Source organism: Zootoca vivipara, chromosome 9, assembly GCF_963506605.1.
Source record: "Zootoca vivipara chromosome 9, rZooViv1.1, whole genome shotgun sequence".
Classification (NCBI taxonomy): domain Eukaryota; kingdom Metazoa; phylum Chordata; class Lepidosauria; order Squamata; family Lacertidae; genus Zootoca; species Zootoca vivipara.
The window spans coordinates 41,882,866-42,022,922 of NC_083284.1; the positions used below are offsets into that span (position 1 = coordinate 41,882,866).

A 140,057-nucleotide genomic window follows, 5' to 3' on the forward strand; every position below is an offset into this window, starting at 1 on the left:
CCATGCCCCCGAGGGCAGCGTGCCACGCCCCTGGGGGCACCAGCCACGCCTCTGCCTGCTCTCTGCCCCCCAGTAGTGGAGCGTGCAGCTTCGCCACTGATTATAGGTGTCTGGCACCCACAAACTCATAGCACTACTAATATTGATAAAATATTGAACATTAAATCAATGGTAGTGATTACTGTGCTACGTTGGAACTCATAGAAACTCAGGGGGCTGAGATACTTTAACAATCAATATCAATTACATGTTAATGCCCCATGGTAGCTCAAATAGCAAATTCCTTTATATATTTTTTAAAATCCTAATATTTCTGGATAGATTGTGTTTCTTTTTTCATGTCCTGTCCACATAACTCATGAAGTTAGGAATCACTGCTCTGTTATAGGAATCACTTTCCTATTATAATAATTTATTATTTATACCCCGCGCATCTGGTTGGGTTTCCCCAGCCACTCTGAAGTTGTTTGCTGTGAGTTTTCTTTTTTTAAGGAAATGAGGAGAAAAATCTCTCCTATGAAAGTTAACTCATGCTTTTGGTTAGAAAAGACCTACTTAAATGAGATTATGCTTGTCTAATCACTTCCCAGTCAGTAATTTAAAATAAATCAATTTTAGCTGTATTGATAAAATGATTATTTTGGTCATAATAGCTTTGATCAAAGCACATGTTTCCCAACTTTAGTCTGTAACAGACACAGAAACAGGAACCTGGAGTAAAAAAGGAGAGACAGTCTGTTCTTTGAAACTTCCCACACACACCCCTCTTTTTTCTGAGTTGGATGGCTCTGCTCAGATAGAGAGAGCGAGAGGTTGCAAAGGAGAATTAGAGACAGAAAGCAAGGAATGGAATGGAAAGGAAGCTTCTTCTAACCAGAAACAGAGACTGCTGAGGTTTTGTATGAAATCTGTGGGACAACACTAGTTCTTTATTTCTCTGAAGCAAGACAGAGATGCCATCTAGCTGGTTCTTCTTATTCTTAGCTATTGAAGTGAATGGTGAGTACGCTTACTAGTTTCTATGTTAACACTGATAGGTGGGAAACTCCAACAACTGACTTTTTGTTAATGAGTCATTATGATTTTATTTTTAAAAAAAGAAAGAAAAGAAACCCTGCACAAAGATTGCCACAATTCTCTGATGGATATCTGGAGTTTTGAGAGACTGGCATTTCAGATGTATTAGAAATGCAAACGTTAGGTTTGTTCAGCAGCTGTTAGCACACCAGCATGCCAATACACACCGTCTTTTCAATGATCTGTAAGTGTATACTTAGCTCTGAATTCTAGAATCCCAGCACTGATCTTAAATACATCTTCAGTCTGGCTGCAGAGCTGCATTCAGAATTCGGTGCTGCTGCTAAGAATTACAGTATACCATGGTAGCTGTGGCTGGTTTTGTATTAGACTCTTTGCTTTTTAGAAGTTTTCAGTTGTTTTAATATTCTGTTTCAAAGTAGTGTGCATGTCCAATTGGTTGAAGCTTGCCACAGGATTTTTATTCCTGCCATGAGAAGTACCTGTAATAGCAAATGGGAAAAAAACTGGCAAAGTTTTGATCACCAGTCACTTCTGTGTGGCTTCGCTGACTTAAGTTATGCTAGCAGGGAGGGTGCCTTGCAGGTCCTCTAAGAAATGCCTAATTGCTTTGTAGATTTGTGGGATGGTTGTGCCGCATGATAATATTAGCTTTGGCTTATATTTGGCATAGCAAATACTGTAACTGGTAAATGTGACTGTGAATGTCTGTGGCTGAGATGGTATATAAAAAATTCTATAATATTCTGGCTTGTTTTTGACCAATATATTTTATTTCACTTTTCTTAAACTTTAGATAGATGGATGGATGGATGGATGGATGGATGGATGGATGGATGGATGGAGCTACAGTTGAAATACATATCTATGTGGAGGGAGGAGAATACCTTTCCTAAACAAAAACAAAAAAGCAACTTAGAAAGAACATCTCAATCAACTGAGTTGTCTCTTTAATCATATGTCTTTGGAAATTTCAAAGTGACCTATGCTGTCCATTCACCTGCTTAGAGACATGGGTTGGAGACAAAGGCTTCTTCCGTTATAGAAAGGCTTCCTCTGGTGAAGAAGGAAACCTCTGGAGCCAATCCAAGTCTTCTCCACAGACATCTAAACAATACTGGGCTCCCCCATGGCAGTGAGGCTGCAGCCTTCCTCTCCCTTCAGTTGCCTCAGGTGTCAAATGCTGATGATCTTCAGGATCTTTAGCCCTTCCTCCAGCTCTCTGGTTCTGCTGAGCTGGGTGTATCATACAGCCTGTCAGGCACTCCTTAAACTAGCCTGCTGTCCTCAGGCATGGTGGAAGATGCGGTCTTAGTGCCAGTGTTGAATTAAGATTCTTCAGCCAGTCCTGTCAGTTTCTATACATGTTAGTATTATGTGCGATGTTGTCCTTTGCCTCAGGCAGCAAAATGGAAGGGATCGGGCGGTGATGGCAGGCACTGTGCCTGCTTTGGCCATATACCTTAGGCCAAGTAACTGTAGATGGAGGAGATAAAGTTGGCAAAGCATTTTGCACACCAGAGTGAGGCTTAAGCAATAGTGTTCTTGATAACAGCAGTGCACCTTTTCGGGTAGGTGAACATACACAATGCAGCATTGGTCCAATGTAAGGCATTCATCCATAATCCCAATCATGCTGCTAGCACACCAGCTTCAGTAGTCTGTGAGCAGCATGTATTAATGAGCACACTGTTGTCCTTGAGTTGCATGCTCTGTTGCACAGAAAACGTTGTTAGAGTCCAAACAGCGATATGGGAAGAATGGGAACTAGCATCAAACTGAAAGAAGAACAAGGGCTTAGGTTGTTTATTAGAAAAGCAAGCAGTTAGGCAGCTATTTGCTGTGGAATTTGAGTTTCTTGCTTCTCTACATACATCTCCACAATGACTAAGATATTAGAGAATGCCCTCTAATATTATGCAATAAAGCCAGGTGGGGAGGGAGGGAAATAAAAGTTTTAGCCTTCCCTGCAAAATAAGTTATTCCTGATTCATGTCAGACTATTATTATCATTTAATTCTATTTATTTATACCCTGCCTTCTCCCCATACTGGTGCTCAAGGCTGCTTACAGATAAAGAGAGAAAGCTAAAATCATAGAAAAAATCATAGATAGTCATTAAAGAGGAAGTCAACACTAATAGATTTAAACCAATATAAAATATGTTAAAAATACAGATAGCAACAGCAACAGCAACAAAAAGCATCACAGCAGTAGCCCTTTCCTTTCAGTTCTTAAAGGCCTGTTGGAATAAAAAGGTTCAGGCCGGCTCTAAGGCAAGGCTGGATGGTGCAATGCGCCAGGGCGCCAGGGTGCCAGGGGGGCACCGCGCTGCTGTGCCCGTGGCAGCCATGCTGCGCGCTGCGCCCACCAGACAGCCGCACCAGTAAACGGGGCAGGGGGGCGCCGGAGGGATCTTCGCACCACGGCGCCAGGGTGCCAGATACGCTTAAGACGGCCCTGAAAAGGTTGTCACCTGTCAGCTAAGGATCAACAAGGAGGGAGCCAGTCTAAACTTCCCTAGGAATGGCATTCCAAAGTCTCTGCTCAATGTTTCCAAACTGCATTTCTTTTTAACTGCACTGTTGTTTCAGTTTTCCTCTTGGTCTTTCCATGTATACACCTTTCGTTAGTTAGTTAGTTAGTTAGTTAGTTAGTTAGTTAGTTAGTTACATTTCTATCATACTTCTTCCTCTTGCCATCCCCCCACAACCCTGTGAGATAGGCTAGACTAAGAGGCAGTGACTGGTCCAAGGTCACCCAGTGGATTTCATGGTTGAGTGGGGATTCGAACCCTGGTCTCCCAGGTCCTAGTCCAACACTCTAACCACTACAGCATTGTGACTTCAGTATCAAAGCGATTCACATGCAAAAGTTTGCAGCTAACACTGAACATATTTTTATAAGAGGATATTCTAAGTCATCTCAAGACAGCCCAATGAACATCAGATGATCACAGCTTATTGAGGGTTTGTATATTTTTAACCTTTTACGAGAAGCGATCTTGGGGTATGAGGTCCAAAACCTGCTTTTCTGTGACAGTTTGATTTCCATATTCTCTGTCTTATCCTTCGGCAATTTCCAGTATTGTCTTAGATGACTCACCTAGCATATTTTTAACTTTGGAAAAATCTTGTTTCAGGTCCTAAAGCTCCAGAGACGTGATTGTTATTATAAATGAAGTGCCAGCATGATCAATGTCACATATAAAGCTGGTGGCTGAACAAAAAGTCTGCATCTAAAGTGACATTAAAAGAGGGAGAAGGAAACGTCACTTTTGCACACAGAAATACACGGCAAAGGTTCTATTCCCTCAAGAAAAGCATTTTTAATAAGGCTGGGATGAATTCTTTCCCCTGTTTCTCAAAATTCTCTACAAAACAGGAGCCAGTTTTCTGCTGCTTCCGTGGAGAAATTTCTCTTAAAAAATCAAGTGTCAGTTACTGCTTAGTTTACTAGGCCTCACCAGAAGTGTAGTGCAAACAATGGGGAGCTGTGGAGAGTGTGGTGCCCTGCCTGGAATGCCTTGTGACGCCAAAAAAAATAACAACCCATGGTATAAAAGATGCTACGCTAACGTTTTTCAGTTCTGTTTATGAGCAACATTTTGTTTAAAAGTGTGCCAGAAGGGAAGGAGCAAAGCCATTCCCGACCGATTGTGAAAGAGTTATGTTCCAGATGTTTATTTCAGGAGTCAAAGTCTCATTTCTGTGCTTTCACCCAGAACTGTATCTCTGGAATGAAACAAAAACAGTGAATACTAAATATGTGAATAATCACAAATGACCACCCAAATACAGGAAGGACACAAGCTGTTATGTTATAAGAGTATTCCTCTAAAAGTGTATAGTTCTGAACATACCATAGCTAGCTGAATGGACACTTTTTATTCACTCGGCACTGGCTGTGAACTCTCTCCATGTGGTAGAAGAGGAGACAGGATTGCTAACAAGATTTTCTGCAACCAGGATACTGTACTGTATTGTGCAGGGATTGAGACCTCTGCCCCATTCACAAAAGAAGACACAAAGTTGCATTTTTGTATCCTCTTTTGCACATGGGGTGGAGGGCCTAAGAGTAAATCAGGGGCCACACATGAATAATAAGATGTCCAACAGACAGCATGTCAACAGGTGAAGCTCTTCTCATCATTGTATTTCAGTACTGCCCCCAGAAATGCTGAACCTGTTGAATTTATTTCTGCCCACACAGCTATCAAAAACATGAACCCTGCTGTTCTCCGAAGCTAAGCCTACACCAGGCAAAGAATTCAAGTTACTTGAGTTGCAAATCAGTTGTGTTGCTGTGTAGGGCTTTTGTCAATGGATCTTAACCTGACAAAACTATGTGCAGCCTAAGATTAGACATGGTATTTCAAGAGGGGTGCTGGTAATCAAGAGAGATTTAAGAGCCACAGAAGCAAGGTTCAGGTGCCCATGCTTGGATAAATGCAAGATTAAATTGTGAAAAAGCAAGCAGTGTATTTAAAGAACATTTGATGCTGTTTTTTTATTATGCGTACTTAAATGTTTATTAAGTAAATATCAAGTAAATGTTTATTATTAAGTATATGTTTTTAGAAAGCGCCAAAACTTGTACTGTGAAGGCACTGGCCTGATGTCGATAGCCGAGGAGTCCCAAAGTAAGAGGACCTAAAAAGAAGAAACAAAAGACTACTTTGCTGTGCATGCACCATAAATGTGAAAAATTAAAGGATTGCTCATGTAATGCTGCAATTGCCCTTGCACAATGAGACCCAATATGTGCATATCAAGGCTGTTTTCAGAAGCGATATGAAGAAGGCATGCCATGATTGCATCTGTTCTGTGTGTCATTCATGTGATCAGGAAGAACAGCAACAGAAGCTGCTGGCAGTTATGTGGGATGTGCGCAGAACATTTTGCTCCTTAGCCTGAAGTACCTGCTTTTCCTTCCTCTGACCAGCATTTGATGTTGTAGGGACTAGGAAACCAGCACCTGAACCTGCACCAAGAATGCAGATCTGTTCTAAGCTAGTAAAATCAATTTGGTTTCTCAGCTGGAAACTAAGGAGGAAGGTCATGAAGGAACAATGTGTTCAGTTGTGACCCCATGCGAATCAGAGTTTCATGCCATTACTGAAACAACTTTGGGTGTAATCACAGGGGAATGGAAAGTCTGCATTTGTTCTAGAGTGTTCTGAAGACCTATTGCAAAAACAGGCATGCACACTTTGTTTGTGTGTATATATTATACAAAAACTAACAAAAAGTATGCATAATAACATTCCAAACTCTATAAATTCAGTTGTGCACTCACATTCGCAACAAATAGCATGATCTTTAGCGCATTTACTCTTAGAAGAAGGTTCCAGTGATTAAGTTAAACTTACTTTTATATAGCACATACATTAGCACATTTACTCTTAGAAGAAGGTTCCAGTGATTAAGTTAAACTTACTTTTATATAAATGTTTGCAAGAGTGCAGGCTGAGAATCACTACAAATACTGCATGGGAAATTAAAAGAACTGATGCAAAACTATAAGTAACCCAAGCTGTGACACACCCTTAATTCAATGCATTTGAACAGTTCAACAATGTAACCTAAACATTGAAAACCTTTCAGTAAAGCCTAGCCTCTTTCTGGGGTTTATTTTTAAATAGCTCTTCATGCTGCTTCAGGAACTCAGGATTTTGGATTTGGAATTGCATGTCCTCTTGGCTATTTCCCTTGTGGGAATATCACAAAATGTTTGCCTCAGCCCCTCCACTGCAATGGGATAGATGACTGTGGGAATCATGCAGACGAAGAGAACTGTGGTAAGTTGACAGTTTTTTCCACAGTGGCTCTCAGTGTAAGTTAACAAAGCCTTTGGTACTGCACCACAATTCTTGTTTTCTCAGGACTACTCTGACAAAAAAACCACCTTGGTATTCGATTGGGGTTTTTTAAAAAAAATTTAAAGTATTTTTTAAAGCATTCTCTTAGCATCGGTCTGGTATAAGCTGCTTGATTAGCAGAACTCTAAAATCACCTCATGAGGTAAGAAGAACAAACTGATTTTGTATATAGTGAACCTTTCCTTCCTATCTATCTATCTATCTATCTATCTATCTATCTATCTATCATCTATCTATCTATCTATCTATCTATCTATCTATCTATCTAGACCAGGCATGTCCAACAGGTAGATCGTGATCTACCAGTAGATCACTGGATGTCTGTGATAGATCACTGGTAGATCCCCCCCAAGAAGCTAAAAAACTTTGTCTCCCCTAAAAAAAACTCAACACCTTTGTTCTGTACCCCTAAAATGACCTGAACCACCAAAACCAGGGCTTTCCTTCCTGAAAAAAAAGCTCAATGTCGCTTTCCTCCTTCCTAAAGAAGCTCAACAACTTTTACGTGAACCCAAAAAAACAGGGCTTTCCTGCCTAAAAACACCTCAACAACTTTGACCTGAACCCCCCAAAAGGGGGTAGATCACTGCCAGTTTTTAACTCTGTGAGTAGATCGCAGTCTCTTGGAAGTTGGCCACCCCTGATCTAGACAATATTTCCCCCCACTTTTTCCACTGTGGTGTACAAAGAATACAACACAATGAAAATGAAAATAAGTTAAAACTATAAATTCAGAATTCAGTTAAATGCCTGCTGGAATGATGATGATGATTATGATGATGTCTTCAGTATGTGCTGGAAGTTCAGCAGAAAGGAGGCCTATCTGACCTCAACTAGAAGTTCATAAAACTGGGCCCACAATACTGATCTATGGTAGATACAAGTGATGCATCCAAGCCATGGGGGACCACAAACATTGACTCCACCAAAGACCTCAGTGATGAGGCAGAGCTATAAGGAATCAGGAGGCCCTTGAAGAATCCTGTACCCAAATTGTTAAGGGCCTTGTAAATTTATACACGAACCTTGAACCTAGCCATTTATGTATGGGCAGCCATGGTGCAAGCTTTTGAGCATGGAGCTATGTAATGGGAGTATGATACAGAAAAGATGGGAATTCACTAATGTCAATGTAATAGGACATATGTCAAGAAATTGGAACAATAATCCCTTTTTTTCTAACATAGGAACTACATATGGATGTATATTAGTATATATGTAAAGCACACTGTTCTGTGTACTCAAGTGATGATTTAACAGTGGATAGATATCATTTGCTAATGAAAATCACATTAAGGCTGGAATCCTAAACATACTTCATGGGCCTTGTTGAACATTGCAGGACATGCCAAATTACTTGGTAAACTGAATTGACTTCACTAGTACTACCATATTTTTCGCTCCATAAGACACACTTTTTTTCCTCCTCTAAAGCAAGAGGAAATGTCTGTGCATCTTATGGAGTGAATGCATGGTCCCTGGAGCCAAGTTGCCCAGAGGCGAAAAGCAGATCGTGCTTGTTCTTTTTTTTTTTTAGAAAGAGCTAAAGGCTAACAAGAGGGAAGGAGGGTGTTTAAAGGAATCCACTCAGCAGCTGACTGCAAGAGATCAGGGAGGGAAGTAAGAGAAGCTAGCTCCCTTCCCTGCCCGCCCCCTTGCCCAGGCCTCCATTGTTGTGTTTCCCCAGCTGACATGTGACTGGCTGATTAGATTATCTGTCTGGAAACTGTAGAAATGGCTCCCTTCCCTTTCCTAAAGAAACTGCAGAACTGTGAGTTGAACCGCATAAAAACAGGATCCCCCCCCTTTGCAAGGTAAGCTCAACAACTTTGAGCTGATCCTAAAAAAATGGAGCTTTCCCCTTTGCAAAAAAAACCTGCACAACTTTGAGCTGATCCCAAAAAACCCAGGGCTTTCCCCTTTTCCTCCTCTAAAAATTACCATAGGTGCGTCTTTTGATCAGGTGCGTCTTATGGAGCGAAAAATACAGTAATGCCTGAATCGGTGCAAGACCATAACCATAGTGGGGAAACAACCAGTGTTTTTTAGGGTGGGGGTTGCTTTAAATATATGGTGTGTAAACAGCCTTGGAGGGAAAAATAGTGGTCCAAAATGGCCCCGGTTGTGGTGATTAGAGACATGGCTTCTATCCCATCTTTTATTGTAATTCTTCAAAATTGCTTCTTGGCAGAGAACAAGCTGTTTCTGGCAGAGCGCACACTCTCCCTTTTGAATAATTGTATCATAGCAGAGGGACATGGTGAGAACAAGAAGGAAAGAAATACAAATGGTTTTCCCTAGGGCAGCGTGTCCAGACTTTTAACTGAGCAGAAAGATTTGTGCCTAATAAGTAGCAAATCCATAGCTGAATAATTATATCTTTTTTTACAAGTGAGGTTGTTTTTGACAGTGACAACACCCTAAAGGGCCTTCCTGCCCCCTGGTAGTAGCTGGAAATGAGGCACAGTGCAAATGGGGGAAATGGAGGGGAGCATCATCAACAGCATATCATTTGTGAACTAAGAAAAAGCAGCAGTAAATGCCAATCACATTCACTGATTTCCAGACATGGGACAAATAAATGAACACAAGCAATTTCCATTGGAATTCTCTGAAACATGTTTAGAAATAGTAAATGATGATGATGATGATGATGATGATGATGATGATATTACCGTGTAACTTCTATTAGGTGATAACAGCGGATGGTCTCAGCAACTGGATGCAATTTATGATAAAAGGGCTTTCCAATTTTCCTTGGACTTGGAAACAGATGAATGCTGTAAGTAGGAAGAGAAATAAATTGTCTACTTGTAGAATTTGAAGGGAAAGCACACCACAGATCTGGTGACTGTGGAACCAAGTTTCAGTGGGCATGTGGGCATTTCAGTTCTGTTTCAGAATCACTGGGACACAAAGCTTTAAAACAATATAACTTAAAATTGCTTTAAATCACATTCATCAAGTGAAAGCTGGAATGTGTGGTCTCAACAATCCTGAATTAAGCCAGGATCATGACATAATAATAAATCATGGTTAATGCAAACCACAGTTCATAATTTCAAACCATGGTTTCAAAATTCTAGATTGTTGGCCACAGACCAAATCAAACATATGAACTACAATAAGCTAAACAAACCACAGTCTAAGTATTACATGTGGACCAGGCCAGTAAATTTTGAAGTGAGCGAATTTGGTGATCTGCTTAAATTAAAGAATGTATAAAGAGGGAATTCCATTAGATAAATGAAGAAGGTACACCTATGTTAGGTGGTTAAAAAACTAATTGAAGAAGAAAGAAAGCTTATTGGAGCAATGTTTTCAGTGAAAATTGCCCGACATGTTTTTTAAAAAGGTCTTCTTTGGGGTGAAAAGGTCTTCAGGTGTCTTATTCTGCATCATTCATTGAGGCAACTTATTTATAGGTCAATGCACATTTAGCAATATTTACATCACAAATTATTGCTTTCAGGCACTGGCTTGCCTCTTCCTTTGCCCTTCCACTTTTCTGACTGTGTGTCTACATTTGCACCTAACTGTGACCCTTTTCAAAAGTTTAAAAACAACAACCACCATTTCCTGTCATCTTCGGAATATGGGAGAATAGAAAGCTGCAATATACTAAGCCAGACAATTAGTCCATCCAGTTTAGTATTGTCTACACTGAGTGGCAGTAACTCTTCAATATTTGAGACAACTTCCTATCAGGACATGCCAGGAATTGGACCTGGACCTTTTTGTGTGCAAAACATGTGATCTCCCACTGAGCCGCATCCCTTCCTAACTTGCGAATGGGGAGCAGAATCTTATCAACAGCCCTCACCTTGTCCTCCATGCAATCTATGTCATTGTAGCCCATTGGCTACAATGGATGAAGTATGAGTTAATTATCCTAAGCCAGTGCTTGGGAACTAGTGGTCCTCTAGATATTGTTTGCCTATAACACGATCATCCTTGATGGCTATGTTCTAGATGGGGCTGCTGGGAGTTGTGGAGTCCAACATCCTCTGGAGGGCCACATATTCCTCACCCCTATATTAATCAATCAGTTGATTTTACCACCTCTCTTTTCTCTCCCCATCATCATGCCAACATCTGCCTCATCTATGGAATTGTCTTTATCCAGTGGTTGGTTCTGTGCCAATAGAATGTTTGTGCCATGGTTTAGAGCTTGACTGCGATGGTGCTGGTTTGCTCGTCATTCCTTCGGTCTCTTCTAATGTAACGATGATGTAAGTAAAAAAGCTGTAAATTCTGGGTATAGCCTTGGATCTCTGTTCAGCAGGTGGTAAAAGTTATCAGGGCTAGGTTACAACTGGTATGGGTATGTAATCCACAAGGTGTTACTGGCAAAGCATGCAAAGATGCTCCTACGCCAGTTTCTGAGAACCAGCTTGAAAGTGGATGTGAACAGAAAGTATAGGATGCCGCTATCACCCTCAGATGAGATTCTTATTTAGTGCACACACTGTACTGCTTTGGAAAAGGGCAAAAAAATGAATAATAAACATCAATGCCCTCTAGTGAGCAAGAGGAATTATTTTTTAAAATTTTAATCATGATTTTTTTTTAATGCTGGCACATGACATCTCTGATCATTAGCCATGCTGGCTGTAGGCTTATGGGAGTTGATGTTCAATAACATCTGGAAAGCTGGGTTACCCAGCTCTGTTACATGCATGAAAATAAATTTTGTAGGGACTCTTACAATAATGAAGGAATTCAGAGAGTGGGGGAGAAATAAAAGTTGCTCAAGTATTGCTTCAGGGATAACCTCAGCCTACCTAAAACAAATGGAAATACTCCTTTTAACACATCGTTAATTTGATGCTACATGATGTGCTGGTGGCTACCAACTTAGATGGCTTTAAAAGTCTGGGAAGTAAGGACATAAGTGCTACTATAGCCCCAGGATACTTGAATTCTTATTGCTGGGCAACAACCATGTGAAAGTGCTATTGTGCTGCTGAAGGGCTTCCCATAGGCACCTTCTTGGCAATTGCGAGAAAGAGGATATTGGACCAGTTGAGGGTTTGGGTCTGATCAAGCAAGGCTCTTATTATGTGCCTCTGTTCTTAATTATAGCTTTATTATTAGTGTTGAAATTTCTGGACCCATTTTCAAAGTTTAGGATGCTTATTTATTTATGAATTTGTGAATAAAGTTTGTTTGAAAATGGCCATCTTTGCTGCTCAGGATCTTTAAACTGAGCAGTGCTGAAGGAGAGAAAAATTATCTAATTTAAGGGCCATAGCACTACTACACTAAGAATTAACCTGAGCTTTCTAAATTGAGGTTTATTCTGTGTGCAAGTTTTCAGCCTGCAGTTGTCTATCTGTGACTTGATATGTCCTTTTTGCAAAGAACCGAGTTTAATTTTTTATGCCCATTAGGTTGCTTAGTGAAAGGTGTGCTGAAGATCTGTTCCAGTCATGGAAGAGTAATTGTCTCATACGGCACAATTAAGAGACGCCATAGGAAAATCCCTTGCTGAGTTCTGTGACTAAAGTATTTCCTGTATTGTGAGGACCTCTAGGGTTTATACTGTTAAGTGCAGGAAAACTAAAGAAAGGCTCTTTTTCATGAACTGCTCTGTGTGGTGAATGTCCTTATAAAAGGTTAACTGAAGATCTTCACAATTAACTATGTTTATGTTACGAACTAATTGAAGGAAGTTATTAAGAATGTAAGACGATCCCTACTGGGTCAAGCCAAAGATCTAGTCCAGGATCTGTACTCTTAGTGGCCAATCTTATGCTTATAGGAAGCAGCACTGCTTTCCTCACCTGCAATTCTCAGCAACCATACAGAGACATTTTGCCCCTGAAACAGGACATAGTACATAGCCACTTCAGCTAGTAGCCACTAATAGCTTGATGAATTCATCTAAAACTGCAGTTGTTGAAAAAACAGGCTGTTAGCAAATAATGCTCGTGCACATATATACATTTATTTACATATTGATCGATTTATTCTGATCACTTGTCTCCCATCCTTTAGTGTTTCCACTAACAAGGTGGCTTACACTAATACTGAGCAAGCAATAAAATCAACTTCATGGAATAATTTCATTTGTGGAAAAGTTTGTCAACTGTATAACCTGGTATCAATAAAATGTGCGTGTACTGTGTGGTGGTTTGATGTATGCTGTGAGTCATTCATCTTTTGTCTGTTTGTTGTTGTGCTACAGGTCCCTACAAGGGAATCAGCTGAGAAAACTTATTGCCAATGTTTTCAAAAAATACCAGGATCTTCAATACCTGTAAGACAACATTTTAACTTCAAATTACCAACCTATTGCAACATAATTGTTTTGTGATGTAGTGACCAAGGGTGAGTTCACACCTTACATTTATCATGGGAAGTGTTTGTTGGAACTATGGTTTGATCACTTGACTGTCTGACATGCTACTGTCATGCTAGCTGTACAATTAACTGACATTGGGAGGCAAGTTGAGAGGTGATAGTTGTATCGGGTGTTTGTGTGAACTCAGCCTGAAGCTACAATCCTAGCCACATTTACTTGGGAGCATGCCCCATTGCATAGCCTCTGAGATGACCTATATAGCATTTCAAACACAAGGTTATTATGCTTCTAATTATGTCATGTACATGTAAACTGTTGAAACTGGTGGAGTATACTCACAGGTATACGTTTTCAAGATCCAGAGTAGAAAGGCTCTTATATGAACTACAAGCTCTAATATGAACATATTTATGTTGTTCATCTAGGCTGTTCATTCGAACCTAACCAATTGTTTTATTAATATTTGAGCCTAACCAATGGATGGTCAAAAATAACCACTCAGATTCTTACTGGCAGTAAACGTATCCTAAAGTCGATCTTACTGTCCGTCATATTATAAAGAAGTACAGTTTAGAACAGAGCAATATGACAAAGAACCAAAAGTAAACTTAGCAAAACAGTATGGGATGTTACATATGGGTAGCTATTCTTTGTTCTTTAAATAATTTTTCATTTTATCATGAGTAATTTGTTTTTTAAATGTGATCATTTCTGAAAAAACCTTGTACTGATTGAAATTTAGTTTTTTTGGACAGAAAGAGAACAAGCATGTTGATTTTACTTTCCTTTTACAATATTTCTTCAAATGCCATATAGTTCAACCATTCTTGTATCTTGCACCCTCTTCTGGTCACACATTTAAGGACAGTTATGCCGGTAAATTCTGTAGGAAAATATAGTACAGTACTGTCATTAAAGGAGGCAAATAGTGGAAATGCAGAATACAGTTGTTTGATTTGCTTTGGTAATCTGCTCAGTTCTCTCTTGAAAGCCACAGTCAAGCTTCCCATATTTTAATTATAGAAACGATACATTTTTAACATTAAAAATATTAAAATGTTGAGGTCCCTGAGAAGCTGGACTAAATTATTATTAGTAAGATTTTATTGGTGGCCACCTATATCATTCAGGCTCTGTAAATATTTTTTGAATGATCTTCTATTGTCATTATCTTCACAGGTACCTTCAAAATAATAATATAAGTTTTGTGTCAGGACATGCTTTCAGGGGTCTCTACAATCTGACAAAGCTGTAAGTACTTCCCCTGCAGTTCTACAATATATTCAATATATTCCCACATTAATAATTGTAATAATGACTTCAATAGGTTCGTTGTCACATACATAAACAAAAAGTGCCATCCGTCATCCCAGTAAGAGTCTCTAAAATTGCCCAACTAATCTACAACCAGAAGCTGTCAATGGAAAACCCAGGGTGTACTGCTGCAGACAAATAACGTTTACAAACTCCGTGTGATATATGCCTAAATCTGACTGGTAGGGCAGATCCTAAACTCCCCACCTCACCCCTGCAGGCCATTTTGACATGTGGGCAGGACAGTCAACCACCTGGTGTTACCTGGTGTCACATGAGTCAACATCAAAGGAAGAATTGGCTTCTCACTTAATATGTGATCCTGATACGTCAATTGCTTGCAGTCAAGCCATGCCAGCCAAGGAAGAATTGGGAGGGCACTCCTGTGTGCTCTTGATTCTTCTTTTTCAGCTGTAGGTCAAGACTCTACAAAGTTAGGCAGGGATGTAGAAAACCCAGTTGGAATTCCCACTCAACTACGTACTTAACTGTTATGGTGCTTTTCCACACACAAAAATCATGCTCAAAGTGGCCGTTCTGAAAGGCCCTAGGGTTTCAAACACCATTCTGAACAATTCAATGGGATAGAAAAAAATGAATGGATGAAAAACAAAACATTGCTCAATGACCTTCTATTATGTTTTATTGGTCTTGTTTCAGATATCTGAGTCACAACAAGATAACGTTTTTGAAACCCCACGTCTTTGAAGATCTACATAAACTTGAATGGCTGTATGTACTGCCTTTGTATCTCCATTAAGGCTACAATCCTGAACATACTTTCTGGGGAATAAGGCCCATTGGATTCAATGGTGCTATAAATGATAAAGTGAGAAGAGGTGCTGTTTTAAGGATTAAATCCTATATAACAGTATGGAACATATCTGACTAGATAGACATGCATTGTTTGTTCTATATACAATGCACATCACAACCTCTTCCCTATCTCTTGGCAAATACTTTGCCAAGAGAATGAGAAGGATCTCAGTTTTGCAGGAAAAAAACTGTTTGTTTTTTTCCTAAGAGAAAACTACTGTTTTGGAGAGAACTTTGCACCTCATGAAATGGACGGGAAAGGAAAAATCATTGAGATTTGCTGTTAAATCCAAACAAAGATTGTTGCAATTTATCAACCATATATATTTGCTTTTCTGGAAGTATCCTCAGTGGGGGAAATGTTCACTCACATTTTTATTCCTTTAAGAAACAGATCTAAATCAGTCCGTTTAGAAGATGCACTTTGACAGGGTCATCTCCCATCCCCATTCCTGATTTTAAAGTTTCATTGTTACTGGTAGTTGTGATTTAAAAGCAAACAATACAGTGGTACCTCGGTTTAAGTACACAATTGGTTCCGGACGTCTGTACTTAACCAGAAGCATACTTAACCTGAAGCGAACTTTCCCATTGAAAGTGGATTAATCCGTTCCAGACGGGTCCGCAGAGTACTTAAACTGAAAGTACTCAAACCGAAGCGTACTTAAACCGAGGTATGACTGTACTGAGCAGAGGGCATTAGTGACATAGTTGTCAGTATTCTGAAGAATTAACTCAATGACAACTTTTTCTACTGCACCTTTTCAAAGGAAGTATTGTTTTCTTATGGGATCTGTGACACAGAGCGGCTTCAAAATAATGTTCTGTGAAGTGTCAAAGTGCTCATCAAGCACTGCAGAAGCTGACAAGAAAATTGTTCATTTAAGTTCCTTCCACCCCCAAACCTATTTTTAATCTCGGGGGGGGGGTAGTTTCTGTCATCATTTTGAGATAAGAACACACTTACCTAGAAGCGAAAGCCACCAAATTCAGTAGGACTTACTCTTGGGTAGACATGCATAGGATTGTGCTGAGGATCACCTGTTTTAATTGGATTTTAAAAAGTTTTACTCATAAGGCTATTTCCAGCAAGCTTTTCCTCCTGAAAGACAGTGGTTTCAGAAAAATTGCACATTTGTGTGCCTATCTGAACCACAAACTGAGATGATTGTGTTGATTTCATACCAATAACTCTGTATGAATTGGCTTTCTGTGCTGCAAAGGTCCCCAGAACCTCATTTGCAGTGGCTTGAAGGAAAAGGGTCTCTCATTTAGTAGCTACATAAGAACCTGAGTTCACAGTATGGACTAGAACATAAAATGATTGGCACATTATAAGTGGTTGTATGATGCCATGATAGCAATCCATTTTTATCTACTGTTATAAATGAATATAGCTTATAAATCTGGGGAAACAAACAGGTTGTTATGACTTAGCAGTATTTTTAACCTAATATGCACCATTTTCTGATTTACAGGATAATTGAAAACAATACAATAAAATGTGTCTCACCACTAACCTTTTATGGGCTGAACTCACTAATTCTCCTGTAAGTACTGAGAAATTGATGTAAAATACCATTTATAATTTTAAAAATTATTTATTTATTTATTTATTTATTTATTTATTTATTTATACCCCACCCATCTGGCTGGGTTTCCCCCACCACTCTGGGCAGCTTCCAACAAACACCAAAATACATTAAAATATCACAAATTAAAATGAATATCACAAAAGCAAAAAAATCACAAAAGCAAAGAGCTATGTTGAACAGGATAATATCTCCAACCTCATCCCTACTCCACATGAGAGAATAACAGTTAATGTACACTAATCAATAACACTTTACTTTCTTCCCAGTAGTTTTTCACTTCAGAAACAGAAATAGGCATATTCCACTCTCTGCAGCCATTCTTTTGCTCTTAATATTAGCATTTCAGTGAAAACAAACAAACAAAACTTTAGAGGACCATTGGAATAAGTTGTTTAAATGAACTTGATTAACAAATACAGTGGTACCTCGGGTTACAGACGTTTCGGGTTACAAACTCCGCTAACCAGGAAGTGGTTGCTCCAGGTTAAGAGCTTTGCCCCAGGATAAGAACGGAAATCGCGTGCTAGCAGCACAGTGGCAGCAGGAAGCCCCATTAGCAAAAGCGCGCCTCAGGTTAAGAACCATTTCAGGTTAAGAACGGACCTCTGGAACGAATTAAGTTCTTAACCCGAGGTACCACTGTGTAAGTAAAGATTACGAGAGGTTGCTTATAATAGAAATTGCTCATTATAGAAAGCAGTTTTCCCCATGAAATTTTAATATTCATGTTTTGATATTATCAGCAAATGCAAATGGTTTTGCTGCTACAATAAAGTGCTGTTTATAAAATTGTTCATTGCAGCACAAACCTTTGTTGCACCAAGAGAACAGTTCAGGCCTTTCTCCCCAATTTGGACCCCATTTTTAACTTTCTTACCAGAAGTTGCTCTCTTATTAAAGAGACCCCAGTTTTCCCATTACACTGACCTCTTTAGGTTGTTCAGAAAGATTGAGAGAAGAGGGAGCTTTGTCAGAGCTGTATGTCCAACAGTGAAGTGGTACCACCACCCTCTTACAGGGACAATACTATATTACCCATATTTCTAAGTGGAGCATTGGGTTCTGAAACATCTCTACAAGGGAATCAAACACATGTGAAAAACCTATTTTAAAATAACTGCTGAAACCCAGATAACCATCTTTCCATTACCATCAACCTAATAATATTATTTTTCTTTCTCTAGAGTTCTGATGAACAATTCTCTTGCCCAGTTGCCTGATAAACACCTTTGTCAACATATGCCAAGGATAAACTGGCTGTGAGTCCACATTTTCCTATGTTACTTCATCATTAGATTTGGTTTGAATCAAATGTGTCCCATTTCTTGTTCATAAAGATTTTCTACAAGAAAAGGTTTAGCAATTATGTGTTGAAAACAAGAAAGAATAGTTATTTCTTATCACAAGAAAGGCAGGTTTGGGCTTCTCCAGTGACTATTTATTGGACTGCATTGTCTGTTGATTCCAGTGAAGTTTGTTTGTTTGCACTGAAATGTGGTTTCTACTACAATAGTTCTGGAAGACAGAGTGAAAAAGACAACATGCATGCAGAGTCCTAACATATTATCAGCCCGTATAGAAGTATCTGAGGAATATTTGCTGTTAGGAATTAACAGGATATTTCCTTTTCTTTTCCCAGGGACTTTGAAGGCAACCATATCCACAATTTCAGGAATGTCACTTTCATCTCCTGTAGGAGTTTAACAGTCCTGTGAGTCTGAAGCATTACTATTGAACCAGAAAGAGACCTTAATGGTCCTCACAATTTACCTGCATGGGCATTGCTGGAGAAGTTATGGAAGAATCCATGTAACCATTAAGTCAGCCTTGATTGCTCAAGGCATATGGAGCAGAGCCTGATCTGGTTATCCTAGTGAGCCAGAGAAGGGATGGGGAACCTGTGTCCTTCCAGATGTGGCTGAACTCCCATCTGTCTCAGTTAGCATGGCAAGTGGCATGGGATGGTGGGAGTTGTAGTCCAACAACATCTGGACAGTAAATTGTAGTCCAACAATATCTAGTTCCCCATTCCTAGGCCAGAGACTACAAAGGATTAGAAGAAGTCTCACCTTAAAACCCACTAAAATAGCTTTTATCATTTCAGCGTTTTGAGAAGAAACAAAATCAGCTCTGTAAATGAAAATAGCTTCTCTGCTCTTCAGAGATTAGCTGAACTGTAAGTAAACATTTTCCCTGAGAGCAGATTAACCACTTTTTTGTGATCACATCTTGGAAGCAAGCATATATTTTATATTATTGTGACAGTGTGTGTTTAGTCCTTCAAGCACTAGAGTCAAAATGTCTCAGAAATGGGGAGATGGGTCAGTCAGGACTAGGACAGTGGCACAAGGAGAAGGGGGAATTAAAGAAGACAGAATTAGGGTGCTTCTTAAGTTTTGAAGCATTAATTGCAACATAAGCAATCTGTTTACTAAATTCTGGGGATTTTTCCCCACAGAGACTTGGCTGACAACAAGATCGAATCGCTTCCTCAACACCTATTTAAGGATCTGAAAGAACTCTCACAGCTGTAAGATCTGTAATAAGTCCATTGTTCTTTGAATGTAATTCATTAAATGTTTTTAATTGATTTTCTCTGGTTTGAAATTGTGTTAGAATGAAAAGGTGCACCTACATATTATATGGATGGTTTCTTTTTGAGATGGCTGTCCCCAAAATTTTTGCTTTGATTTCTGTTATGCTGAATTAAGATTGCTTTCCAAGATTATATTAGTATTGCCCATTGTTTGTAATTTTAGGCTGCAATGTTGTACGTACAGTACCTGCTAGAAGCAAGACCCATGGAACTCAATGGTATTTACTTCTAAGCAGACATGTATATTAGGACATACAATCCCACAATTCCAGGACTTACAAAGTGAGATCTTCTAAGTGAGAAGCTTCAGTAAGAGTTTTCAATATAATTTCAAATCCGAAAGCAGAAGACAAAGCAAAGATTATTTACTTCAGTTAGGTCACTGCCAGTTTGTTTGCTTTTTTAAAGGAAACAACTATTCTTTTATCTACAACTCAGTATACTGAGTGAATAAATGCTACTTTAATTACGTTTTCTGGGCCAGTTGTGGGTTTTGTTGTTTTTGGCAATTGGCATTTGTTAATAAAATTGCCATTTAAGCTATGACTTTCTCTGTTCTTTGTACAGAAATCTTTCATACAATCCAATCCAGAAAATAGAAGCAAACCAGTTCGATTATCTTATTAAACTCAATTCACTGTAAGTGTGTGTCTTCCTTCTGAAAAATATTTTGTCAGCTAAGTCAATGCGTTCTAGTATTTAGCTATTCTGTTTTAGAACGAGGTAATTTTCAACCACAGAGCCTAGGGCTTGCCGATCAGAAGGTTGGCGGTTCGAATCCCCGTGACGAGGTGAGCTCCCGTTGCTCGGTCCCAGCTCCTGCCAACCTAGCAGTTCAAAGCATGTCAAAGTGCAAGTAGATAAATAGGTACCGCTACAGCGGGAAGGTAAACGGCATTTCTGTGTGCTGCTCTGGTTCGCCAGAAGCGGCTTTGTCATGCTGGCCACATGACCTAGAAGCTGTACGCCGGCTCCCTCGGACAATAACGCGAGATGAGCGCCGCAACCCCAGAGTCGGTCATGACTGGACCTAATGGTCAGGGGTCCCTTTACCTTTACTTTTAATTTTAAATTACGGATAAAATATGATGTGCTAAGGTTAATTGGAAATGACAGAAATAATTAATGATATATGCCTTGATTAATGTTGTTACTTTAGTCTTTAGAAACCTTCAAATCACAAACTATATAAAAAGAAAGGAATCTTGCTATATTTAGAAAATTTCTAATTTTTAAATTTAACTGTTAAATAGTCCAATCCTATATAATAATATGCAAGTGTCTCTGCATCCAGATTCCCTGTGTCCCGTTTTCCGCGCTACTGAGCATGTGCCCCAGGGACACAGGGATTGGATGCAGAGACTGCACGCACACACACACACACACGCTCTCCCCACCTCACCCCTCTGCCCTGCACTGGCTCAATAAGCAGTTAAAACAGAGGCCACCAGGTGGAAGGCAGGAGCAGGCAGCAAGGCTCCTAAGCAGGGCAGGCCCTCTCTCAACGTGCCCAAGGGCCTGAGGAGGAAGCCGGGATGACCAAAAAAATCGAGGCCCCGGCTTCTCCTCACTAACAGGCCCAAAATTGAGGCCCAAACAGCGCAAGCAACCAGGAGACCCCCGCTGGGCTGGAACGGCCAGGAAAGGCGCGGGGAGGCCACCAAATGCTCAGCGCCAACCGCGGGACCCTCAGAAAGCGCCGGGGCAGGCGCAAGCCCCCCGGATGGCAAAGCTCCCGGATGCAGCAGGCAACTGAAAAACAGCCGCGGAGGCCAACAAAAGTAGCGGGAGCCACCCCCACCCCCGAAAAACTGGGCATACACCCCGAAGCAGCCGCCCGGGCCATCCAGGAGCCAGAATTCGGCCACTGGGCCCTGGCAGCAGCAGTGCTATTGATGGGGGGAAATTAGGAATCAAACGGCAGGCGCAAAAAGCGCGCAAAAACAGGGTGGGGAGGGATCCGCACTCCAAACACAAGCTTCGGAGGGGGTAAAGGAAGAAATACCCCCCCCCGCACCCCCAGCCGAGCCCGGGCTGTAAAGGTAAAAAAGGGGGGGACTTTGGCTTGGGGTTTGGGAACGGGGGGGGGGAGAAAATTAGGGATAAATTAAGGATCGGGGGGGAGAGGAACAATCAATTAGACAAGGAATAAAAGCCCCCCACACGCCGCTGCCACTGAAAAAGGCCGAATGTTCTAGCACCCGTTTATTAAACGGGCTGAATGGCACTAGTAAACAATAACAACCTTCTTTCGAATATTTAGGATTCTCATGCAGCTGCTAGCCTACTATGTGCCTTTAATTAAGTCAAAATACTGGGACATACTGTAATTTTGACATCACAGTTTAGTGTGCTTTGAGCTGAAAGCACTGTATTCAGTAAACTTTGCATTACCATTAACTTGCCAACAAAATACAATTTAAAGATACATAGGTTATGCTGTAGGAGGAAATTTATTTTTCAGTAAGTTGGCTATTAATAAGACATAAACTCTGTTTCTAATGTTTATAGAAGCCTAGAAGGCATTGAAATTACAAATATCCAAAGAAGAATGTTCAGCCCACTTAAAGATCTTTCCCATATGTAAGTATCATCTACAAAAAAGTTAACAAATAGCAAGGATATATGCCTATAATCCCCCATAGAAAGGTAGCAGGGAGACCTGCTAAGAACATTCTTTGAGGTCTTCTGTGTGCTAGATAGACTAGTCGATTTATTTGATTCCATTAGCAAGCTTGCATAAGGAATTATTATTATTTACATAATTGTGCCCTTCTACACTTCATCTCTGTACCTAAATATGATAACTGTTTAGTGCTTGGACACACAGTCATCAGGATTGTTGCCATAGCCATGCCAATTTCTACAACAAAATATAAAATCCTATATATAGAGGTTAACTCAGGCATAGGCAACCTTGGCTCTCCAGATGTTTTGGAACTTCAATTTCCATGATCCCTAGGTAACAGGGCCAGTGGTCAGGGATCATGGGAGTTGTAGTTCCAAAACATAGCCAAGGTTGCCTATGCCTGGGTTAACTAATATTCATGTACTGCACATGAATATGCAATGTGTATTTATCAAGCATCAACTAAATAAAATTCAGGTCATTTCCCCAACCAGTTCTATTCTTAACCCCAGGGTCATGGGTTTGAGCCCAACATTGGGCAAAAAGATTCCTGCGTTGCAGGGGTTTGGACTAGATTACCTATGTGGTCCAACTCTATGATTCTCTTTACCTTATTATAGTTTGTACTAGTTCAAGGAATGTATGCAATGTATTATAAGGCATACAATCCCGCACACCAAAGATTGATATGCAAATTCCCTCTGCTTTTTTACTCTCCAGATATTTCAAAAAATTTCAATATTGTGGCTATGCTCCCCATGTACGCAGCTGCAAACCCAACACTGACGGAATCTCCTCCTTTGAGAACCTCTTGGCCAGCATTATACAGAGAGTATTTGTCTGGGTTGTGTCTGCTGTCACTTGCTTCGGAAACATCTTTGTCATCTGCATGCGGCCTTACATTCAGTCGGAGAACAAACTCCATGCTCTGTTGATAATGTCACTCTGCTGTAAGTATCTAGGCATGCTTCGCTCTTTGCTAGATTTCCACCAGAGGTTATTTAAAGAGAGTCTAAATGAGGCTAGTATAAATAACATACACTCACACGTTTTCTCCATAGGTGCAGATTGCCTCATGGGAATATACTTGTTTATGATTGGAGCCTTTGACCTGAAATATCGTGGGGAGTACAATAAGCATGCTCAGTTGTGGATGGACAGTATCCACTGTCAGCTGGTGGGATCGCTGGCTGTTCTATCTACAGAAGTATCCGTTTTATTGCTAACCTACCTGACTTTGGAAAAATACATCTGCATAGTTTACCCATTTAGATTCTTGAAGCCAGGAAAATATAGGACAATTTCCATAATAGTTCTCATCTGGATGGTAGGGTTTGCAGTTGCTTTTATTCCACTGAGCAATAAGGATTTTTTCCATAACTACTATGGCACGAATGGTGTCTGTTTCCCTCTCCACTCTGAGCAGTCTGAAAGTACTGGAGGTCAGATTTATTCTGTCATAATTTTCCTAGGTAAGTAAACTCCAGGTTCATTTCTCCCCAAAGCAAGTCCTTTATGTTCATGACTGCCCTGATCCTGTAATTATCAGTGCCTCCCTCATGCCATCTGAAGCAATTTGCAGTTTTTAAAACCTGTGTGTTAAATTCATGTCAGATTATACATAACTAGTGGTTTTCAGCCCGTTTAATAACGGGCGCTAGAATCCTGGGGTTCGGAGAAGCGCTTGCGCAGCGCTTCTCCGAACCCTGGGACCTGTCCTTGCTGTCGGTGGCAGGGGGACAGGAACAGAGGAGGAGAAAGCGCTGCTTTCTCCTCCTCCGTTCCTCTCCTGCAGCCGCCGACAGCAAGGAGACCTCCCAGAGTTCGGAGAAGCGCTTGCACAGCGCTTCTCTGAACCCTGGGACCTGTCCTTGCTGTCGGCGGCAGGGGGACAGGAACGGAGGAGGAGAAAGCGCTGCTTTCTCCTCCTCCGTTCCTCTCCCGCAGCCGCCGACAGGAAGCAGACATCCCAGGGTTCGGAGAAGCGCTTGCGCAGCGCTTCTCCGAACCCGGGACCTGTCCTTGCTGTCGGCGGCAAGGGGACAGGAACGGAGGAGGAGAAAGCGCTGCTTTCTCCTCCTCCGTTCCTCTCCTGCAGCCGCCGACAGCAAGGAGACCTCCCAGAGTTCGGAGAAGCGCTTGCACAGCGCTTCTCTGAACCCTGGGACCTGTCCTTGCTGTCGGCGGCAGGGGGACAGGAACGGAGGAGGAGAAAGCGCTGCTTTCTCCTCCTCCGTTCCTCTCCCGCAGCCGCCGACAGGAAGGAGACCTCCCAGAGTTCGGAGAAGCGCTTGCACAGCGCTTCTCTGAACCCTGGGACCTGTCCTTGCTGTCGGCGGCAGGGGGACAGGAACGGAGGAGGAGAAAGCAGCGCTTTCCGTTCCTCTCCCGCAGCCGCCGACAGGAAGCAGACATCCCAGGGTTCGGAGAAGCGCTTGTGCAGCGCTTCTCCGAACCCTGGGACCCGTCCTTGCTGTCGGTGGCAGGGGGACAGGAACGGAGGAGCGCTTTCTCCTTCCTTCCTCTCCCCCAGCCGCCGACAGGAAGGACGCGTGCACTCTCCCCCCCCCTGCCTCCTCCAACCGCCGCTCCTCTCACGGGCCAGGGAGGGTTGTGAGGAGGCCTTCGCCGGCCTCCACCCTCGCTTCCCTGACGTGCCCTGCAGTGAGGCGGTGTCCGGCGGGAGCCGCGCGCACTCTCCCCCCCCCTGCCTCCTCCAACCGCCGCTCCTCTCACGGGCCAGGGAGGGTTGTGAGGAGGCCTTCGCCGGCCTCCACCCTCGCTTCCCTGACGTGCCCTGCAGTGAGGCGGTGTCCGGCGGGAGCGGCGGTTGGAGGAGGCAGAGGGGGGGGGAGAGTGCGCGCGGGCAGTCTCTGCTGTCCAATCCCTGTATCCCTGGGGCACATGCGCAGTACCTCAGGGACACACGGGACATCTGGACGCAGGGACAACATGGACATTATTATATAGGATTTGGCCAAAGACCCTATTTTAATCTGCTCATACTCTGAATATGGATGCTCATCTTAATGTCTGTTTTCATCTATGAAACACAATTTTATATAGGTTTTTTTTAATTCTCATTTTCCAGCACTGAATATTCATTGTGAAATAATGAATTTATAGATTAAATCACATATATTACTGTGAAGAACAGCTGTAACCTACAAACTGCTTAAACCTACAGAACTCACGCAGAAGTTAGCAAGACTAAACAAGAGTCAGTTAGTCTGCATACATTATTGTTAATGGCGTTTTAATTCTGCAATCTAAAAAGCAGCTACGTCCAGCAAATGTAAACTTACAGATAGATATATTTCAGTTCTGAACCTTTTACATTTGCATACCATACATACTAGTCATCAGATTTTGAATTTTAACTTGGCAAAGAGACTCCTAAATAGAATTAAACTGTTTCTATTTTGCAACAGGTGTAAATTTGGTAGCGTTTATCATCATAGTATTCTCCTATGGAAGTATGTTTTATAGCGTCCATCAGACAGCAATTACCGCAATGGAAATCCAGAATCATGTGAAGAAAGAGATGACCCTTGCCAAACGCTTTTTCTTCATCGTATTTACTGATGCACTATGTTGGATACCCATATTTACACTAAAATTGCTTTCCTTACTTCAAGTAGAAATTCCAGGTACTGTATTGCCAATTTCCTTCCCAATTGCTCTGTTGTTGTTTTCAGTTTGCAATAGGGAACTCAAGAGCAAGTTACATTTCCTGGACAGTAGAAGAGGGCAGGTGGGCGAATCTAAAATAGTGTGGGCCCTGCATTATAAAAAAAAAAAAGCACCATTCTCATCCTTTAAGCATTCCCGCTCAGAGTTCCAACCAGCTATGCCTGCTTCCAAGACACTATAAGATGTAAGCTCAATAATGCCACTGTATCCTTCTCCTGCTCCCCCTTGTGATATTTTCTTTTCCAAATGATGCTCAACATTCTGTTTAACTTACTTGGTGCTCATTGCACAGGGATGAGCTTTTTGCCCCCCTTGTTTTTTGTGGGGTGTTAAAATTGTACTTATTGGGCTTCCTAACAGCATGTTAACACCTCCCTCTTGTTTCTCAGTCGCTTTGTTTGGCTCCAACCCTTTGTACACAGCCACCCAATTTTGCTGTTGGAGGAAGTAATGCCTATTTACTCTAATGCACATTAGAATATCAATCAATATGTTCAAATGTTTGGCAAGATTTGAAATTTTGCATATATCCACAGTAATAATATCTGGTCTAGTAGCATCCTATAGCACAGGTGGGGAAAATATTTAGCCTTCCAGATGTTGGACTACAACTCCCATCACCCCTGACAATTGGTCCTGGTTGCAGGGGTAGATGGGAGCTGTAGTTCAGCAACATCTGGAGAATCAAAGGTTCCCCACACATGCCACAACATATACTACGTTTGTTAAAAATACACAGGCACAATTAAGTGAATATTGTTTTTCCCCTCCCATTAGGTTCTATAACTTCCTGGGTTGTGATTTTTATATTACCAATAAATAGTGCCTTGAACCCTCTTCTCTATACATTAACCACGAGGCCTTTCAAGGAAATGATTAATCAAGTTTGGCACAATTACAAACAAAGAAGATCCTTGGGAGGCAAAAACAGCCAGAAAATGTATGGTCCATCATTTATCTGGGTAGAGATGTGGCCTGCAGAAGATACCTCACCAGAGTTGACAAATCCTGCCAATTTTACAGATTCCTCTGAGAGTTACATAAGTTGACATTCAGCAAGCCTGAATATATACGCATGAAAATGATTCAGAACAAGTTAAATGCATTAAGACTTGCACACTCAGCACTGTCATCTTGAAGATCCTGCCACATAAAGCTGCAAAGAAACAGAACCCTTGCTCCAGGCCATGGAATCATTTTTAAGCATGACAAAAGACAAACTACAGTACTGAGCTACCATGACATGCAACTATTAACAACCTTTAGAAGAACTAGCCATATGGAGCAGAGGTTGGAATTAATGGGGGAAATGCTTATCCTGGTGAATTTGCATTGTGGAATTGATGAGGAAATAGAAAGTGAAAGAAACATGGTCAGAATCTAAGGACTACTTTATATCTTTCGACAGTTCTAAAACTGTGGTAACAGTTATTCTCAGTGACCAGTATTATATCTAACCTGTAGGCAGTATTATCTAAAACACCAACACAAAAACTGAAGTGTCACAAGTTATTTAATATTTATAAATAGAACTGGGCTACTTTAGTTCTGCAAGTCTGAAAACAGTCCGTTTCCTTGCAGTACAGTTTAATATGGGAGACAGCATTTTCTGTTTCCAAATTTGCAAGGTGAAGGAGCAAATATAGGAATGGCAATGAGAGATTTCATAGATGTTTGCACTGGATTTCTTAAAGGATTAAAGAATAGAACTTGTATAGTTGCACTTCAATGTTTACAGATTTTTGGATTATCTTGAACTTGGCTGAAAAGAATGTTATTTTATATCTAGTTTTTACTAATATTTATGTAAATATGTTGTTGTGTTTGCAAATGAAGCACTGCCTGAGGAAACATGATTCAATAACATTTAAAGCGTGTTTAAACTATATATTCATACACAGCTTTTTATGCTTAGCTTTACTACTGTATATGTGGAGATTTGGAGTTCATTAATGTAAAATAGAGTTGTATTTCTAAGTACAGTAACACTGTCTTATTCATTCATTAAATACATATCTATTCAACCCTTCATTGAAAAATGATGTGACAAAGCAGAGTGCAGTAATGAACAGGAAAACAATTATTTACAATAAAATCATCAAAGCTATTAAAATATCACAATAAAATCAACATAAAATAAAATAAGGAAACAGACCTTAAGTCTCATCAGTTCGTAGATCTCCTGCTTAACACAGTCCCCTACAAAAGCCTGGTTGAAGAGGTATGTTTTCAGCTGGCTACAAACAGTACCCACTGTTAGCACTAGCACGGAACAAGGGTCGCCACAGAAAACGTCCAATTCCAGCTCATGACAGTATCCTTGTGCAATCAGCTCGACCACAATGTCCTCTCCTATAGATTTTAATGCATAGGCAGGTTGGTATAATGACAGGTGCTCTTCAGCTACTGTATTTGGATCCCCAGTCATCAAGGCCTTTTAATGTTAGTCAACACCATCAATTGGACCAAGTAACACTGAAGAGCCTTCCTGGGTTCTGGGTGGCTGCATTTTGCAGACCATCTACAAGAGTAGCTCCAGATAGAATGCATTACAATAGTCCAACTAGGAAATTACCCAAACGTAATTACTGGGGCTAGGCTAACACAGTCCAGGAACAGTCATAGCTGGTGAGTGAGCCACTGATGTGACCTGAACAACCAAGTGACAATGCTGGATCCAGGACTATCCCAGGCTATATATCTAATCCCTTGGGGGAGTGGTTTTCAGTTGCCCATGCCTTAAAATCTGTGTAAGAGCCACATCAAAGCCCTGCTTGGATGCTCATCTACAATGAGTTATGTCAATAGACAGTGGTCTGTTTTGAAACTCAAATCTGCATGAAGCTAGGCAGGTTCCATCCCCCAACACCTCTAAATAATTATATTTTTACTACTGCTTTGAATGGCTAGTTTTTGTCTGTTTTCTAGATATGGGTGTTAGCTGATGCTGGTTTTAGTAATATTTTTTACTATTTTAAAGCATCTGTTTTTAAAAGTGCACAATAGTTTATCTGTGTATATTTTTGTAAGTTGCCTTGGGAAACATTTTGTTGGAAATCGGTCTATTTTTTTAAATAAAAAATTAATAAAGTTTGTTGAGTTAACTAGAACTGAAGGTATTCAGAGCAAGTTATTCAAAACAGAAAATTGTGAAAGAATTATGTATCTTTCACTTCTGAAAGCGATAAATTCTGGATTTTTTCTATGATGTGGGTAAAGTGATGGAGTGATAAAGAATATGAATATGTGCATCTTCATCTTCTAGGACTTGATAGCCACAAATTCTGATGCTCTTGTCCAATAATATGGAAACCTAAAGGCTAAGTATATACAGAAGGTACATATGGGTAATAAGGTCACTCATTAAACCCTCCAATAACATTACTTCTGTACCACTCCCATTAATCTGGGAGATCAGTTTAACTATTTCTTCACACATTACTTATATGTATGGCATGCACTGTTTGAAGCCAGAGGAGAGCTACATTTTGCTCCACCTTCCAACAATTATACATTAAACGATTGTCTGCAGAGAAACAAAAATGTGTGAGCAGCTGCTTGTGCTGAAATGTTTCCTTACAGACAGCTATACTAATGTAGTAATATCTAGGTTGAAGAGTGATCCTGCTCTAACTTGAAACTGCGAGTATCCTACATTCAAGCAACACGTGTATCCTACATTCAAGCAACACGTGACTAGGGCTATAGCAATCATTCACTCACTCCACACACACACACACCCCTAGAAGACTGCAGAAACTCTGGGTGCTGTAGCAATTGTAATGCATTGTATTGGGCGATGTATGATTTTTAATTGTATTTTTATTGCTACTTTTATTTCTCATTGATTGTGTGTTATTGTATTACAATCCAGGAGAAATAAAAGAAGCAATAAAATATAATTTTAAATACGAATATTTAATGCAATGGATGTACTGTACCATCTCCCATCTTCAACCAAAAATCCACAGAAACACCACAGAGCACCAAAATGGTTTGGGGAAACCTCATGTTATACTGTATCTAGTATTCTGTAGATTTTGATTTGGCATTTCTTCCACAAACTATAGGAGTCATTAATATATTTGAATTATCATTATCATAGGTTTTTTGCTCAGCTGATTAAGTTATTCTGCTACTAAAGTTTTGACTGGAGTTTTTCTAAGGCAGTTCTATAGAATTTTAATTGTCTGGCCGGCTATTTTCAGCAAGGTCTCCATATCCATAGGCCAACTTCAAGGCTCTAGAGCAGGCATCCCCAAACTTCGGCCCTCCAGCTGTTTTGGACTACAATTCCCATCTTCCCTGACCACTGGTCCTCTTAGCTAGGGATCATGGGAGTTGTAGGCCAAAACATCTGGAGGGCCACAGTTTGGGGATGCCTGCTCTAGAGCCACAAGTAGCCCATATTCAGATACAGGCAAATTTTAAGGTATACTGGCTACTTAATCTGAAATGCAAGAGAAAAGATGAGTCATTCCAACCTTATACCAATATACTTTATTAATATAGTAACACTGAATTTATTTGGAAATTTAACTATTTGTATTCCTGTTGTTTAACTTACTTAAATGCCGTTTCCAGGATGAAAACAAAAGGCAGATAATTGGGTTGGATCCAGAATGTTACCTGCATTTACACAGTGATTTCAATAGGTACAAAGTACTAATTAAATCATCATATTGCTTTCAATGGTGCTTAATGCAACTAAAATAACTTGCATACAGTCCTTGTTTACAAATAACATTGCTTCCTCAATTTATACTCAAAGTATCAGATTTACAATATGCCAATAAAAGATTACACAATAAATAATAAGACTTGCATCTTTTAGCAGGAGATAAAATTCTATGATCTATCATGCATAAGGCTCTATACTCAGTTTATTTTGTCAAAACATACTCTGATCACATGTTCAAAATAGAAAAATATGATTGAAAACTTAATATATTGAAGCTGTCATGAGACTAAGTAAAACAGCAACCAGTTTCCAGACAGCCATAGTCACACCTGTTTAGGGCAGAAAGTGTTGGATGTTACTTTAAGAGGATTAAACACACCTGTTTTCCGTACAATTAAATATTTTACCCTAACAGTCCATAGACCTTATACAATGAATTCTACAGTCATCCACAACTAGTAAAATTCCAAGTAACAGTCAAATGAGACTCTTAATCACTATTTCAGTCTGATCTCCTGACCTTTAAGAAAAATATTTTTACAGCACATATTCTTTCAGTCATGCCCTAGGAACAAATTATCCAGTATGGTGAGCATGCTTCAAAGTATTTAAGGGAGCTGCTTTGCTTGTATCATGAAGTTAAAAACCACCGTTCTGTTTTTCTTTGCAGATTTAAAATGAAGGCTTGTTGAAGTAGTTCTATCTCTCCATATGAAGGTAGTAAAAAGTGTTATGTGCTGTTGGCCAGTCTTGCCTTTGGTTTCCTTAAACAGTTAAAACAGCAACATTGTATGGGTGTTCAAATCACTCAGTGGGTTTCAGGGAATCATATCCTTCTTTTAAAAGGCTCCGCCATGTTTTAAGAAATCTAGCATGTTCAGTACATTTGGTTTCAAGTTCTTCTACCTGGGCTGACACTGCAGATGTAGCCTCCAAAAGCTTGGTGAGTGAAAATGCTGCCTGCAATAAAAAGAAATATTCAGTTTCCGCAGCAATTATTATTAGAGTTTACTTTTTGTCCAAGATAAAATTCAGTCCATTAAAATGTCATTTTCTAGCTACCATATCTAAAAGCAACAACTTTACCTTCCTTCCAGGGAAAAAATACCCTCTTTAATCTTTTCTTTGTTTAATCCCTACTATTGCAATAAACCAGAAAACAAATAGCCTTAAAATCTAAAGAAATATGCCCAACTGATAATAATAATAATAACAATAACAATAACAATAATAATAATATATTATTTATACCCCACCCATCTGGCCGGGCTTCCCCAGCCACTCTGGGTGGCGTCCAGCAGAAAAATAAAACACAGTGATCTATTAAACATTAAACGCCTCCCTAAACAGGGCTGCCTTCAGATGGCTTCTAAAAGTCTGGTAGTTGTTTTTCTCTTTGACATCTGATGGGAGGGCGTTCCACAGGGCGGGCGCCACTACCGAGAAGGCCCTCTGTCTAGTTCCCTGCAACTTGGCTTCTCGCAATGAGGGAACCGCCAGAAGGCCCTCGGTGCTGGACCTCTTGTCCGGGCAGAACTGATGGAGCTGGAGACGCTCCTTCAGGTATACTGGACCGGGCTTTAGGGCTTTAAAGGTCAGCACCAACACTTTGAACTGTGCTCGGAAACGTACTGGGAGCCAATGTAGATCTTTCAAGACCGGTGTTATGTGGTCTCGGCAGCCGCTCCCAGTCACCAGCCTAGCTGCCGCATTCTGGATTAGTTGTAGTTTCCGAGTCACCTTCAAAGGTAGCCCCACGTAGAGCGCATAGCAGTAGTCCAAGCGAGAGATAACTAGAGCATGCACAACTCTGGCGAGACAGTCTGCAGGCAGGTAGGGTCTCAGCCTGCGTACCAGATGGAGCTGATAGACAGCTGCCCTGGACACAGAATTGAATTAAAACTGCGAGAACTCGAAAAGCTTCAGTTAGTTAATTCATCTGTTCTATTCTTTTATTTATAAAAGTATTTCTATACCAACATACTGTATCATAAAATATCAGGCTTGTATACAATGTTGAAACATAAAACACCATCAAAACAATAGTTTATCAAAAATGATTGGCTCAACAAAAATTACACGGCTGCAAAGACATGCAAGTACACCTGAAAGTCAAAAGCAAGTATGGATGTCTGCTAAACCTCTGATGGATGAGTTTTTTAGAGCATGGAACTATCAACTGTAAATGCTTAACTTCTAGTTGAGTTGGATAATCTCCGTGATCAAGCTGAGGTATAAGGTTTCAGATAACCCTTAAAATGTCCTAGACCCATGTTGTTCAAGGCTTTGTAAATCAACACAACAGCCGTGAACGTGGCCCAGTAGCATATGGGCAGTCAGAGCAGATGTTTTCACAAGTGTCACATGCTGTCACCCATCTGCTCCCATCAGCAGTCTAAATGTTACATTCTGCACCAACTGGAGTTTTTGGACCAAACCCATGTAGAGCGCATTGTAGTAATCCAGTCTCGTAGTTACCAGTGTGCATGGACTATGGTGATCAAGTAATCCCAATTCAGATGCAGCTGTCGGTGACATACCAAACCCACAGAGGTTGCTTGAGCCTCTAGTGGCAGATACCTGCTCCTTTAGAGGAACTGCAACTCCGTACACAATGGTCAAGTGGTCCACAATCACTTCACCACCCATCTCATGCCAGACATTTAAAAAATGGCAACAACTCTAGCAAGTTCTAGTCCTAGACAGTTCAGTTCACTTTACTCCTCTTTGCTTACTGAAGCTGGAGATAATCGTCTTCTGTGCAGAGCTCTTCTCCAAGAGGCAACTGCTAACACTAAGACACCGATCAACCAGGTTGTTTCTCTGCAGTGGGGTCCCAGGCATGTTTATTAGGAGAGAGCCTCCCCTCCCTCCCAAACGATGCTTTAAATAAAAATGCTACCGTATGTTGAATTGTTACCTCCAATGATGATGATGATGATTGAGATTTGCCATTTTAGTTCTTCTCCACTCTTTTTATCTATGCAGGATTTTTATATCTGATCGTGTTTCCCTCCCCTTTCGCAAGCCATTTTATTATTTCTTTATTATTATTATTATTATATTGAATCTATATACCTCCACATACCCGGGGGTCTCAGGGCGGTTCACAGAATAAAATCAAGATATAAAACCACAAAGTACCTAATAAAAACAAAAACAACAACCCAATAGCCCCCCCCCCAGCAACAAGAAGTGGAGGGGGGGGGTTAATAAGAAATATATAGATTGCACACACACACACGGATGCTGCTGGGCCACTCACACGCGCAGACACGAGGAAGGGCAAAGGCTTCTGGTCCTCCGTGTGATAGGAGAATCCCAGCGGCCTTTAAGGGAGGCCCTGAAAGGGCGGCACAGGAGAGACCCCGCCGCGTCCCAGCAGAACAAAAGCCCCGAAGGGAAAAGAAGACTCACGTCTCCCAGCTGCATCTCCACCACCTCCAGTAGTCCGCGAGGCGGCTCCGCCATTTGCTCCAAGGGTGGCGTGGCTCGACCGGGAGCGCTTCTGGCCGCGGAAGAGGTCACAGTCGGCGCCTCCGCCATTCCGCCCGGACTCAAAATAACCGCCACTCGCTTCCTAGCCAACTGCCGCTGGCTGGCTGGGAGGTGCGAGGCGCGAGTTCAAAGCCACGCCCGCTCGCCCGTGACGACACAGATGGATCTCCGCCTACAAAAATGGAAATAAGGGCTCGCCTCAAGGAACCTGTCACCGTTGCCTGTCACTGACGTAAGGAGTTCAACATCCGCCGATGACGATCCATCTCGGTTACCTCACCCTTGACTTGGGAGCGGGGAGGCTATTGGGTTGTTGTTTTAATTTTTATTATGTATTTTGTGAACCGCCCTGAGACCCCCGGGTATAGGGCGATATATTAATAAATCCATCAACCAATAAATCAAAATATTTTGAACCGGAAGTCAACAAGAACTGCCATCGCGTGTCATGTCTCTTCTCTCTACGAAATCGTCATGAAATAAAGCGGCAGCCCGGAACTACTTTTCCCGGCGTGCATTTCGCCACTCCCGTCGCCCTCAAGTCCAGAATCGTGAATATGGCGCAGCCCTTTCCTGCGGGGCATCCTGGGAATTATAGTTTTTCTAAAAAGTTTGTTTGTTAATGGGATGTCACTCTGAGAGGTCGCGCCCATTTCCCAACGTGTGTCCTGCCAGCGCAAGTTAACTTCGACGCCAGCGAATTCTGCTCGTGGCTTCTGCAGCTGCTACAGAACCCGGAGGAGCATGGGGGCCGATCTGTAAGATCCCCGTGAGACTCTGCAAAGCAAGTGAGGGAGACGTACCACCCACTCCTTTGGATTACCAGGAGCCTTCTCGCTCAGCGCCATGCTGCTTCCTGTCTGCAGAGTTTCCCGTCAAGGTAAAGTGCATTTAAATCCTGCTTTCCGGACGTGCCGCGGCGAGTAAGTTTCGCCCTGAATCTCTATAATTTTTTGCACGCTTGTGTTTCGTTTGTCGATAAGCCATCTCTTTCTTTCACGAAGAGCATTGATTCAGGGTCAGTGCTCTTGTGCAAGCATGTCTAGCACATTAAGAATAAATGTGCATTCAATCCTGGTGTAAGTGGAAACTGAAAGCAGTGGCTTTTCTCTGGGTGAGCGTTGCCCCCCTCAGCTTGATTCTGGACCCACCTTGCTCCTTGGCCCCTGACGAAATGTGCTTAGGCTCGATGGCAGCTGTCAGGGGATTAAGTAGCAATGCTGCGCTGATTTGTGTCTGCCTGTGTAAGGGAAGGGGGAGTGTTCAACAGCGTAAATGTGCACGGAGCAGCTCTGTGGGTCAGAGGTGTTGTCGGGGTTTGGTTTTGAACCCCACTTGTCAAGCCTAGGAAGAGGCGAGGCCGTGACCTTAGTATGTGCAAACAGAGGTCAACAGAATGAGTTTGACAACAAAGCGACAAGAAAGAAGTCGTCTTTTCACGTGAGATTGCTGACCCACACCAAATATTTATTTCTCTCAGAGCTAACCCTGAGTATTTCTCCTCTTTCGTCTCCCCCCTGCTGGCCAGAAGTAAAATCAGGGTAAAGGTCACCTGTAGGATCTCTTACAAAACAGATCTTGTTTGGACAGAGATCAGTCCTTTTGTGGAAGGGAGACTCTTAAAAAAAGCCCCGCTCATGACTCGGCAGTGATTGTTATGAATCCTTTGCAAGAATCTTAAGAACCAGCTTTGGAAGGACAGAAATAGAGGCATGAATGTTCTTGCTGGTGTGTTTTGGTCTCCGTTTCCTCCACTTTTCTTTCATCTCTACCTGGTAGAAGCCTACCTGAAAATCATAGCCTCTGACTTGAAAGATCTTACTCCAATGAGTGGGTGCTGCTGGTTAAGGAATAAGAGGATGTGATTGTCAGCCACATAGAGCACGTGAGATGAGGGGAAACCGGCTTCCTACCACCTTCAGAAACCTACCACTATCAGTTCTTTAGGCACCAGTGATGAACGGTCATCTGGATTTTTGCATCATGTGATAATATAGCAATGGTAATAGCTTGCTGCAATTGGCAAGCATAAGAAAAGCAGGGCAGAAGTAGAATAGCTTGGTTCTCCTTTGCATACTAGTAATGTTAAGTGCAAATAATTGTTTGCTTGTGTGTTTTACCTAGAAGTCCTATATGAAGTAGAAAGCATTGTGAATAGTAGCATGGGGGGTGGGGTTGAGGAATTGTTGAAGTAGATATTATCAAGGGACTGACTGCTGTCAAACATTGCCAGATACTCCATATAGCCTGCGTTCAGACAGGTGGCTCCTAGTGTTAATAAGCAATGCTCTATTACTGTATGTATACTACAAGTGCAATTGATTTTCCACACTGCTGGGAATGTTGCACATATTCTGTGTGTTTTTCCTGCTATGTTCTGCCTACACAAGTGGATGTGACATAGCTGCAGTGGGTAGAAAATGGGGAAAGGCCAGTTCACGTAAATGCTATTTTAGTAGCAAAGTGGCTATTGTTAATAACAAGAAAGGAATGTTTAATCAATTTTTTTTAAAAAATAACTTTGTTGAATTAAGAGGTTAAGCACTGTAAACTGTAAAGCCTTCAATTTAGTTGTATTTAAAACATAGTTTGAAAAGCATTGTAGTGCAAAAATATGGAGTGATAAAATGGTGCCCCTGCAGTAGTTATTATGAATGTGCACTTACCCACCATGGTGGTGCGCATGTCAAAGTCCTGTCATTTTGAAAAGATAGCAGAGTAGCACCAATAACATCTACACTGGTGATGATTATGCTACTCATCTGTTCTCTTGGAAAAGTCAGACTCTGTTGAATGAGAAAAGATGGAAGTACAACAGGGAAAGAACAGGATGGTGGTGTTGTGTGAGGGCCTCGTAAAAAGTGAGTAAACAGAAGTTTGAAAATTCCATGCTGAACAACTAGGGTGGACTCATCTACAGTATATAGTCAAACATGTCCTTGTATAAGTACCCTAGCAGCCCAGCTCTTTTGTTATGTCATGTTGTTGATTACAGTGGCAGGAGTTGCTTGCTCAGTTCTCCGGTAGCCCAGGATACAAATGTACAACATCTCATTTAGGAACAGTCACTTCCTGCTCTGCAACTCCAGAGAGTTTCTGTCCAAATCCCCTCTTAATTACATTGCATGGCCTAGCTTTTGGTGCTGGCCTTGTACTGTAACAGTCATATCTGAATAGACACCCAAATTGCAAAGATCTAGGTTGCTAGCAAGCCAGAACAGTAGTTAGTTGGTCAAAACTTTAGCCGTTGGGTAAGTTGCCAAAATGGAAAAGACAAAATCAGAAGAGTTCATGGCGAGCTGTCTGTTGCTTATGTAGAAGTGTGTGTTGGTATACAACTTACCCATGCACTATGAAATTGTGTGTGTGTGTGTGTGTGTGTGCATGGTTTTTAACCAATGTGCCGTGGCACCCTGGGGTGCTTTGGATGGTGGTCATGGGTGTCGTGGGCAACACAACATCTGTCCCTCTTTCCTTCCTTCCCCCCTCTGACGCCTCCCAAAGGCTTGCACAGCTGTTTGTTGCAGCAGCCCTGGCTACAAGCTCCCCAGGCAAATGGTGCCTCTGGGGCTGGTCAGGGGGTGTTGGCTGCCAAGAGCTGAGGTGGCCTCAGAGTAAGCAAGCAAGCAAGCGGGCGAGGGAGCCCAGCCAGCCAGTCCACCAGCCCTTGCTGTTGGGAAGGAATGGAAGAGTCATATGGGGGAGTGTGAGGAGGCACTTCTCTTTGAGGCAGGGGGCGGGGCAGCTCAGAGACCAGGGGTGGCAGCAGTGGCTGCCTGGAAGGCTCCCAAGGATAGGGGAGAGGAGGCTGAGGGAACACTCCACAAGGGAGGGTGTTCAAAAAAGGTGAGAGGCTGCCAGCTCTGCAGGCAACGAGTGATATAATTGGGCTCCTGAGCCACGCAGAGGTGCTGCAGAAAGAATGTAGTTGGTCAAGGGGGCCGTGGACTCAAAAAGGTTGAAAACCTCTACTGTAAGGCATCATTGAGATCTGCGGCAATGCGTGGCTTGTCTTTGATGATCAACTTTTTAACACTGCACTAGACAACTAAAAGGAGACGGGGGAAACATAGGATATGGAACTGATATGGGACCCAACATTCATGTAACTGTTACATCTAAGACTGCTTCTCTAAATGGTATGGTATTTATGTAAATCATGCTAATAAATTGTTCTAATACTGTATAGTAGCAGAATATTTGTGTCCTTGTTGTCAAAGTTAAAGAGCTGTAACAAAAATTGAATGCTCAAAACTGTTTTATTTCTTTGCCACAGCACATCGTTGTCTGTATGCCTTGAGGTCAGCAGGAAAAGATTGTCACCTGCCTTTGTGCGCAGCACGATGGGCTTCTTCCACTGTGCCACGTATCACCACCCACTATACTATTCACCCCCGGGACAAAGACAACCGATGGGAAGGTAAGTGACAAACTTTTAAGTACAATTCATTTTTGTAGCATAATCAGGCTTGTAAATAGCTATTTGCCTATAGTGACGAAGAGTCAATTACTGATCAACAAACAGCAAAGATAGCCCCACCCCCCACCCCCGCTTTAAAGGACACTTAGATAGAAGATAGCACGTGGGCAGCTATATTTTTTTGTGGGAAACCCTGTAAATCTGTATCTGTATTTGTATTTATATTTAACAATTAACTTTGCAATTGTTTATTACTTTAGTGTAGTGCATTACTTTAGGGTGTGGGAGGGGTAGTACCTTTGGTGGGGGACACATGGTGCTCCTTTTGGGGTAGTTTGTCCTACTTTGGTCCTCACCATGTACTCACCTGCGGCTCCCAGAAGCTGTCAGCATGCGACTGCAGCAAACACACCCCAGGAAGAGCTTCAAGTGGCCATCTAGCTGTGCTGTGGGACAATGCCAGTAAAAGGTCATTGAATTGCATCCTAGCAAACTCACAGTTGAAAGATATCTATAAGTTCTATTCCATTTTTTTTAGTCTTGATCCAACACTTTTTCCCCCACTTGAGGCTGCAAGATCAGACTTCAAGAAGGGGAGGGACAGTTGATTTTGACAGCAAGGTCCTAGCCTCCATTTGACTTTCTGGTATATGGCTCTTTGTTAAAGGGATAAGCATGGAAAGATTTGCAGAGGAAGCAGATGTTGTTGTAGTTGGAGCAGGCCCTGCAGGACTCGCTGCAGCTATCCGACTCAAGCAGTTAGCTAGCGAACATGGCAAAGAGATCCGCGTGTGCCTTGTGGAGAAAGCTGCTCAGATTGGTGCACATACACTTTCTGGAGCTTGCCTTGAGCCACGTGCCTTAAATGAACTTTTCCCAGATTGGAAAGAACGAGGGGTAAGAGCTTAACTTCTGTACTTCAACTTTTTTCAATTGTAGCTTAATTCTGTTTAGGATGCATGCTAGTGATTTTAAAGGAAATTACTAAAATAATTATATATAATATGTTTCCTCTGAATGCTATAAAATAGAAAGTATCCAGGGAAATAATGAGCATTATAAAGATATTTGGTAAAGTATCTTTTGCCAAAGAATAAATAAAATTCTGCCAAATACCTTTATTTGTTAAATCCTTTAGCTTGCTGCCTTTAATGATCAGAATCTGCAGTAGAATGCAAGTGCCTTTCTTGCACTTCATTCTTTTCTTATTTGTGCTTAATCTGACATCTGTTACCATCCTTGAAACTCATAAGCATGTCTACTCCAATTTTATGTGATTCTATAATGGTAATGGTATTCAAATGTCTTATTGAGGGGGTTGGATACCTATTCTACCTATTTTTCTTTCCTTTCTCTTAGGCTCCACTGAATACCTCTGTAACAGAAGACAAATTTGGAATATTAACAAAGAACTCTAGAATCCCAGTTCCTATTCTTCCAGGTACAGTTATTGATGAAGACGAAGGACTTCTATGTGTAAATCTTTTGTTTTGAGCTGAGGTATAAGGTGCTTGTATGAGCTTTTTTTTTTTTTTTTGCTTAAAAGTATTAAATTTATTACCTGCCCTTCATCCTGTGGTCTCAGGGTGGGTTACAACAGTTTAAAAAGCAAAATTGAAAACAACTTGAACCAACTTAGGTAGTGCCTCTTCAGTGGGAGTGGCTAACCTGTGGCCCTTCAAATGTTGCCTGAATGGAGCTCCCATTCATCCCTGACAACTGGCTATGCTGGTTGGACCTGATGGGAGTTCAGTAACTTCTGGAGGGCCACAGGTTAGCTACCACTGCTTTATAGTGAAGAAATGTCACATCACTTTGTTTCAGTACATACACTGTAGTTTATAAGTTGTGTTGAAGACAAGCTTGTAAGTCAGACAATTTGGTGTCTGAGGCAATTTAGAATCTCCTGCACTGAATCTGAGAAAAATAGTTTTGTAAACTATGAGAGACTTTATGTTTACTAGAAACATAGACTGAAACATAGGTGCAGCAGGTAGACTAGGAACACATTTTGTGCAGTGGTAAGATTTGTGAGCACAGGGCTGAGTTAATTAAGTCATGAACTGTAACCTCACTGTGCTAGTAAGCTGATGCGTATGGTAGAATTGTAACTTTGAACTAGTCTTAGTGTTTTACTGTTTCATGAAATGAATTGCGGTGTGTTTCATCCTTTTAACTAGGCCTTCCGATGACTAATCATGGGAACTACATAGTTCGTCTAGGGCATTTTGTGAGCTGGCTGGGTGAACAAGCAGAAGCGCTTGGTGTTGAAGTCTATCCAGGGTATGCTGCAGCTGAGGTAATGGCAGAGCTGTTGCCATTCATGTTTGTGTGCCTGTATGAGATTTGTCAAACTTTCATACGATACCTAAGAGAGGTTTTCACCTATTAGAATGAATGCATTCAGTTTACACAAATAATCGCTACAATATATTGTTTGCAGAATTATGTAAGAACATAAGAGCCCTCCTGAGCAGAACAAAGGTCTATCTAATCCAGCATGCTGTCTCCTACAGAGGCCAACTTGATGCAGGAAGGTGCATCTTGCTGCATCTAATTTGCATCCTTAGGTTTTTGAAAACTTCCAGGATATTCCATGCAGATACTGTACTAGAATGGGCCTTTCCTGCAGTGGCTCCCCATTTGTGGAATGCTCTCCCCAGGGAGGCTCACCTGGTGCTTTCATTACATATTTTTAGATGCCAGGCAGGCAAAAATGTTTCTCTATAACAAGGCTGATTAACATTCTATATCCTTTTAACTGTGTTTGTGGGAGAAGGGTTATTCAATTTTTTCATTATGTATTTTGTGTTCTTTTCTGTATTTTTAATGTTGTGAACAGCCGTATGATCTTTGGATGAAGGCTGGTATACAAATTTAATAAATTATAATAAAAATATTTACTGGGTGATTGCAACTAGGTGCTGTACAAACAATAAAATTACACAACTCTGCCTGCAGCTTCATGTTAAGAATGTTGAAATAATAGATCTTTATTTGATTTCCTCCCCATAGGTTCTTTTCCATGAAGATGGTAGTGTGAAAGGGATTGCCACAAATGATGTTGGCATCCAAAAGGATGGGGCACCCAAGGTAAATGCTCATTTACTTTTTTATTAACATCATGCTTTTCACTGGGATGGCTCCTCATAAAAATGGATATTGTAAAACTGCTGTTGCATGCTTGGTGGTAAGAAGATGGCATTGGACTTGCATCTTAATGTAGGCATTTAAGTAAACACAAAGGTAGTACTGTATTCTCAAAAAATATGGCTCAAAGGTCCAGGGTTGAGACGAGCACAGGCATTATTGTATTATTGCCCCAGAGGTTGTATAATGGAAGACACTGTTTAAACAGCATTTTGAAGGACATGTGGCAATGGGACGAGGTATTCTGCATCAAGACTTGCACCGAGAGAGTCAGTAGATTTAAAACCATGCAGAGAAAGAAGCAGAGATGTTACAAATGCTTATAAGGGACTGAAAACAACGCATTTCAACTCTACATATAATGAAGAAAAATTAAAACACTTCAGTATATTCCTTAAAGTTCTGAGTAGATCAACTTAAAACAGAGCTGACTAATATAACATGCAAGGAAATGGTGTAAACAACTCATTATCAGCCTGGCATCAAGGGTCAGTTTATACTGTTTGCTCCAAGTGTGCTTCCTACAATTATAGTGGTGTTTGTAATTGTACGTCTCAGACAGTATGAAGTAAATATGCTGCAGGACACTTGAACTGTGTCCCCTATATGCAGCGTACGCACACACACACCGGTGTGCACAAGGAAAGCATAAGCTGCACACAGTTTAAATTAGCTCTAACATAAGTAGGAAAAGAACTGCTGATTTACAATCTTTCCTACCAGTTTTCCTTTCTGATGTTTAAAGCAGAACCAGAGTCTGTATTCCCTCCTCAGTAATTTCCTAGGGTCCAGGTGCCAGTGATGGGTAGAGCTTAGAGTCAAGAGAGCTAACACGCACCCTTCCCTATCCAGGCAAGCAATAGACATTGTCACAGTTAAAGGACATATTTCTGCCAGGCAAAAAGGATTTAAGCAGGGCATGGAGAAGCACCTGTGAGGGGCATGGCCCGAGGAGAACCATAGATGGAGAGGCTTGGAGGGGCAGTATTTCGGACAGAGCACTATCCCAGCCCTGCCTCAAGTTGCTGAGGTTTGAAGCTGGGATCTCTGCATTCAAAGCAGGTGCTCTGAAGATTCTCTGCCACATGGCATAATGAAAGCATGTTACACAACTGCTTGCAGCGTATCTTGCCAAACAGACTTCACTTTCAAATACGTATTATGTGTGTAATGATGGTATATATTATCTTCTGTGGCAGGCTACATTTGAAAGAGGCTTGGAGCTGCATGCCAAAATCACAGTGTTTGCAGAAGGTTGTCACGGACATCTTGCAAAGCAGTTGTACAACAAATACAATCTAAGGCAGAACTGCCAACCCCAGACTTACGGCATTGGGCTTAAGGAGGTATCGCTGTATTATTGATCGGTTACAATCCAAGGTTTGCTCTCTGAATCCCACAACACAAGTGTATTTGACATTGTCTCAGGGTACATTTTAAAGCCTTTTCAGAATAGAAATGGTATGAAAATTTGGGAAAGGTTAGCTAATCTTACTGTTAGCTAATGCTTGCTGTGTAGTACCTTGATCCGTTCTTTAGTTTGTAGGTTCTAGATCTAAAGGATTACTACTGCCACTTTCCCCACCTTGCAATAACTACTTGTGGCTTTCTTTGGCAGAAGTCACTGTATTCCAATTTTGTTCATAGCATTCTTATTCTTGCAAGCTTTTAATTTTAGGACACACAGATTTCATATGTTAAATAGTTCTGGCTTGTAAACAATGCACAAGTGAAGTGTCTCAATGTTTCTTTTTAAGGTCAACATTTAGCCTTTATGGCTAATTGTCTTTGTCCCTGAATTAAAGGGAGACCCAAGGCACAGCCAAGTTGGAAAGATTTTCCAGGTATTATAGGGCTGCAGACCCCATCTCTGTATTATGGCTGTTTTATTTCACTGTTGTGTTCGTAACGATGGCTAAAAACTCTAGTTTCCAAAATAGTGTTGGCTACATAAACTGGTCCTGTCGTTCATGGCAATAGTTCTATCCATCCCGAGCCAGTCTAGAAAAGGCATATTATTAGCAGTGCTTTAAATGGTTCTAATGCAAGTGTGCACGTGGATCAGGTTATGCAATGTTCCCTTTTAAATATAGAAGCTTAAAAAGAAAGCATACCAAAGATAGAACATGGATATGAATCCAGGTAATTGCTCCTGAGTTACCTGTTCTACACTGCTGATCACTGTCATAAACCTCTTCACTGAAAACTGTTTTTAATAGGTGTGGGCATGATTTGGGACTTAAGTAAAGAAAAACTTTTCTGCTTCAGATTCAGAAAATTCATTGTAAGCAATTCGTATGTTTTAAAAGAAGTGAGACTACCAATGGGAGTGCATTTCCCACACTCCCAAGGTTGGGTTGAGCCTTTTCGTGTGGCAGGACCTGTCCTGTGAAACTCAGTAGAGGTTTATTTCAAATGACTTTTGAAAACTGCCATATATATATATGGATTATAAACACACAAACAAACAGTTGTGTCAGGCAGGGGGGTCATAAGTGAGAAGAAATTATATTTTCCACCCATTTCCCCCACTTACAAAGATCTGCCACTGCAGCATTATTTGACAGCTCATTCACTCAAGCCAATAGGTTATAGATTGAATGTGAAGGTTTGAAAGATGAAGACTTCTATTATTATATTTGCTTTCAGCACCGAGTCCAATTGTGTAGTATGGAAAGTTACACGTAGCACTTTCACTTTGGTTTAAAGTCAAGTAACGTCTTTGCTGAACTGCATTGCCTGGATTTTCCCCATTTCTAGCTGTGGCTTATTGATGAAAAGAAATGGAAAGCAGGAAGAGTGGAACACACTGTTGGCTGGCCTTTGGACAGACATACATATGGAGGATCATTTCTTTATCATCTAGATGAGGGTGAACCGCTAGTAGCTTTGGGGTTTGTGGTAAGTATTTTGTACTTGCAGTGAAACTTAACTTTTTGAACATTTTTTGCTTCTGACATAAGTCTGTTCATGGATGGCACTGAGATATAGAATTCTAATATTAGTGTTGCTTGCAATACATCATATCTTTTTAACTTTTACTTATGATGTTCAGTATGGAAGATTGTCAGTGCTTAACTTCTACAAGGTTAGCAGGGTTCAAGAACTACTACCTTGAAAATACGTCTCCCTGATCTGTGAGGTTTGGTTTAGTCCCCAAGTATTGGCCACATGCTTTTCAAATTGGAGCTTTTCTCAGGGGAAGAATATGTATATGAGCTATTATGCCTGTATACAGAATTCTTGAATCACTTATTCACACAAAAGAGCTGCATGGCCGTACATTTCATAGGGACAGAATTATTTCTTGTAACACTGAAATTCAAAGTAAGCTAAATATATCCAGCAAGTAGCATAATAGAGGAATGAGGTGTGTGTTTGAAGCTTTGTATGCCTTATTAGAAATAGCCTACAGCTTTTTTTAAAAAAAAGTAAGTATTTTCACGTTATGTCTTATAGGTTGGTTTGGATTATCAAAATCCTTACTTGAACCCATTTAAGGAATTTCAGAGGTGGAAGCACCATCCAACTGTACAGCCTACTTTAGAAGGTGGAAAGAGAATCGCCTACGGTGCCCGAGCTCTTAATGAAGGTGGCTTCCAGGTGATGTTTTAGTAATACAAGGTTATTTCCTCAAATGTCTCAGTTGTGGGTTTGTTTGGTTGTTGTTTTTTAAAAAAGCTGCCATCTAATAGAAGCAGTCTTAATCAATCATGAATTTAGTTGCTTGACTAAATTTGTATTTGAGAAAAACACTAGTTCTGTGGGGGAAAATGCTTTGTTTCTAGGTGATGGACAGACTTGTCATAGCAGGCATCATCCTGCAAGAAGCAGGAAGGAGTGAGCCTCCTTGCATCTGAGATTTTTTAAAGCACTTTGTATTAAACTTTGCTAGCTACCCTATTGACCTGTAATATATTTTTGTTGCTTTGATATAACCAATCAATTAAATACAGCAGCATTAGTAAAGACAAAACGCTCTAGTTGGACTGTTGTTGAACAGTTATGGTTGTCCTCTTTAAATGTCAAAATAAGAGATATTACAAACTGTCCCGGGAAATGTTGCACCACGATCTCATCCATGGGTAAGATTAGCAGGCCTCATCCTGGAGCGATAACTTGCATCATAACTGTACAAATTTTCACAAATAATTTATATCTTGGTTGTGAATTCTATATTCCTGTAATTAAACATACATCTGGTGTGGCTTGGTAAGATGTTGAAATGGCAAGGTTTCTGCATTTAAGCCCAATTGAAACATGTTCACCAGAAAACGGCAGTAGAACCCTACTTGTGATCCAAAGAGCTCCATAGATTTTTTGAAGGGCTAAGCCGGAGTCCCTGTGCATTTGTAACACTAGTTATGTGGCTCTTCCGAGTCAAGGTTTACCTGCATTGTAGGTGATGCTTAAGTTTACTTTTCTCTGTACTAAAACCTGTGAGTTTTGCAATGGCTGCAGTATTCCAGAGACAAATCTTTTTAATCTGTATCCATAGCTCTAAAGCATGCTCTACTAAATCTGTCAAATACACCCGAAGAGGACAGGTGTTCTGAATTATTTATTGCAGTCGTATCTAGAAAAATACTAGTGGTTACAGTAACCAAACCTTTTTCACCTTTTGGGTATACAAGTTGGCTGTAGAAATCCAGCAGGGGTGTAAAAATGGATTAGAAGTACTCCATGAATGATACTGGCTCTTATTTATAATACCTCTCAGATACTTGGATGTCAGGAGTTCCTGTCTCTTGATGTACAGCTGCAAAAGTTCAGTACTGTACAGTAGCTTCTTTAAAAGGTTGAGGTTCATAGATGTCATTCTTGGTGCTATGGAGTTAAAATATAACACTTAGAATCCTTCTTCTTTATTGATAGCATATTCAGGAACTATATAGATAACAGAAAGAGACAAAATTTGTCTCTGTGGGTAATGTTCTTGGGTCTCTTTTTATAGGTATTCCCATTTTCTGGACCACTGCATTTGCACTTTAATGCCTTGTTTGAGCTAAAGGTTTCCCTGATTCAAAGTTAATTTATTTGAAGACGGTGTTCTTTTAACACTGCAAGAGGGAAACAGAGGCAGTGTAGTTTTGAATGTCTGGGCTGGCCTTTTAAAAAACAGCAACCTTGAAACAACGCTCCTGGCTTCCTTGTGGAGTGGATTGTAATGCTAATGGAGTTTAGAATGGCAAATGTTTTACTGCAGTAGCTCCAGTTGCATCAGACTGAAAATGAAGAGATAAAGAGTTGGTATTGCTTAACCTTTATTTGGGATATAATATGGATCTGCTTTATAGTAATTATTGTTACCAGCAAGACTAGTGATAGCTACATAAGGGAAACTTCTGGAGGGTGCAACACTGACTTCATGGTTCAAGAAAAATCTGACAACTAGCATCAACAGACAATCTAACAAATAAAACAAAATCAGCAAAGGGGATGAAGACAAAAGACACATTTTCAGGAGGCTAGTACCCTTTAATTATGCACACAGCAGAAGGCGAAAGGTTGGGACACCCTCACATTTGAAATTTTTGGCTGGTATGAATATATATTGTAATTGATATTACCACATAACTGGAACTATGTTATGAGATATACCTACTTGGAATAATGCAGATTTGTATCTCTGAGGGTGGGATTAAATTTTTAAAAAAGAAATGGAGAGATGAGTAGATACTGATGTAAAGATTGAAGTACGGTAGTGCTGGGAAATTGGAGACAAGCAGCTGAACCTTCTAGTTTAAGGTAGAAGGATATAGGCCTAGTAGGCTTTGAAGAATTTCAGGAAGAATGAGGAATAGTAAGTCAGAAAAACAGTGCATGATGAATCTACAGGCCGAATAAATTATGCCACACTAAATAGCTGGTTCTAGCCTTGAATGTAGACATAATGGCTTGGGATATGCAAAAGAGAATGCAAGTATGCTGTAAACGAGTATGCTTTAATCCACTTAATGCAATCAAACTTAAAATGTGACCGCTTGATTCCAAAAAACAATCTTTCTTACTTTGCATGAATGGTTAATAAATTAATTGATGCTAATATATCTCCACAGTCCATACCTAAACTCACTTTTCCTGGTGGACTCCTTATTGGCTGTAGTCCAGGTTTCATGAATGTTCCTAAGATTAAAGGCACACACACTGCAATGAAAAGTGGTATGCTGGCTTCGGAAGCCATTTTCAACCAACTAACGAATGAGAATCTCCAATCAAAAACACTGGGTAAGATGGCATGATATGAACATTTATCACTGATGCTTTCTGATCAATGACAATTCTAAATATCAAGGAGCTCTTTAAGCCAAGTTAATTGTGACTGGTGTATTGACCCAAAACAGCTTTGTAGAAAGCCCACAATTCACTAGCATGCACTCAGGGTTCATCAGACTTCCTTTTGCACAACACTTTTCAGACATAGGTCTGCATTTTCCAGGTTTTGTTTTTGTTCAGACACTTTCTTTGGGGAAACCTGTTTACCACTAAATTGGAAGAAACAGCAATAGGCTTAGGATTGCCGTTTGTTCTGATTCAGTGGTAAACAGCAGGTTTTCCCAGGCAAAGCGGTGGAATAATAAAAAAAAGCTGCTGACACAGACCTTGGAAGTGTGGATCTGTGCCTGGAAAGCACCACGCAAAAGAAAGTCTGGATGAGCCTTAATAGAAAGAATAGAATGCTACCCCCACCCTACTGACTCACCTGTGTCCATTTCTTTATCATCTGTGGATAATGGACTAGTACAATACAAGCCTGCCCTAAAGTCTCATCACCCTATTGCAGATATAATGGAAGGAATTTATGAGTGGAGCCTAATTATAATACCTTGCCTAGTCCAGACAACTGAGTCTCTGCTATGGCATGTCACACCCTTCAAGTACCAAATGATACTCTGGGTGAGATTAATCTGAAGTTTACATTGGAAATTACAGGCTGAAAATTTATATGATGTGTATTTGTATTGCTTTACAACTTTTTTTTATTAAAAAAAATAGTATTTCCACTAAAGTTGCTGTCTAAAATCACTTTTGTTTCCATCTTAAATGCAAGTTGTTGTTTTTTCATTTTAAGTGCAAATTCACTTTTTTTTTTTAAAGTTAGCACTTTGTACATGGGAAAATGCCTATGTTTAGCTGTTAAACGGTTAATCATGGGCCATGCAATCCTGTGCATTTAGTCAAAGGTGGATCCCACTGAATTCAATTAGGCTTACCCTTGAGTGTGCACAGAATTGCAACCTCTGTGTTATAATTATGTAGTGTATAGTTTTACTAATTTAGTACTACTTTAGTTGTTATCCTTCAACAGCCTTCAAACGTGTTAATTTTTGGTCTTATTAGTGTAAAACTCGGAAGAGTAAACAATGATGTATACATACTGTACTGTATTCAAAGTTGTCTTCCACTCTGCTTTTTCAGTATCCATTCAAATATAAAATTATTGTTGAAGTATAGCTCTCCCGAGCAATTTATATTTTCTCAAATGTAAACTACTGCTTTGTTGCAAAATATAGAAAGCCTAGCTCTTATCTGTAGCACTAGTTATCTCCTTGGAAGTGGAACTGTAAGATGCTACTGACTTTCTAAACATTTAATAAACAGCCCCTTGTTTCTAGGACTTGATGTGCCTGAATATGAAGACAATCTGAAAAAATCCTGGGTATGGAAAGAACTCTATGCAGTCAGGAATATCCGTCCTTCATGCCATGGAGCCTTGGGTGTGTATGGTGGAATGATTTACACAGGCATATTTTACTGGGTACTAAGAGGAATGGAACCTTGGACCCTAAAGCATCCAGGTAGGTTTCTAAATGAACAGCATCTGGACAGCAGCCATGAGACTTCCCCCACTTCTCTCCTTTCCTTTTTAGGCCACCATGCCCCTAAATCTGTTGGACAGTCCAGTGCTCTGTTGGTTTGGGGGATCCACTAGGAACAGACTGCAGAGGGAAGGAGAGGAAGTGTAACTATTGTGCAAGGAGGCTCAGTCTTTCCTGTTGAGATCTTTTCCACAAACAGGCCAACACCATAGAAAAGGGGTGGATACTGTACCCTTCATCATTTATATAACTCCCCCAAGTTATTTATGGCTCTCAAGATCCCCCCCAAAATTTGTCATTTTTTTTTAAGATATTGACCACTCCTGAGTGCCCTTCTGTGATACCATGCCTATAGGAATTTTTTTACCCCTCAAGATTTGTCCTTAAAAAGAGAGAAAAGACCATGCCTTTCCAGTTGTGGAACACATCACAGCAGTAGAGGAATTTCCTTCAGAGAAGCAAAGTTACTTAGAAGATGGTACTGATATGCTCTTTTACTAGAGTATGGTGAAACCAATATAATTTAAGTTTTGCTTATATTTACGTTTTTCCCTCTGCTGATATTTTAGGGACAGATGCAAGCCGACTAAAGCCAGCCAAAGACTGCACACCTATTGAATACCCCAAACCTGATGGAAAAATCAGTTTTGACTTGCTTTCATCAGTGGCTCTGAGTGGCACGAATCACGAACATGACCAGCCAGCTCATTTGACTCTGAGAGATGATAGCGTTCCTGTCAAGAATAACTTAGCTATATACGATGGACCTGAGCAACGATTCTGCCCTGCAGGTACCTAGCACAATTTGTAGTGCGTGGAATTGCAGGTGTCCCCCCCCCTACTTTTAGTTCTCCTACATACCATAACTTCACTTATCAGCTTGACCCCTTGGTTTTTGATGGGGGTGTTTTGTGGTTAAATTCTACTGTACTTTTAGAATTAGGTTACTTCTTCCACTAAATTCAATTTTCCTTTTTACAGGAGTTTATGAATATGTTCCTGTGGAAACTGGAGATGGATTGCGGTTACAGATAAATGCTCAGAACTGTGTCCATTGCAAGACATGTGATATCAAAGATCCCAGCCAAAATATTAACTGGGTTGTACCTGAAGGTGGAGGTGGACCAGCTTATAACGGAATGTAGTCTTGATCAAAACTAAAAGAACTAAAAGAACACCCTAGCTGCAAAACCATACAACTTTGGGTTTGCCACATTTTTCTCAAGAGCTGCTATCAATGGTCCTCTGTGAGGTTAGCATTCTGTTGAAGGCTGAACTTGGTAGTACTTGAAGCAGTAAATGCAACTGTCAGCATGTTCAGATACAATAGAAAAGTACACTCAAATAAGCCTTGGTCTACCAAAGTGGAACAAGAACAGTTTGAGTACAATCTGGTCTGATTTGCCCAACCTATCTAGACCTGAACACTAATGTGACCCAGAGTAAAATATATGAAAGCTGAAGGCTAAATTTCAGTGGATTTTGATTGTAAAGATTAGTCAGACATCAATCATATGTAACACAAGGTACAGAGCACTGCTGGCTAGGGGTAGTTGGATATAACTTGATTTTGTTCAAGTAATAAAGAATGCTTTCCCTATATGGTAACAAATTCAGTTTATTTCTTCAACACCATTCAAATCTTCAGTAATGAGAGTTACAGGTGAGGGATAAAAGGGATGGAAATAGCTTGTTTAATTTAAGCCGCTGGTATGTAACCAAACTTTGTTCAAATTCTTTGCACCCGATCATTCTGAAGTTTTTCAAAGTAGCTTTTCATACACTTTTTAGGTTAAAATACTACTATGTTCAGTGCCTTACCATTTAACTTAATAATGAAAGATGTTTGAAATTATATGGAACCCTAAGAAAAGCCAAGATGTAAACATGTGAAACAGCATCAGTATTAGTGACAGTCAATAACACACTGTCACTGCTACTCATACTAATCCTGCCTTTATCAGTGCACAAGTTAAGGAGGAGAAACTATCTTGACTTAAGCAAACATCTTTGCATAAGCTGCCTTCTCTTTTTCTTTCTCATTCTTTATCTTCTGCTTAACTTTCTGTACCTCCATTTGGATAGCTGTGGAAGTAAACAAACAAAAAGTGGTTAAAATTGCTGTTTTATGCTTTTGCAGAAAACTTTCACACCTTTTTTTCCAAAAGTAACCTATTTAGAATACAAATTCCCATTCCAAAAATCCATTTTACCCGAGAGAGGGTTGATTTAAGAATAAGCTAGCCAAAATGCAGCAGGAGAGAAAATAGTGTGAATATAGCTTGTGTAACTTAAAAGTCATGCATGTTCATTTCAGAGTACGTAACGCCCTCTTCCCTTGCTTTTCTCCCCACCCTCACTGGGATACATATACTGGCTCAAGTAGCAAGAAAATGTTTTCAATCTGTGGTGAAACTAGTCCAGCTTATTCAAAAGGTTACCTAGTCAATGGTACTAAGCAGAATGGCACTTTACCTTTGTCTTGAGGTGCTATACCTTGAGCCTTCTGAAGCTCAGCCTTTAAAGAAAAAGAAAAGTAAGCAATATGTTTATGTATATCTTACTTTAATACTATAAGTCAAACCAAGTACTTGTAATTACCAGTGCCTGATCATAATCTTTTGTTGCTTCCCAAGCTTGAGCCCTTCTGTAAAGCGCTTTGGTGTTTATAGGATCTATGGCCAGAGCCTGCAAAATAATAAGAACAATATTTCTGATATTTCTTAAGATTCAGTAAGCAAAACCATCTACTGCAATAATTTAAGCAGCAGCATCTCGTGAGAGGTTTTTTAGCAAGGAAACAAATGATGCAACCCCTAGGTTTATTTCAAGCAAAAGCTAGTTCACCTTATCAGCCTAATTCAAGTTGCTAACCTGATAAGTAGCAAAACCTTCCTGTGTGTTCAAGTAATAGAAAACATAAATGGCTGTTTGTTTTCCTCTACACAGTCTTTTGTGGACATTCTGGTATCTATCAATTTAAGTAGCCGCTGAACCATGCTGAACAATCAGTATGAAATAAGACTGGAAAAGATCTGGACAGTTTACTGACACCTTGTGGCTACTCGGATAACCAATTTACATCACCTAGAGATCAATGGCTATTAAGTACCAAAATATTTTAATCACAAAATTACCAAGAATTCAATCAAGCTGCACTAAAGCAATTTCTTATTACAGTATAGCCTCATATTGAATCTCAGCTTGTGGGGACATACAGAAAGGGGCTCCTATTGATTACTTGGGACTTATGTAGGTACATATAACACAATGTACGTCTGCATAGATTTTGCATGCTTCCCCTATTCATTACATTTATATCTCTTAAGACATGTGTTGGCCCATAGGTGTGTTACTGATCAGTGGCCCAAGCAATACATCCCAACATGCTGATGCTAAACATGAACGGATCAAGACACATGGCAAGAGCATTTAAATATGACAGAGTTGTGGAACACCAAGTTGGGCTTCAAAAATGCCTCAACAGAATTTTATTGTGTATGACAAAAAGGGAGATAAGGGGGAAATGCTGTTTGAGGGCCAAACAAGAAATGGCAGGTAATTACTGTAGTTTTAAAATTTTCATCAATGCTGACCTAATGCAATGAATTCAGAAACTGGGCAGATAAGAGTAAGAATGCTTTCCTATGTATATTGTTTTAAATAAAATTGTGTCATAAATTGTTTGTTGGATTCTACTTTTATCAATTTTTCTGAGCCAAAATATAAGCAACATACCTTAGTACAGTTTTCAACTGCATCTTGCCACTCTAACAGTTTCAATTTGCAAGCAGCGATGTTTAGGAAGCAGCTCAATGCTACAGCATTCAACTTTGCCAAATCTTCCTTGTCTACTATAGCTTTAGAAGCTTCAATATACCTGTACAATGACAGAATTTGCATTATTGTATTACCACGTCTAACTTGCAACACTAGCTGAAGCAGATAAACTGGGGGGGGAGCTATTTATGCTTCTGATCAGTCCCAGAATATCTGGACCATGTTAGTTTTGAACCCCAAATGTCATTACCTTAAGGACTTGCTGTATTTCTTGACTGCCATTGCCCAGTTTTGGGATTTGAAGAAAGTGTTACCTATATTTTTTACATCTTCAGCTATAGACACAACCTGGTGAATCTACCAAAAACACACACAGAGAGAGATGGTATCATTCTGTAATTTGCAAAACATTTTCCTGTTTTCTTAGAAGGTCTGCAAGTTTAGAATCTGGGTAAAACTTCAGTGCGGCTGGATTTACAACTGACTATGTAATGACACATCGCTTTGTCATACGTTGTAAGAACACTTTACTATATTGTATCTTTATTCAGTTGGCATATTAAAAGATTATACAGACTCTGCATAGTGAAGAGCTTGGATTAAACCCATTTGGCACTTAAATTCTGAATGAGTTGAGATGAAGTGTGGCTTTTGTTCTGTAGTATTCTTTCCTGATACAGGAGCCCATTAGTATTTTGTTGTATGACCAATACACCCTTTGCTATGCGTGCTGTCTGCAGGTAGTACACTGATATTTTTTACTCCCTTGCCTATGAGTCAGCTGAACATCAGGTCTTGTGAAGTCCTGCCCACAGCGCTCTGCAAGACCCAATGGTCAACTGGAGCTTGCAAAGCATCTTGCACATGGTTTTGCAGTCATTGCTGATTGGTGGTGCCTCAGCCAGATCTTCAGCAGTCTCACTTCTTTTATTACATTTAAATCTCACCTTTCCCCCAAGGAGTTCAGAGTTCTCCCTTTCCCCATTTGACCCTCACAACAACCCTGTGCTGTCTTAATAAATGCTACTCTGTTTTTGGTAAGAGGTTCATTTTCTGTTTCCTTACAACTCCCACTGCATCACTAACATCTTTTCTCAATGAGAAGAGATACTTACATCTTTTAAATCCACATCAGAATCTTCAGGAAAATCTGTGTGAGTATCTCCAGAACCATCCATAGGAGCAAGTCCCCAGTTATCCCCTTCCTTCAGTTCACCACACTCTGCAATAATGCATAACTGTAAAAATAATAAGAGTGCATGAAGGGCAACTTTGCCTGCTAAAGACAGCTTACTCTGAATTTTCAGAAAACATGCAAGATGTGCTATTGATTTCAAGCCATTCAATGGAGCAGTTTTCCATTTGCTATCATACAATTTGCTTGAATGTCAGTTAAATAATGGGAATTACTAGATACGTGTAACTATTACAAACACAAAAGAAGGCAGATTACCAAAGACGTTTTTTATTTGATCCAAACTTTAAATTTGATAGATATTTGGAGAGTAAAACATTTGTTTGATAAACATTTCACTTTTTATTCTCACGTTCATGATAGCAGTTCAAGGATTGACACACTATGGATTTCCAAAGAGCTGGAATCCAAAGTAAAAAAAATAGAAATCAATCCCAGGACACTGTCAGATCACAATTCTATGATAATGGAAATTCAAAAGGAAAGTCAAACTACATTTAGATGGAGGTTGAATGAAGATTTACTAGAAGATTTACTAGAAAAAGGGGGGGGGGGACAAGAGAGATTTTGCCTCAAGTCCCAGCCAAATTCAGCCAACAACCCCCCCACCCAAGTTTGTATGCACACCTTTGGTTTACCATTCAGTAGCTATCTGAAATCAGCAGGGCTTTTATAGTTCAGCTGTTTTGCACACTTCCAAAATAAAACTTGACTCATTTATAATACTGAAAAAGGATTTCTTCTAAAGCTGTCAAAGCTTACCTTAGCAGGTTCTTCCTCCTTTACTTCAACATTTTCTAGTAGCTTTACAACACCCATGCCTTTGATCACCTGGCCAAAGACGACATGTTTCCCATCAAGATGAGGAGTTGGGACAGTTGTGATAAAGAACTGGGAGCCATTAGTATTGCATCCTGAATTTGCCATGCTGAGCAAACCCGGCTGATCGTGCTATATAAAAAGATACGGGTGTAATTCTGATTAGAATAATTCATGAATGAAGAATCAGAGACTTCCTGCTAACAAGACAAAAGGCTACAAGGAAAATGACTTGCGGTATCTTAATTAACATAGTGAATGTTTTCACATGATCTTAGCCAAAAGGCAAAGAAGCTGTTCCTGAAGCAGATACAATGCCAAGCAAGGCTTGTGCCTGTCCAAAGGAAATTATTAAACCAAGGGTAATAAATAACCCAGACACTCAATGAACTTAATAATAAAATTAAATAATATATTCTAAGATAATGTGCAGAATTTAATTTGAAGTATCTTATTCACATTTAACAGCTTTTATATTGGATCTCAAGAATTCATACTACGGTAAGTAGGGGTCTGAAACATTTCCCTCAAATGAGATACTTGTTAAATGTCAGTTATATTTAAATATACTTCAGCTAGAGTTGACCTTATACAGATGTACTTACCGGTAAAATGAATTGTGAAAAAGACTATGAATTGAAAGTGGAGACACTATATGTACTTTTATTTGTTTATTTGCTTGTTTGTTACACAAAAAAAAGCTTTAATAAAACTTTTTTTAAAGGCAAAGTCACATTTCGTTATGGTAAAAGTGAAAAATATTCATAATTCTATCAAGTGACAATTTTAATTAAGCCATTACCTTGTAATGGAAGTTTTCATCATCAAATTTTTCACCATAAATGCTTTCTCCACCTGTTCCATTTTGATGTGAGAAGTCTCCACCCTGGATCATAAATTTCTTGATAACTACCATTTGAACACAGAAAGATGAAAGCTAGCATTAGGTTGGACAACATTCCAAAGTAACACCAAATCCTATTTCATGTAATGCAGAAATTATAAATCCTAACCTAACTTAGCCATGTTTATTAATGGGTTTACTCCAAGTAGGACTAGCACTGAATACCACCCCCAGTAAAAATCAGGTAAAAAAGTTTAATAAATAGCTACAGTACTACAAAAAACACAACTCTGATCCACAGCTGGCCAACTAAAGACACCATAAGCTTAAGTTAACATACCGCATTTACTTGAATCTAATGCTCACCATTTTTGGCCAAATTACATTGTGAAAATTAAGGGGCACATTAGATTCAATAACACATTTACATTTGCCAGCAAATACTTCTTTTAGTTTCAAAATTCTGAAAACTGAGGTGCACATTAGACTTGATAGTGCATTAGACTTGAGTAAATATGGTATATTTCTTGAGTACAGGGAGTTCTGCATATTAGTATACAGTAACCACCAAGAAGACCCCATCTCACATCCCCACACAACAAGCAACACTTGTGTAAGATGTTAAACAGGATGTTATCAAAGCAAGCAAGATGACGGCAAGGCTATCTTGGTCCAGGAATGGCTGTAGTTGGATAACCAATGGAAATGGAAAAAGACACTTCTTGCCACTTAGGCACCCAATGACAGAGCGGGATCAAAGAGCACCCGCAGACAACAAACCTGTTTCTTTACAGGGAGCGCAACTACATCCACAACAGAGCAAAGAACTGGGCCCACCCACCAACAGTGCCTATTTATTTTCAGGATTCAGCTTCAGTTTGCTGGTTTAGTGATGATACACTTTTATGTTGTATTTTTTTGTCTGTTTTGTGGTTATTTATTGTTTCATTTATAAATTATACTTCACCATGGAGATTTTGGTTTAAACAGAAGAGTAGGACACCAAAATAAAGGAAAGGAATTAAAACAATTCCTTTCTTTATAATCTTTCTTTCAGCTAACCCAAGGAAACAAAAACAAAACAAACTTACTTCTATGGAAGGGACATCCTTTGTAATGAAGAGGCTTTCCAGTGGCGGGTCCAATACCCTTTTCTCCAGTACACAATGCACGAAAGTTTTCAGCAGTTTTAGGTACAACATCTGCAAACAATTCTAATACGATTCGGCCAGCTGGAATGAAGAGAGGTCCAAAGTTTTATTTTATCATACCAGCATCCTGAATTCCTCCATGTACATTCGTGTAGCGTACCATTAATTCACCTACTGTATTTTCACAATACCCAAATATCTTCACGGCTATAAAGCAACTTGAACACAGGCTTTCCACAAGTCAATAAAACACTCTAGTTACTATGCCAAGATTGAGCAATTGCAGTGACAACCTAGGTAAAGCTCAAATCTTATCTGGCACCCATGCACTTGACTCAATGGCACTACTTTTTAATAACATGGGAGAGGCCCATTGTTCACCTTGGGTGCCGCTTGTTGGTGGTGTTACGAGTCTGTATGCATACGGTTAGAAAAATCCTAATCAACACAAATTTGACTGCCTTATGCCATGTGTTTTGCCTTGACAAGTGCATTGAAGATTATACAGGTTTTTTAAAAAAACAAAAACAAAAAACAGCTTTTTCCATTCCAAAGTACTTCTGATAAGAATGGGAACCCTGATTCTTGATTGCTGCCATTAATTTGAGGGCATGCTTTGTTTCTGAAACCAGATATAGCTGTTACATGCCATGTTATGAATTGATTCAATTCTGCATCTGCCCAAGCACTGCACTTTAGGGAGCTCCAACCTCAATGTGATAGGGAAACTCTTACTTTGCACGGAAAGAGGTAAACAAAAATCACACACCAAAGCAAAGTTGGCATTCAGATGGTTCACATCTGGTATAGCTCAAGTTGACAGAGCGTGAGACTCTTAATCTCAGGGTTGTGGGTTTGACTGCCGCATTGGGCAAAAGATTCCTGCAGTGCAGGGGGTTGGAGTAGATGACCCTCATGGCCCCTTCCAACTCTATAATTCTATGGTTCTCTATTAAAGTATCCTGACCTCAGGCTTTCTTCCACTCAGAAGAGCTGTTATGTGACCATTTCCTCAAAAATCAGAATCTATGCAGGCATGTTATTGGGCGAAATGAAGCGATATATAACACTAGAAAGTTATTTATTTATTTATTTTACAATATTTCTGTAGTTCAAGCCAGGAAAAAGAAAATAGTTCTGGAATTTTCTAGCCGGCCTTAGCACTCCTTAAATTTGGAGAGTCGAGGTTTACACAAATACATGCGATAAAGCCGTAAAAGCTTTTTCCTCGAACATACCACTCTAGGTTGATGATGAGGGAATCGCTTGTTCTGAGGGGATTTTTTTTTACTTATTTTTTTATTTAACATATAAAGCAGGACGTTTTATTCTCTAGTCCTGTTTGTGCAGTGATGGACTTCATTGGATTTATTCTAATTTGGGTTGGTTTGTTTGTTTGTTTTTTATTGATGGGGAAAGCGGGGGGTGGAGGGTTAAGTGGTCCCTTCTCCGCCAACCCGCTTCCCTAATATTTTACTATATATACGTCGCGCGCTACGGGCGCGCTGCTCTCCGCGCGGCAGCGGCGGCGGCCTGAGGGAGAATTCCCACTCGGGCGAGGGGAAAACGATACAAAAGAACCGGGGGCAGCTAAGGCAGAGCTTGCAGAACATTGGACAGCGGCGGCGGGGGAGGTGGCGGCGGCGGCAGCAGCAGCAGCAGACGGTCCTCCGGCCACCTGCTTGCCAGCCACCTAAGGGGCCTCGGCTAGGCCGGCCGCTCCCTGCCTCCCTCCCGCCCCTCAGGCCCCTCGAGGCGGCCTCGCGCCCTTCCCGCCGCCCGGGAACCTTCCGCGCGCGCTTTCCGCCGCCTCCTCCTCTCCTCCCCGCCCCCCCCCCCACGACCTCTCTGCCATTTCGCCTCTCCCCGCCCGCACCTCGTTCTCCCCCAACGTCCACATCGAAAAACACCCGTGGGTTGCTCGGGCTGGAGGGCTTGCAGAGAGGAGACTCGTGAGACATGCCGGCTGCTGCTGCTGCTACTGCTGCTACTCCTGTCGCCGCCGCCTCTGCGTCTCGGCCTTCCGCTGCGGCCTGCGATGGAGGCTCCGCCTTCCTGCTTCAAAAGAGGCGGGCGAAGCGCGCCGGCCGCCCCTCCTTCCCTGTAGCTCTCAGGCGAGCTTCTAGAAGAGCGCATGGCGGCAGAGGAGGCTGCTGCTGTTGGGGACACCGTAGCCCGAGCGTGTTTGGGGCACGGTCGTTTGGTTTTGGTTTTCCCTTCCCGTCTTCAGTGGAATTTGCTTACTGACTCTCCCGAGGAAATTAAGGGGGGCAGCAGGCCGCGTCGTTGCGAAAGGGCAACGTTGCGACGAGCTTCGTTTCCAGAGCTGCGTCCTCCTGCCCCTCGCGAACACATTCGGTGTATATACACTCGCCAAGAGGACAATATTTCTGCGTTTTAATTTAACACCAGTGCCTACGCCGCTTGAGCACAGTTCTCAGTCATCTTTAAGTTTTTGAGGCAGGAGGGCATAGCTGCCAAGTTTTCCCTTTTCTCGCGAGGAAGCCTATTCAGCATAAGGGAAAATCCCTTAAAAAAAGGGATAACTTGGCAGCTATGGGAGGGGCCGGATTTTGTAGTGGCATGCGACTTTAGTTGCACAGGACAGGAATGTCATTGCCATCATCATTGGTATCTGAAGAAGTGTGTATGCACGAAAGCTCATACCAATGAAAAACTTAGTTGGTCTCTAAGGTGCAACTGGAAGGAATTTTTTTATTTTGTTTTGACTACGCCAGACCAACACGGCTACCTACCTGTAACTATTATTATTACTATTATTATTATTATTATTATTAAAGTTCACTGTGAGCTTTTGCAGAGTGCCTTATAGTGGCAGACCACATATTTAGGTATTCAACTGCGTGATGGCTTCGCGTCGGCAAGTTTTAAAGGCTGAAAAGAAGGATGGTACAGTTGTGTGAAAATGAGTAACTGTAAATCAAAATAGCTTAAAACCAGAAGATTAAAACCAACTACTGTATTCAACATGCCAGAGTTCCTGGGGAAATATAAAAGTTTTTGGTTCAGTTTCAGACAAGCTCGCTGTGAAGGACATTCCATGTGCAGGAATCTATGACTGAAAAAAGTCCCCTCTAGTGGTTACAACCCTCCTCACAACAGATAGAAAGATCTTAATGTTTGTGCAGCCCCATATAGAAGAAGGCTGATTTTAAGGTCCCAAGCTATTTAGGACTTGCAAGCACCAACACTGGGAGGCCCAGGAGAGGCCCTGTCATTTGTCAGGGTGACTATTTCACTGTTGTCTGAAACCAGTCTGAAGCCAGACTGAAATAGATCCAGATTCTCAGTCTGATTCAAGGGTCTAGTGTTGGACAGCAATTACCTGCTCCAGCTCCTTGCCCAAGAAATGGATATTTGCAACTTGCAAATGGTTGTTACAAATCCAAATAGGATTTTTAAAGGGACAGCACTTTCAAGACATCTAGAAACCTGAACTACATTTATTAGGGAGTGAAGTTTCATTGAATTAAGTGACCATTGAACTTACTAAACATGCATAGGCTTGGGTTGCCAGCTTGAGCACATATAGGCACAACTATATACATTTTCCTATAAACAAACTGCACAAAAAACAGTGGCTTTTAAACAGGATAAGGCTGCATGTGAAAATGTTTAGAGCAAAACAAACTTCAGAAGATGCAGAAATGTATTTGAAGAAATACATGGGCCTTTATAGTGGTGATTGCCTAGAAAAAAACACAGCTGGTCTCACCTGTGATATAATCTGCTACTGTATGTATTTTGGTAAGCTGATTGTTTGCTATGGTAGGGTGGGTTTTTTTAATACCTCCTAAAATAGCATAATTATATTTTGCATGATGGTTCTTGAGATCAAGGAGCAGTTTTTTGTCTATACCATGGGTGTCAAACACAAGGCCCGGGGGCCAAATCCGGCCCGCCAGACCTTGTCATGTGGCCCGCCGAGCGCCCCAGCCAGCGGGACCTGTGCCGGCAAAGCACCGACAAACAGCTGGGGCGGGGGGGGGGGTAGAAAGGCGGCCAGAGCAGCGCTGCGTGGAGTGCGCCGAGCCACAGCAGGAGAAGGAGGGGGCAGCTTGCCAGGTCAGCGCCCGGCAGCGCTGCACGGAGAGTCCCGAGCCTCTGCGACGCAGCAGTGCTCTGTAGCACTTTGAATCCTCCTCCTCCTGCCACGGCTCGGCGCCTGGAAACGGCTGCTGCTGCTGCTGAAGCATAGACAAAGCACCCAGCAATGCCGCGTGGAGGAGGAGGAGGATTCAAAGTGCTACAGAGCACTGCTGCGTCCCAGAGGCTCGGGACTCTCCGCACTGCGCTGCCCGGCACCGACCCGGCAAGCCGCCGCCGCCTCCTCCTCTTGCCTCACCTCCTCCTCCTCCTGCCGCGGCTCAGCCTCATGAACGTGAGCTCAGCAGCGGCTCAGCCTCACGAACGTGCAACTCTGAGGCTTTACGCACTTCTCCTAAAACGGACACCCGCTGCCTCACGCTGCACGGGAAATGCTTTTTGCCCCTGGGTCCCTTCGCGCTCTTTTCTGGCGCTGAATCAAGGCGGCGACCCTCCCCTTCCCTTTCTTTCTTCCTCTCTCTCGTTCTTATTCTTTCTTTCCCTCTCCTTCCTTCCTTCTTTATCTCTGTCTTCTCTCCCTCTTTCTTTTTCTTTCCTTCTTTATTCCTTCTTTCCAACTCTTCTTTCTCTCACCTCTTTCCTTCCTCTCTCCCTCCTGCTCCCTCTTTTCTTCCTTCCTTCCTTCCTTCCTTCCTTCCTTCCTTCCTTCCTTCCGTCCTTCCCATCTTTCTTCCTCTCCCTCATTCTTATTCTTTCTTTCCCTCTATTTCCTTCCTTCTTTCTCCCTGTCCGTCTTCTCTCCCTCTTTCTTTTTCTTTCCTTCTTTATTCCCTTCCTTATTTCCTACTCTTCTTTCTCTCCCCTCTTTCCTTCCTTCCTTCCTCTCTCCCTCCCACTCCCTTTCCTTCCTTCCTTCCTTCCTTCCTTCCTTCCTTCCTTCCTTCCTTCCTTCCTTCCTTCCTTTCTTCCTCCCCTCCCTCCCTCTCCCTCTCCTCAGAAACATAGGATGCTGCTTTATACTTCTGGCCCTTAAACCCTGGAACCAGGAGAGCAGCTCCAGTGAGTCAACCTCAGCCAGTCCCTTTGGTGAAGAGTGGTGGCTCACTGGCAGAACATCTGTCCTGCATGCAGAAGGACCCCAGCATCTCCAGGTACTAGTAGCTCTGCAAAGGTCCTGCATGAAACCCTAGCGAGCCTCCACCACCCAGTGCAGTTACCAAAAATCATTTTTCAATAAATTGTACAATAATTGTACATTTGAATATCTACTTGCCATTTTTCTGACTATGTTTCTGCTTTCAGAGCTAGTTATTACTTACATTATTACAAAAAACAGTAATAATTGAATGCAGTGACAATAATTTATGGTAATAAAGAGTGGACACATAGTCCTACAGATACAACCGGCCCTTTGAGGGTGACCAAACTGCTGATGTGGCCCCCGATGAATTTGAGTTTGACACCCCTGGTCTATACAGTATTTGGATACAATTGGACACTATTTTGAATGAAGATGGCAGACTGAACCATCCCAAACTGCACTGATTTAAACCACTGGTGTTGAAATCCACCGGTTTTCTTTCTTTCTTTCGGCAGGAGGCTGCTGCTGATTCATAACTAAAAATCCAGTCACTTTTAACATTTGCAGTACTTCTTTGTGCGTAGTACTTGTGAGTGTGTTGATTTCGTGAAACCGGAAATATTGCATTGTGCCATATATGAAACCACAGTGTGAAAAGGAGGCCATCCTCTTTCCCACCATCTTCTCGCACCCCTTTCGCTTCCATCCAAAGGCCCTCTGGGACTGATCAGGGAAAGAAAAGAAAACACGCGTCCCTTTAAGCATGCCTCTTGCGGCGCGCCCTTGGAAGACTCGGAATCCCCGAGTATCCAATTACAAAACACCAGGCGGGGATTGCGCGTTCGGGAAGCTCCCAGGCTTGGATTGCGGGGCTGCGGAACTCGAGCCGGCCGCAGGGGGGAGCTGTGCGTGCCGCCGGGCAAACCCGCTTGGCTCGCTCCCAGTCATATGACTGGCCGCCTCCATTAATGCCTGTCTGGGAAGAGAGGGAGGCGCCGGCTCAGGGGGCGGCGGGGCGACGCGGAGCGCTGGAAGCGCAACTCGGGCTGGCCAGATCGTGGCTGGCATGGATGCTACTGCAGCAGCAGCAGCGAGCGACTCGTGACCGCGGCCAGCGGAGCGACCTGGCGCAGGTGTCTCCTGGCTCCCTACGCATGCTTCCCTAAGCTTAGGGCGGCAGCATGGCCCCCACGCTGCTCCAGAAGCTGTTTAACAAAAGGGGCGGCGGTGGCGGCGGCAGCAGCAGCAGCAGCAGCAGCAACTCGGCTTCTCCTTGTCAGCCGCCCAAGGAAGGCTCTGCGTTCAGGTGAGTGAGCGTGCCTCTGTGCGAGTTATTTTTCCTCTTATGCATCCAGCTTTTCTCTCCCCCCCCCCCAGCCCCGCTCTCTTCTTCTTTCTTTCTCTTTTTGCTTATGCAGCAGCCACCGGGATTACCCGGCTCTCACGGCGGGAGCATTGGTCGACTCGTTCTGCAGATCGAAAGGCGAGGGGAGAAATTGCTTCTTTTGCAGGTCCTACAGGTCGCTTTGGGACTCAGAGCGAATGCAGCGCTCCGCGAGGAATGGAGTTGATCCTAATGTTTAAATGGCTCTGAAATGGTTAAGACGTGTTGCACATGTTCAGCAGCTGTTTCGTAACAGCCTCCCCTCGTGGGTAAAGTGTTCGAGGCAGCTGGTGGGCCAGGCCTGTGGCTGCCTTTGGACTAGGATGCGCTCTCCCTTTTGAGGTGCCTTAGGCACCTCTCTCTATTTTGAGGTGCCTTAGGCTGCAGTCCTGAATTCACTTACCCTGCATGTAAACCTCGTTGAGCTCCATAGGACTTAATTCTTCATAGGCATGGTTAGGAATATGCTGTTGGTTTTTTGCTGCACTGAGCTTCTGTTGGGGAGAGACTTCATTCAAGTTGATGTGATGTAGAGAGGGGATGTAGGACTTGAACTGTACCTGATGCAAATCTTTACTCAACCAAGAGGTCAGAAAAAGACACATGCAGCTCTGAACTTCTTGAAAGATGCACGCAATACAAATACTGTATAATACTGTTGTGAATGTGATATATGTGCTATGTGTTACAACACACTGCAGTACATTCCCCTTTTGACTTAAGCCCCACTGTGTTCACTGGGGTTGGCTTCTTGTAAGTGTGCACAGGATTTCAGTCCTCAGCAAGTAGTGTATGATGAATGGGAAACTTATGATCCTGGAGATCTTATTGAACTACAGTTCCTAATAGCTCTGATCATTGAACATGCTGATGGCATATGAGAATTGAGAGTCCATTCGCACCCAGAGGGCCATAGGTTCCCAAATGTTTTAGGAGTTGGGAATGTAGCCTTATGTGAACTTGTTAGTATGGCTTCAAAAACATTGCACCCCTGTATCTTCTGATACAATGCATACATGTTTTCGATAGGAGTCTTAAAAAACACCATTCATTCTAAGAACACCTCTTATTTTTGTTTCTTAACCCAATATACCGTAATACAGTATTTTTAAATCCTTCGGTTTTAAAAGATGCACAAGCTATTGGGCTATATAACATGGGCTATAAATCAACACAATGTTTGTCTTCTGCTATTTACTTCCCCAGTACGTACCATATATGTTTAAAATGAAGTCCTAAGGAAAAACGTAGGCCCACTCTAGCCTAAAAGCTTACACACTGTGTTTTAAAACAATTGTATAATGTTAAGCATTTGTGATTCCACTCTGCAGTTTTCTTAGATGTTGCCATTTAAAGATGCCTTGTTGTGGCCAGAGAGGTAGTAAGTATTAAGGCGATTTATCATAAAACATTACAGACGTGTGCTACTCATCTGTTGAGCAATGAAACGATGCCAGCCCCATGATGAGCTGACTTTTCTTGTATTGATATTCTGCCTTTCTTCCATCACAGAGCCCATGTGATTCTCCTGTAGGTCATTTGTGAAAATAGGAGGGAGGGAGAAAATTGCATTCAGTATTAGGTTCTGAAATTGTTTTCAAATGACGTTTAGACTACTTGGTTTTTAATTTACTACTGTATGCCCTTAGTGTATGTGTGCTAAATTTACACACATGCATACTGATGCATGCAAACAACCTCTGTTGTCCAGTATGACTGTTTGTCAACTCCTGGGTTAGGATAGCAACTGGTGCCTTACCTTCTGTTAGTACTGCCAAAATGCTCCTACATATGCTGTGAATTACAGCTTCATGGAGATAGCTGCAGGTTTCATAGATCTCAGCCTTGTGTAAATGGGGCATGCTGCGGAATGAGCACTGCACTATAGTGGAAGAACATAAGCAGGGATGTAGAAGGGAGAGACCTGTGGCCCTCCAGGTGTTGCCGGGTTACAGGTCTCACCATCTCTGTGTATGAAGCGAGCCATGTACAAAGAAAGTGAAGCTTATAACAGTAGTTGGAGAGCAGAACAGGAAACTACTATATTCATGGAGGAATGCATCAGTGACCATCTCTGGTCTGGCTGCTCAGTGCTTATTTTCAGGGTAGCTCTGTATATTGAGGTGTGGACAGAAAGGATTGAGGTGACTCCATGATCACCAAAATCACTTCATATTTTGTACAGTGAAAGGATATTTCTAAACCAATTCCTCATTTCTGCTTCTAGAGATCTGAACAAGCTCAGTTATTCTATCGGATTTGAACATACAAGCAAAATAAAACAATTTGCTTGAGCATTGCAGCCGGTACCTTACTACGTCATACTCAGAATAGACCCATTGACAGCTAATCATTAAGCCCATTGATTTCAATGTGTACTTTACTCAGACACAACCCAGTGTTTTCGCATCATCATTTTCTTGCATCTGTGACTTTCTCCCCAGTAGACTTGCATTCATAAAAAGAGCTTCTCCATTGCAGCTTGGGGTCATATTACGTAGTTTTTCTTTCCTGTAATTAGTCTCATTGCTAACTTGGAGAACCAAATGGAGCAGCAATCTACAACCACAGAACCAAACTTCTGTGTGTTTGCTGTTCCCTTTTCCCTGTGTTTGCTGAATAATCAGAGGGTTCAGAAATCAGTCATTTCATAATCTGTTCACTTGTATTGTGAGAGAGGCTGGTCAAGGCCAAAGTGATTACATCACATGTGTAGACAGCACACTTTCACATGACATCCCATTCCATTCATTGTGACTGGTTAGGTCTTGTGACAGGGTAATGTCTGGATCTTTTGCCAGGTTCTATCCTTTTGAAATGCTAAATATGCTGCGGAAATAAAGACTGAAAGGGGGCAGGGGGGGAGGACTGGGTTGGGGGCTTTGATTTTCGCCTTCTCCCCGTTCAAAAACTAGTTCTGCTCATTTTAATGTTTATTTTTCCAACTAGAACAACCACCTGAAGCAACATACCCTCCCCTTCAGATTACTCTTTTTCGTTAATCATGCTGAGTTAATACTGCAGTTCTTTTGCAGCCTCAGGTCAAATGGCCAACTTTTAACATAGGTGGAGAGGTTGTCTCTTCCTGGTTCCTTTTGATGTTTCCAGGTGGGAACCCTGTTGCATATATAAAAGCCCCATAACCGTTGCTGGGTCCTTGGAAGGTTATTGGAGTCAGCTGCGGTTCTCATATAGCAGCTTCCCTCGGTCTGGTACCCTCCATATATCCGGAGAGCACTAGGCTAAGGAATATGTATATATGATGACTTTCATGCCACCTCTCTGTGTTTCCTGTGAAGTTGCCAGCATCCCCTACACAACCACTTGTTGTGCAGGCCGTCTGTGCAGTTCTGAGTGCATAATTTCTAAAAGTGTTTTGACTTAAGCTGATCCGGAAGCTCTTATCCCTCATCCCCTGTTACTTGGATCACTGTTGTTACTGTTATTTCTTTTCTATGCTCTGGAACTGAACCCTATCAGTAGCCAAGGTTATGCCCAATTTTTGTGCCTTCGGCTGCAGGACCCATATGTCAACCTGAAGTGGACAGCTTGCATGATAATGCCCTATAGGGGCAGATCAGCTGCTGTGCTGAGTGTTGTCCTTTTCTAGTGCAGTTGTGAAATCTTTTTGCTTGGCACTGAGCCTTTAGTAACAATAAGAGAACTAGACACCTAGCCCACATAGTACATTACCTTTACTCCATAGTACCGTGATTGTGTCATCGAGCTGGACTAGCTGAACCAGTTGAGAGTTCAAATGTAAAATATGCAATTTAGAAAAGTGTTGATGACCCACTTCCTAAGGGTGGGGGAATTGACGTAGTTTGGCTTTTTCTTTATGGCATAAAGCTTTTTGGCTTCTGATACATTCACATGGGCTTAAAATTACTAGTAGGCTGGCAAGCAGGTGAAGGACATCATCTCTATGCCTACGTGCTGTTATTAAAAGCTCTTTTGGTATGATGCCATCACAGTATACTACAGGCTGGTTGTGGTGAGCTGTTCAAACTGGTGATGATGAGCATGGGCACAGGCAACATTTGCAGGATTGAAATGTATGGAATCGCATGGAGCTCTCCTATCCGATTTTAGGAGCATTTGAGAGTACAGTATCTCAGCGCCCTGAGTAAATCTGATGTACATCTGTGTCTTCTAGAATCTGGTCCCTCTTCCTTCAGCTGAAGTGCCAGGCATGCAGTGCACGGGTAACAAAACTTGGTTGCATGTCCATAGAGAAATCCTTAAGATCTCTGTTTTGGAGCTTGAGGTTGTCTTTGCTGTTGTCTTGAGCAGCCTGTGGGTGGAGAAAGAGTTAGTGAGACTTCCCCCTTTTTTAAGTGATCCCATGAGCTAATGGAAATACTTTGTGGGAATGTATCTCCCCCCCCCTAGATTTTATACCCTGGTCCAGCATGGTTGATAAATTTGACTACAGGCATTTCCACCTTAGCAGCATCCTTATTTGGAAATGTGCGATATAAGCGGCACAGCTGTAGTATAACTTATTTCCTGCTGAAAACCAAAATGAAAACATATTAAAACCAGTGTGCAATAATTTGCTAAAACTGCTGTATCTAAATAATACCTTGGAATATGTGTTAGCGAGTTTTGAACACAGTAGGCTTTGAATACTCCAGTTCTGTCCTTTCTAGGATTTGCAACTAAACACATGCTTTATTGCTGCAGTGGGATCCTTAGCTGGTAACAATATGTTAGCTTTAGTGAATGAGCTCATTCAGTTGGCAGTAGATTGCAAGCCATTCCTTTGGTGATGCTGCAGTGCTTAGAGAGATTCTACCAGCGTGAAATTTAAAAATTAGCAATACTCCATTGCCAGTAAAAGGGAAGAAAGCGTAAATGAATTTTGATGCTTACTTGTTACTTACTTTAGTAGTGCCATAGAGGCTCTGGAACAACACTAAATGTAAGGCTGTGTGGATTTCTATTGTGTTCCTGTTATAAAGTATTACTTCTACACTTTGCAATTTTTTGTGTCAGTAATTTGGTATGAAGAAGCACATTAAGCAACTTGCCAGATTTTTAGGAAAGGTAGGTGAGAAAGTGGTGGTCAAAACAACTGCTGGAAAATATAGTGAGAGACATATGGCTGGGAGCAATTTGGTATTGTGTCAAGTAATCTTCTTTCTTCTTTGGCAATCACTCGTAGCCAAGTAAGATTGTCTTCCATAAACATGGTTTTAACAATGAGTCTGTAAGTGACTGTGGAGGCCAATTCTTGATCCACACATCCTTCCACGGTGTGGACATTGGTTTCCAGGCAGGAGTTGATCATGGTGTGGATTTGCCAGGTGTGTCTTCCTCTTAGCACTTTTCTACCTTGCATCCTGAGTTCGCTCAATGGTATCTTCTGTATATATCAAAGTGAGTTACTATATAAAGAGGAAAACAAAGGTTTGGTACCTAGGTAGTGTTAACGGAAATAGTAGTCACTGGTCCATTGTGTCTTTTGCTTGCGTATTCACCCTAACCTGAAAGACTAAGGGAAGGGAAGTGGTGGTTGCGTGAAGGCTAAGTTGCAAGAGAGTTCAGTATGTGAATCTATATAACATGTTTATTGCTTATGAAATATTTGAGGTTAGGTAAGGGCTTTTCGTTTTATTTTTTTAAAATGAGGTGCATGAGTGAATTCGTAAGTGTCATTAAGCTTCTCTAAAACTGAAAGGGTTTGGATGGGGGTTTTTTTTGTACCAGAACTTTATTCACAGGAGAGAGCTGCTTCTGGTTACCATGGAAACATATTTTTGGCAGGAAGCAGGAGGCCTTCAGGCAGGACTTCTCCGTGGATTTATTTTAAATAATTTCTAAACCACTTCAAGATAGGATCTCAGAGTGCCTTATGACAAGAAACACAACATAACAGCAGGAGTGTCTCAGTGAGAACAGTATGGTAAAACACTTCATTAAAACATCATCAGCTTAATTCAGGGGCAGTGAAAATTGGCAGCAACTGCCAGGAGATGCCTCGGCAAAGAGACATGCGGTTTGACTTCACCCCCTGAAGCACACTCCATGGACTCTTGAGACAGACAGATGCCAACAACAACAATATAAAAACAGTGCCAATGTTCCTATTTTCTTGATATAAGACTGTAATCGAGTTATTGTAGTTACAAGTTAAACGGGACTGCCACAAAATATTGCAGTGGGGAGTGCTTCTTCAGCTTGGTATTTCAGTCACTTCATTCTATTCCTGCTCCACAGTTCCCCAGTTTCATTTTATTTCTTTTCATTCTGCACCAGACCTTCTATATTCACTAAGCACGCTCAGCCTTAATTTGGCTGCCTCAGTTCTCCCTGCACCCTGCATCATACCGGGGGGTTTGGCACACGAGGTGCACCTACTCTGCGCAGCAGAGACTGTATTTTTTGAGAATTTTAAGGAAAAACTATCTTCCACAAAAGCTGCTGCTTGCCTTCTATCACTGTGCCATACAGAGCGTGCTCACGTACGGTTTATGTGTGTGGTACGGAAGCTGTACTTCTCAGGATAGAGCAGGGCTATGTAGAATTATTAAAACAGCAGAGAGCTTTATTGGCTGCTCACTCTCCACCTTAGAACAAATCTACACCACCAGGTGCCATAGAAAAGCACTAGACATATCAAGAGATCCAACGCACCCTGGTCACCATTTCTTTGAGCTCCTGCCATCGGGACGGAGATATAGAACAATGCAGGCAAGAACGAGCCGTCTCAGGAACAGTTTCTTCTCTAGAGCGATTCTGGCCTTAAATGGAAAGCCTGGACTTTGAAGTCATCTTATTTTACTTGTTATTTTGTATTATATTTACTGTTTTTAATTAGGTTTTGTAGTTTTGGATTATGCGGAATGCTTTATCTGAGTGGATGTAGCAACCGAGTAATTTCATTGTTCCCACAAGGGGACAATGACAATAAAGATATCTTATCTTAACTACATCAAACCTTTTATAGGCAGTTCTCGCCTCCATCCATAACCAATCCTGGTGCATAGCTGTCAACCCCCGGATTTGAAGATAAGGAATCCTATGGGGCTGTCAACTCCTGGGTATGAAAGTAAGGGCGCTGAATAAGGGAATTTCCCGCAAAAAAGGACCCTTGGCAAACTACAGTTCCCAGGAATATATATATTTCAGGGGGGAGCCATATGCTTTAAATGTATGGTGTGGATCTGACCTTGGAATGACATTTTACATGTCATACCAGAACATTGTGCAAGAAAAGTGAAACTGAACTCAAAACACGTTCTTTTGCAAGAGGTCACACAGGCAGAAGCACGAGAGCTGCTATAGAACCTACCTTTTATAACATTACACAAACGCGTCTGCAGACTCTTGCGTAAGAGTTTGCGGAACAATGCTAGAGGCAATATCCCTACCGTTCATGGGTTTTTGGGGTTTTTTTGCATTCATCCTTTGATAGATATGTCTTGTCTCTGGAATCTATTGCCACTTTTGCTACAAGAGACAGCTTAAGGCCGTGTCATGGCTGTACAACTAGGATGAAACCATTTTAGCCTTTTAATGCTCCATTTCCAGTTTTAATATTAGATCAGATAATGTTGCAATGTGATTGCTAAATGTCCACTTATATTGTGAATTTCTCATTAAGTCTAAATTGAAATATCTTTCATTGTAGCAAAATTATTCCATCTCCTGTGCAAGCTATAAAAATGAGCTCTTCCATCCTTCTCAATAACCCTTTTTTTAAAAAAAAAAAAATCTTCTCCTTTGAAATGAATATAGTAAGTTGACTCCAGCAATTTTACCAGCTCCCATATACCTTGACAAATGAGTATAGAAAACAGTGAAGCCATTTCCGGACTGCAGTTTATCATCTATCTCATCGGAGGCAGGATTTCCTAGCATTCATCACCAGTTGAATATGTAAACATCACTCCATAGTGGGGGGTGGTGGTGGTGGTTAAATGTTACATGTTGATAAAGTTATGATGGTAGACATTGTGCCTTTCTTCATTCTCCTTGCACAAAGACTTATGTGCATTGTGCTAGTTGTGACAATCCTATTCCTCTTCATACGTTAGGATAACAACTATATGAGCATGTTAACTTGAGGATGGTGCCAATGGGAGACTATTATTATTATATAACTTATATAATATAACCCTTGTTCTTTTGATCTCATCTAATTATCTAGCACAGCTGTTTCTCAGTCTTCAAATGGCAAGCCATGAAATAACATTTATTAAACAAATCGAAGTTCTGGTTCATGTCATCTTCTGTGGCTACTTCTTTCCTTTCCCCAGAGTCTCCTAAATCCATTTTCACTTGTGGTGCTTTGATGTGGTGCATTAATGTTTGTTTTTTGGTCAGTGGGTGATGGTAGCTTAAGCATTTTGATGCAAAAAAGCAGTACTGTAGTGGAAAATTCTGAAGTGCAGCCATGTTGGTGACAATGCATAGCCATGTCCCTAAACTTCTAGGATTATAGAACAAAAATGAACTTCTGACAAATACAAACATCATAGCTTCTAAAGCAACCCAGCTTTTTTCGTACTGTGATCTCCACTTTAACATCTAGCCTGATGAAGAGTTCTGGTGGATTCCAAAGCTTGCACACTATTCTGTGACATTTGTGTTTATCATATTAAAGTGGTTTTGGAGTTTTGCAAAATAAAAGTGGTACTTTAACCCATGGGTTTTGGTGGCCATCAACATCTCTGCTGTGCTGGTGTTGCATCATCCTTGCCCATCCTTGCTCTGCCACACTTTTGGTTGTAAGAGCAGCAGCATCATTTTGGGCTCAGTACACAAGACTGAATGCTGGCCCTCTTTCCTATAGCAGTGCACTGAATTTAGCTGTCTCCCACTTCCATCTGTATGCAGGTTGAGATCCTACCTGCCCACAGACAATCTCACCAGAGTGGTGCATGCCCTGGTTATCTCCCACTTGGACTACTGCAATGCACTTTACGTGGGGGTACCTTTGAAAGTGACTCAGAAGCTACAACTAATCCAGAATACTGCGGCAAGACTGGTGACTGGGAATGGCCACCGAGACCATATAACTCTGGTCCTAAAGGATCTTCACTGGCTCCCAGTACGTTTCCAAGCACAATTCAAAGTGTTGGTGCTGACCTTTAAAGCCCTAAACTGCTTTGGCTCAGTATACTTGAAGGAGCATCTCCACCCCCATCGCTCAGCCCAGACACCGAGGTCCTCCTCCTCAGGTCTTCTGCTGGTTCCCTTACTGTGAGAAGTGAAGTTACAGGGAACCAGGCAGAGGGCCTTCTCGGTAGTGGCACCCTCCCTGTGGAATGTCCTCCCTTCAGATGTCAAGAAGATAAAGAATTGCACAACTTTTAGAAGACATCTGAAGGCAGTCCTGTATCGGGAGGTTTTTTAACACATGTTGTTTTTATTATGTTTTAGATATGCTGTAAGCCACCCAGGTTGGCTGGGAAACCCAGCCAGATGGGCGGGGTATAAATAATAAAATTATTATTATTAGCTGACTACTTTTATTGAAGAGGCCTTTGAGCTGCATCACTGAAACAGTTCTGAAGCAGCACTTTTAATCAAGCTGGTGCTTTCTGGTCATTGAGCAGGTAACAGAAGCAACATTAATCTCTCTCTCTGTGTGTGTGTGTGTAAACCCCTAACACTCCTCCACAAAGAGGAACATGGAAACTACTGAACAAACTAGGAAGCACCAGTCAGAAAAAGTAGCCAAGCCCACGTATCAGGATGCCAAACCCAGGTGTGGTCAGGAAGACTCAGCTGACCTGTGCCTGTTGTACAGGAAATCTTGGGCAATGACATCAGTTAGTAATGAAGGGCAAAAAATGAAGCTGTTGCAATCGACGACTGTGGGTGTTAATTGTATCTTATCACCTGGCCTCTCTGCCGTCACAGAAAGGCTTTATTTTTTAGAATGATGTGTTTAAAATACAATACATGGTAGAGGCTTGAGGGCAGGGTGTGGTGGGTTGGGGAGGTAAATGCAGGCACATTAAGGCATAAGGTACATTTCTGTGTCTGGCAAAGAGCTTTTCTGTTGGTTATGTCCTGGCAGCCTCTCTGCTGAGCACTGTGTTCTTGGAAGTTGGATGCATCACATGGTTCCGTCTGGAACAAGTGCCCTGTGAAATGAGGCATCATCTGAGATGAGGAAGGATGAATGCGAAAGGCAGTGACTCTGGGCAGATCCCCACCCTTTGCTTGGAAAACGGCAAATGCTTTGGCAAAACAACTTTGTGCACCAGCAAAGATTAAATGGATGCCGAAAGTTTGGTGCTAGACCTTAATTGTGCTTGCGTTCTATATTGATACATCAAGGAAGACAAAGATCTTGTAATATGTTAAGTCTGTCAAGACCTCCAGGTGTGTGTGTGTGTATGTAGGTGTGTGTGTTTAAAAACTAATCAGACTTGGAACTGTTACCGTCACTTCCCTACTTGTGTAAAAGAATCAATTTGTTTTCATTTACTTGCATGGCTGCCCATCTATTTCTTAAAGAGCTCCTGTACCTTCTTTATCAGTGGTTCCCAACCTTTTTTTGGCCATGCCCCACCTAAGCACACCTAAAATCCTGATCCTCCCCAACATATAATTCTTACTATTCAAAAAGTGAACTCCTGTTCACGTGGAGAAAGCCTAAAAGGCCACTCACTGTTAATAACTCATTCTCAAATTGCCTCCCTTAAAAATCAAATTGCCCCCCTGTGGGGCATGTGCCCCACCTTAGGAACCATGGTTCTAAACTATGATTTATTATCATTTATTGCATTTATATCCCTCATTTTTCTCCAAGGAGCTCAAAGTGGTATACATGGTTTCCCCCTCGTCATTTAATCCCCACAACAACCCAGTGAGGTAGGTTAAGCTGAGATGCAGTGAGTAGCCTAAAGTCACCCAATGAGCTTCATGGCTGAGTGGGGATTTGAACCTTGGTCTCCCAGGTCCTAGTCTGATTCTATCCACTACATCACACTGGCTGTCTAAATATGTGTGTGATAACGCAGCAAGTGGTTTGGTTTTGCCCCATTGCTGCATCTTCATGCCAGGAAAATTTATGCCACTTCCATACACACACCCATTCCACAGCTGTTTAAAGGCACAGGAATCCTGTAAGGTAGGGAAGGAAAGTTGCCACTTGTTTTGTGAGGGAGAGAAGGAAAATTTAACTGCTTCCTGGAATTGAGCTGGCCAGAATTAAATTGTTAGTCTTTAAAGTGTCACAAGGTTCTTTGTTTCTATGTTGTGGTCAAGCTTAATCATCAGTGAGAGAGGGTTAATGGTTCTGATGAGTCTTGGTTTGCAAAACTGGATCCTGTGATCCCGTATTAAGGTTAATGTACTGGGATTCAAAGCATCAGTACCGGTATTAACTATTCCAATATACTGTACATAACAGTTCAGTACACTTTAGAATTGGCAGCCTGCCTTGCGATCTTGAAGGTGTCCTGGTGTTGGATTTTTCCTCAGGATTTTCTCAGTTCCATTAGATCATAGGATAAACAGCATCCATTCCTCAGAAGGTTTATGGCATGCAATGATCTACAAACACTGTGTCATACAGATAAAGCTCAGGTGTTTTTTTCCTCCCCTCTTCCCGTTCCCCACAAAACTGGGAGGAATTTGGAAAATTTAGGATATGCCCTTCTTCTGAAGGTGATTTACATGTAAACAAAGGATCACGAAGGGTTTCTTGGCATTTTTGCAAGAGCTGTGGTAACTGGGAGAACTATAAAGATGGAAGTGGACATAATTGGATTTTATAACCAGTTATTAACTTATGCATAGCAAAATGTTCTAGAGCCTGATCTGAGGAAACTTAGTGTAGCCATCTTGCTGAAGCTAAGCAGGTCTTGATCTGATCAGTGCCTACATAGAAGACACATGTGTTCCATGATGGAAGAAAGGCAGGAAAATCTGTCTATCTCTAGAAAATTATGGGTTGTATCCAACTGTGACTGATTTCTCTGACCCAGAGAAAGCTTTTGTCCAGAAAGAGAGGGGAGCCCCCCAGTGCACTTTTTCCAAAGGGTCCCCCAAGTTTCTGGAGTACTGTGCATTTTGGGAGGCATGATGTGGGGAGTTACAGAGGGAATGGGAATTTATGGAAATTGCTCAATCACCCCCCTACCTCCTTCATGGCAGTTTTTTCTGGAGCAACTATCCTTTTGTGCATAGGCAGACATAAGTGGTAGCCCCCCCCGATGTGTCTATACCAGGCATAGGCAAGCTTGCCCTCCAGATGCTTTGGGACTACAATTACCATCATCCCTGACCACTGGTCCTGTTAGCTAGGGATGATGGGAGTTGTAGTCCCAAAACATCTGGAGGGCCGAGTTTGCCTATGCCTGATCTATACATTTACCAGACCACTTTTCCCTGTATTGTAGACTCTATGTGTATCTGATACAACCTATTCAGAAACTAAAACTTGTTTCCTCCCCATTGCGTAATTCTTTTGCTGTGATAGCGGTAAAATTTTCATCCTTTTAGTTTAGTTCATTAGCAGCATTCTGTTTCCCCCTGGGTAACTCAACCCAGGACCAAAAGTTAGACTCTGTAAATCACATGCCCTCAGTACTTGTGGCTTACAAATAGGCCTTGTGAGAAACTGATAATGCTACCTCACAGTTAAACAGGTGGGTTACAGATCAGCAATGCTGGCCTGATTGCTTTCCATTCAATGTGAACTTTGCATCAAGGTGATGAGCCCTTTATAGCCCATGAATCTATTGGATGTTTCTGTTGCTGTGGAAGTCTGTAGGCTTTTGAATTGTATTCCGTTATAGATCTGTTGCTAGTTGTTGTGGTCCTTATACTGTGTGTGCAGTGAGGGGCACATTTGGGTATCTTGCTGCAGCTGTTTTATGTCCTTTATTCTGAGGGTATTATGAAAGATTCTGTATACCTTTGCTTGTAACTGTTCTGTGAAAAACAACCAAAAAAATTGTTGGTTGGCATCTGTCTCGGGAGACAGTGAGGGGGAGTGCGCCTTTGGGGGTGAAGTCAAACTGTTGGAAGGTTGTAGCGCCTGCTGTAGCTGTAGACCAAAAAGAAACAGAACAGACAATCACGGGAATTGAAGATGCCCAAACATCTTAGTGTTTTGGTAGCTGTAGACCAGACATCCCCAAACTGCGGCCCTCCAGATGTTTTGGACTCCCATCTTCCCCGACCACTAGTCCTGTTAGGTAGGGATCATGGGAGTTGTAGGCCAAAACATGTGGAGGGCCGCAGTTTGGGGATGCCTGCTGTAGACTAATGCAGGAGAGACATGTTTTGTTGCAGCTGGGGCAGAGGTGGGGAAATTTCATAATGGAACTAAAGTGTCATATAATCTGGAGCTAATGGCCATGTTTGCACACCATGTTAAACCAGATTAGTACAAAGTGAAGGAGGTGTAGTGTAGCAAACCTCAGGCTCAATGCCTTCCCCTTCTGTACTCCTGCATGGTTCAAGTAGGCTTGTTTTCAAACTAGCCATAGGTATTTGCAACATTTTGTCATTTTGGACTAAACAATGGCCCATGGTTAAGAAGAAGCAAAGCCTTCCAAATTCTTCTGCATGGAAGGAAAGAGAAGAGAAGGGAGGACACAAGAGCTATACTGGATCAAGCCCCAGGCCTATCTGTCTGTTCCCACAGTGGTTAACCAGATGCCTATGTAATGCCTGCAAGCAGGATAGTGGCACCCACCCCACTTGTGATTCCTAGCATCCTGCACTTGCTAGGATGTGCACTTGCCTCTGACAGTGGAGGTAGAGCATAGCCACCCTGTGTGGTTTAGTGGAGCCTTTCTCAACTCGATGCCCTCCAATTGTTGTCCTGTTATAGCTCCCATCTTACCTGGCCATGGGCCATCCTGCCTGTGGCCGGTGGAAGTTGTAGTCCCAACAGCATGAAGCACTGACTTTATTCTTTAACTTACATTCTGTCCATTTGTGCCAGAGGCAAAAGCAATAATGGATCTAAAATAAATCTGCAGTGTTGCTAGTTGACTTAAAACACTGATTGTGTTTGACTGTAACTTCAGTGTAAAGGCCAAGGGAAGGGGGAGTGTCTCTTAGAAATCTCTCCAGGCCTTCCAAATTTTCCTGTGCTCTTTAACCAGCCCCTGTGTGTTCATCATCATCTCGGCACTATGTGGGAATTGCTTACAATATTTATCAGCACTAGAAGGCAAACAGTCTAAGGGGTGGGAGGTAGGGAGGTCGCTATCCCTTCCTTTGTGTTAATCATTCCCTACCGATAACCTGTGGCATTGGTGACAGGTTCCTGTTTGCATTGGAAGTGATGGTGCTGAGACACAAGGTTGCTAAGAGCTGTCAGATGACACTTGCTCACATGAGCCCATTAGGAGGGTGTTGCAGCCAGTTTTAAAACAAGTTTGCAACTAGGGAGTAAGTGAGAAAGCAACCTCTCTCTATATATCCAAGGCCATCTGGTTAGGTCTTGTGATCAAATAATTGCTAGCTACAGAAGCATACCAGGAAGCAAGATAGTCATAGCTCTTACTAGCTACTGCATCTGGCAGCGAATTGGTTGGTTTACTAGGATATACAAGTTGTGCTTATTTCTTTTTTGTAATTAAATTATGTAGTGCATTGTGAGCCTTTGGAATAGAGAATATTTACAGGCATGATGCAGCAAGGACCACTCCTTTAAAGAAAGAAGACGACAACAAAGAAGAAGAAGAAAACCCAAATGAATTCCCCCCAACCCCACTGAGAAAGTTTATAACCAATAGGTACTGAACTGTAATGAAGGACCCTAGGTAGATCACTCTTCAGTACACACCGGCTACTTCTAAGAAATGATGAATGTGTGTTTGTGTAAAAGAGAGAGGGGATACCTGTGAGCTCAACATGTGTGGAGGCCCGCCAAAGACGTCAAACAGCACAGGGGACCAGGCTGAAAAAGGAAGAGAGATTCGCGGTTCCTCTACCACATTGGAGAACAGCTTTTCAAAGGCAAGGTTGAATAAGGCTAAGAAACCACTTGTGGTGGAAAAGAGTTCCAATTATTCAAAGGGAGTATCTGGAAAGCTATCAAAAAGGTAGGAAAGCTTAATTCAAAAATTGCATTTGGGTTGGGTAGGACTTTGAGACTATGCGTTCTAACTTGCATAGCAGGAGAAAAGTAAGACTAATCCTAAAGGGGGGCATCACAGTTTTAGCCAATTAACCTTTCTTCCAGGGAATCACTTGACAGTTACCCTTAATATCTTAACTATATTGCATATTGGATGCTAACAAATTATTGTGTAGGTTAGTTGGAATCTAACTAACTGAGAGAAGGAAGTGTTTGACTGAAATGTTCTGCCTGTGTGTTGGTTGTGTATATTAAGGTAAGGAGCGTGAAAAATGATTCTCCATGTGTGGCCCTATGAGCTACAGATGTGGTTTACCAATAAAGTGCTAGCAATAAGTGAAATTCTTTAAAGATTACAATTTGAATAGGTTCCTCAAAAGGCAACGGAAAACAGACTGAATTTACACACATGCTACCTTCAGCACTTCATCATTTAACAAAATGAATGTACCGCTTGCTTGTCATACGAACCTCTAAGCGATTTACAAAAAAATAAAGCAAACCTGAAAATAAAGAAGAAATTTTAAAAATAAAAAACCTTTACAATAAGTGGGAAAAGATTAAAATACATGTTTGTCTAAATAAAATGTTTTCAGCAGGTGCCAAGAGGATGTGAGATAGTTCCGAAGAGTAGGTGTTGCCATGCTAAAATACACATTGTCTTTCAAGTGTGGAATGGATATTCTGTGGCACCTATAAAGTGGCAATGAAGCAGTAGGTAACTCCAGAAACCTACCAGTAGTTCGATTTGTCTTTTGAACCTCTGAAGTTGAAGTTCTGCATGAAGGCAGGTTGTATGAATTCAGCTAGGTAGACAAGCAACTTGGAAAAAAGAGGCAAATTTCCACTTTCCTGTAGTAATACATATTGCAGTACAAACCCACAGTAATGTTCAGAAACTCAAATGCCCAGGAAGGGAGAGGGCAGGTTGGTGTTAGAAGTGTGTTTAGTGGATAAAGAAATTCAGTCCTTTTCAACATGTAGATTATTCTGACACCCAAGAACAGTGTTTGGTAACCTTTCCTTAGCACAGAGCTGGGTGTCTTGCAGATACTGAGCCATGTACTATATAATATTGAAAGATTTTGACTTCTCTCTTATTGTTAAAATCTGTTGGCGGAATCAAGGAGTTCAGCCATCTGTGAGATTCTAAGCCAGGGATGCGAGAGTCTGTAGCACACCTGGATGTTGCTGGACCAGTGGTGGAGCTTCATGCTCCGGCACCGGGGGGGCGGAGAGCAGGCAGGGGTATGGCACGCTGCCTGCGGGGGCATCCGCGCTGGCATCCCACCGGGATCGCGCTGCCAGGGGCGGTGCGCTCCCCCCGCACTCCTCTTCCTCCGCCAGTGTGCTGGACTACAATAATCATGTTGACTGGAACTGAGTCCGGCAGCAACATCTGGAGTTTTAAAATCCTACTTTTTAAAGCACTTTTGGGAAAGAACCAAAACTGTTGCATGCACAGGATAAATTAACGTTGTCTAATAGCATGTGTTCTCTCTCTACCCTGTAGGTGTGGTCTAGCTGGGCAGGGCTGTACTGAATTGAAACTATGATACATAAGGGAATCCTCTTCTAGAAAATGCATATCTCTATGTTGCAACAGCAAAGGACTTCACTGTAGCAGTGCTTTCAAATATTTCCATGTCCTCTAAAGTCTTGTACTGTACATTTCAAAAGTGCAGGGTGGCAATGCCATGTAATTCAAGGTACAGTACTGGCAAACAGATCCGAGTTCTGCTTTCATTGGAAACTTAAAAGAGCACATTTGAACCCAAAAGATAATCAACAATTCTACCTAAAAATGCATAACAAGGAATACGCAAGTTGGTCTTGCCTGTTAAGATGGCAAACTACTTTTAGGAGACACAGCTACTTATTTCTTACCTATTTGAGAACTCCCTGACAGTAAGAGCTGTTCGACAGTGGAATTTGCTGCCAAGGAGTGTGGTGGAGTCTCCTTCTTTGGAGGTCTTTAAGCAGAGGCTTGACAGCCATCTGTCAGGAATGCTTTGATGGTGTTTTCTGCTTGGCAGGGGGTTGGACTGGATGGCCCTTGTGGTTTCTTCCCACTCTATGATTCTATAACTGGTAATTGGCATCTATGATAAAAGAGACAGTTATGACTCTTCTGCATGGGTGGGCAAACTAAGGCCCGGGGTCTGGATCTGGCCCAATCGCCTTCTAAATCCGGCCCACAGACAGTCTGGGAATCAGCGTGTTTTTACATGAGTAGAATGTGTGCTTTTATTTAAAATGCATCTCTGGGTTTTTTTGTGGGGCATAGGAATTCGTTCATATTTTTTCTTCAAAATATAGCCTGGCCCCCCACAAGGTCCGAGGGACAGCAAACCGGCCCCCTGCTGAAAAAGTTTGCTGACCCCTGTTCTTCCGTATATGCCAGAAAAACATATGTAACAATTTCTCTATGCCATAATAGAAAAAATGGTAATACACATCTATTCTTGCTATCCTGCTCCCAAACACACAAGGAAGCATTTGTCAGGCGGGAAAGAGAATGTTCTACTTATTAACCTGGGGTAGCCAGAGGTCAAGTATTTTCTTCCTGCCTGTGGGCTGGACTCAGTATCCTCTCTGATTGGATGCTGATGCTTTGCTCCCTGTCCAGAATTCAGCTATTTAAAAAAAGAGTTTGATTTGTGGCTACACCTCTTCCCTGGCAGAATCGTACCTTGGCATGCTGAAGGATGCTTAAGTGATTTTTATATGTGTTCAGGCAGAATTTTAGGGTTGTTGTTTTTAAATCCAAGTCTTAAGGGTTACCTAGACCAGCGTTTCTCAACCGCTGTTCCGCGGCACAGTACTGTGCCGCGGGACGCTGGTTGGTGTGCCGGGAGACGCTGGCGACGAGAAGGGCGATTTGCTGCCCTGTCACGTGACTGGCGGCCGCCATTAGGGGCGCTGACCCGCTGGAAAGGAAGCCGGCCGGGTCACGACGGGGGCGGGGCGAGCGCAGCTCTCAACAGCCACCACCGCGGCTGTTTGTCTCGCTCTCGCTCCTCTTGCTGGCGGCGCCCGGGAGTTTTTTGGTCGGCGCGGGAGTGAGCGGCCTCTTCGGCAAGGAGTCCTGCAGAAGGTGAGGTGCTCTTCTTGCTAGCCCAGGGGTTGGCAACCCGCGGCTCCGGAGCCGCATGTGGGAGCCTCAAAAGGGAGCCTCACCAAGAAGCCCCAGCCCACACAGACAGGGACCGATCGGAGGTCGGTCCGTCGTTTGTTCCCTTCCGCTGCAGAAACTCCGCCGTCGGGGCTGCGCGCACGGGGAGAAGGCGGCGAGTGGCTCCGCCAAGGACATAATGCAGAACAGACCCACAAAGGAACCCCTCAACAGTCTTTTGCCATTAAACTCCAACTTTTACACCATGCACTTTTTGCACCCGTGTGTGTAATGATTACGTCTCCCCTCCAAACTAAACTAAATATAGGCCGGCACAGAGTTGGTGTGCCGCGGGATTTTTTTTCATAGAACAAGTGTGCCGTGGCCCAAAAAAGGTTGAGAAACACTGACCTAGACAATATTGTGTGGTTTTTCTTCCTTCCTTTTAAGGCAACCTGCAATTTCTCTCGAATGGTTTATTAAGGGTCTTAAATTAGAAAGCTGGAGTTGAGTAATGAGGTTTGGTATGTCTCGCCACACTGACTGTCCCAGCTAATACTAGGGTTAGGGTTAACTGTGGCTTTCCAGTTAACTCATGTATATACTACTGTGGCCATCCCACATTAATAGTGAACATTACATGTAGGCATGTACTGTATATTCCTGCGTATAAGACTACTTTTTAACCCAGGGAAATCTTCTCAAAAGTCGGGGGTCGTCTTATACACCGGGTCGTATTTCTTATACGGCGAGTATATCCCAAACTCTATATTTTAACTGGAAAAGTTGGGGGTCGTCTTATACGCCCAGTCGTCTTATACGCTGGAATATACGTATGTGGAGATGTATGTGGTATTCCTATAAGTTGGAAAGCGACTCTTCAGAATTTTCTGCCTATACTTACACTAACTCTTCATCAGACTAAATGGAAATGTAACAGAGTCTCACATGTACAGAAGGCAAACTTTTTCTTTTCTTTTTTACTTGCTTTAGTTACTTTAGCCAACCTTATGATTTATTTATGAGCACCTTTTGAAAGCGGGGTGGTTGTTTTATAGTGGCGTTTGACCCCACTGGGGCTTTGACTTAACTTTTGAAAAAATGGCTCGTGGTGTACGGTAATATCCAACTGTTCTGCTACCTTTTCAGTGTGAATGTATGAGGAACATTTGTGGCTTTCACATTCCCAAGACCACACCATGGAAAAAGTCTCTTGAATACCGTAATTGGCTGTTTATCTTCATTCCTTCTTGTATTTACAATTCACAGCTCGTCCTCTTCAGGGTTTGACCTAAATGAAATCCGCTTGATAGTCTATCAAGATTGTGAGAGGCGAGGCAGACAGGTCTTGTTTGACTCCACAGCAGTCCACAAGATTGATGAGACAGCAGTTCAGGTATGGGTTTGTTGTTTCTTCCTTTTATCCAGGCATAAAAATAAAATAAGAAAATGACCACAATTTTTTAAAATCACAATCATTATTATATTTATTTATATCCCGCCTTTATTTAAGGCTTAAGAATACAAGCATCACCATTCTTTTCTCTTTGTTTACGTCTCAGTGGATAACTAGCCTCTTGCCTACCTGAGATATTTCCCTCTTCCCGCTACCCCACTCTTTTGCCTCTAGGTGTAGACTTGGCTGTCTACACAGGTCTATATGCAAACTCTGGCTGCATACACACCATGTATTTAACACATATGGCTTCGCCGCCCCCCCTCCCCAAGAATCATGGGAACTGTAGTTTATCCTCCCACTGAGCTGCAGTTCCCAACATGTTTAACAAACTACAGTTCCCAGGATTCTCTGCGGGGGAAGCCATGTGCTTTAAACATATGGTGTGCAACGCAGCTGGCTCTGACTTTGATGCCGTCTTAGAATACAAGCTCATTTTGAATACAGTTTACACACCAGGCTCAGCTTTGGCTGATTGATGTAAATTACTTCTGTCCATTCCAGCCGTGGTTTCCATTTCACTCCTCACTTCGCTGGGCTTTTTTCTCCTGAACTCCTTTAAAAAAGTCTTCAGAGCAGCAACAACCAAATGTACAGGTTGAGCCAACTTCCCATTGGGCTTGTTTATCTGGAAGCCTAGGCTGGTTACTTGCATGTAAAAAGCAGAGCTTAACCATGAAGTACAGCTAATGAATTCTGTTCCAGGCTTTTCCTGTGGGTGGCCCACAGGCAAACAGTATAGGAAGGCTTTCTCTCCCTACCCCTACCCCCTTGTCAGTAGCTTGTGTCAAACACATGACAACCAACAATTTTGCTCTTTCCCTAATGACAGTCACATTGGGGGATTAGATTAACCGCCCTTAACTAAATGTAGTACAAAGCAAAATCTCTTACAAAAGGAATGTAAATAGGTGGTTTGAATGTGCAAAAGGCCTGTGTGCTTTATGGGGGCAGATAAGGAGTAGGTGTGAGGCTGGGGAAGAGAAAACCCTGTTATGCTCCTGCTTTTAATGAGTTCGGGTTTTTATTGACCTTCTAAAACCGATGGCTTGTTGGGCTCGCTCGTACCTCAAGGAGCATGTGACAATGAGCTCACCTCCCCACTCCCACCCCCTCACAGCCCTGCTAATCAATGAGTTTAAACTAAAAGAATAAATTAGGCCCCCATCTGCACTATATATTCAAAAGAGTATTCTACCAAACAGCCATGGCTGTCCCTCACAAGAAGGACGTTTGGGAAGTTCGAGAAGGGTGCTGGGAGTTGCTAGGAGACCCTTATTCTCCTCCCAGAGCTACAGTGTTGGGACTACAACTCCCATCAGCCTCAACAAACATCTGGCTGAGGATGATGTCATTTGGAAGTGCAACAACATCTGGAAAGCACCCAATTAGCAGATCAGGAAAACAGCCATGACCAGGATTAAAAGTGCAAGTGGATCCATTTTAACATGGAGACAGTACTTTCCTTTTCTGCACTGAAATGCCCCAGGGTTGCTTAGAAATTGTGGGGATTCTGCATTACCATGAATTTATATATTTCCTCTTATAGGATGCTTCTGGGAAGACGTGGGGCAAGGGCTACCAAACAACCGGTGGAGCCAGTGCAGCTTCTCCCTGTAGTGCTTCAGTGGACAGTAGGCAGAATGTCAAGGAAGACATTCCTAAGTATGAGGTAACTTGAACATGAGAACTGGCATCTCTACATACCCCAAAGTCAACCAAATCGAAAACCAGATTTGTCTTACGTTTTGCCACATATGTGGTAAGGAATAGCTTTCCATTCGGCCTGGAGGGATAAATCCTCACCATCTATTTATGTAATGATTTGAGGGCCTTAATCATTACATGTACATTTGAAAGTACATTCTGTAAGCACCCATTTTGGACACTTAAAAAGGCATTTGGGTGGCATGTATCAATTTGTATGTATAAATTAAGGCGGATGTTGTTGTTGTTGTTTAGTCGTTTAGTCGTGTCCGACTCTTCGTGACCCCATGGACCATAGCACGCCAGGCACTCCTGTCTTGCACTGCCTCCCGTAGTTTGGTCAAACTCATGTTCGTAGCTTCGAGAACACTGTCCAACCATCTTGTCCTCTGTCGTCCCCTTCTCCTAGTGCCCTCAATCTTTCCCAACATCAGGGTCTTTTCCAAGGATTCTTCTCTTCTCATGAGGTGGCCAAAGTATTGGAGCCTCAGCTTCACGATCTGTCCTTCCAGGGAGCACTCAGGGCTGATTTCCTTAAGAATGGATAGGTTTGATCTTCTTGCAGTCCATGGGACTCTCAAGAGTCTCCTCCAGCACCATAATTCAAAAGCATCAATTCTTCGGCGATCAGCCTTCTTTATGGTCCAGCTCTCACTTCCATACATCACTACTGGGAAAACCATAGCTTTAACTATACGGACCTTTGTCGGCAAGGTGATGTCTCTGCTTTTTAAGATGCTGTCTAGGTTTGTCATTGCTTTTCTCCCAAGAAGCAGGCGTCTTTTAATTTCGTGACTGCTGTCACCATCTGCAGTGATCAAGGAGCCCAAGAAAGTAAAATCTCTCACTGCCTCCATTTCTTCCCCTTCTATTTGCCAGGAGGTGATGGGACCAGTGGCCATGATCTTGGTTTTTTTGATGTTGAGCTTCAGACCATATTTTGCGCTCTCCTCTTTCACCCTCATTAAAAGGTTCTTTAATTCCTCCTCACTTTCTGCCATCAAGGTTGTGTCATCTGCATATCTGAGGTTGTTGATATTTCTTCCGGCAATCTTAATTCCTGCTTGGGATTCATCTAGTCCAGCCTTTCGCATGATGAATTCTGCATATAAGTTAAATAAGCAGGGAGACAATATACAACCTTGTCGTACTCCTTTCCCAATTTTGAACCAATCAGTTGTTCCATATCCAGTTCTAACTGTAGCTTCTTGTCCCACATAGAGATTTCTCAGGAGACAGATGAGGTGATCAGGCACTCCCATTTCTTTAAGAACTTGCCATAGTTTGCTGTGGTCGACACAGTCAAAGGCGGATGTATTGATGCTTATTCCTTTCTTTATTTTCCTCTTTTTTCCCCTTTAATACATTTGCATTTTTTTTTAAAAAAAAGCAGTTAAAAAGAATAGCTCTACAAGTTGCACTGCGCTGAAAATGGCTAATTTCTCACTAGAGCTGCTTTCTGCTTAGTACATTTTAATTCTGCATCTCCCCATGTTTGTTGTGCACCAGCTTCTTTAAACTAAGAATGGTATGGATTTTATGTGAATGATGAAGTAGACATGCAAAAGAAAAACAATTGGGGTGGGGGAGTAAAAGTAAATAAATGAAATTAAGTATATCTTTTTGTTTCAAGAGACCTTCTTTTGCTCCATGATCTCGTACATATCCTTGGGGTGGGTGTGTTAAATTGGGGCAGCTAAAAATGTATTCAAAATCAAATTGTAATATGATGTCCCCCATTTTCACTCTGCCTGCTTTTAGTAGTGGCTGTGCAGAATCGGTAGAACTTTGATAATTCTGTAATGCTACGCCTGTTGTGTTTTCACTTGCTTGTGTTAATACTTCATTGGGACTCAATGTACTACAATGGTATAACCCAAAAGCTGCTTGGTTTGAAGCAGCATATGACAAAGTTTGCGTAAGCAACTGTTTTTCCTTCCTTACTTCTAGTACACCAGGCCAGCTTCTGATGTCAACATGTTGGGAGAGATGATGTTTGGTTCAGTAGCAATGAATTACAAAGGCTCTACGCTGAAAATCCACTATATACGGTGAGCTAATGCCTCCAGTTCCTTCTTGTTGTCATGGAGTTATTACTGGAACAGCGGAATTATTAGTTTTATTGTTTATCCTTTCAGCTCTCCTCCGCAGCTTATGATGAGTAAAGTTTTCTCTGCCAGAGTAGGCAGCTTGTGTGGAAGTGCAAATAGGTGAGAGCATCTTCCTTCCTCATTTTTACTGTTTTCAGATTCAGATTTTCAAGGGGGAGGCAGTTCTCACTCAACTCCGTATTTTATTTTTTGAAAAATCCTGCCTTGGTAATCATAAACTAGCAGTGCAACACCATAAATGTGTAGTTGAGGCACAGATGTCAAGTCCTATGAGACTCAACAGTAAATTTAGGGGGCTTGGCTTCAGAATTCACAATAAGCAGCTTTAAGTGGTTGTGTAAAGATAGCTAAGTCTTGAAAGTGGAGGGATTCACCATTTTGTGTAGAGGAAAAAGACACTCCTGTGCACATGGTCATCACTTCAAGTTGTGGTGGTGTTACTTAGAGTTGTAGCCAACAAGAGCCAAAGATTTACACTTGGGTAGTGGACTTTCCTTTCCTCACTTCTTACTCCCACAAATCTGCTCTGCAGGGTTGGGGGGACCCCCAGAACAGATTTAGAGGGTGAGTGGGGACAGAGCAGAGCAGGGGAAAGTTATGTTGTGCAAACTAAAATCCTTAGGTTGTTAGAGGGAATTACTTAGTGCTACTTGGGATGCAAGGGACGCGGGTGGCGCTGTGGATTAAACCACAGAACCTAGGGCTTGCTGATCAAAAGGACAGCGGTTCGAATCTCCGCGGCGGGGTGAGCTCCTGTTGTTCGGTCCCAGCTCCTGCCAACCTAGCAGTTTGAAAGCACGTCAAAGTGCAAGTAGATAAATAGGTACCACTACAGTGGGAAGGTAAAAGGCGTTTCTGTGTGCTGCTCTGGTTTGCCAGAAGCAGCTTAGTCATGCTGGCCACATGAGGGAGCTGTACGCCGGCTCCCTCGGCCAATAATGCGAGATGAGCGCGCAACCCCAGAGTCAGTCACGACTGGACCTAATGGTCAGGGGTCCCTTTACCTTACTTGGGATGCAGCCTATAGATCTTGACCTTTTCCGATTGCATTGCTACCTGCTGTGTGTGGGTGAAATTGATGCTATCTTACATAAGTTTAGAAATCTCTTTCTGATCATGGATAGCCAATTGCAGGGGTACAGAGAGGACAGTTGGGGAAGAAGTGCTCAATGGCAACTTAACCCATCTTTCTTGGATGGATGTTTCATTTACAGCTTGCAAGGTAGCTTTGAATACATGAATCAAGAACCCAATTTAGCAAGACCGAACTCTAATCCAAATAGTTTGGGCCCCTGCCACAGTGGAAGTAACCTAGGTAAGTACATTCACCAGTTTAATTATTTCTGTGCACGTTTGTGCAGACCACAAGTTTTGGTTCGTGGTCTGTTACATTTCCATGTAATCTGATTTTCTTGTTTTGTATGTTTCTCGTGTTGCTGCCTTCTAGGTGTGTTGCAGCTGTGTAGCAACAAACTGCTGCATGGTGTGGCTGAAGGGGGGCCTCTCTGGCTCACCCGGAGTGCTTCCTTCTTTGCAGGTTTGTGTGCAGCGTCGAGCACAGGGTGGTGCGCCCGTACATGCCCATCTAGCTAGCTTCTGGTGGAAATCTCTTGGCATGGGATCAATAACTCCTCTCCACAAATGGACTGGGTTGAGGTGGTGATGGTGGTAGCTCTCTAAAATATCCAGCAAGAGGTCATCTAAAGCAGGGGTGGGGAACCTATGGCCCTTCCGATGTTGTGGGAGTCCAACTCCCATCAGCCTCACCCAGTGTGGACAGTGGTCAGGGATCAGGACCATCCAACTTGGTGGGGGCAGAGCCACGGCAATAGCCTCCCAGCTATTGGGAGGGGGACACACAGTGGTGAGGGTGGGAGTGCCGAATTGGTTTCGCTGGGGTATCCACAGCACACCGTCCTTTGCCAACCCTAGTAAGTAACAGTGACACTGCTGCTGGGTGGATGCGGCTTTGCGCCACTGGCTGAGCAGTGCAGTCGGAACACAGGAGACCATTGCTCCTTCTAGGTCAATATTGTCAACACTAACTGGCAGCAGCTCTCCAGGGCTTTGAGCAGAAGCCTTACCTGGAGATGTTGAGGATTGCACCTGATACCTTTTGCATGCAAAGCAGATGGCTCTACCACTGAGCCATGGCTTTTGACCAACATTTGGAGGGCTGCAAGTTCCTCACACTGTCCATGTAGCATCCTCAGTAATGTTTTTCCCTTTTGGTAGCACTTCATAGCGCCGTATTTATTTCCAGATGACAGAGCCCTTCCAGTTTTGAGAGGAGTTGTTTTTTCCAAGTTGATCATTTGCTGGTGTGTTCTGTTAATTTTTTCACATGTAATAATGTTGGAGTGGTTTCTCTCTTTTTTTCCTCGATCTTCCCCTGCCCCCACATGCTAAAGTAACCCAAATGTCACCGAATAAGCACAGTTAATTTTATAGTGGAAGTGCTGACCTATTGGAAGAGGGAATCTTAGTTAATCTAAACATGGATCACAAATTTTGCATGCCCTCTAATCAATCGATCGTCTTTGCTTAATGTTGGGAATTTATGGAGCTACAAATGCTGTTCAATCTAGCATTGGGAGACACCTGAAAACAGATATTGTCATTTGTGTGTATTGTCATTTTAAAGCATGTAAGAGTAACAATGGGTTGGATCCAGAAGTTCACTTCTAACCACAAAAGTTGCCTTTAACTTGTGGATAGTTTGTGTTACTTCCTGCTAGCATGTTACACAGGAAACTGAAACTAATGCCACAATAAATTTATTTAAATTTTGTATTTCTGTGTGTGTGTGTGTGTGTGTGTGTGTGTGTGTTACAACAGAGCAATATAGTAGTCAACATTACATAAGGTACTCATTTAACATACTCACCTATTTTCACTTATATTCTCTTCTCAGAGTTACCAGATCAAATTAATTGACAGTATTATACACACACATGTACACACACATGCACACACACACACACACGTCCATGTGTGTGTTGAGTTTATCAGGACTGTGATACATCATCTCTCTCTTTTATATATACCAGAAGTGGGATCTGTTTTTCCAAGACATTGCCCTTGAAATTAGGATACAAAGCAGCTCTAGTCTACAAAGATCTTTTGTCTTGAGAATAAGGAATTGCTTACTTGTTCAAACCACCCTTGGCTTAATAGGTGCTATCTAGGCAACTTAAGGCTTTAGTCTTACTCAGGCTTTCTTCCCCCAGCCATACTATGCCATGGGCTCCATTCCCTATCCCCTACCCCATGAGAAGAGAGAGTGGGTAAATTTCTGCAGCCTTGAGCCAGCTGTGGTCATGTATGCTGGGAGGTCCATGTTCTAAACTGCATGGAGAGCATACATAAGGAAAAGCTCCCTGTAGAAGTTCAGCCTGCTATGAAGGAAGGTTGTGGCAGCAGCGATAGCTGGGAGCAGGGAGGTGTCCCCCATTCTCTCCCCTTCTGGTAATTGCAGTGAGGAGAATGCCTGAAGGGAGATTTTGTTGTTTTCAAACTGAAAATATTTCCCTTCATTTCTCAGTGTCTTCAGAAGCATGAAAACCTCAATGGGAACTATAATTATAACACCATGTCAGCTATTAGGCAACTGTTTGCGCAACAGTGCTAATGGCTATTTTCCTTCCAATCAGCGTTCCAACCTGATAACACTAACAAACTAGTTGAAGTCGGACTAGGATTTCAGACAAAAGGCATACGTTGATAAACTTGCAGGATCAATAGTATGTTTGTTAAAGCAGACTTGACTAATTTTAAACCTGCGATTGTGTCCTCCTTGCCTCTGGTTCCCCCTCCTTGTCGCTCTTGAGGCATTTGCTCTGGAGCTTTGAGAAATATCACTGTTGATTTTAAACTGCTGCTTGTGTGGCCGTGTTTTAAAAGCAGGTGAGAAATAGGATGCCTGTTAAATCTCCTATGTCCCCCCCCTTTCAGCGCACAGCACACCTGTTGACATGCCTAGCAGGGGGCAGAATGAAGACAGAGACAGTGGCATCGCTCGATCAGGTATATCACTCCTCTCTGCTGTACCAACCAAACGTGGCAAAGAAATTTTTGGTGACATGTGAACCACCAGTTCCAGATTTCATCACACTTGATACGGCACTCTTATGAACCCTGATACTCTGTTAAAAATGGAAATGTATGCTCATTAGTTTCTTATTCTAGGATTATTTGTAAAATCCATTTTCTGGTCTCTTTAAGGCCATTACTTCTGAATTATTCTTATTAATGTTATTGTTATTACCTGCCTCCCCAAACTAATTCTTGGTACTTATTGCCAATTTGACTTTTCCCCTATGTAGTATCTTTATGGTTTTCCTGTAGATTGTAAGCTTCTTTAACATTCCAGTTTGTTCTGTGGTGTCTGGCACTCTGTTTTAGATTTAGACTTACAGTGGTACCTCATGTTGTGAATGGGATCCGTTCCGGCGGCCCGTTTGCAACATGAAGCGCCACATCTGCACACGCGCGTGATGCAATGTGGCACTTCTGCGCATGTGCAAAACACGATTTAACGCTTCTGCGCATGTGTGCAGGTTACGGACGCTCTGAACCCGGAAGTAATCCGTTCTGGGACTTCCAGGTTGGGCGTGTCCGTAACCTGAAAAGACGCAACATGAAGCGGACGTATCCTGAGATATGACTGTGTTTCGTTATCTCTCCCTGTCCCCCAGGACTGCCACCTTGCAAAAGGGGTGCCTGGGGGTGGTCCCATTGGCCCCTCCTGCGTGTCTTCATTGCCATTCCTGCAGCATCCCCACCCCAAAGTGCATTGGGGCTGAATTTCTGCAGGAGGGAGCCTACTGTGCTCAAGTAGGGCTGCTATACAATCTAGAAACCGGGTTGCATGCAACACTGTGTGTGCAGAGTTCCACTTGAACAGTGTGACTATCCCTTCCTTTCCTCTCCCCGTGTGTCCTCAAAATCTGCTCCAGAGGGTCCTCCATATCTCTGGGGAGAGGAGAGGAGGGAATAGTTTCATTGCCTAGCAGATGTCTGCTGCAGTAGCAGAAAGGCAGTGTCGGAGAAGACCCCTGGAGCGGAAAAAACCATATTAATCTATTTGCTTCTGAATTTGGGAATGTAATTGCTACAAAGACTTTTAAGTTTTGCCTATGGGAAGGGTAGGGGAGTTGCCTGTTCTCTTGCATTGCCACATCTTTAAGTAAGACCAACTTTTGTTTCCTAAAACACGTGTCCCTACTGCGGAGGAGTCGTTATCACTCTGTGGTGGGGGTTCTGCATTTCAAGTGCACTTAAGATGAAGCTGTGGGTCTCCCTTTTCCTACCCCACCCCAAGAGAAGATGTATTTAAAAGACCTGGGGGGGGGACATGGTGACAGGGGAAATCACTATTGAAGGACCCTCTTGGGTGATGCTTCTTTCTGCTTTCTTGCCAGCTTCCTTAAGCAGCCTCTTGATGACTCCTTTGCTGTTGTCAAGCTCTTCTAGCAGCTACCACCGCCGCTGGATACGAAGTCAAAGAACAAGTTTGGAAAATGGCATTATTCCTAGGTGGTAGGTTTCTAGGGCATATTCCTGGAATAGGATTTTGTAGACTCTGTGGAAAGAGCTAGCATAGCATAGGTGGGCATCTGCTTACAGAATCGGGCATCTCCTTCCCTCTACGTGCTCCCAAAATCTTCTTTGGAGGGCTGGAGGGCATTCTGGAGGAGATTTGAGGGACTGGAGGGAGAAGAGGAAAAACTGGAGAGAAGTCCAGTTGTGCAAATTGGTTTTAAAATTTATAGACTTTATCCCACCCACCCCCCGGTCTTAAGTGCCTTGGAGACTTGCCACAATTATAAATCATCTGTAAAACTGGTTCTAAAGCCTGCAGAGTTAAAAACAACAGCAATTGGATGCCACCAACAAAAAAAACGGGCCTTTAAAAGCTTGCTTAAATCAAGTACATGTATAATAATAATTTTTAACGGCCTGGTGGACTTTGCTGGAGAGGGAGTTTCGCAGTGTAGTTGCTATAGTTTGGCACACCCTGTTTCCAGTGGGAAGTCATCTCCCTGCTGACGGTGGTGGCACCTCAACTAATACATTTGGGGAGGGAAAATTGCATACAATACTTCAGTATATGTATTTAAATTTTGTATGAGCCAGCTTTCAAAGTTTTTAATTCCCCCCCCTAAAAAATGGAAAATGGCAGGAACATAAAAGCCAGTGACAAAATCACACAAGCCTGGCAAAACTGAAAGACTTTAGAGCCTGCCTCAGTCTCAGGGATAAGACAGATTTGGGGGTGGCGGAGGGAATTCAAAAAATGTGGAACTACCACTGATACCTGATACCAGCCTGCTCACTTTTAAGCAGGACCTCTGCAGCTAGTCTTGGTATTCAGGCAGGACGATAAGGGTGTAGGTCAGGACTGGAGAACCTGTTGCCCTCTAGGTGTTGTTGGACTCCAACTCCCATCAGGCCTAGCCAGCATGGCCAATAGCTGGGAATGATGCGAGTTGTAGACCAACATCTGGTGGCTCACAGGTTCCCCGTTCTTGGTGTAGGCTTCAGTTAACATGGTCTCAAAATGGATAAGGATTTTAAAAGTTAAAACCAGCACCCTATGCATACACACAGTCCTTGTTTTTAAACCTGTTGCTAATATCAGTGCCATAGGGTATCAAACAAAAACCTCTTGAACATTGTTGATTTTTCTAAATGAGCACATAGCTATGCTGTAATTTTCCCACTGCATTTTCTTTTTCAGGTCAACTGAAGAAACTTTCAGCATGGCAGATGAAAGCTGTGGCCTCAATCCTGCAATGGTTCGAAGGAAGAAAATTGCCATCAGTGTCATTTTCACCCTCCCGGAAAAAGAAGAGGCCCAGAGGGAATTCCAGGATTTCTTCTTCTCTCACTTCCCCTTATTTGAATCACACATGTGCAAGCTGAAGAGCGCCATTGAAATGGTAGAGCATGGAACACATCCATTCATTATTATTATTATTATTATTATTATTATTATTATTATTATTAACCATCTGGGAAACAGGCTGGGCTGAGTGATGCCATGTCAGGGGCAGATCTCCAGGGAGTTGGATGGCTGAGCTGACAATGTACAGCTTCTGCTTGAAATCTCAAGTTCTTTTCCATGGCACCACACAAGCTCTGAAAGTTACGTATCGTTGTGGAGGTAGGCCTGTCTAACCTGACATGGACTTGGCAGATGAGCCTCTTGTAGCAAGACAGACGGAAACTTTCTTTGGGAAGAATGAGCAAATGATCTACTACAGCACTGATTCCTGTCTCTTTCCCCTGCACCCAGCAACCAATTTATTTAAATACTTTTTATCTGGTTTCCATGAAATGTGATAGATGCTTCATGCATATACCGTGTTTCCCCTTTTTTAATACGTAGTCAGAAAGTAAGCCATGGGAGGGTTTTTCTAGAAGTAAGATAAGTAAGACGTACCCCGAAAGTAAGCCACCATTGTTCCTGTCACCTCCTCAGCCCCTCCTGTGTGCACAGGGAGCCAGCGAACCAGCGACAGGCGTGGGGGGAAAACGCGCCTCTCAGCTGATTTCTCCACCGCCTGCTGAGCGCACAGGGAGAGGGGGGGGGAAAGCCTCTTCCTGCCCCTCTGGAGCAGGCCTGTCTTTCCTATTGGGGCTACTGGTGCTTTCCTTTTCGACCCTGGGAGGCAGCGAATACATCCAATGGTTAGGGCGCTTTGGGGCGCCCATCTCTCCCCGTCTGCACCTTTTCTCCTCCTTCTGGGCCAGCACGCGCCCTCTTTTGCTCGCTCCCTGCCTCTCCCGTGACAATAGGCAGCGGCGGCGGCAGCCACAGCCGGCTGCAAGGCAGAGAAGCTAAGCCCAGCGGAGCCAAGGTGCTGTTGAGCGGCTGAGGGCTCCCTTTGGCCGGCCTTCCTTGTGTGCACCTGGCCGCGATGCGCCTCCCTCCTCCTCCTCCTCCGGCGTAGCAACGGCAGCGGGAGGCTCCTCCTCCTCCGGCAACGGCAGCGGCGGCTCCCGCTCGGGTATGCACCCCTCCAGCCAGCAGCCGGCCAGGCGGCTCCCACAAGGGCTGCAGCGGTGGCTCCACCCGCCTCCCTTTTTCCACCTCCACCACCTCCTCCTCCGCCAGCCAGCCAGCCAGCCTCGTCGCCGCTTTTGGGCGCCTGCCTCCGTCCTCCTCCTGCTGCTGCCCAGCTGGGCTCCAGCTGTCGCTGCCCAGCCGCCTCCGCGGCCCCCAGGGGCTAGCAGCAGCAACAGCAGTGGGAGGACGAGGATGACACTGCTGGGTCCCACTGCCTTGAACCGAGTGGCGCTGCTGCGCGCTTTGTTGGGGCTGCAGCAATCGCTGGTTCCAGGCGCCTGCCTCCTATTGCAGCGGCCAGCGTTGCTGCTGCTGGCTCGGTACTCTCCTTCCGCGTGGAAGGATTGCTTTTTTAAAAAAAACCAAGATTGCTTAATAAAAAATAGATTGCTTAATAAAAAAACCAAGACACCCCCCGAAAATAAGCCATAGGCTTATTTTCTTGAGTAAAATAAATATAAGACGGTGTCTTAAAATGTGGGAAACACGGTAGCTCCTTGATCTCTCTTAGCAGTCTCAAGAAGCCTTCTCTCACTTGAGTCCCCAGATGCGGTTGGACTACAAACCCCATCATCATCACCAACCAGCATATCCAGTGGTCAGGGATGATGGGAATTGTGGTTCCCAGCCCGACACCAGGATTGAAACTGGGACCTTTTGCGTGCAATGCATATGCTTCACCTCTGAACTAGAGCTGTTCCTCTATTCATTAGATTCCGGTGCTTAACTTTTCAAAGTTTTTCAGTAAACCTTTGAAATAATAATAATAATAATAACTTTTGCTTTGCTTTTTTAAAAAAACCTATTTTGATTGCTTTCTCTCCAAGGCCATGATCACCTGCAGAAAAATAGCAGAAACAAGCCAAAGAGTGCAAGTGTACATCAGCCGTGTCATGGATGCTCTGGGTGAATTCAGGTAAGTTAGTGGTCCATGGGAAGGCAAGCAGTAGATTTGTACTTCTCCATAAAGGGCATCCAGGTCACCATTCAGAGCTCAGTTCATTGCAGCTTTGTCCCTGTTGCACTAGTCTTCCTCCATTTCCCAGGTACACATGCCTTCTATAGATGGGAGGACTGAGTTTCTTAAAAGATGCAGAATTTGCAGGGTGTAGGTATGCAGCCATATACTCTTACATTAAATAACAGTGTGCAGGTACAAAGGCACAGATTCACCTTAAGCAAACAAACAAAAAGATTGGAGGAAGTGAGACTACATGGTTTTTCTGTTTCTCTACCAAAAATATATGCCGAAAGTGGTGCCTCTTTAATCACTTCTCCAGCTTTTCCATGGAGAAATAGGGGAAACGCAGCAGTGGTGAGACATCCCAGCATACGGGATTTGCATCCATTGTGCAATGTCAGTAAAAGTTTGTTTCAAAAACTGCCATTTTTACCTGCAGCAGTCTGCCACCTAACTTTCCAAAAGAGGGCTGCAGTGAAGTGCACATGAAGCAGAATGAGGTGGCAGAGTGAAATACGTCACTATAGGCTCCTTTCGCATTAAACCCTGTATTTAAAAACCTACTGAAGTTCATAAATGCAATGCTCTGTCAGCAGTCTACTTTGCCACCTTGCTCCCACTTCATTCTGCTGTGTGTGTAGGCAAGGTCTACATTTTCAACTCATTTGAGGCTGTCATTTAGGCAAATTAATGGAAGAATGACTTCAGCTGCAGTGCTGTGGGCCCCCAGGAAGGTGTATCGGGGGTCACCGAAGCTCCCTGCAAAGCGAGTGTGAGAGCCAATGTTCTGCAGAAACCTCTGATGACCAATTCATGTAGGAGCTCCATCAGCACAACCACAAAAGGATTGTGCTGGTAGAAGATTAGGAAACTGCTTGGAGCCACTGCCACCACCTAGCATGCCTCCAAACCAGGGAGAGATTTAAACCATAGGAAGAAAATGAGGAGGAAATAAGTTTTAAGAGGAAAAACACCCATGCAAAATGGACAGCCAGGTGCAAGCATGCTCCTCTGGCCTCACTTCTTCTGGCATTATCCTATAACTTTTTTCTTCCTCCCAGAGAACAACGTTCCCCAGCTGTAGCCACTACAATTAGAAATTCGGCCATAAATCCTTTCAAATCATGTCCAGGATATGTTTTACCAGCAATCACAGATAGCTAATTACGAATGTCCATGTCAACCTATTAACCTATGCTGTGATGCATATAAAATGTTGCCTGCGGTGAAATAAGGGGGAGCTATTATCGAGTTTGAAAAAAAAATAGTATTTGGATCAGGATTTCACACCTCTCTGGGTTCTCTGTGGGTTCGGTCACCTGACCGTATCTTATTTAGGCACCTGACTGAGGCCATGGCCACGACTGAGAGGGTGGAGAGGGATTATATAAAAGAGGATGTGAATTGTTCACGCCATAAAACAGCCTTCACCAATCTGGCACCCTCCAGCTGTTTGGACTACAACTCCAATCGGCCCCAAACAGTACAGCAGAGAATGCTTCAGACTGCTGGGCAGTAATCTGTCAACAGTCGCTGACCCCATATTTTCTGGGCCTGCTGCAGCGGCACTTGGGAAGCAGAACTAATAGTTTGGCTTTGTACACTTGAGATCATCTTTGTTGTGGGATAGAGGTTTTGCATTTTGAACAGCGTATACTGTTTTAGCTAATAGATCTCTCTTTGGGTCCCCCCCCCCCTTACAGAACTACAATCTGGAACTTGTATTCAGTTCCAAGGATTGCAGAGCCTGTATGGCTAACCATGATGTCCGGCGCTTCTGAAAAGAATCAGTTGTGCCAACACTTTCTGAAGGAATTAACCATCTTGATAGAACAGACCAGCAAAAACCAGTAAGTCATCGCTGTGACTTGCTTGCTTGCTCTGCTCCCTTTCATAGGAACTGTAGGTTCATCGCCCTATTTATCTTGTTTGTGGCACTTCTCTCCGCAGGTTCTTAGCGGCTCTCTTGACGGCAGTGCTGACCTATCACCTGGCTTGGGTCCCCACAGTGATGCCAATTGACCACCTTCCCATCAGGGCCTCTTCTGAGAAACGTGCCTCTCAGTCTGTGAACATGCTGGCAAAATCTCACCCTTACAATCCGCTCTGGGCACAGCTTGGTCAGTGTGAAACTTTAAAAACAAACCCAAGGCGATCTTTTTTATTCAGGATAAGACTTGATCTGCACAGAAATGTCCTTGTGCACATGCATTTTAAAATTGTTTGTCATATTAAGCTGAGGAATAAATGGAGAATAATTAGAAAGTTGCTTGATGTATGGTTGCACAGTGGAGATGTTTTTGAAATAGCTCTGTTATACTTACCAAAAATAAGGGACGCGGGTGGTGCTGTGGGTTAAACCACAGAGCCTTAGACTTGCCGATCAGAAGGTCAGCGGTTCAAATCCCCGCAACGGGGTGAGTCCCAGCTGAGTAGATAAATAGGTACCGCTAAAGCGGGAAGGTAAACAGCGTTTCCGTGCGCTGCTCTGGTTTGCCAGAAGTGACTTTGTCATGCTGGCCACATGACCTGGAAGCTGTACGCCGGCTCCCTCGGCCAATAACACTAGATGAGCGCCGCAACCCCAGAGTCGGTCACGACTGGACCTAATGGTCAGGGGTCCCTTTACCTTTACCTTTACTTACCAAAATCATGCTTTGAACATGCACATATTTTATCAACTTTAGTGAACTCTTCATTCAGCATAAAAGCTTGGTCCTTGCAGCCAGATGTTGGTCAGGTCTAAGGGATTCTGTTGCCAGTGGTTGAGATGCTGTTTTTTAAAAAAGCGTGATGATGCCCTCTAGTGGTTGCCGCATAAGCTACAGACTTACTTCTATTGATACTTGTAATACAGTGAAGGTGCAAGCGATAGATTTTTTTGTTTTGTTGAGCAGCTCACACTTTAATAGTCTCTAACTCTCATGGGGTGTGTGTTTTTTTAATAGAGCTTCATGTTTTGTGAATTGCTAACAGGATTTCTATAACGAATAACTGGTTTTGGTTTACTCTCATCTGTTACAGACCTGTAAAGTATGGGTTGTCATAAATCATTTAATTTTACACTTCTGCATTTCTCCTATGATAGGAAATAAAAATGTAAATTGTACGCCATTTAGCTTTTATAGGGGGTCACATAATTCAGGTGTTCTTGGCACAGAGATTGTAATTGATTTTTAGCACGGCGAGTAAGATCTGCCTGCTAATGACTTGGGAAGAACCCTTTTTCAAAAAATAACTAATTATGTAGTGCAAATAAAACTTGAGGGCATGATCTAGCCAGTGGCAAGCACTTTTGGGTCCCATTGATTTTCAATGGGAAGTTAACCATGTGTGTTTAATTCCTCCTATTGAAATCAATGAAATGTAAAATAGCTTAACTTGAACTGGATTGTGCCCTTGAGTTTTAATTTGTCTCTCAGGCTAGACCAATGATTATAATCATGTTTGATTCCTCAGTGCCAACTTTCACAGCACATTTTGTAACTAGATGGATCTTTTTTTAAAAAAAAACCACCCAAAAAACCACAAAACAAAACTGGATTGGATTGGACGTGGGCCTGTTGTCTTATGGCCTTCTGGGTTAAAAGGCAGTACAAATCCCCACTTTTCTCCCTTATGCTTTTTCCAGGTGACTTGTATGGTGCCATAGGCTCACCTGTCAGGATGACGAGGACTGTAATTGTTGGAAAGCGTAAAGATTTGGTTCAACGCATCCTCTACATTCTTACGTATTTCTTACGGTGCTCTGAGCTGCAGGAGAATCATCTGACCCGGAGTGGGCAAGTTGGCAGAGGAGAGCAAGCCCTGAGTGACGGCAAGATCTCAACAGCTCTAGAAAAGGGAGAAGTGGAGGATTCTGATTATGTAGTAGTCACTGTTAGAAATGAACCTGCTCTCATACCTCCCAGTTTGCCCCGGAGAACCGGGAGCGCTGCTGCTGTGGGAGAGAGCTGCTTTGAACCTACCTGCTTGAGGCGGGAGCATGAAGGAATAAATGCTGGACAGAGTTCTGAGCTGCCCTCTTGCTTGCCCAAAGCTGGCTCCTTCAAAGGACTTGTGGAGGAAGCTAAGAGGGGGGAAACGGTGGCTGGTTCAGAAGGTATATCCAGGGGGTGTGCAAAATTAGAGGATTTAACAACAGGAATGAAGGACGGCAACCAGTGTAACACAGCAGGACAGCTGTTTTGCAGCGAGGGGGCTAGCCAGAGGTACCCTCATTTGGAAAGAGTTACCTTCCAAATTGGAAGCTCCCCGCCACCCGAATCTGATTTAGAACCCGCCCAAAGGGATCTGGATGAAACTGTAGGGATGCCGAGGAGCAAAAGCAAATCTCTGTGTTTCCTGTCAAGTCCGCTGCATGCAACTGCCCAAGTGCAGCAGGAGACGTCTGACTTCTGTCTTAAACCACGTGCTAGGCAGAAAGCTTGTAAAACGCGACTACCAAGTGCGCTTCGGTTGTCATGCCATCCACCTGTCCCTTCTGAGAGCAAAGTCAAAACTGCAAAGCCAGGAAGACTGGGGGAAGCTGAAAGCACACACTGTGAAAACTTGGAAAGGGTTTCTCTTGACTGTGATTCAGGAAGTCCCACTGACATGCAGATATATGGCCAAGCTATTACGGAGGATGTCCCCTGTGGGGATGCTGGAAGCAAACACCCTTTCAGAGTGGAAGAGAACATGCCTAGAAATGAGAGCTCTGACAGTGCCCTGGGAGAGAGTGACGATGAAGGTAGCACAAATATTCCAGATGGGCAATCTCTGAGCTCTGTCAACAGTAGGACAGAAGAACTTTCCGAAGTAGAACTTGCTTTGCCAAGGTAAAAATAAGTAAATGTGACCAACTCTAAAGGTGTGACTCCTCAAGCGTTTGCTGCATTGTTATTCGCACTGTTCTAAGATAGCGCTTCAAAAATCTGAAGGAACCTCTAGCCTGATATGTAGACCAACTTAAACCATATGTTTTCATTATAAAGTAGTATTGAGCCTATGCTGGGAAAGCCGAGACAACCTAGTATAGTGCAAATTGGGTTTTCCCCCCATTATTACTTTTAGGTATAATACTTGCATCACAGTTTTAATGTTTTACAATAATAGAGACTGTTATCAATTTAGTTAAATGGACTAAAAGGCTCGTTTTTCTCTCTTAACAATACGTGAAAACAGCAAAGTCTTAGACTAGCATGAGCCTTCATGGGCTAGTGTCTACATCACATGCTACATTATGCAGCCTTTCAGTCTTTACAAACAGGTGGTTTTTGTGAACTTGGCTACAACAGAGCACAAGTGATCCAATGTAAAAGTTAACAAGTATGTAGCTATCATTTTAACCAGTAAAATAGGTGTTTTGCCTAGCTGTCAGTTTGGATAACTCATTAGGTGCACATTTATGAGATGTTAAGAGATAATTATCAGATGAGTGGTTTTAAAATGCTTACATTAGTATTTAAAGCCCTAAATGATTTGGGCTCCAGATATCTGAAATATTGCCTCCATTCCTGCTGATCTTCCTGGGTGTTAAGATTAGCAAACCGAGGTTTCTCTTGGTAGTTCTGCAACCCTCAGAAGTGGGAATGGCAGCCCCTAAAATGTGGATCGCCATCCCACAGAGGTGCATCTAGTATCTTAAATGTATGGTAAGGGGCAGGTAAGAAATGTTATAAATAAATGAGGCGATCATCAATCAGATTGTCATGTCAAAGTTCCATAATTGAGGCTCCTGCTGGGGAAAAGATTTTGTGGTACAGACAAAGTTTGGGAACCGTGGACTGACTGTGCGATTCAGAGCTGAGAATGATAGTAACTTTTTCCATGGTCATTTTTGATCATGAGCTGTAATCTTGCAAGCAAAGAAGGCAGTGTCATCATAGCATTACAATCTGCCAATCTTGCTGAAATAACTCCACTTTATTCCAATACCTTTTCACAAACTGGCCTTAGAAATGGCTGAGTACTAAGCGTGCAACCAATTCCTCTGTTTCAGATCCAACACAATCAGCAATCAAAGTGTAAAGCATTTTGGAAGGTCCCTTCTCGGTGGCTATTGTGCCTCATATATGCCTGACCTGGTGTTGCATGGAATCAGTAACGATGAGCAGCTCAAGCAATGCCTATCAGCTGAGTTGAGTCATGCAGTGAATGTAAGTCTGGACATACTTCTGAGCCTCTTTCTTGCAGCGAGACATAGAAGGCCAAGTGTTGGCAGCAGGAAATGTAAAAGTGGGATAGTTGTAGGTGGATCAGATCTGGCAGCACAGGTACGCAAAGTGAAAATGGAAAGTGCGGGGGAGCACCCTAATCTATATTTTCCTTCTATTAATAGAATTCTGATTTAAATTTTGGACCTCACTGTTGCACAATGTATTAATAACCGCTCACTTAAGTGGCCTTTAAAAGGGTTAGACCAATTCTACAAATGGCTACTATTCATTGCAGCTAAAATAGAACCTGTCTCTCTAGAGGCAGGGTTCCAAATGTCCTGAACAAACAGGGAAAGGTTGTAATCATTATGGCCTGCTTTCGGGCTTCTAGAAGTGCACAGCTGACATTAGGGTTGCCAGACTCAATAGTGGACAGGACTTCTGTGCCTTTAATTGCCCTGCTCTCTTTTGAGTCTGGAAACCTTAAAGAGAAACCAACAGACCCTTTGTTTAATTTCCAAGCAAAGGGTCTGCTGGTTTCTCTTTAAGGTTTCCAGACTCAAAAGAGAGCAGGGCAATTAAAGGCACAGAAGTCCTGTCCTCTATTGAGTCTGGCAACCCTAAGCTGACCTCTGATTGGAAACAAATACTGGATTTAGATATACCTTAGTTTGCTACCTGCCAGACCCCTCGTGGACGAGACACACAAAGAAAGGGTATCTCAGGGTCTGGGTAGGTTCAGATGGAGAGAGACAGTCCTTGAGGTATTGTGGTCCTGGGCTGTTCCATGTGGATCTTGCCACACAGAATCCCTTTAATATCATTTGACAGTTAAGCATAGAAAGATGCATTATGACAAGTCAGATTATTTATCCATCAAGCCTGGTACTTGTATACCCTACCTAGCAGTTGCTCATTAGAGGTCTCTGTCATCACCCACCTGAACTTTTTTTAAATTGGAAATGCCAGGTACTGTACACCAAACCTTAAGAGTGCAAGACAGGCATTCTACCACTCGGTTATGCCCCCAAAATGCACAGTACATCTTCCACATTGTGTCTGTCTGCCTTGAAAAAAAACTGTGTTCATACTCTGATGTCCATTCTGAGCTTTTGCATACATGGGACCACCTATTTATTTAAATGGAGGGGGTCCTGTCCATATGTGCACCTAATCTCTGCCCTGAAATTAACAGGGTTTTTGTGGACATGATTGCTGGGTTAAGACACCTTTTTTTGTCTGAAAAGGCTATTGCGTCAAAAACATATTTTTTAAAACCAAAACCATTTTTCAATTAAATCAATATTTGACAATAGAGTTATCACTTGATCAGTGCCATCCAAATTTATTATTCCAGTAGACCACAGACATATTCTATTAAGAAGAGCAAAAGCTACTAGCCATTTGTCATTAGAGATTGCAGTAAACTATGTTGAATGTAAACTTTAAATTTGTAAATTGAATATATGACATATATATATATATATATATATATATATATATATATATATATATATAATCTAAAAAGTAGACAGCAGTTTCAAACTGTTCCATTTACTTTCTTTTTCCTTTCTACAGCATCCAGTACTAGATGAGCCCATAGCAGAAGCTGTTTGCATTATTGCAGATACAGATAAATGGACAGTACAGGTGGCCACAAGCCAAAGAAAGATAACCGACAGCATGAAATTGGGCAAGGATGTCCTGGTCTCGAGCCAAGTGTCGTCTTTATTACAATCCATTTTACAGCTTTACAAACTTAACCTTCCTGCTGACTTTGTAAGTCCACATTTACAAATGATTGCCTGCAGAAGGAATTGATTAACAGGGAGAGTGTGACGTGCAGCCAGTTTTTACATTCCATAGACCACTACACTGACTTCTTTCAGACCTTGAAGGAAGACTGCATAGTGGAAATAGCACCCCATCCCCCAGCATAACCCACCAAGTGAATAGTCTAGGAATCCTCCTCTTTGGTAGCTGTTAGAGAATTAACAACAGCTTTTTAGGAACCTTCCTTCTTTGCTGCAGACTTGTTTCTGTCCACTGGCAGGCCATGTTTGCATCCTTTTATTCCCTGTAATCTGAAGGCCCAAAGCAAAAGTGAGTTGCTTGCATTCTGTTTTTGTACCTCCCATCAGACTAGAGTGGGCAGGAGGCTGAGCACCACACACCATTTATGGCACTCCTGATTATTAGCAATGCAACACCCCCATTCTTAGGGGCAAGCATAGCAGTTGCCCTATGGCAGGTCCAGACAGGCTAGACACCATCAGCCTAATCAGAGAGGTGCTGAGCTAGGCAGAACCCGGGTCTGGCCTCAGGAAGGATCAGTTCACATTTGATGTATTTGTGTGTGGCATGGCTTTGCCCTCTTATTCTATTGGATTGGATCACTGTGGGGTTCCATATCTTTTTACAGTGCATTATGCATCTCGAGGATCGGCTACAGGAAATGTACCTCAAAAGCACGATGCTGTCTAAATATTTGCGAGGCCAAACGAGAGTCCATGTGAAAGAACTTGGAGTGGTATTGGGGTGAGTGTTGATGCTGGAGATCCTTTTTTTAAAAAAAATTTTTATTTATTTTTTAGTTTTTCCACCCCCATCATGCACTGAATATTCAGGATACTACTGTTTATTCCATTGTCACATTTTCTGTGAAAGACATGCCAAAGTGTGAAATGTAGCTTGTGTGTGTTCCACTGAGCCATCTGGAAATCGAACCGAGCTGTTAAATGTAGGAAAATAGAATGGTTTTCTTGTCCTTCCTTCACATTCTGAACAAAATGGAAGTAATAGAAAAGCGTCGGCAGCACAGGCAAGCACCTCTTGGGCCACCTCACCCAGAATGCCTCGCCCTGAAGGAGGACCCCTTTTTTTCAGGCAGAGATTAAAGCAAGGCAGAGGGACAGCAAGTGCTATTTCTGCTGCATTAACAGTCACGGCAATACATTGAAAAAGTAAAAGGAGGAGGGCAAAGAGGAGGGACAGTGGTAGAACGTCTTATTTTGGTCAGCACCATGTTTTCAATAAGCACTGGAGATGAAAGTTCTGTTCAGGTCACTTTAGTGGTCTGCATGGAATGGGTTAGGAAAGAATTCAGTACCTATGTCTCGGTATTTCGGCTACAGGGAGATGGAACGGGATGTCTCCTATTAAACATGCTGTGAGAGGATGGCATGGCTGTAATCTTAACTGGATAATATATTCTTGACTTGAAGCCATGAAACCTTCCTGTCTGAACAGCTCAAAAATAAAAGGATGGGGGAGAATCTTTAGCATTGCTCTAAGTGCATTCCTGAGATGGGGGGGGTTTAAAACTCACCCTCTGAGGGTTACTAAAAACTTTCAGATGAGAAGCGACTCATTCAGGTATTCTTGGAGATCCTACTGTTCTGCACAAGACCTGGAATATAGGTTGTCACTTAGTGGCCATGGGTTGGACTCTGGAGCATTCTATGCAAATTAGAATGTTGTGTGATGTTCAGAGTTGCCCCTTCTCAACCTTGCAAAGAGGAACCTTGAGACCGATTGTGTGAGCAAAAACTTGGCCACAATTTAATTCCAATTGCCCATAGATTCTCAGGTGGTGGCTGCATCCAGGAGTGCCTTTTTTACCAGCTTAGTTCAGCAACTGTGCCAACTCCTGAAAGATAAGAGATCCAGCTACATAATTTGGGTCTTGTTGACTGCCAGACTAAATTACTGTACTGTGCTGTACATGGAACTGTCCTTGGAGATGATTCAGAAATTACAGCTGATGCAGAATGCTGGTGCCTTTCTGATGGTATAAGTAGCTAAAAGATTTACATTGGTACTTAAATATCCGCATTGGTTACCGGTATGTTTCTGAACCCAATTCAGCAGGCTGGTTGTGATCTCTACATGATCTGTGTCACAAGTATCTTAAAGAATGTCTTTTCCTGTGTAAACCCCTCCAGGGACCTTAAGAACTTCTCTTTCAATCTGTCAATTTCATGTGTATATGTGCTCATAAATCTGTTCAGTTTCATTTTTGCATTAATAGCAATTTATTAAAAGACTGTGCGATAATTTTATTTAAATTCATATTTAATCACAGTTTATGCATTTCTAAAGTTATTTTATCTTAAAATGTGCATGTGTTTTGCACAGCACGGTACATACTTTGAACCGTGAAATATATCACAAAATTTGGAAAAGCATGCATTCTGAATGATATTTATGATCCTATCTGTATATTAAGGAGGTGGCAAATTGGGTTGGTTCACTTAAAAGTGTTCACTGAAAGAATTTCTCCTCTACCCTTGTCCCTGTGCATGGGCTTGCTGGTGGGAGTTCCTACAATATCTGAAGGTGTCACAGGTTCCCCATCTATGCTTAGAGAATTAAGGTCAACTTACTAGAAGAAGAGCCTTTTCTCTCGTAGTTTCAAACTTTTGGAATGCTCTCCTCTCCTGTGCAATGGCTGTGTACAGTCCTTCCTTTGTAGAAAAGTAAGATATGCTTTCATTCCATTGCGAGTTTATGATTCTTTCATAGTTTTCTCAGTGCTTATATATTCATCCATTGGACTGGTTACAGCAGTTAAAAAAAAGCTTCCCTTTGAACAGTTTTCTGCCACAAGGTTGTCTTATAAATAATAATGTATTTGGTAAAGCATGTAAGCAATGCAAGTAACTTAAAATCAAATACCGTGTTTCTCATATTTTAAGGCATCCCTACATATAAGGCATGGCAGGATTTTCCCGAGGTGGAAAAATATAAGGCATACCTCGAAAATAAGCCGTACTGGGTGGTGGGAGCAGGTCTGTGGCAAAGAAGGGTTGCTGCTGCCGCGTTAACCCCCAGAACCCAGCTGCAGCCTCAGTGCGCAGCGCGCGCAGCCCCAGAACCCGGCTGCAGCCTTTGCGCACCGCACACGGACACCCGGGACCCGGCTGCAGCCTCAGCGTGCAGCGCGCGCAGCCCCAAGACCCGGCTGCAGCCTCAGCACACAGCGCGTGAAGACCCGGCTGCAGCCTTTGCGCACCGTGTGCAGACACCCGGGACCCGGCTGTGGCCTCAGTGCGCAGCCCCAGGACCCGGCTGCAGCCTTTGCGTGCGGACACCCGGGACCTGGCTGCAGCCTCAGCGCACAGCGCGCACAGCCCCAGGACCTGGCTACAGCCTTTGCCTGCCGCGTGCGCAGCCCCAGGACCTGGCTACAGCCTTTGCCTGCCGCGTGCGCAGCCCCAGGACCCGGCTTCAGCCTTTGCCTGCCGCGTGCGCAGCCCCAGGACCTGGCTACAGCCTTTGCCTGCTGCGCGCGCAGCCCCAGGACCCGGCTGCAGCCTTTGCCTGCCACGCGCGAAGACCCGGTGGGAGCAGGTCTGTGGTCTGTACAGATACCAGTACCGGTACTTAATTAAAAAATAAGACATCCCTTGAAAATAAGCCATGGTGTGTTTTTTTCAGGAAAAAATAAATATAAGACGTGTCTTATAATATGAGAAACACGGTATATAGGAAGGAGACATATCTATATCTATGTCTGAAGGCTACTGTGTCGTGAGTATAAAGATAAAAATCACTCTGTAGTAAGCTGTCCCAGTTTTAGAACATTGAAGGGTTGGGTTTTTTAGTCTATAAAGCACTGTCCATAATTTACAATAAATAAAAACATTTGGAGGTCCATGAGAGGCAGTGCTATTTAGTTTGCCGTCTGACGCTTTTAAAAAAGCACTTCTTAAAAAGTATGTGGTTGAAGCATCAAATAATTCAGTCCTTAGTTCAGGAAATGTTTTTGTTTTAGCCTATAAAATAGGGAAGTGCTGAACTATCCCATTTCTCTGTTACTGTGTACCTGAATCAGAAACATTCACAAAATGGCCTTCCTAAAAGCACACTGAATAATAGAATTAGACCATTTAACCTTGTTTCGGGGCCTTTTTGCAGGTTTGTGTTGCTAGAGTGCTGGGTCTTGTTACCGGGCCATCTATCACTACTACCTCCGCTTTTGCTATGTAATCCATATCTGCTCTCACGAGACCCTCCCTAATCCATACAGTTGCTTGGCTGCGCATAAGCATCGATTTTCCCTGCCCCCAACCTTGTCTTTGTTTAGATTCATTTTGCTCCTTTGCCAAAGTCATTCAAGAAAAGTCTGAGCGACTTTTGGGGAAACAATATTCTCTCCTCTTGCTGGTAGTGTGCTTCCTGAGACTATCATGTGCTACTTGGCTCATCAACTTGGAAATGGAAATGTGATGCAGGGCAGGGTAGAATTAACTTTTTAAATGAAACTTTAAACTAAAGACAAAATACAAAAATAAAAAGAATCAAACATACCGATACAATAGGCTTTTGGACCAGTTGAAGTTTCCAAGTTATCTTCAAGGGCAGCCCCTCCTTGTTGAGGAAGTGAGTGTCGGACTGTGGTCTTAGTTTCTCAAATATGACCGTTCACCGGCATGTCTTTTCTGTCCCTCCTTCTACCCTGACCATATTGAAACTGGTCTGGAAGCTGCAGCATGCTGCAAACAGGTGGTTGAGTGGAGCACCTTGATGTGCACATATTACACCTCTGCTGAAGGAACTGTGCTGGCTGCCAATCAACCACCATGTAAACCCTGAACAATTTGGCACCAGGTTACCTGCAAGGTGGCGCTGTGGGTTAAACCACTGAGCCTAGAGCTTGCCGATCAGAAGGTTGGCGGTTCGAATCCCTGTGACGGGGTGAGCTCCCGTTGTTTGGTCCCAGCTCCTGCCAACCTAGCAGTTCAAAAGCACATCAAAGTGCAAGTAGATAAATAGGTACTGCTACAGCAGGAAGGTAAACAGCTTTTCCGTGTGCTGCTCTGGTTTGCCAAAAGCGGCTTTGTCATGCTGGCCACATGACCCGGAAGCTGTACGCTGGCTCCCTTGGCCAATAACACGAGATGAGCGCCGCAACCCCAGAGTCGGTCACGACTAGACCTAATGGTCAGGGGTCCCTTTACCTTTACCTGCAAGGCCACCTGTCCCTCTATAGACTTTTAAATTCACTTAATCATCTGGAGAAATTTTGCTACAGAATAACACATGGTAAAACAGGCATGTTTTTTCATTGCATTGTGGATGCTCTTTCCTCTGCCATTTGTAAAGCAACACCAGTTGCCTCAGACATCTTGTAGAGACATCTTTTTGCCCAGAAGAAGAAGAGTTTGGATTTGATATCCCGCTTTATCACTACCCGAAGGAGTCTCAAAGTGGCTAACAATCTCCTTTCCCTTCCTCCCCCACAACAGACACCCTGTGAGGTGGGTGGGGCTGAGAGACTTCAAAGAAGTGTGACTAGCCCAAGGTCACCCAGCAGCTGCATGTGGAGGAGCGGAGACGCGAACCCGGTTCCCCAGATTACAAGTCTACCGCTCTTAACCACTACACCACACTGGCTTTCCATGACCTATAAAACTAGACCCTGTTATTACTGTCTTTTTCTGCTTTTATAATACCGTTCGGCTTTTATGTTGCATCTCTGGTTTTTATGTTGTATTTTAGCATCCCATTAGAGATTTCTAAATATTAAGTGGTTCAGAAATGGTTTTAATTAGATACTTCAATTGTCTGCTATAATTTACATATTGAAAAACATCCCTTTTTTAATTTCTAGGATTGAATCCAACGATTTGCCGCTGTTGGCTGCTATAGCAAGTACCCATTCTCCGTATGTTGCTCAGATACTCCTCTAAGCTTAAAAGCTGAAATCACAACTCCCTAGCAAAGTAAAGCAGATGGGATGGGTGTGTGAAGAAGAGAGCAAACATGAAGAGATGGCGGAACAGAGGGCCATTCTGTCACTTTTCCTCTTCTGCATTTTGTCTGGACGCTTACCAGCGGAATTTCAGTTTACATAATATAAAAGACATTCAGGGTTTTTTTACTGTTTTTGGAGTAAACCAATCAAGAATGCATCATTGTATTTTAATGGACAAAAGGATTAAACACTATTGGAGGATTCCCTACTTATACATAGTTTTCAGCCAAACAAAAGAAGTATGGTTTCCTTACTATTATTGTCTTGTTCTGATTTCCCACCCACCCAAATGGGGAGCAGTAAGCAAATCTGCATTCCCATTCTCTTTTGTTAGCGCATCAAACCTCCGTGGAACAAGAAGTTGGAAGTTAGCTACCACAATCTTGTTCTGTGGCTGATTGGCTCTTAAAATGGACAAAGCAGCACGAGAGCGGCAGTGTTGTTTTTGGTTGTTCTTGGCGGAGGCGGAAGCTTTGGATCTGCATCACAGCTAGATGAAAATGGGAGAAAGTAGTAGTAATCTCTATTGCAAACTTACCTTGTTGCAAATGTCATGTCTTGAATTTCCAGTTTTCTGGTCTTACAGGTTGAGAGCATCCTAACATATGTACAACCAGCTCAAAAAAGCTCATGTTTGAACCTTAAGAACCGATACAATCATGAACATAGGTTTGTATCCATCCTAGTCCTGCTTGGGTTAGAAACACTGAAATGAATGAACCTGTTTTAGTCATGTCAGTTCATTTCACTGAGTCTACTTTGTGTAGGACTAGCATTAAAAGCACCCATTAACATCAACTCTGGATAGCTTGTTTTAAAACTCTTATCTGTTGTCCCATGAATAAGGGATCCCTCTTTAGCACACTGCAGAAGCAGGATCAACTTCTTTAAGTGGATGGATGAAACATGCAGAAGAAATCCCAGAGACGATATCGCGAGGGGAAGGTGGTCATGGTAACAGTGACAGCAATTCATTATAATTCTCAAGTGTCTGAAGCGATCCCACAGAATGTTTTGCACTAGCCTCTTGGTGCCTTCCTCTCTTGTATGTCTTAATTCTAAAAGAGAAAGGTATGTGGTTTTAAATGGGAAGTTAGTAACATGAGCTCTCTCTCAATTTTCTATGTTGCTATACAACTGTACACATAGGACCGTATTTGTCTTGGTTTCAATCCCTATACCTAGGGCTTTTTCAGAAGGCTCAGTATAAATGTGACTTCATTTTAACTTCCAAGTTCTGCAGGTGACTGTGTGAAATTAGAGTAAGAAAGAGCAAAAACTACTTACAATTTTTTTGAAAGGCTCCCGATTGGCACATTGTGCAATCTCTCATGTTGGACTGAAAGTGCTAAATGGAAGTAAAAAGAAGTTTTGTCATATTTGGCAACTGACCCAAGCAGTGTTGGCAATTGGATGCAATGTTTGTCCAAATACCGATTTAATAATTTTCTTTTTCTGGGGCTTGTCAGATTTTCCATTTTCTCTCATTGCTTATTCATCCTTGCCAATACTTCCATGACAACACTTAATCATACGGTCATTCCTGTTATAGAAGCTAGTAGTTATCCATAGCAGCTTTATTCTGTTCCCTGCCTTTCTTTCTATTGCAAATTAGCTAAAAAAAAAATCAATTTTCCTCTGAAACCTTCCCTTCCAAATGAATGAAGCCCAGTTTTTGACAGAGAAGACCACAAAGGCAAGGGTTAAAGATACTTTTCTTGTGCTTAAATCATGGTCAAGGAATCAAATTAATTAACAACCCTTGCTTTTATCTCAGAATAAAAATCATAATATACTTTTCCCCCTTTATAAGAACCATGCAGATCTTTAACAATTGTATCCTTTTAGAAAAAGTAGCTTCATTCTATATTTAAGAAAAAACGATGTGTTTTATCCTTCCATTTAAAAAAACTACCTCAGTTGACAGAATTAAGCTGCCAGTAGGGGGCAACTTAAAAGTTGTACATGTCATGAATTTTCTGAAAGATTGTGCTGTAGCATTTGAGAGGACAAAAACTGCACTGGTGACAGTCAATAGCTACCTTTTTATCATAAGCATGCTTTAGTTCTGATATTTTTAATAGTTTTTAAAGTAATGTGAATGTACCTGAGAACCAGTGAAAGTGGCTATGAGAAAGGAATCTTGTCTGAAATCTTCAAGATTCCAAAACTTTTTATTTTTCATGCTGTGTTAATAGTATTCTGCTCTCCTCCCCTCCAAACATGTCTACTTCTTTGTTTGTTTCCTAAGCAGGAGCAAATTCCTTCTGATTCATATGGACCATATTTTAAGTGTAGCAAGCTTATTTAATAAAGCATGTTACCTGGAACAGATGAAGTAACATATACCGTACTAGGAGAAGGGTGTGTGTGTGTGTTGCTGCAAGTATGTGTTCCGAGAGAGAAAAGCAAATAGTGTTTGGGGTTTTTTTATTGACCAGCTGCTAATGTCAAACTGTGGAAACTTCTTAATTTGGGCTGTAAATGTACAGTATCATTTGTCAATTTCTTTGTGGCATTGGTGCAATAAAATTGTAGAAAACCACTTCATTAGTGGATTGCATAAATCTCTCTTTGACAATATTGTCTTTACTGAGTCACATATTCAAAACCAAAAGAAACAGTTCGAAATATTATAATCAGGTGTTCATAGTCTCAGATGTTTAGCAAAATTTTGCAGAGGGGTCTTCACACTTTGCTAATGTCTAACAAATGGGAGTACTCTGTCTTACAGAATATTTCCTGATGTTTTCTGTAAACCTGAATTGTGTGAAGGAAGTTAGTATTTATTAAGAAATATATCCTTAGCCAAGGCTCTTCTACATGTTCCTACTAGCTCTTAAGTTTGCTGGCATGCACATTGAATCTTCTCAAGGGCCAGAAGCCAGAATGGTACTTGAGGATCTAGTCGAAGGGGTAAGCTCTGATCAGCAAAGGACTGGGCTGTGTGTCATGCTCAGAAAAACCACAGGGTACAGTGTTTTCCAAGACCACACCACTTCAAACTGCAGCTGGATCAAGTATTTTGAATATTGTCCCTCTGAAATATATCTGCCCTGCCTGTGGAAAATTTTGCATGGAAAAAAGTTTGGTGAGGACATGGGAGAGGGCCTTCTCAATAGTTGCTCCCAGACTTCTAGACTGGGCTTCCCTCCTCGCTGTCTTTCCACCAGCTGCTGAGGACTCTCTTATTCTAGCAGGCTTGGGGGAACTGGCTGCTTCTAAAGAAAGGGCTTTTTAATAGTGTTGCGCTATTTTTGCTATCTGCATTTTAATAAATCTTTTTACATCATTTTAATTCTGTTACAGTTTAGTTGCTTTTTAACTTATCTTTTATATGTTTTTCGCTATCTGTGTTTTACTTGTGTTTCAGTTTTTGTGTGCCACCTCGAGTCCTGGTTCTGGGGAAAAGGTGGATGATTATTATTATTAGAATTTATATACCACCCTATATCTGCAGGTCTCAGGGCGGTTCACAGGATAAAATCAGAATATAAAACCACAAAATACATAATCAAAATAATAACAACAACCCGATAATACAAATTATCACATAGCCTTCTCATTGCTTTGTTATTCTTCTATGTGGAATGATATTTTTTTTGTGTGTGTGTCACATTTAAATCCCTACTTCCAAAGTTTAAGTGGTACAGTCTAGAAAGGGTTGTACCATGTAGTTTCTGAATGTGCCCAGCTCTCAAACATTTTAATCTGAATAAATCATGGTGTTCACACAGGTATCCAGGTGTATAACTAACTACATGTGGCCTTCTTACTAAATTGTTTGGATTTTTCTTGGGGCAAATATTCAGCCACATCTTTTATCAGTCACCATCCATTGCATGACTTATTCTGAGAATGCAACCTTGCAAGAGAACACTCTGTGATCACCTACAGCAACATGTACTATGGCCATTTGCCAAGTGAGCGTTGTTGTTTTTCTTTAAAGCAAAATTCAAAAACAAAATTATGGTGGGTAGATAATACGATGGTTTAAACATTAAAATCCTCTGCGCTTTGATGAGTACCATTTAAAAATAAACAAATCTAATTTATGCAATGACCCCTTGCTTGCTTTTCAAACATAAGGGTATTTTAAATGCAGCAAGAGACAATCAAAATAGAAATGTCCTGATTGTACACATAAAAGCAACTACTTGCAAGAATTACAGTTTAAGCTCAGGAATTCAAATAAATAAAAGAGGTGTTGAGTGGGATCAGGTTTTTAGCTATTAATGCATGTTTACTTTTATCCATGAAAGAAGATTGACTGAGTGGAACTAAAATATGCAAAATGGAATAGTTGTGTGTGTTGGTGGGGGAGAGCCTGGTGGCTGATTGGATTGGCAAGCATGCAAAGTACAAAGCATTGACCTACTTCTAGTACCACACAAAATTAGCTTAATGACCACATGTTGGTAATCTGCATGCTGGCAAACTACCCTGTAAAACATGTCAAGTCATAGGCACTTGTCTCTCTTGCTGAGTCTCAGGACTGAGGAAGTTGTCTTATAAGAGATAGCTGAAGGTAATGAATTGCATATAGCCAGGAATTCATCAAGGTCAAGATAGTACATGGAAGCTTAGGAGAGACTGCCTGTCAAGTCTTTAAAAATAAATGTAATCTCAGCTAAATTGGATTTCTTGTATTCAGTGCTACAACAATCTGCCAAAAGTCCTTTAGGCAGGGGGAGTCCTCTATGCTGACGCTAACAAGAAGTTCCTATACCAAGAATAAACAGTCAGTCCTGTAATAAAGAAACTAATTTAAGCAGGGTGCATTTAAATGTGACACTTGTGGGATATCTTTGGGGAGAAGAAAAGGCTAAGGAATAAATGCTACATAAATCCGGAGTGGAATCCCTAAGACTGTTGGATGGCACCTTGTATGCCTCCTTGCAGCAACTGCTGATGCCCAAGCATATTGTTCTACTTTGGGTAGTGAGGCGGTCTTGTTGTCTAGGCAGCCCAGCACCTCCATACACGCTGCACAGGCTTGTGCCCTGGGGAGATCAGTGCCCTGCTAATACAGCGGTTTGACTTCACCCCTGGACGCTCACTCCATTGTCTCGAGACAAGAAGGATGCCACCAACAACAATAGTGGAGTCCTATGCATATTTACTCAGGAGTAAGTCTGGTTGATTTCAGATCTTGTTGAGATGCATCCCTTGACTTGATGTGATTATTTTTTAATTGCTGAATGGTTTTTGGCATCTGCTCTACTTGTAGAAGGGACCCAGGTGGCGCTGTGGTTAAACCACTGAGCCTAGGGCTTGCTGATCGGAAGGTCGGCGGTTTGAATCCCCGTGATAGGGTGAGCTCCCGTTGCTTGGTCCCAGCTCCTGCCAACCTAGCAGTTCGAAAGCACGTCAAAATGCAAGTAGATAAATAGGAACCGCTACAGTGGGAAGGTAAACGGCATTTCCATGTGCTGCTCTGGTTTGCCAGAAGTGGCTTTGTCATGCTGGCCACATGACCTGGAAGCTATACGCCGGCTCCCTCGGCCAATAATGCGAGATGAGCGCGCAACCCCAGAGTCGGCCACGACTGGACCTAATGGTCAGGGGTCCCTTTACCTTACTACTTGTAGAACTCCCTATATGATAAGAGAAGAAACCCGTAACCAAACCTACCTCCATTTGATGAGGTGATGTTTCTGATCCATCCAAGGTCATCATAGGAGGAGGATAGTTTGGGTCGTCTGCCCAACCCAAGTATTCTGGATCAGGGGCAGGATACATGCTCAAACTATAATTCAGAAAAAAAATGATGTCAGCACGCAAGAAAGAACATGCTAGAAACCTTTTGACATGATACAATGCGGCTGGGTAGAAAATATAATTAAATAAAAATATAGATATTGAAACTGCATGGTACAATGTTGACATCTGGGTCAAGGGAGGCTGGTTTTATCCCTTAATGCCTCTTTTAACTTTTGCCCTGTCAAGTTTGCCTCACCTTTTAAAAATGAATTCCAATTCTCACCACACAAACCGAGCACTGTCGGGGGACAGAAATCTCACCCATTCAAACCACTGCCTAGCGTAATTTGTTTTCCTTTTAGATGCCATTAACAGCAGTACTGCCTGGTAGCAACGGACTTGGGGTGATAAAAAAAACCTTCCCACCCTCCATTTCGAAGCAGTGGAAAGCCAGCACATCAGATCATGTCACAGATGAGCGGAAAGAGGCCAGAAGTGTGTGAGAATGTCTCCCAAACATTTGGCATCTTATACCAGGTTAAAGCTGAAGGTTCACATATTCTGCCCAAACAGGCCTCTTGCCATCCCTGACCCTAATGAGAAATAATAGTGTTCAAGAATATTCCCTTAGAGAATTAGTTTTAGCTTACATATATGCCTTCAAAGACGGCTGTGGGGTGGGAACTGTAAAAGGTTTGGAGAATGCCCTCAGGTCACGTTCTTAAAACCCCATAATAGAGAACAAAAGCACTAACTCTGCCTTTTTGGAATAGTTCCTCTAGCTAACAAACTGGTCTAATGGCATAATGGCACTTGGGTGAACATCCACTCTCTTTTAACCACTTCATGAGGTAAATTCAGTGGAAATGTTCCTCTAGGCCTGTGCAATGTTTATATTGTATTTGTGCTATGGGGTGCAATGGCATGGTGTTAGGGCTGTGGAGCAATATACTTCTTGTCCATTACATCTATTGTTACAAGATCTCCAGCTATTAAAATACCTCTGTGTCCAGGAATGGCCTGCTGACTTACCCAAGGGACTGGAACTGCCCTCCCACAGGGGCCAAAGCACAGCAGTGGCCCTACCAAATTTCAATCAAAGCATGTGGTAAATTTTGATTGCACTCTTTATTATTAAGGAAGGTAATACTGATAACATGGAAGGTGCCCACTTCTGATATCCTCTGTTCCAGACGGCTCTGCTCATTATCAATATGTGCATCCTGCACTTTACAATGTGCCAAGAAAAAATGAAAATTTGCAATGTGTAGACATTTATGTAAATTAAGGAGGTTTGCATCTATTTTCTGTCATTCAGTTTCTGCTGTACTTCACTCCTTTATTTCTTAAGAAATTTTAACTAGGCTTCACTCAGGGGTACATTTTCAGTTTTAAGGACTAGAAGCATGCCTTTATGATTCTCAGGTGCTGACACCTTTGACTGGGCCTTGATTTCTACAAGGGATAATATATAACACACAAATTTGTATAACTTTAAGTAAATTGCTCATCCAGCTCACCTGGCTCCATCATCCTCGACTGTCCTACTCCCTCTGAAATGACTCCATGCAGTCTCTCCTACTGTTAAGTCAGGAACTGTCTCCTAGAATACCTCTTTGAGCTGACTGCTCTTCCTAAAACCCCCTCCTCAAAACTCGCCATTCCCAATAAGTCTTTGGTGCAAGCCCTTATAATACGTGGACTTGAATGTGTGACAGATTATTTCACAAACAGAATTGTAGATTTATGACTGTAAATAGGTATATTAGTTATGTATATTAGTTATAGGTATATTAGTTATGGTATATTAGAAGTCATACATATGCTGATAAAGAGGAAATGTAAAAACTCCCCCTGGTTAAAAGCTGTTGCAGCCTAACGTTTTCATCACCATTGAACTATGGTTATTATTTGGGATGAATTGTATTACACACTAGAAAAAAATAGGTGTTGAATGGGGTAATAAAAGCTATTTATAGCAGGGATGGAGGAGTACCTATTTCATGTAGTTACTTGGGTTGTCTTTGTTTTTATTATGTATTTCGTCTTTTTATATTGTTATTTTATGTTGTGAACCACCCTGAGATCTATGACAATAGGGTGGTATACAGATTTAATAAACAGCAACAACAATAAATAATCCTTTGGATGGAATGTGAATACTGAGCAATGAGGGGTTCTGTCCTCCCCTACCCTCACAAATACCAGCTTCAAAGGAGGATTTTCCTCATGACTACAGCAAGGGACAAAAGAATTAAATTTCCTTTACTCATGTGCTCCAATCTCCATAATTATATATATAAAAAACCCTGCATATACTATTTGCTTTTTAAACAAAAACAAAAAGAAAGAAAGAAACCACTACTACATATTTGAAGTAAACGTAATGAGATCAGCCCCGGCCCATGCATGAGGCAAGGTGAGGTGACTGCCTCAGGGGGCAGAATCCACAGGCCGCAGATCCAGCCTCTAAGGAATGGGGCGCCAGCTGCTGCCACAGTGGCAACAACAGCTGCAGCATTCTACTTAGAAGCCAGATCTGACTCCCACAAGGCTGATGCCGTCACAGCGGCCTCTTAGTGAATAGGAGGCGCTACTGGTCTCTTGTTCCCACCCTTGTTCCCGGTGTAGATCTTTATTCCCTTCCCATTCCTGATATTGCTCTTCACTCACCCTTTCTTCCCTGCTGATTGGAGAAAATGTCATTTTGTGGTTCGCCTCAGGTGCTGAAATGTCTTGGGCCAGTGAACGTTATATGTAGGAACGTTATATGGTGAACATTATATGTAGGAAAGGCATGAGGTAATAACCCCTCATGACATGGTAAGAAATAATTATTGGTGGTTGTGGAAACTGACTCTCATTTGCCTTAAATCCAACTGGTGAATTTTCATAGCAAAATACCGTACTAGCGAAGGTTTGGGGGGAATTATAGCTTTCCGAGGCTTGTTAGGTATTAAAAATAAGCCATGTATAAGTATATTGAAGACATTTATCTCCTGCAGCTAATCTTCGTCCTACTTCTGAAGGAGGGGGATGAAGGGAGAGCACACCATGCCCCAGTATGATGCTGACTAAAGTTAATTATCATTTAACTGAGATGTTTAATGGGACTTATTAGGGGTGGGGATTGGCATTCTGTGTATGCATTTTATTTTTCTTTGCATCTGAGAAGCCCGACCTTGCACTCAGGTGGGGATCGTCTGCAAAAGCTAAGGTTGCACTTTTGTGGCGTGTGTCTGTGTTAATGACTTCCTACACTGACAAATGACATTTACGCTGCCCTAGACTGGGGTGGGCGGTTGTTTGCAGAGAAGGGATGTCTCAGTGCCATGGTGATGTCACAGGCACAATGCTGATTGCTACTTACGGATTCCAGCTGGGCTTCAAATTACTCTGAGGTAATGCAACCTAAGCAAATCCTATTTTCCTCTTCAAAGCAGCTTCCAAAAGGGTTGGGGTGGAGGTGGGGAAATAAGGCCTCTGCACCAGGGACTCCTAGGTAAAAATCCTGTCATGGTCAGAGGAGTTAATGGACTGGCAACTTCTTTTAATTTTTATTCACTGCTGGTCCTTAACTCACTGCAATAGAAGTAGATAATCACAACTGTTGCACTGGCATATTTCATTATCTGGTTCTAGCATTACAAGGGTTGGGAGATAAAGAACTTTATATTTATTGCTAAGTCCTGTTTGGAAGGGACTTTAATTACTACTGATGTTCTACTAACAGCATTAATGATTCCTATAAACTCCAGGTAGCTTGTTCCGCCAGGGGAAACTGAAAATAGCTACTCTGTGTTTACATGACTAATAAATGCAGCAAGGAGACATTCCTGTACTGTCCTTGCCACTGGTGGAGTTGGGATATCTCCATAATGCACATGCAAAGGGAGGTAAATAGTAATTATGGCAAAAAACATTTTTAGATAGGCTTATATTAAGTGGCTGTGTTGACATATTCACAGCAACCGTATTTCCTGAGGACATTCCTCTCTGAATGTTTCAATTTCCTGCCTGTTTTGTAGCCTTTTATAGTGCTGTAGGAAAGAGTGTGTGTGTGTGTGTGTGTGTGTGTGTGTGTGTGTGTGACAAAATGAAACAAAAAGTTCTGCCAGTGTTATGGAAGTAGCAAAGGCAGCTGTTTTTTCTTGTTAACAAACACTGTAATTCTTTTCTGTTTTACCTTAATTACATCAATGCTGTTAGCCTGTGACAATTAATTGCCATCTTGTGTAACTTCAGAGCAGCTTTGCTCTTTTGGCAGCTTTTGGGAACATGAAAGGCAACAAAGGTTGATGCCTCTGAAAAGCATTTACCTGTGTAAGGTATTCCATGCAATGGAAACAATGTTGAAGGGCAGAAGAGCACACTATTTGTTAAACTATAGCTATTAATTTAGGACCCAGGTGGCGCTGTGGTTAAACCACTGAGCCTAGGGCTTGCTGATCAGAAGGTCGGCGGTTCGAATCCCTGTGATGGGGTGAGCTCCTGTTGCTCGGTCCCAGCTCCTGCCAACCTAGCAGTTCGAAAGCACGTCAAAATGCAAGTAGATAAATAGGTACCGCTACAGCGGGAAGGTAAACGGCGTTTCCGTGCACTGCTCTGGTTTGCCAGAAGCGGCTTTGTCATGCTGGCCACATGACCTGGAAGCTATACGCCGGCTCCCTTGGCCAATAATGTGAGATGAGCGCGCAACCCCAGAGTCGGTCACGACTGGACCTAATGGTCAGGGGTCCCTTTACCTTTACCTAGCTATTAATTTAACTGTAGCCACAGGAGCACGATCAGGACCGTGGTGTATGAGAAGTGGGGATTAATCCTCCTTTGCTCACTGCAGTCCCACTGAAAAATCACCCATCAAAGCTTTCCTCCCATGATAAATATAAGCTCCCTTCCACCATGAAACATTTAATAGCACCTGGATGCAGGGGCTTATAGCTGGTAGGTCTGAGATGTGAGGGAAAGTGTCACGCTCTCTTTGTCATGCTCTCATGTGTTTGCTCATTTTGAGACCGAAGGCTTCTGATCGTGGTCAGCAGAAGCCATGGTTCTGCTCAAACCAGGATAGTATACTGCAGTTTGATCCTGGTTTTCAATCCTGATTTAAGGGCAAACCATCACCAGCTTCATGTGATTGGTCAGGTGTGGGATCCCATCCTCAGCACTGGACACTGGGCAGATTGCCAGGCCCTACCCACACTTTGATGCCTGTCTGTAGTAAAGAACCCTATGTGCAAGATTTCAATCTCAGTGAGCAATGAAAGGGAAGGTACAAATCTGGCCCTAAATGTGCTTCTAAGTGGGAGTGTACTACGTGTACTATTCAGCCCATTTGCAGAAGGAAAACAGAATGTTCTATTTGTCTCATTGCCTCGTCTTAAGCTGTTCGAAACATGAAATGCAGTAACACATTCTGATAGCAATTTTACAATAATGAATTAATGTGGAAGAAAAGCTCACACACTGAAAGATGGAGTAACACAGCACATGCCACTTTGTTTAGCAGAATGCAAAAAAAAAAAACCCAAACCCCACAACAACACCCAACCCTCATCCATCTGGTTATCCATACATGCAGGAAGCAAAACAACAAATTTCTCCACCCAATCAGTCTCAATATGTCACAGCGCAGTTTAAGAACTCAAAGACTTGCAGATGTTAGAAGAATTTCTTTTTAAAAACAAAACAAAACACTACTTCAACATTTTGCCATGGGATCCTTTGGGAGGGATGGTGGGATATAAATTTAATAAATAGATTGCTGCAATCAATTCTCTTTAGAGATTTGCTTAATTGCATGCATTGCTCACGAATACCATCTGCCATATTAATATATATACTGCTGCTATTTAATAAATTTGGGTTGCCCATGGAGAAAAGCCGGTAAGTGACTTACACTTTAAAACCAATAAACAGCATACAATATAACAAGTACTGTACCAAATATAAAACATGACTAAACTACACAAGTCAACAATTAACAACAGAATCCATCTTGCAAGCATAGACACATGCGTAAATAAAAATCATCCTCAGATAAAACAATCCCAGTGAACAATATTAAAATAATGGTTGATAAAAGATTTTAAGATGGTTTAAAACAGGGGTCAGCAAACTTTTTCAGCAGGGGGCTGGTCCACTGTCCCTTAGACCTTGGGGGGGGGAGAATGAATTCCTATGCCCCACAAATAACCCAAAGATGCATTTTAAATAAAAGAACACATTTTGCTCGTGTAAAAACACGCTGGTTCCTGGACCATCCGCGGGCTGCGTTTAGAAGGCGATTGGGCCGGATCCAGCCCCCAGGCCTTAGTTTGCCTACTGACAGTTACTTAAAGGCCTGGAATAAAAGGTGGAATAAAAGGCCTGGAATAAAAGGCCTGGAATAAAAGTGTGTATAGTGGACACCAAACAGGCCTCCTTGGGGAGAGCATTCCTTAGGCAGGGAGGCATTGCTGAAAAGCCCCCCTCTCTTATTGCCTAGTAGACTTCTATGGAAAGAGGTCTGCCTTCAGGTTGTGGGGTCTCAAGCAGACAGTATGTGCAGAGGAGATAAATCAATCCAAACTACGCCTGCAGGTGAATTTCAAAGTGGTTTGCTGTGCCTGCTGATCGGCTATAGAGCAAGCCCCTTTTAACCTTGGGAGGAGGGCAGGGCTGCTGCCCACTTTGTCAAAATGGACCTGCTGGGATGGAGGAATTAAGGATCCAGCCTATTGGATTCAGTTCGTCAGCCTGCTTTATAGCCTGTTGGCAACAGTAAACCCAAATTATTTAATAGTGAACATGTAAGCATGGTTCTAAAAATAGCACTGCAATTTAATTCGCTTCGAACTGCCCAAGAAGCAGGAAAGTTTAAAAGAGTCCCATTCTGTAAGGTTGCGAAGTAGGTATGTGATCTTTGCTCAGCGCCTTTGTGTATTTTCACTTGAACGGGCTCTGTGGTCATTCCTGATCTGGTGATCAGTACCATGCCAGAAATGGACAGGCAAAACATAAAAAGTAAAGGGAAAAAATAATACAGTATTTCTTACATACGGTGATCCCCTCATTTGCAGTGTGCCTATGCAAATGAAGACATATGCACAACTACAAATAGTGTGTGTGTGTGTGTGTGTGTGTGAGAGAGAGAGAGAGAGAGAGAGAGAGAGAGAGAGAGAGAGAGAGAGAGAGAGAGAGAGAGAGAGAGAGAGAGAGAGATCTACCGTAGTTCTTGCAAAGAAAGAAAAATTGATAAGAGAAATGTCAGTTATTCTTAGCTCTCCTCTGGTTTATCTACCTTTTTTCATAGCATTTTTTTTAAATGTTAGTGACTTCTGTCTGATCAAAGCTGGAGGAGATGGAACTTAACCTACCAACAGGGCAGCATGGCCACAGTAAATGCAGTGCAACACACGTTTATCTCATCTACATGCTGTTAGAATTTGAAGCAGAGAATCTTCAGCCCAGTAATGTCAGGAAGTGCTACTTTCACATACTCAGCCTGTTGTAAATACAGCATTTCCCTCTTCACTTAGATAAGGCTTACATGGCACACACACACACACACACACACACACACACAAGATAGGAAAGGCCATGAGATTGCACAGGCTAGCCCCACCTGCACTGCTGATGTCTGTCATGTCCATGCCTTCCACACATTCAGATAACATGGAAAAGGGCTCTCTAGACAGGGAGAGACTCTGGACCAATCAGGACCCCTGCCCTCCAGTGGAGGAGTTCTACCTGTGCACATCAGTTTTGTGGAGAGCCCTTTCTCAAGCTGCCCACCATGGGCATAGCCAAGGAGGCAGGCAGCTGCCCCCCTAAATCAATAAAAAAATCCATAAAAATACTTAACTAACCAAAGTTATGCCCCCCTACCCTAACAAAAGCCTGCCCTGCCTTACAAAAATCCTGGCTATGCCCATGTGCCCACCTGTGCATGACAGTGTCTGAAGGCTGAGCCAGCCCATGCAGCCCCATACCCTCTCTTAAACCTGCTGTTCCCTACAGAAAAGAGGGCAAATGCATGAGAAGAATTCTAACACGGTTATAGAGACTCTTGCCCTGACTCTTATCTTGTCCATGCCCTGACTCTTATCCTGTCCACATGCAGACTGGCCAGGTACACATCCAAACAAGTGGCTTCCTCCCCAAGAATCCTGGGAACTGTAGTTTGTTAAGGGTGCTGTAGCTCTGTGAGGGGCAAACTACTGTTTCCATGCTTCTTGGGTACGGGGAGCCCCTGTGCTTTAAGTGTGGGATGTGACCCAAGTTCAGAAACCAAATCTAGACAAATTGAGAACTCTTGGTAATTCATGATGTGCAAAGTGGCATCAAAACCCCGTGGTCTAAATATCGCCTTTTCTCCCGACCTGTGCAAACATGGAAACTGCATGTATACTTGCCACGCAGGTTACACAAAGGAACAGTAGTCATAAGAGATGTCTACATATTATAGTTTGAAAAGAAGCTTCTTTGTTTTGAAAAGATGAATTGGCAAACTTAATGGGAAGTAAAAACAAGCAGCTGATATCTTTTGTCCTTAATATGAATGACTTGGAAAGGGAAATTGTTATATCCCACCCCACCCACCTGACTTGCTCACTCTGTGGAATACACAAAGTATTCCCTAACAAAAACAACAAAGGGGTGGTAGAAGCTGCAAGAAGAAAAAGAAAAATTTAACAGCAGCCCAAGGGTGGAGCTAACAAGAACTGAAACACAAACTGGGAAGTCAGTCATAAGATATGTCAATTGAAATATGAACAAATACTATATGGGTGTGAGAAACTGTTGTGGAGTTCTCTCTTTGTGTGGACTGTAACAAAAATAGTCATGTCGCCCTCTGAAAAACCTCCAGAACTTGACTTCAGTTCAGTAATTTACCTAATCCAACTAGGAAAATATTATGCTTTGTGGGGAATCCAGAAGTAGACCAAATTTCACATTTGATCAGAAATAATATAGTAGTAGTAATAATATATCTAACATGTTACCAGTAACATCTGTGCTAGTTTAACTACTGGTTTAGATTACATTCCTTTCTGGTGTGTGCTATTTTCAAAAGGGCAAAAGTGTGTCACCACCCACACCCTACGTAGTCCTCTTGTGTGTTTCAGCAGGAATGCTTAGTTTTGATAGAGGCATGTGCCTTTCATTTCCCATCACGGCTTGATGAGCTTTAGTTTCCAGAAGCTCGGGAATTACATATGACCTTAAATGTAAACACTGTGGTTTTGGTGGGAGAAGAGCAGGAAATAGGATTCCAGTCCAGCTGAGCAATGTGTGAAAAAACTGAGGGGAAAACCGATGAGCAGGAGCCCATATTTGCATGGAAGGGGCTATAGTTCAGTGACACAACACATGCTTTGGTTGCAAAAAGGTCCCAGGTTCAATCACCAGTATCACCAGTTAAAAAGATGAGGGAAAGACTCTTGGCTGACACCCTGGAGTGCTGCTGCAAGTCAGTGTTGTTAATACTGAACTGGATGGACCAGTAGTCTGCCTTGAAAAAAGGCAGCTACCCATGTACAGTGGTACCTTGGTTGTCAAACGCCTTGGTACTCATCCGTTTTGGCTCCCGAACGCCGCAAACCCAGAAGTGAGTGGTCCAGTTTGCAAAAATTATTTGGAAGCCAAACACCAGGCGGTGTTTCTGCAGCTTCTGGTTGGCTGCAGGAGCTTCCTGCACCCAATCGGAAGCCGTGCCTTGGTTTCCAAACAATTTGGAAGCCAAACAGACCTCCGGAATGGATTCCATTCAACTTCTGAGGTACCACTGTACATACAAATTTTACAAACATTTATCACATGGCGGTTTTGTACTTTAGGGGCTGGTCTCTGGCACTTGGTGAGCACTGCTATACCCCTCTTCCCTCAGATCGCCAAGTCATGGGAGGAGTGTGGTAAAACATGGCTCAGAGCATGACCATTTGGTACAGGCAACCCACAATTAAACACATCAGGAGGAACAAGATATGAGGAGGGTCCCAGAGAGGAATCGCTACTGTGACTCTACTGGAAAAGTCACAGAATGCTCCACAGTGCCCTGGAACATTCCACAGAAATCCACTACTGCATATATGTATTTTCACTTGCTTTTTTTTTTTTAAATGCTCTGTTATGGTTACTATCTGCTTTCTGAGGAAGTCAAACCTCAAAAAGGAAGTGCTGGTTTTCATGGTTTCAGTCTGAAGAGAGCCTAGGAATTCCCTCGTGGTGAATGCCAAAAGCATAGTGCAAGCAACAAATGCTTTGGGAGCTCTGGGGAAAGGTGTAAGATCCATTTGCTGGGAAACGTCTGCTGTGCTAATGTAAAAGTAGCAATTGTCAACTCAGTAGCAATAACTAGACCACTACATTGATTTATCTTTTAAAATACATATACATTGCAATAGCAAACATTTTAGAATAACTAGGCAGGCTGTTGCCCACATTTACTTTGGGTATATGATAGAGGAGACTAATTTTCTGGGAATATGATTATCCAGAAATGTTTCCCACAGCTTATTATAGAACTGAGGACTAAGTCTTCAGTAACATTTCACTGAAAATGGTTATCAGTGCTTTGTGCTGTTGGCATAAACATCATTACCGGTATTTTTCTAAAGGCTTGTGCTCTGTTTTGAGATATTAATTTAATTAACATTGGCTCTGTTCATACATACGCTTCCCAGATATTTGAACCATAGCTTAGAATTGAGGGATGAGTTTCGCTCACCTACTCCCTTCCCTAATGGTGTGTCAATCCCAGTTATCTTAAGTTGCATTTCCCCAGTATACCCAAAATGGACAACTGTGATTTAATGTCAATTTACTAGCCAGGATCTTAAACTATGTACCAAGCCAGAATCTCAATCTGGGAAGCATTCCATTCACTGATTGTATGCATCTCTATAGTTACCTTTTAAACCCACTGTGAATTTTAGTATTAAGACTAGCCATGGACTTAATCGAGCTCCTAAGTTTTTGCCCATATTCCAATCTGTGAGGTGATAAAATGGGTACCTCTTCCCCTCTCCCACATCCGTCAAGTAGGCAATCTGTGCAGTGTCCCAGTTCATGAACCCTAATTTTTATTTCTTGGGCGGAAAAGAATCACAAACATGAAGGTGCCTTTCGCGAAGTCAGGACATTGCTCCATTTTAGCCAGCATCGTCTGGTTTGATGTGCTGTCCAACATCTCCAGCAGATGTCTTTCTGTATCCACCCCAGGTACCTGAAAGCCCTTTGGCTGCAGAAAAAAAGAACCTCGGGGTCTCCTGCATGCTACATGTTTGCCTGTTACATTTTTAAAATATCTGACCTTTCCTCTAAGGAGCTCAAAGTGGCATGCATGGATTTCCTCCTTTTATCCTCAGAGCAACCCTGCTGGGTAGGTTACACTGAGAGGTAGTGTCTGGCCCAAGGTCACCCACTGAGACTTTATAGCTGAATGGGGATTTGAACCCTAGTCTCCCATGTCCTTGACTGACACACTTAAAAAATTTTTTTATTGATTTATGATCAACATATGTACAAACATAACCATGCAAACAATAACAGAACCATACACGGATCATATTAAGTTTTAAAAAAATCACAGAGATGCTGCTGTTACATATAGCCAAGATTTTAAGATGGGTCTACACAGCCCAGACACAACGAGGAGTGAGTCACAGGAAGAGTACTTATCCGAGTCTCCCTGTCATGACACTCTAACTACTACACCACACCAACTCTGAGCTATCACCCCAACCCACATAAAGAACCCCCATTACCTTAGGTATATGACAGCGGAGAGAGGTATGCACATATTCCTATGCCATCAAAAATAATTGGCAGGAGGGTGTCTGAGCTCAGGTACTGGCTATTATCTGATCCATCTAGGGAGGAAATGTGCGTGTCGAGAGAAGAAAGGGTGTGGGCGTGCACAACTAGAGCGCTGATTCTTATTTGTTTCAGCAATTTCCACCGCTGGAGATGCAAACGAATTGGTGTAGTAACAGCAGCCAGCAAAGCTTGCAAGCATGGCACACAGTCAGGGCTCGTGTTGTACAACCAGCGGTATGCCTGCTTCCACTGAGGCCCAGCCTCACTCATGGAATCTTTCTGAGCTACTGTCATTTTGTATCAGAAGCAATTGTATGCAAGTTCTAATATACCCAGAATATAGTTACAGGTAGGTAGCCGTGTTGGTCTGAGTCGAAGCAAAATAAAAAAATTCCTTCAGTAGCACCTTAAAGACCAACTAAGTTTATATTTTGGTATGAGCTTTCGTGTGCATGCACACTTCTTCAGATGTATCTTCAGATGTATCTTCAGATGTATCTTCAGATGTATCTGAAGAAGTGTGCATGCACACGAAAGCTCATACCAAAATATAAACTTAGTTGGTCTTTAAGGTGCTACTGAAGGAATTTTTTTATTTTGCTTCGACTCAGACCAACACGGCTACCTACCTGTAACTAGAACTATGGAAGGCACCACATTGAGCCGCATGAAATGGAAGTCCATCATACCCAGAATATGTTTGGCAGTTTAGCAAAGCAAGTGAGAAGTTGTCGTTCTAAATGCAACCTGCAGATTTGCTGCAGTACTGCCCCTAGAACTCAGTCAGTACTCAAGGAAGGAGGAATGTGCGACAAACAATTTTGCTTCCACTTTAGTAGGATTTATGAACTTCACACTATTGCAGCCAGAGCTGGTGCCTTGTCTCATTGTGAATAATATTAATAATATATTTGCTATCCTGCTTCAGATATGAAAATGTATTTGGTTATGTGTATGTGTGTGTTTATGATTGACTGCTACTCCAGGAGGAACTAAAGCATAAACAAATAGGGAACCTATACATATCCTTCAGAGTTTGGGGGAGTCAGGTTCTTGCTTAACTTCAAATGAGTCGGGAAGGGTGGGGAGGCACCGGATCAGAGGTGTTGACTACTTGGTTTTATCAGAAAAGGATTCATTCCACCACCACCCCCAGGTGATTTGAGATGGAGCTTTGAGCAATATTTAATTTCTCCATAGGAAAGGATTTTGGTTGCTGGTGATGATCATGGCCTTGTTTTGGCACCAAAATCAATGGCACTTGGCAATCTGTCTCCTTTCTCTCCCCTGCAGCACAGCTGAGCATATGAACATATTTAAGCCTTGACAGTGGACAGCCAAACTGGAAAACCGAGAAGGCAAGTATCTCTGTTCTCATCAGGTTAATATACACAGAGTGATTCATGTGGGCAGCATTTGCTGAATTCTTTCTATCCAACTGTAATTTAAGCTGCTCAGCATAACATTAATTGTAAAGCCCTTCCTACTTGCAGATACTGTATTGTCATCATATTGGAAGGCCACTTAGCATCATTGAGTCATAACAAGATGTAATTATTAAAGCCATTCCATTCAAAGTGAATAATATGGACAGTACTACTTATATCTTGCCCATCACTTATACAGTAGGTTAGTCCGTACAGGAGAGTAAAAAGAAATTGTTTATAGAGCAATTAAAAAACAAAACCCCACAGCAGCCTTCAAATAACCCTACCTGGGATTTCTGTATCGAGCTATTATTTCAAACTCTTCAGCTGGAGGAAATCGTTCATGCTGTCAAAGAGAAACGAATTATTATGCTTACAATGCATGTTTACACTCTATTAAGACACTTTGTCTATTGGGGGGGGGCACTTTCCATATTCTGATATTTGCAGATATGTTACATAGCAATCAAGAGCAAAACAAATCTGCCTGAGTCTATATGTATAGTGTACATATCACAGGGACCCAGGGCTAATTGGGGATCAATATAGTGATTCTAGTTGCAGAGTATGTCATGGGCACCTGTGGTACACAGGATTCCCAGGGTGTGAGAGAAAGGGCCATAAACCCTGCCCTTTTTGTAGGGTTATCGACCAGGACCCTGTGGCCCTCCAGATGTTGTGGGACTCCAAATCCCACCAGCCTCAGGAAGGATGCTAGGGATGATGGGATTTGTAGTTCGGTAATATTGGGAGGGTTATACACCTCCTATCCTGCCATTTCTGATATTGGTATTGTTTGATGGCTTCAGCTTTTATGCTTAAACCAGGAGTGGGGAACTTATTGTCCTCCATAGGCTGGTGGACTCCCATCATCCCTAATGGCCATGTTGTCTGGGATTGACTGGAGTTGGAGTCCAGCCACATCTGCCGAACCACAGGTTCCCAGTCTCTAAGCTGCATCCTTCTTTAACAATGTTGACTTGTGTGAAATTTACATAGAAGTGATCAATGGTTTTTTTTATCTTGAGTTATGAGGAATAGGGCATTACAGAGCTATGCAAGAATTATGGCAAAATATGGATTATTGAATAAAAATAATCTACATTTTAATTCACAATCTTTCTCTCCCTTTTAAAACCATGCTGATGCCATCAAATTAGCATCAACTTTAAGTCCAAAAATACAGTTATCATCTCTTCTGCTAGCAGCTTCAAAACTGGAAGGAGAATTTGGTTGAAAAGATAGCAGGACATCCATCTATCTATCTATCTATCTATCTATCTATCTATCTATCTATCTATCATCTATCTATCTATCTATCTCACAGCCCTGTGGCACTCTCCTGCTTGGCATGCAGGTTCTATCCCACACCTGAAACCCTAGAGTACTGCTGCCAGCAAGTGTAGACAATACTTAGCTGGATGGACCAACTTTCTGATTTGGAGTTAAGGCAGCTTCCTATGTTAGAGACAGTCGACCATGAAATTAATTATCTTATTGGAATCATCACAGAGTAGCCATTGTATCTTAAGGGCATGCTTCTAATCTTATCATATTTTTGAGGATTGTGTCCAGTACCACTCAATACAGTAGAAATTATCGGAAATAGTACATGTCTGCTAGATAATTTCTAGATATTATCTAGATGAACAAGCATGTATCAGATTCCTGGTTCAGTAACAGAATCCACCTACCCTACCCTTTCCATTTTTTTATTATTATTTACAATGTCCTAACACATTCAGAGATGGCTATGCCAAGTTTTCTTGCCATCCTGCAGTAACTATGCTGTTGTAGCATGAGGCTGAGGGAATGAACCCTAAAAAGCCTTCCAGATAGGACGGCATTTGGCGTAGAAACATTTGGCATAGAAACATTTTCAATGATATTTCTTCCAGAGGCTTCTTGCAAACTTCAAATGATATTTTCCTAATTCTGAGGGTTTTATTATTTTTCATTGTTATTCATTTAAAAAAAGAAAGAAAGAAAACAAAACTAGAATTTGAAAAGGGTTGAAATCCACCATAGTGATTTGGAATTCTGAAATTCTGCCTAGTTTTAAATTTATGCATTTCAACTATACTTTCAGCTGATATGTGCTGACTATGCAATATACATGTCTACTTGGAAGCAAGCATCATTGAGTTGCTCCCAGGCAAATGGTTGTATGATTGCAGCCTACATTTTTAAAAGTGTTTGCTCCCTGTTGCATATCCTGGCAAAGGGGAACCTCCAGCCCACAGGCATAACTTGACCTGACTGACCTTCCCATTTGGTCTGCGAGGCCATTTCAGGAAAACCAGGCCAACCTGCCATATATGCCATATATGCCAATGCCATATATGATGTCATATTGTTTGTTTGTTTGTTTGTTTGTACCCCGCCCATCCGGCTGGGTTTCCCCAGCCACTCTGGGCGGCAGGGCCGGCTCTAGGGGTAGGCTGAGTGGCGCGGGGGTGCCAGGGCGCTGGGGCGCCAGGGGGAGCCGCGTGCCGCACTGCGCCCGCCCACCAGGGCAGGGGCACCGGAGCAATCTCCGCACCACGGCGCCAGGGCGCCTGACATGCCTGAGACGGCCCTGCTGGGTGGCTTCCAACAAAGATTAAAATACATTAAAATGTCACACATTAAAAGCTTCCCTAAAAAGGGCTGCCTTCAGATGTTTTCTAAATGTCAGGTAGTTGTTTATCTCTTTAACATCTGATGGGAGGGCATTCCATAGGGCAGGGAGGTAAAGGGGAGGTGTGAGGGACAAGAGATACCGGCAGGTCCCTCCTATTCTGCACACCAGCTCATCGCCCAGCGCCAGTAGCAGCGGGGAAGGGGAAAGCTCAAGCGGTGACTCAGGAAGAGGGGTCCGAGGCTCAGGCAAGGTAGCGGAGCCCATGCCCAGCGGGAGACGGGAAGTGGGAGGCAGAGGGGGAAGGCCCATCCCATCAACCCCAGAATTGCGCCGGAAACGGCGGGGGCGGCGATTCAGTATCCCGAGACTATTTTGCTGGAAGAAAACGCGCGAACATCCATTCGGAGGTTCTGACTCCTAACTGACATCATGTATATAGTACTGCTCTGCACTGTAAATACTCAGCACCAATAAAATCATGAAAAGGCAACGAGTGGAAGAGTCGTTACTCTAGAGTAGCCGCTACAGCACCTGTGACAGGAGGTAAAGACGTGGTTGGGCCAAAAGTGGGTTTGGGAGGCAGATCAACAGTGTCAGCAAAGCTCTGCAGGACAACGAGGAGAAGGAAGAGGATCCCGGCGAGGGGTGTAGCCAAGACTGGGACATACCAGAGCAAGCAGGGAATGGCGAAGGAAGTACTCACAGGGTGCCGAAGAATGGCTAGGGTTTGGGGGTCATTGCACAGGAACCAGAGCAGCAGGACTCATCACCAGAGCTAGAACACATGTTCACTCTCCATGAACACGGACTTGGAGGCGTAGGGGGCAGCAGCAGGCAGGGAGTCTGAGGCAGGCAAGGGCCCACAGCTCAGCTCACTAGCTGGCCAGGTAAGGCTTGCTAACTCTGGGAGGAGGTCTGTGATGCCTCAGCTGGAGTAGGCTAGGAGCAGGTGGGGGGTCACATGTCTCATCAAGCCCAGATGCTGTAATCAGCATGCAAAGGTACAAAAGGGGAAGCAGAGCTGAAGTGTTGCATCTGCCCATGTTGTTGGACATTAGCTTGGGTTCTCCAGGATCTCTATGGGACTTTGGACACATGGATTGATCCCGGATTTGGGACTTGATATACTGACTTGCTGCCAGGTAGGCCAGAGATTCAGGATACCTTGTGATCGCCAGTGCTTGCAAAGTTTGCTGGCACAATTTGATTTTGAATTGTGTGGACATAGGGAAATTGGTAGCCTGGTGTCAATGTGGCACCAGCTGGCTGACAGGAAGGCAGCCCTGCCGACTGGTCAAACTTGGTCTATGGGTGACTGGGGGGGGGCGACTCCCACCCCACAATATTATGACACCATGCTTAATGTTAAACGGCAGCATCTTCCACTGAAGCTGGGTGAGGCTTCCTTTTCTATAGTGGATGATATATACTTTACACACAAGTTAAGCTTTAGCAATACTGGATGAACTGTCACATCAGGCTGATTTATTTTGCCCATCATAGTAATGATTGTGCGTGGTCTTTTTGTGTAGAAACATCACCGTGCTATTTAGTCATGAGGAAACCTAACACACTACAATTAACTAACACACAACAATTATGCAGCTTAAGTCTCTAGAAGCTGCTCCAGGGGTAGCCAATGAGGTGCCTTGCAGTTGTGGACTGCAACTCCCATCAGCCCATAGCTGTCAACTTCTGGACTGGAAAATAAGGGCTCAGCAGCGGCGCGGCACCAGAAGTCGCTTCTGCGCATGGACATACGCAGAAGCGACTTCCGGTGCCGGGCTGCCCGTGTCCGCATGTCTGGCACCAGAAATCGCTTCTGTGCATGCCCAGGCATGAGCAGAGGCAATTTTTGGCAGCACTCGCCAATCCTGGGGGATTTATGGGATATTTTTCCATTCAGGATAACAGCAGGAAATGGATTTAAATACAGGGATTTCCCGCAAAAATGGGAGAGTTGACAGCTATACATCAGCCGCAGCAGCATTGCCACTGATCAGAGATAATGGAAGCTGCCGTCCAAAACATCTGGAGGGCACCGTGCTAGCTATCCCTCAGCTACTCCATCATAAGAGGGCATTCTGAAATAATAAGGAGATTAGTTACCATTAACTGCTGGCTGTTTTTCTGGGCGAGAGAATGAAACTCTCCTACTCCCCAGCCAATTTCTCCTACATAGCAACTCCTGTGGTACCATGGAGGAGGATTTCTTGGTGCAGGTCTCCACAGGTAACCAGCTTCACTAGTGCCCTCTTCTGGCGCAGTTGCTGCTCCTATATAAAGCGTGGTTTCCGGAAGCCTTGATCTGTGATTACGCAAACCATCTGGGCCTTGAGAATAGAAAGTATTTTAAAATATGGTTATACAAAGGCAAGGATGGGGTACATAATCTTAGATTTGCGACTCCCATTCTGACTCTAAACGCATTTCAGTATTTAAAAACGGTTGCGAATTGTTTTCTTTTTCCACTGCTAACTCAAATCCTTTGGATTCTGCATTTATTCCAGTGCAGACCTTCTACCTCTTTGAATGTGCTTGTGCCACCCCCTATATAGACCTTGGAAAGCTGTGAACAATAGCAGTATGATAGGGTGGAGGAGGGAAGGATGCCAGCAATGCCATGTAGAAGTAAATGCTGGACCGCTTTCCAGATTCTATGCGCTTGCCCCCAAATGTGCATAGCGTTCCTATATCATGAAGGTATGCTTCATGCATAGGGTCCTGTGCCTACAATGCCTTAATGCACAGAGACTGGGAATAGACCATTGGCTGTGCTATTGGTTCCTCCACCTCCTCATTTTCATTTCTGCATGGGATAAACACTTGCATGGATGGTCCTATTGTACTAAACCCAAATCAATGCATGGTGTCTATATATTAAAGTAATCCTTGTGCGGCCCTGTTTGAAAGAAAAAAATGAAGTATGACATAATTACAAAAACATCCCGTGAGTTATGAAGTAAATTCTGTTACTCATTTCTTTGGCACTTCAGTGTCCTGAATGTTTAACAAGAGTAGAGGAGTGATTAAATTGTGTTCAACTCTTTCAAAATAAAGCTTGAACTCCTCTCCAATCAGGCTGAAATTGTGTGTTTGAGATTGATTTGGCAAATATTTATAATAGTACCATGCCACTGCCTATAGTAAGCAAAAGTATCCTGCCTTTATTGTGTTACGGATTATGATGATGATAGGCTATTGTTACTTTTTAATATTATGTTCAGAAGAATGAGAAGGTTGTCTTTGGGGAATGGGATCTTTCATACTACTGGTATGTATGATTGCAAAATGCATTAAATGGGAATCCCTTTGTTGAATGTTAAAAAGTGCACCCGTGTAGGATTTGAGGCTCTTTATTCCAGCCATCTGTATGCTCTCTGTGGATTAATAGTATATTAACAATACGTATAGGCACTGAGTTCCTAAGGCACTGAGAGGCCTTCTGAGTTGAGTGTGTGATATAGAGATTCAAAACCAACTAAAATGATAAAATAAAAACTATAGTATGTGTGCTCTTTCCTTCTCTCTCTCTCTCTCTCTCCCCCCCCACCCTGTTTAAGTGTAGTCTGTCTCATGGTAAACTTAACCCAAATCTGTAACCTGGTTTCTTTGTCTTACCCTATTTAAGGTCACAGTCCTATGCACACTCACCTGTGAGGAAGTGGCATGGGATTTACTTCCGAGTAAACATGCAGAGGTGTTATGCTTTAAATGTTTCTCTTGCATCATCTTATAATTTGTTGGCTACCATCTAGGGCTCCACACCTTGTGTGGTTGAATTCTACCCAGCTACATCTGGGTACGACTCCTTCTGATATCTGCCAAACACATAGATGTCAGGGGAGCATGGTGAGGTGTTCTCATGACTTTTTCCCAAATCTGTGGGGTAATAAAAATGAGAACCAGAAGCACAGAGCTCCTATATCCTGCCATTGTAGACTACACACCCAAGTTCACACCACGCTAACAGAGGGGTCTTAGAGGCCCTGATGTGGTGGGGGGAAGGCTTGGGTTGAGGAACCAGTGACCTTCTGGATTTTGTTGGACTCAAACTCCTACCAATCCCTGCAAGAATGGCCACTTGCCAGAGACAATGCGAGCTGTTGTCCAGAAACATCTGAAGGACCACAAGTATCCTGTCAATATTATAAGCTGTGAGGGCCACGAGAGTTGTCTAGCAAAGTGTGAGGCAAATAAGGAAAAACTTCTCCCCTTAAAAAGGAAGGGTGGTCTGCAGCAAAATGTAGAAGGAAAGAGGAGTTCCCTGAGAATGCATATGAATTAGAGAACAGAAAGCTAAAAGGGGAAATTGATACTTTCCCTTTTAGAAAAAAGAGGCTACCACTTCAAATCAGTTCTCAGCCCCTTGGAGATGCAACACACTTATGCTTTCCAGCACAAGAAAAGGCCCCACTGGATTCAGCCCCAGCAACCCTAAATCTCACCCAGCATACTTTACCCAAAGTTAACTCACGTCAAAATTTAAGAGAAAATAAAAAAGATGGAGAACAGGTGGCGAGATGAAAAAGAAGCAGTAGAGAGAACCAGCAGCTTGTCCCTTAAAATCACTAAGATTTCTTTTTTTGTTTAAGATTCATTTGGAAATAGAAGCAAATATAACTATATGAAAGAAGGAATATCCCTTGCACTGAAGTGAATGGGAAACCCCTGCTAGAGAAAGAAGAAATGCTTTTTGAAATAAATGTATGGCTCCTTTAAAAATAAATGCATAATGTAATATTTTTAACAGTACCTCTAAGCATGTAGAGAGCATCCTCTCCTTTCTTCCTTCAGGAGGATATTGCTCCAGATTTTTTTTTCTTTTTGGCAGAAGTGGGTGGAATTTGCAAAAATTTCTGAAAAATTAAAGCCTGCCAAATTTTAGACTAATATGTTCAGAGAGATTTATGCACTACTAAAGTTGCTTTGGAGGAGGAAGGAAGTTAAAAGAAATCACTTTGTTTATTGTGGTTTTCTAGTTAATTGTTTTAGTACAAACATGGCATATATTGCAAAGGTTCCCCTGGGAAAGTAACCTGAAAAATTTCAGGAAGATGAAAGCAGGGGCTTGGGAGTTATGATGAATGAAAAAAGTAGCTTTGGGCCTGAGTTCTGTTCAACTGGCACCAAAAGTTATAGAAACTAAGTGCAAAGCTGATTTGACAGGCATGGATGGCGTGTGAGCATGTGACACATAGGGAGGAGTATTTGAATGTCCAACATTTCTCAAACATGTACCATTAGAAGTAGCAAAAATCACAGGACAGGCAAAAAAAGGACACCTATTACTTCAACATCACTCCCCAAACCACTATGATTGGGGCTCTGGTAAAATAATTCCCTCTTATTAGAAGCTAGACCTGTGAGTCACAAAAGAGCTAGCCTTCCCGCCTTCCCCTCCGGATATTTCCTTCTATAGATAAGTTTCAATTTTTGCAAACTCACTGACTTTACAGGCTTTCTTAGCATCTCCATCTTCAAATTGCCCCAAATATCTTCAGAGCTTCCAACTTCAAAGGTGTTTTGGAGAGATCCTGCTTTGGTTTGGACAAGGCCAAATCTATCTGAAGTGACCCCCTCTGGTTCACGATCCCTACCCACAAGCACTCTTGCTGTTGCATTCTATACCCACTGAAGTTTCCAACTAGGCTTTAAAGACAGCCCCGCATAGAGCATGCTATACTAATCTAGCCTGGATTTAAAAGGAACATGTGATTCTGAGGCAAGTTCTGCTTCCTCTAGGTAGGACTGCAGCTCGTGAGTCAACCAATGAAGCAAAAGAGACCCACTCCTGGCCACCAATGCCATTTTGCATTAGTAGCTGCAAATCCAGAAGAAAGCCTAGGCTATATGCCTCACTCTCTTCAGGATGTCAAACCTGCCTAGACTCATTTTGTCCATCTCTGTCCAGATCAGCAGATATCCCAACCAACAGGACTTCTGCCTTATCAGGATTTAGCTCCAGGGTGTGTGTGTATGCTTTGCTCTTATCCAGGCATCCCCAAACTGTGACCCTCCAGGTGTTTTGGCCTACAACTCCCATGATCCCTAGCTAACAGGACCAGTGGTCAGGGATGATGGGAATTGTAGTCCAAAACATCTGGAGGGCCGCAGTTTGGGGATGCCTGCTCTTATCCATCCCCAAACTGGCTCCAGACAACTTCCATCTCTGCACTGGATTATACTGATAACATTTGCATTCCAAATCCCCAGGTGACCTCCCTAGTGGTTTAATGTAGATGTTTGAATGTGGGGCATAGGGGACATGAAGGAACAGGGACAAAACGGAACATTGTGGCTTCCCACCACCTTGTGGACTTATCCTCCCCCAGAAAGGACTATGACCATTGCAAAACCATGCTTCCGAGTCCTGTCCCAATGAGATGACCCAGAAAGACACACATGGCATTGAAAGCTGCTGAGAAGCCCAGGAGAACCAACAAGGCCACACTTTAGATTCCCCAGCATGTCATCAGTCAGATGGTTCCCCTCAGATCGGAAGTCATATAAATGTAAACTTCTCTGCCACATTTATCATGTTCGTTCATTTTTGCCCTTCCATGCTCCTTTAGCAGCACAGAACAGCAAATCTCTATTTATAGAACGTGATACAGAGCGACGATTTGCAGTGCTGCGTATGATGCAGCAGCTGAGTGTCACTTCTCACGCTGCTCCATCGATATGATGGATGCTATTGCTTCAGCTTCATTTGGCAGCCAGCCATTTAAGCGGCTATGGAACGGCGGCGCTTACCTGTGAATATCATTCTATTCCCTGAATACAATGGGGTGCTGGAAGTCAAAGCGCGTGTTTTCTCCTTGCCCTTGGCAGGCTGGTCTATAGACTGCATTGTCACCAATCAGTTAATCCTTGGCAGGCTCGCACGAGTTCTGAGCACTGCGGCAGCTGTTGTTGCTGGCTGCCTCGCTAGACAGCGCAGACAGGGAAAATGGTAAGCCAGGCAGCTTTGGAGGACACAAGGGCTATTTAGTGACACTTGCTACATTGTGACATATTGTCCTTGTGACCTTGCAAGCCAACAGGATCCCACTAGCTGCTGCCTGCTTTCTTCCACCAAGGAGCAAGAGGTCTCGACTCTACTGCACCTTCGTGCATTTCATTTAGAAATACATTGTGAGCCAGCCCTTACATCTCTTAAGTTCTTAGGCCATTTGGTACATTTGTAAATATAAAGGAGGGGGGTTTACTTGGTTTGCCGATACTTGGCCTCCTTCAATGTTTGGCAGTAAAATAATGTATTTAAGGGGCACAGACAAAACTCTCTCTCTCTCTCTCTCTCTCTCTCTCTCTCTCTCTCTCTCTCTCTCTCTCTCTCATATAACCACAATGTGGTTTTGGCTCTGCTGCCACAAAGCAACAATGAATATTTGCTTCTAATTACTGTATTGATCACCTGCTATTCTAAAGTGATGGAGGTCTGCCTTCTCTTTTCCATTAGTGCAGTGCAGCATTCTCCAAGCAGATGCCCTCGGGCTCAGACTGTAACTTCCATCAGCCCCAGTCAGCATGGCTTAGAGGCCACCAGGTTGGGGAAGTTTGGGGAAGGGCATTTTCAGTCTAAAAGTGGACCTTTAGACTGAGGTTTCCTTCTGGGATGCCCTCTGAAACAGGGAGGACTTACGGTAATTCCCTCATTTCCCAGAATGCAGTGTGGTGCAGGGCAAGCCCAACTCTGAGGCAAGGTGAACCCCTATGCACAGGAGCAGGCCCGTCCTAGCCATAGAGGCTAGTGGTGCGGAGAACCACGGTGCTGGGTGCTGGAGGGCGCTGGAAGGGCGCCAAGTGAGCGCAGGGTTCTGGCGATCTGGCCAGGACTGCGCTCCTTCTCCGAGGACTCTGTGCTGCGCCTCCTTCTCGTTTCCCCAGCGCTGGGTTCCGCTCAGTTGAGCTTCGCCACCAGCGTGTGCACAGCACCCAAGCAGCTCTTGCTGGTCCCGCGGTGCACATGCTGGTGGCGAAGCTTGACTGAGTGGAACCCAGCGCTGGGGAAATGAGAAGGAGGCGCAGCGCGGAGTCCTTGGAGGTGGCCTCCCACTGCTGCCGCGGTCCGCTTGGCACTCCCAGGCCCTTGGAGAGGCTCTGGAGGGACCTAGCGCCAGGGCGCTGGATGGGCTTAAGACGGCCCTGCACAGGAGGCAGAGTGAGCTCACCTCACCTCTGGCCCACCTGCTTGCTTGCCTCCATTCCCACACCTGCAAGCCCAACCACTGGGTTATATCTGTCATAGTGAGTGGCAGTGTTTGATTTAAGAAAGGATTCTTCTGTGCTTCCTATCTTATATTGAGTTTGCAAGGGGCACCTGCTTTTATTTCATTTATAGCACACACACAC

The 140,057-nt window shown here is 42.6% G+C and overlaps 6 protein-coding genes across 12 annotated transcripts; 3 read left to right on the plus strand and 3 right to left on the minus strand.

The window, feature by feature from the left end:
• The first annotated feature begins 751 nt into the window (after window positions 1-751).
• RXFP1 (relaxin family peptide receptor 1) lies at window positions 752-29,073 on the plus strand. Of its 2 annotated transcripts, none has more exons than XM_035114132.2 (18): window positions 752-999; window positions 6,683-6,838; window positions 9,612-9,701; window positions 11,046-11,151; window positions 13,110-13,181; window positions 14,406-14,477; window positions 15,201-15,272; window positions 16,835-16,906; window positions 18,136-18,210; window positions 18,591-18,662; window positions 19,056-19,127; window positions 19,410-19,481; window positions 20,115-20,186; window positions 22,059-22,130; window positions 22,897-23,126; window positions 23,238-23,648; window positions 25,608-25,826; window positions 26,647-29,073. In XM_035114132.2, the coding sequence occupies exons 1-18, from the start codon at window positions 954-956 to the stop codon at window positions 26,916-26,918; spliced, it is 2,253 nt and encodes a 750-aa protein (XP_034970023.2). In that variant the 5' UTR covers window positions 752-953; the 3' UTR covers window positions 26,919-29,073. The 2 variants fall into 2 exon arrangements, with proteins under 2 accessions (XP_034970023.2, XP_060134658.1); XM_060278675.1 differs by having other exon boundaries at window positions 22,945-23,126.
• A 1,285-nt stretch (window positions 29,074-30,358) lies between these two features.
• Window positions 30,359-34,338, minus strand: C9H4orf46 (chromosome 9 C4orf46 homolog). The gene is made up of 2 exons (XM_035111560.2): window positions 33,968-34,338; window positions 30,359-31,510 (listed from the first exon to the last, which is right to left on the minus strand). Exons 1-2 carry the CDS (start codon window positions 34,094-34,096, stop codon window positions 31,355-31,357), a joined length of 285 nt encoding a protein of 94 aa, XP_034967451.1. The 5' UTR covers window positions 34,097-34,338; the 3' UTR covers window positions 30,359-31,354.
• Window positions 34,339-34,578: 240 nt separating this feature from the next.
• On the plus strand, window positions 34,579-53,326 carry ETFDH (electron transfer flavoprotein dehydrogenase). Its single transcript, XM_035111558.2, has 13 exons — window positions 34,579-34,928; window positions 38,325-38,468; window positions 39,136-39,365; window positions 39,828-39,909; window positions 40,649-40,767; window positions 41,484-41,561; window positions 42,818-42,964; window positions 44,379-44,519; window positions 45,078-45,221; window positions 47,678-47,846; window positions 49,235-49,417; window positions 50,008-50,229; window positions 50,420-53,326. Exons 1-13 carry the CDS (start codon window positions 34,895-34,897, stop codon window positions 50,581-50,583), a joined length of 1,857 nt encoding a protein of 618 aa, XP_034967449.2. The 5' UTR covers window positions 34,579-34,894; the 3' UTR covers window positions 50,584-53,326.
• Window positions 50,668-59,256, minus strand: PPID (peptidylprolyl isomerase D). Its single transcript, XM_035111559.2, has 10 exons — window positions 59,104-59,256; window positions 57,168-57,308; window positions 56,035-56,141; window positions 55,176-55,364; window positions 54,334-54,456; window positions 53,469-53,575; window positions 53,177-53,318; window positions 52,040-52,126; window positions 51,914-51,956; window positions 50,668-51,523 (listed from the first exon to the last, which is right to left on the minus strand). The coding sequence occupies exons 1-10, from the start codon at window positions 59,186-59,188 to the stop codon at window positions 51,435-51,437; spliced, it is 1,113 nt and encodes a 370-aa protein (XP_034967450.1). The 5' UTR covers window positions 59,189-59,256; the 3' UTR covers window positions 50,668-51,434.
• Window positions 59,257-63,346: 4,090 nt separating this feature from the next.
• FNIP2 (folliculin interacting protein 2) lies at window positions 63,347-115,027 on the plus strand. Of its 6 annotated transcripts, none has more exons than XM_035111553.2 (18): window positions 63,347-63,682; window positions 83,209-83,335; window positions 84,945-85,067; window positions 87,053-87,153; window positions 87,241-87,312; window positions 88,428-88,528; window positions 88,661-88,750; window positions 91,168-91,239; window positions 92,637-92,754; window positions 93,956-94,157; window positions 96,115-96,203; window positions 97,952-98,098; window positions 98,199-98,368; window positions 99,880-101,068; window positions 102,232-102,388; window positions 103,967-104,167; window positions 104,811-104,926; window positions 110,004-115,027. In XM_035111553.2, exons 1-18 carry the CDS (start codon window positions 63,558-63,560, stop codon window positions 110,080-110,082), a joined length of 3,279 nt encoding a protein of 1,092 aa, XP_034967444.2. In that variant the 5' UTR covers window positions 63,347-63,557; the 3' UTR covers window positions 110,083-115,027. The 6 variants fall into 6 exon arrangements, with proteins under 6 accessions (XP_034967444.2, XP_034967448.2, XP_034967442.2 ...); XM_035111551.2 differs by lacking the exon at window positions 63,347-63,682 and adding an exon at window positions 63,698-78,789; XM_035111557.2 differs by lacking the exon at window positions 88,661-88,750.
• Window positions 114,778-138,555, minus strand: SPMIP2 (sperm microtubule inner protein 2). Its single transcript, XM_035112063.2, has 5 exons — window positions 138,459-138,555; window positions 133,812-134,035; window positions 129,367-129,425; window positions 115,725-115,896; window positions 114,778-114,870 (listed from the first exon to the last, which is right to left on the minus strand). Exons 1-5 carry the CDS (start codon window positions 138,553-138,555, stop codon window positions 114,778-114,780), a joined length of 645 nt encoding a protein of 214 aa, XP_034967954.2.
• Window positions 138,556-140,057: the final 1,502 nt, after the last annotated feature.

Bases quoted from the DNA above. Each gene is read 5' to 3' on its own strand.
- RXFP1 (XM_035114132.2), top strand. From the start codon at position 954: ATGCCATCTAGCTGGTTCTTCTTATTCTTAGCTATTGAAGTGAATG. The intron at 11,152-13,109 runs GTAAGTAAAAAA...GTTGTGCTACAG, and splicing joins TCTTCTAATGTAACGATGAT to GTCCCTACAAGGGAATCAGC. The intron at 23,127-23,237 runs GTAAGTATCTAG...TTTTCTCCATAG, and splicing joins GTTGATAATGTCACTCTGCT to GTGCAGATTGCCTCATGGGA.
- C9H4orf46 (XM_035111560.2), bottom strand. From the start codon at position 34,096: ATGGCGGAGGCGCCGACTGTGACCTCTTCCGCGGCCAGAAGCGCTCCC. The intron at 31,511-33,967 runs GTGAGTCTTCTT...TTTTTATTGCAG, and splicing joins TGGAGATGCAGCTGGGAGAC to GCAGCATTTTCACTCACCAA.
- ETFDH (XM_035111558.2), top strand. From the start codon at position 34,895: ATGCTGCTTCCTGTCTGCAGAGTTTCCCGTCAAG. The intron at 38,469-39,135 runs GTAAGTGACAAA...TCTTTGTTAAAG, and splicing joins CAAAGACAACCGATGGGAAG to GGATAAGCATGGAAAGATTT. The intron at 47,847-49,234 runs GTAAGATGGCAT...CCTTGTTTCTAG, and splicing joins TCTCCAATCAAAAACACTGG to GACTTGATGTGCCTGAATAT.
- PPID (XM_035111559.2), bottom strand. From the start codon at position 59,188: ATGTCTCACGAGTCTCCTCTCTGCAAGCCCTCCAGCCCGAGCAACCCA. The intron at 54,457-55,175 runs GTAAGCTTTGAC...TTATTTTTACAG, and splicing joins AGGAGGAAGAACCTGCTAAG to TTATGCATTATTGCAGAGTG. The intron at 52,127-53,176 runs GTATGTTGCTTA...ATTATTTTGCAG, and splicing joins CAGTTGAAAACTGTACTAAG to GCTCTGGCCATAGATCCTAT.
- FNIP2 (XM_035111551.2), top strand. From the start codon at position 78,554: ATGTGTGTTTGTGTAAAAGAGAGAGGGGATACCTGTGAGCTCAACATG. The intron at 102,389-103,966 runs GTAAGTCTGGAC...TCCTTTCTACAG, and splicing joins AGTTGAGTCATGCAGTGAAT to CATCCAGTACTAGATGAGCC. The intron at 104,168-104,810 runs GTAAGTCCACAT...ATCTTTTTACAG, and splicing joins TTAACCTTCCTGCTGACTTT to TGCATTATGCATCTCGAGGA.
- SPMIP2 (XM_035112063.2), bottom strand. From the start codon at position 138,555: ATGCAGTCTATAGACCAGCCTGCCAAGGGCAAGGAGAAAACACGCGCT. The intron at 134,036-138,458 runs GTAAGCGCCGCC...TCTATTCTCAAG, and splicing joins GAATAGAATGATATTCACAG to GCCCAGATGGTTTGCGTAAT. The intron at 115,897-129,366 runs GTAGGGTTATTT...TCTGAATTATAG, and splicing joins GCTCGATACAGAAATCCCAG to TTTGAGCATGTATCCTGCCC.